The 144179-nt window shown below is 37.5% G+C and overlaps 1 pseudogene; it reads left to right on the top strand.

Annotated features, from left to right (window-relative positions):
- Positions 1-120776: 120776 nt before the first annotated feature.
- Positions 120777-121773, top strand: LOC141493671 (large ribosomal subunit protein uL18-like; annotated as a pseudogene).
- Positions 121774-144179: the final 22406 nt, after the last annotated feature.

Below are 144179 nucleotides of genomic sequence, written 5' to 3'. Positions count from 1 at the left end.
GGAGAACTGTGACCATTTTAAAAATGTTTTTAAAGGTTTATTTTGGAAGCCCTCCAGAAAATGAGAGTGCTTACTTCTAAACATTGTTATTATTTATTAATAATTTAATTCAAGATCCAGAGGGATAGGCATGGTACAGAAAATATAAACATTTTCTCCTGAAATAATAATGTTCTCTCATTAGATTGCAACCTCCTTGAGGGCAGGGACTATCTTGCGCTTCTTTATGTAATAAATAGTTATTGATCAATTGGTGTACAAATACATATTCTGAGCTTGCTTTCTTACTGTTTTGGTATCCTTGGGATAATTTGCTACACCAAACTAGATAGTGCAAAAAGGATGAGTGGAAACCAACTCCTTCTTTCATTTGATCTACTTCTCCTTACCAAGTGAGTGCGCACTTTCAACCAGGTTCCCTGATGCTTAACCTTAGACAGATAGAATAGCAGGTTGAGTTGGAGCATGGTGGTGTTTCTTCAGAAGCTAAACCTGTTCATGTTAAGGACCTTGACTTTCTCTGTATCCTATTCAAAAATCTGCCATGCCTAAGACTCTTAGTCAATCAAGGATCATTCATTTTTCCTTTACCACCACCTACATCTCGGCAGTCCCAAGGTGGATTGCTGTTGATGGGGCATAGGCAAACAGTACTGTTCCACTCACTCTGTTCCCTACATCTCTGACATATGTACTCTTTCTCTGACATAAGTCCAATGCCCTCTCTATCTCTGATATAAGTCCTCTACTTTCTCCATTTCTGACATAAGCACTTTGCTCTATCCATCTCTAACATAAACTAGTCATAGTTCTCCTTCAGGTATTTTTCCTCCTTGAGACAGATGACAACAATAAAATAGCTAGTTTTAGTCCCTGTGAGCCAAATGAATAACAAAATGCACTTTGCTCTATCCATCTCTGACAAAAGTCCAGTACCCTCTCCATCTCTGACATGTCTTTGCCCTCTCCATCTCTGACAAAAGTCCAGTACCCTCTCCATCTCTGACAAAAGTCCAGTACCCTATCCATCTCTGCTACCCACTAGTTGAAGACCAAGAAGAGTTCACAACAGGAATACTTCCTACTCCACAGGTAGTGAAAAATAGTGACATAATAGAAGTTCAGTGTTTTCCTCTCCCCACAAACCACCCTAAATAAGTGCTCTCCCTTTCATGCTACATCTCTTTGGAGAGCAGTTGTGATCTGAAGAGATACTTCCCTCATGAAAGAACTCTTTTTTTCCCTTCACAGTGGAATACTCTTGAATTTTGCAGATTGACGCACATGAAGAAAAAAAAAGTTTTATTTTTTATTTTTCATTTTTTTAATAGTTGAGGAAATCAGCCTAAAGAAAATGTGTACCTAATCCTATTAGCTGACTTAATATAGAATTATTAAAAGCCTTGATATACAGGATTTAACACAATCTTTCTAGCAGGGTGTGATGTAATCTGTTTTTGTTCCTCAGCTAGCAGATGGCTTACCTTTAAGTAATTTCCAATATGTTAAGAGATCAAAAAGCCGTCCTCCTGCCACCGGAGCCAGTAATCGTTCTTCTCTGCTGGGGGTTGCTGGGTACTGTGGTGGGGATATGCAAAGGCTTCTGGCATTTCCAAAGATAGAAGGCCGACATTTCTTCAGACTTTGAAGTTAATAATCCTTCAGAAGTTGAGAAAAACTGAGAATTTTTTTTTCCCGGAGTCTATTTAATGTTTTCTATACCATGTGAGAAAGTAAATATGTGTAAGTAATCATAGATAGAAGAGTGGGCAGGAGTAGGAGAGGAATACTTGGAGACTCTAGCATACATACCCTTGTTGGAGCACTTGATGGTGAAATGCCAGTCTGGACTGGGCTTCAGGTGGAAGAAGCTCTTTGGAGAACCTCTTCTCTGAAAACCCCAAGAACCAAGCTCTGAACAAAAAGGATGGTGGTTGTATTTCCTGTCTTGGTTGAGTGAAAATTGAGATGTCACTGTGGACCTTTTCATTCAGACCCAAAAGATCTGCTTTACCTGCTGTCTAGAGGACTCCTAGACTCATAGATTTAGAGCAAGAAGAGACATTAGAAGTTACCTGGTGCAATTGCACCTTTTTACAGAGAAGGAAATCAAGACTCTGAGAAGTTCAGAAACTTCCTCAAGGTATCAGATATAATTAGTGGCAGAGATGAGATTTGAACCCATGTCCTTTGAGCTAAATCCAGTTCTGTTTCCCTTGTTCAATAGGCCTTCTCTTCTCACTCTCATGAGTAGTAACTGATAATTGAAAGCAATCTATTGGTGTTGGGACAGGAACATTTGTATTCAGGCTTCTTGTTCATCTTACTCTTAGAGAAAGAAGCATATATATACATATATTCACACACATTTACATACATATATACATATAAACAATATGTATCTATGATATAAAATGATGTTTGTAATTATGGAGTGAGAACATATAAGGAAGAACTTCATAGCCATAGACATCTCTCTCTCTCTCTCTCTCTCTCTCTCTCTCTCTCTATATATATATATATATATATATATATATATATATACATATATATGTATATTGATATTAATATTAATGTTGATATCTACATCTATATATAAGCACACACATATAATTTTCCTCCAATCTAATATTCCTTTCATGGTGAGAACCAGATTTGATTAGAGAAAACAAAATTGGAAGACTTATTAGGGCTTTTCATGTGCTCTAATTAATGATTGTGTGTGCATATAGATAGATATATACATACATATATGTGCATGTGTTTTATGGAGAGAGAAGAATATAAAAGAAAACTACATAAGCAGATATCTATATCAATATCTATACATATATATATATATATATGTATGTACACACATATACTGCTCCTCAGATCTAATATTCCTTCCTTGATGAAAACCAGATTTGATCAGAGAAAAACAAAATTATTTTTAAAAACCGATTGGGGGGGCAGCTAGGTGGTACAGTGGATAGAGCACCAGTCCTGGAGTCAGGAGTAGCTGAGTTCAAATCCAGCCTCAGACACTTAATAATTACCCAGCTGTGTAGCCTTGGGCAAGCCACTTAAACCCACTGCCTAGCAAAAACTAAAAAGAAAAACAACTGATTAGGGCTTTTCATTTCCACTAACTAATGTGAGTATGTATATATGTATATAAGGAGAAAGAAGCATATAAAAAAAGAATTACAATATTAATGTCAATATCTATATTGATATTGATATTTGTATCTATAAATATGTGCACACATAAAATTTTCCTCCAATCTGATATTCCTTCCTTGACGGGAACCAGATGTGACCGGAGAAAAAGAAAATTGTTTTTAAAAAACCAATTAGGTCTTTTCATGTTCACTAATTAATGGAACCCTACTGAATTGCCTGGTGAAGTTCATCTAAATAGTGACATACACCCTTATTTGTTTTCCTGTTTGCTATTGACACACTTGATTTCATTCTCATCCTTAAATAAGCTATTCTCAAATTCATTTGGTTCACAAATTTTGAAGGAAACCTACTCATGATGATGGTCTAAAATTGGGGGTGCCTCTTAGATACATAATATGTTTCAAGCAGTTGAAGACCGGAACAATAACAGAAGATGGGTAAATGATTATCTTATCTCCAATAGAAGGGGCACTATGTCAGTCAGTAGATATTTATTTTTAATTAAATATTTTATTTTCAATCAAAGATTTGCCTTCTTTCCTTCCTTCCTTCTTCTCCCTTCCCCATTGAGATAGCAAGAAGAACAAAAACACCTTTTCAAACATGTTTAGTCAATTAAAACAAAGTTCCTCCATTGGCCACATTCACCCCACCAAAATTTGTCTCACTCCATATTTTGGGTCTACTACCTCTCTGTTGGGAGGGTAGGCGACATATATCATAATAAGTTCTCTGTCATTGCAGATCAACAAACATTTGTTAAGCAAAAATTTTGTATCAGGGACTCGAGATACAAAGATAAAAGTAGAAATATTCTATGAGGAGAGACAACTTGCCCATATCTAGGTAGATGACAACTTTATCTAAAATAGAGACAAGTGATTTAGTTGAGATCTAAAGGGGAAAGCCCTCTCAAGTGGAGGTGCAATAGGGACCAGGAAAGGCTTCACATAGAAGTGGCTGTTGAGTTGAGTCTTGAAGAAACTAAAGTCTAGGAGGAGAAGGTGAGGAAGAAATGCAAACAAGAGAAAAAGGGGAGAAAGAAAGTATAGAGGAAAGCATGAGGTATAGATAACTGTCTGCTAGTCATTGAGCTTTACTTGGATGGGAAGTACAAAGAGGGAAATTTGGCTGATTTCAGGATGATTTTCTAACATTTAAGGTCATCTGCAGAGGGGTATGCTGCCCCTCTGTGGGGGTCTTCAACAAGAGACTGGATGACCACTTGTTGAGCATGTAATAAGAGCAATTCTTTTGGGGACATGGATTGGAATTCTCTGAGGTCTCTTTGAACTCTGAAATTCTGCAGCTGGTCATGGGAAATGGAATTGTATTTTCTTTATTTATGAAGGAAAGCATAACCACAGGGAAAGGGCTACTCCTCCCAGCATGCCTTCAGGCAGCACACATGTACAAGAGAACAATGTCATGGATACCCAGGTACCATAAGCACCATTTTGTATTTTTGTAGAAAATCCTCAAATGTTGAAACTCCTTTCTCCAGTGCAGACCTACAATTCAGAATTTCCTAGAGTCCAAGAAGTAAGTTGATTTGACCATGGCCATTTGTTTTGAATGTGTAAGAGGAAGGAGTTGAACTAAGTTCTTTTAAGACCAGCCTTCTATCCTCTTCTCGGTGGTGATCCTTAGCTTAGAGTCTACTTCCTATGAACAGTCGTAGTAGAAGTAGTATTAAGTGGTAATAGTAGTAGTAGTAGTAGTAGTAGTAGTAGTATAGTGGTGGTGGTAGTAGTAGTGGTAGTAGTAGTAGTAGTAGTAGTAGTAGTAGTAGTAGCAGCAACAGCAACAGCAAATAAGAGTGAAGAGCCTAGAGTCAAGAAATCTCATTTTTTTTGAGAATAAATGTGACTTCAGACATTTACTAGCTATGTGACCCTGGGAAGTCACTTCACTCTGTTACAGTTTCCTCATCTGTAAAATGAGTTGGAGAAAGAAATAGCAAACCACTCCAGTAACTTTGCCCTTAGACTCTTACTAGCTGTGTAACACTGGGCAAGTTACTTAATCCTATTTGTCTCAGTTTCCTTATCTGTATAATGAGCTGGAGAAGGAAATGGCAAACTGCTCCAGTATCTTTGCCAGGAAAACCCCCAGTGGAGTCACTAAGAGTCAGGCTACTGAAAAATGATTGAGCAACAACTTAAACACTGTGTTAGGCACTATAATAAATACTTCATAAATATTATGTCATTAGCTCCTCACCATATCCCTGGCAAATAGGTGCTGTTTTTAGTCCACTTTACAATTGAGAAGATTAAGGCAAACAGAGATTAAGTGACTGCCCAAGTCACACAGCTAATGGGTGTCTGAGGCTGGATTTGAACACTCGGCTCCAGGATTGGTACTCTGTACACTATGGCACCAGCTGGTTGGGCTCTACCATTCTTCAAACTCCAACTAAGATTCCACACCATTCTAGTATCTCTCACTGAACATAGAACTGCAACATTCATTCAACATTGAAGAATATTCACTATTCATGAATAGTCATTCTTTCTAAAGCCTCTAAACCAGAGAACTCCTTATATAAATTAAAGTAGTTCTTGATTTTCCTGTTCCTATATCCCACTTAATCCCCCTTCTAATGCATAAAAATTACCTCCCTTTTACCTTCCCCTTCAGCCTAAATGACCCCACATATTTTGGGAATGGCACCATGTGAGATTTTTTTCTACATCCTCACATTCTATATGATGTGCAAACATACCTGGGAATTGAAGTAGGAAACTCTCATTACCAGGATATCAGTTTAATCAAACATTTAATGTAAGCACAGCCTGAGAGTTTAAATCCATTTTCTGAAATTTAATTCGATTCAGGTTTTGAGGTGGAAGGTGGGGAATCAAGTTATCGTTTGGACATTGACCTCTAATGTCTGAGGCATGCAGTGGAGTGGATAGAACTCTCAGCTTGGAGCAAGGAAGCCAAGAGTTCAAATCCTGCTTCTGACACTTAGTAATTGTGAGACCACAGGCAAGTCACATAACCAATCTAAACCTCAGTTTCTTTATTTGTAAAATGAAGTCAATAGTAACTGCAGTAGTTACTTGACATATCTTGGCTCCATGTCTTTCATGGTCTTTCAGGGTACATGACAGCAAATCATTTTATTTCTTATGGGGTGACACTCTAAAACTATAAATGGCAGAAAAACTGATAATTAGCATAAGTAGGAGTTTCTTCGTCCGGAGTTCCCTATATTAATTGCAAGGTCAAGCAATAAAAAAAAGACATCTCTAGGTTCTTATGAAGTTCCGATAAGATGTTTATAAAAAATTTTGAAAACCTTGAAGCACTTCATCCATCAATCAATAGACATTTATTTATTCTTACTATAAATCAGGCAGTGAAAAAAACTGAATATATGAACAAACAAACAAACAAACAAACAAAAAGAAACCATCCCTATCTTCAGGGTGGCTCAGTAGCTAGAAAACTGGGTTAGGAATCAGGAAGCCCTGAGTTCACATTCTGCCACAAGTGCTTAAGAGATATGTGACCCTGGGAAAGCCATTTAGCTTTATATCTTTATCTGGAAAATGAGGGAATCAGATTAAATGGTCTTTAAGATCCTTTCCAGTTTTAAAATTAGTATGCTTATAAGGATTAGATCAGTATTAACAGAAACTACTGAGTTTAATCCTAAGGATCCTAGATCTACTCTGCATTGGGGACTTTATATGGAAATGGTAGAATTGGAAACATTTTATTGCAACTATCAAAAAATTAGCACCTACCAAATACTTGGAAAGACAGTCAAATAGCTAAAATAATACCTTCAGAATCTGCTAGTAAATATATATATATGTATATATAAAATCAAATAACTTTCCACTTCTAAATAGAAACACAAAATATCTTTAAAAATTCAGTTTCATGTATAAGTATAATCATCTTTTTATTATACTGTATTATAGAAATGTTTACTTTCATAAATTAAATTTATTCTATAAATTAAGAACAAAGTAAAATTTTAAAAAATTTTTACAAAGACATTGTTCTGTATTGAAGAAAAAGCAACTTGTTACATACAATCATAACATTGAGCCCGCCAAAATTTAAAAACAACTTTAAAATTAGATATCATGTTGGACACTCATAACTTTCAAACTATATTGGAGTGAAAAACTCCTGAGATATAGAAACTTAAGGGAAGAAATCACAACCATATGGGAACAGGAAGAAGCATATATAATCACCCTCATCCTATCTGCTACTGGAATTGCCATGAAAATGAGCTGTATTCCAATATTTTCATTCAATTATAAAAATTCATCACTTTATCTACCTGCTCAATAAATAGTGGTGGAAACCAACTTGATTGGTATGGCCCCAAGCTCCAAAAATGTAGTAATACTAAGGCTAACAAACCCCAACTACGGGACATTGATTACACTCTCCACCCCAAAACTTGCCAAATCATTAGGCAATTTATAGTTATATAAATTTATAGAATTTATAGGTAATACACACACATCTACCTATCCATCTATATCTATCTATCTATCTATCTATCTATCTATCTATCTATCTAAAATAACCTCATTTCATGATCCTAACTATACTATTTTCTTTCTCAATGTATGACAACAGGGCAGTTTCCCATTAATACCAGCCAGATCTATGTCTAAAACTCTACATAAGTTTGAACCCTGTGAGGCTCTGGGACCTTTGGAGAATGATAGCTATTGTACATTCCAAATGGGGAAGCCTCCCCACTTTGCCCTACCCTGGACCAAAGGCAATGGTTGCTTCTCATGGAAATTGTTCCCTGTTTTGGTATCTGTTTTCCACCTTGAGTGGTAACAAAGTTTTGTGAACTACAAGTCCTGTGTGACTCTATTGCTTTTCATTCAATCTCTTTTTGACCCAACAGTCAATCAAATATTTAATTTAAAAAAAGAACAGAATGATACCTGTTTGTCCTGAGACAATTTCTACCCTAACTCCATCAAACATAAAGGTGGGATGAGCAAAACCATAACTATAGTAATGATAATGATCCCAACTCAATTTATATAGCATTTTGTGCACATGAATTGGATCTGAGTGAGGGGGTGCTGGAGAAACTGAGGATGGTGACTTAGCACAGTTCCCCACATCACTTAGATCCAATTCATGTGCTTGTCTTGGCATCACCACCCTGATGTCCTAATCTTTGAGAATGACAGACAAGCGTCATCATCATATAGCATTTTAAAGTGTACTTTACACAAAGAGTCCAAATATTTATGGTCCTAATGATGTTGTTCAGTCATTTCTGACCCCATTTGGGGTTTTCTTGGCAGTGACTCTGGAGTGATTCACCATTTCCTTCTCCAGCTCATTTACAGATAAAGAAACTGAGGCAAACAGGGTTAAGTGACTTACCCAGGGTCACACAGCTAGTGAGGTCAAATTTGAACTCAAATCTTCCTGACTTGAGGTCTACCACTCTATCTACTATGTCACTTAACTGTCATCAAACATTACTATTTTATTGTTGATTTTAATGATAAAAATGACAGTCATGGTAATTCATATTTTAACTACACTTTTAGATTTATATGATGCTTTCCCCACAATACCCCTCTGAGGTTGGGTATGATACCATTCTCTCTGAAACCACAGAGGGAAAAAGTCATGATCCCACAGGGAGAGGAGATGACTTCGCCCTGAACCACATAAATCTGTAATAGGTTGATAACAACTCCAGAATTAGGCTGCTAACCACCTAAAGCCATCCTCTGTCTACATATTTTGGCTCCCTTTTCAAAAGAAAACAATTGCTTATAATAAATGATGAGCTATAATGCCAGGAAACACTTGGTCCATTTCTCTCCCCACTGTCCAGCACTACCCACCAGGCTACCCCATCCTAGGCATCCTAGAGCTGGCGACCTTTCTGGAATACACAGGAAATGAAGGCTGTGTGTCTGTAGCTGCAACACATAGAATAAAGGACCTGCAGCTCAGCAGTGAGCACACAGCACTCTCTGTATTCCTACTGTGTCCTGGGCAAAGACTTTTTACTTCATACATCATTCACAACTTGCTACAGGGATTCCACAAAGCCTGAACATACCCTTTACACAAAGAAAAGGCAGAAAAGGAACAGACCCAGGAAAGAAAAGACCCTGGAAGCGGGGCTGCTGAGTGGGGAACTTATCATCAGGGAAATTAGGGAGGCACAAAGCAGCCAAGGATCTAAATCAATTAAACAAATGGAGTTTCCCATTCTGTTAACACATTTTTAAAAGTCCAGAGGATTTCTCATTCTCTATCACTGTGAGGCACTGTCACGCGCTCCCCAGGCACTGCTGCTAGGAGGAACAGGACTGGAGAAGGTGGAAATCTGGACCCTATGAGTTGGTGTTTTCTTTTTCCCTATGTAACTGGGAAGCATGCAGAGTTATTTGGACTATCCAGGCTCCCACAGTCCCAGGAACCAAGAGAATGGCGGCCACCCGGGATACCAAAGTTTGCTTTTCTTGAAACTCATCATCTTCTCTTCCCAAGGTTGTTATGAGGATCAGATGAGATAAGAAGAGTCAAAGCCTTAGCATAGTGTCTGGCTCATAGTAGGTGCTTAATACTAATGTTATAATAATAATTATCTGTAAAATGGGGCTAACAATAGTCCCCTGTCTTCCAAAGTTATGAGGATCCGATGAGATAATACGTGTCAAAGCTAAGCATTATCAGACTCATAGTAGGTGCTTAACATTAATGTTATAATAACAATAATTATCTGCAAAATAGGGGTAACAATAGCCTTCACCTCCCAAGGCTGTACTAAGGATCAGATGAGACAGTAAGTGGAAAAGGTTTAGCATAGTGTCTGGCTCCTAGTAGGTGCTTAGTAACGGTAAGTAATAATAATTATCTATAATACCTTACAAGGTTATTATGAGGATCCGATGAGATAATAAGTGTCAAAGTCTCAGCATAATGTCAGACGCACAGTAGGTATTTAATAACAATAAATAATAATAATTATTATCTGTAAAATGTTGATAACAATAGTCCCTACCTTGAAGACTGTTATGAGATAATAAGAGTCAATTTTTAGCATAGTATCTAACTCATGAGGTAGCTAGGGTGCAATGGCCTTAAAGTCAGGAGGATGGAGTTCAAATCCCACCTCACACATTAGATCTTGGCCAAGTCACTTAACCCTGATTGCCTCAGAGTATCCAGGGTCATCTCCAGTCATCCTTGTTCATCTCTGGCCACTGAAACCAGATGACCCTGGAGGAAAAAATGAGACTGGTGACTTAGCCCAGCACCCCGTCACTCAAATCCAGTTAATGTGCTTGCCGTAATATCTCATTCCCTGATGTCATGGTCTTTTTTCAAGAATGAAGGTTAAACATCATTGTCTGACTTATAGTAGGTGCTTAATAACAGTTAGCTATAATAATGATATTATTATTATATGTAAAATGGAGATAACAGTAGCTCCCCCTTCCAAGGTTGTTATGAGGATCAAATGAGATAATAAATGCTAAATGCTCAGCATAGTTTCTAGTATACAGTAAGCACTATATAAATGTTAACACTTGGTCATTATTGTGCTGAAGAGAATTTCACTCTACCAAGGGAAAAAAATCCACACCAGCAACAGATACTGGAGGCCAAAATTCTTTATCAGGTCTTTAAGTCCTTGGTTTTTTTCTCTCTATTATTACTTTGTTGTGACAGGAAATAAAGACAAATTATAATTTTTTCCACTTTAACTTGAAATACCAGGCTCCTCAAAGACTTAAATTTTTTAAAAAATGTTATTGTAAACATTCTTTCCTTTTTAAAATTTTAAGTTCCAAATTCTCTCCCTCCCTCCTACCTATCTCTCACCTACTAAGTAGGAAATTAATAAAACATAGGAAATCATGAAAAACATATTTCTGAATTAGTCATACTTCAAAAAATGAGAGAATCATACAACAGTTTGCACTCAGAATTCATCAGTTCTTTCTCTGCAGATGGCTAGCATTTTTTCGTCATGAGTCCTTTGGAAATGTCTTGGATTACTGCATTAACCAGAGTAGCCAAATTTTTCAATTAATCATCATGTGCTGTTACTCTGCACAATGGTCTTATTCTCTCTTCATTTTGCATCATTTCATATAGGTCTTGCCATGTTTTTTTTTTCTGAAACATCTCTCTCTTTTCATTTCCCTCAACACAACAGTATTCCACCACAATCATATATCACAGCTTATTCCCAATCAGTGAAGCACCCCCTCAATTTCCAATTCTTTGCCTCCACACAAAGGACATTTTAATACTTATAGGTCCCTCAGTGACTTTGAAAAGATTTCACCTCACTCCAAAAAGCAATTTTTCACTGCCACCATTATAATTAGCATCTTAACAAAACATAGATATTTTACCTGGCTCTTTATGAGTATGTATTGGTTCCTGTTAACAATTTTCTTTAAGATAAGTTTTTATAATTCATTCCATTTTGTCAAGGACTCAGACACTCTCCTTCTCAAAAATCTTCAATACCTACTTAATGCTTCTCAGAAAAAATACAAACTCCTTTGGATGACATTTTAAGTATTTTTCAATCTGGATTCAACTAATCTTTCCAGACTTATTGCCCATTAATCCCTTCACACTATCTCCATTCTGATCAAAATGGTTGGCTCAATCTTCACTACACATGATACATACATGCATACATACATACACACACACACACACTTCCTGGAACCCTTACCTTCCCTACATCTGCCTTACAGAATTCCCACCTTCCTTCAAGGTGTCACCCAAGTATCATTTTCTTCATTCATCCTTCCTAATCCCCAGTTATTAGGTGTTTCTTGCAAAAAAAAATTAAATTTATTTGTTTAAAGTTGCATACAAGTTTTTCCCATACATTCATATGTAGAATGTAAGCTCCTCGAGGGCAGTGACCATCTAATTTTTGTCTTTGCATCTCTCATTGCTCAAACAAATGATACTGAATTACATCTAGTTCAGCTCTTTGATTCGTAGATGAGGAAATAGATATAGAAAGGGGAAACAATTTTTCCTTGTCAAGTATACCTACAAACACAAAGCAAAAAAAAAGAAAAAAGATTGGGGTGGCTAGGTGGAACAGTGGATAAAGCACCAGCCTTGGAGTCAGGAGTACCTGGGTTCAAATCCAGTCTCAGACACTTAATAATTACCTAGCTGTGTGGCCTTCGGAAAGCCACTTTACCCCATTTGCCTTGCAAAAACTAAAAAAAAAAAAAAAAAAAAAAAAAAAAGATTTGAAAACACTAGCTAACATTTGTTTGGCTTCAGATGCTTAATGGTTGCATGTTTCTGGGCAAGTCACTTAATCTCTACTTTAATCCACTGGAGAAGGGAATGCTAAACTGTTCCAGTATCTTTGCTAAGAACTCATTGAACAATATGGTCCATGGGTTCATGAAGAGTGGGACATGAGTGAACAACTGAACAATGACAAGTTAGAATTTAGGCAATACTTTAAGGTTTTCAAAGTGCTTTAGACACAGGTATTGAATCATTTGATCTTTGCAACAATCCTGGAGGCAGATACTATTATCCCAATTTGACAGATGAGGAAACTGAGATGGTCAGAGATAAGTGACTCATCCAGTGTCACACATCTAATAAATAAGGAAGGAGTCAGACTCAGGTGTCCCTGACTGGTGTAATGACTCTAGCCATTACACCACCTAGCTGCCTTCAGGTTCCTTGGTCCTAAATTCAACATCTCCAAAGGGATTTAATTCATCTAATGTCACTGGATAGTAGCCGTCATTGTATTTTTAAATGAAGAGAAGACACACGGTGTTCCATGGCGGCTCTGAAGATGTGGCCAAATAGGTTCTCTTGAATTCAGTCACCAAATGCTGAACCTTAAGCACCAATAGCTAATTCTGTTTCCTCTTCCCATCCTTGCTCAGGTCCCAAATAAACATCCTTCCCACATTACGAAGAAACACAGTTGAAGAGACTACTCCTTCATTCCTTAGAACACCCATTCCTAGAAGTCCACCAACTCCATGAAATCATAGAATTTTAGAACTCTACAGGACTTGGTGATCAAGTCCAACCCCTTTGTCTTGGCTGAGCTGTCTATCCAACAAGCACATTCAATCCATAGAATACCTAAGCACATTCTATAGGCAAAGCACTATACAAAGGAATGGGTGAATATTTGAAGCATCTATGATTGCCCACCAACCAAGGTCCCCAAAGATCTATTATTCAGCAGATAAATGCTAGGGTAGGGCTTCTTAACTGTGACCTTGGACAAGTAAACTAACCTCCTTGGACCTCAGTCTTCCCATCTGCAAAATGAGAGACCCGGCAATTCAAGTGAAAAGAGGGGGGAAAGTGTGAGAAAATACATTGACAAAATTTAGAAATAAGAGCCCCAATATATGGGACAATAGTGGAGTCATCAATAGAAATAGATTGATTGGCAGGAGAGGCAAATGGAGAAGTTCATGCATACTGTTAGATACTTAAAACCAGATAATGTAAATAACTATGTCATCCCTTATTAGTGAAGACATTGATGGAAAGTATACTTTTCCCTGTTGGAAAGTGGGACTAAAGTATTATAGGAAGAAGCTATTTGTCGGGGACAGCTAGGTGGCATAGCAGCCCTGGAGTCAGGAATACCTGAGTTCAAATCTGGCCTCAGACACTTAATAATTACCTAGCTGTGTGGCCTTGGGTAAGCCACTTAACCCCACTGCCTTGCAAAAACTAAAAAAAAAAAAAAAAAAAAAAGAAGCTATTCAAGATGGAGAAGCCTAGGGACTTGTCTCAGGCTATCACCCAGTTGCAAGGGTGGTTAATGCTATTGTAAACTGAACAAATAATCACCAATATTTTTTGGAGGTTAGTCAGGTTCACTGATTTTTGGAGTGTCCCGCCTGGAGAAAATTGGTTGCTGTCCTGAAACCTGCTGAATTTATCCCCTCTCCATTTTTTTCCCATCCTTTGTCTCAACCCTGCTTGTCAAACTGGCATCTCATTCCCAGAGAAGTTTACTGTACTTTTTAAAATGAGTTTTGTCTTCAAACAAAGATAGATTGACCTTTATTGCCTTCTGAGCAAGTGTTGCTATAAATAAGTGAATTATGTTATGGTAAATATCAAAAGGGATCCCTGGGACCAGAAGCCCAAGATTTAACCTTAAGCCTATTTTAAAGCTCTCTGTCTCTGGAGACACAGTGGGGTTTCATATTGTTCCATGTAGTTTATCAGACCCTATTGGAATAAAGTAATCATGGAGATGAGTATGAATTTTGCACCATCTTTGACTCCCCCATCCTCACAACCACTTTCTTTTCTCCTAATCAAATAAGCACATATGAATGAAGCCTTTGCTATTTATTTAGTGCTAATGTAAAATTAAAAATAAAAGTAAAAATTGCCTTTGGCACAAGGAGCTCAGATTCTATTGGACAGAATGTACTCAGATAAGAAAATAGAAAATATTTACAAAATAATTGGAGGGGGGTGGAATGGGAGGGGAGAGAGTAAATAAGAGAATAGGGAAACAATCCAATAAGCTCAATCTCTGAGGATTAAATGTCCTTGATCCACAACAAAGAATTTATTTATTTTGATTCTAAGATGAAATAATAGTAATAATGATCACTAGTGTTTTACATTGTATTTTAAGGTTTTCAAAATGCCTTATATCCATTATCTTATTGGATTCTACAACCACCACTATACTTGTCTAACTCAAAAATAATAAAAAAAATAAAACGCTGCTACTGAAGATGGTGTGACCATCTTCTAAATGAAACATAAATAAAATCACTTTTGAATATTGCATTCTAATTTGCCTTAGAAACTGGCCTGTATTTGGCTGTATGATGCATTTTAAAATACCCTAAGCTTTTATTGTCTTAATAAAGGAATTTGTGAGCCTTAGGAAATAGCTCATTGAAATGTTAATACATTCGTTCCTGTCTCAGTATGAATTTGGAGGTAGAAAGTGAACTGATACTCCCTCTTCTGGCTCCCACCTTTGGAATGTGAACAATGATCATTTTCTTTGCCTATTGTCAGGAAACCCAGGTAGTTAGCAAAAAAGGAAACCTGAAACTTTCTCTCTTGGTTTTCTACCCTATCCAAAATCCAACTCAATCCAATGAATATTTATTAAGCTTATACATGTGAAAAACATTATAAATTCCCCCCAATCCTAAAGGAGCTTACATTTTAGAAAAGTTTGCCTTTATCATTTTTACAGACAGAGAAACTAAGGCATAGTGAGGCTATATGACTTGGTCAAACAATTGCAGTGAATGATATTAGCTGTCACCAAAACCAATGTCTTGTTGATGCCTTAGAGACTTGTCTTCCTGAATAGGAAATTAGAAACATTGTAGTAAGGAACATAAAATCTATAGCAAAAGGTAAGAAAAAGAATGTTCTCATGCAAAGAGGATTGCATCAGAGAACCTCTATCAAGTAAACTGACAAGGTGATAGTGTAAAGTTTAGGAATAAATAAGGGACTGGTGGTTTTACCATATGGAAGTTATAATCATTTATTTTCAGTGGTACCAGAGACAGAGACCCATTTCATGGCAGTTGCTCACAAATACAAAGTTGTTTTCATAGTTGTGGAACCGGAGTGAAATCTGTTAGCCAGAAAATATGCAGAACTTTGGTTGGCAGTTATTTGATCAACCAGAATTCCCTTAGAAGACTTTATAGTGTGCGGCCTTAAATGAAAAAGCTTTTCTTGACAAAGGCAGCATCTCTTTAAAAAAAATACAACTTCTTAATATAATCCTGAAAGATCAAGGGAAACTATTGAAAAATCAATTGAAGAGCTCTGGGCATGTCTCCTACCTGTGTTTGCAGAGGATTTGGAGGCATTTCTGTTCTAATGTTATGAATCAGCAAAGAATTTTTTAATATCATTTTGATGAAGACTCTTTTTCTGTTCAAAGTGAGATGAGATGGCATAATAGAATGGTATTCTGTGGCAGAAAGTCTTGATTATAACAGGAATTTCTAAAAAAAAATTGAATGTAGTGCTTTCTTCAGGAACCCATTAGAATTTCACAGATTATATCTTTGCCAGGTATATTACTGATGAGGACAACTTTCCTATGGGTTGGAAGGTAAGCAAGCAACTGCCTTGCTGCTTGCTCTCCTCCCTATAGCTGAAAGAAAGGTTTCATCATTGCATAAGAAGATGAGATGATGATGGATGATGATGACGCTGATACAGTAGAAATCCTGGAATGCTGGTGAATGGGTCTCTGGTGATACCATCAATTGTGTTGGCATACCAGTCATTTGTGTTGTTGCTCAGTCATTTTTCAGTCATGTCCAACTTTTCATGACCTCATTTGGAATGTTCTTGGCAGAGATATTAGAATGGTTTTCCATTTCCTTCTCTAGATAATTCTAAAGATGAGAAAACTGAGGTTAACAGGATAAAGTGACTTTCCCAGGATCACCCATTTAGTAAATGTCTGAAGTCAAAATTGAATTCAGGAAGTTGAATTTTCCTGACTAGACTGGACACTCTATCTACTGTGTCACCCAGATGTAACTCTGCCTATAACTCTAAGAAATAAATGGAATGACATCTAGTTATATATAGGCTGGTCCAACTTACAACTGTCTTGATGATGAACTTAACACAGAGAACATGGGATTGAGTGGCACTGCCTTACATTCCAGTACCATTAAAAAGCCACCAAAAATTTAAACAGACTAAAGATATCAGTCCCCTACACCTGTTGGAATTATTTGACTACATAAGACTATAATAACTATTAAGGTGGGCAAACCAAAAGTACATATGAATATAATGAAAACATGAATGCTCTCATTTTGTGCTAGAACTATACCATTATCAAAATTAGTAACAAATATCGCCAGTTATCAGCAAGGATTACAAGGATTGACTTTTTGCCAAGAATACCATTAGCTCTACATTACCCAACAAAATGTAGTAACTAATACAGGGCAACCATAAAAAATAGCTTCATCACTAAACCTAGACTAGGTAAAATAAGAGATGGAATCAAAGCTCCACTAAAATTGAAAATCTTTATCTATAAAAGTTTATTTAAAAATCAGTGAAATCTCAAATGAATTTGAATAGGAGATGGGTATACTGAGACTGGAATTCCAAAAGGCCTTTCCATAGTTTGACAAAATTAATCCAACTAACAGACCAGTGAAACCAAAACAATTATTTGACTTTTTATTTTTCCATTATTACCTTTAAAACACTGAAAATATAGTCACATGTAAATGAACTGATGGACTACAATGCCCTTTGACCCTCATCAGCCTATAATCATTCATTGTTCTGGTTCGAAAAAGGTCTTCTCAGCAGCAGCTAGGTGGTTCAGTGAATAGAGCACCAGTCCTGAAGTCAGGAGGACCTGAGTTCAAATTCAATCTCAGACACTTAAAAAAAGCCACACATAACAGCTGTGTGACCTTGGGCAAGTTACTTAACTCCATTGCCCAACTAAAACAAACAAAACAAAAACAAAAAAAAAAAGATCCTTTCAGTATATTGATCTTGAGAAGTAGATCTCAGGTTGGTCATGAGAAAAGTCTTATGTTTCCTCAAAATTTCATCTGAGAGACCGTTTCTTCTAAAGTCAAATAAAAAAAAATAAAACTGATTTTAAAAATTTTCCTTACATAAATATTCTTTTTCCTGCCTCTTTTCAGTACTCCAAATGTCCACATTAGAAAGAGCCTATGCTTTTACAATATTCAAAAGTGATTTTATTTATGTTTCATTTAGAAGATGGTCACACCATCTTCAGTAGCAGCGTTTTATTTTTTTTATTATTTTTGAGTTAGACAAGTATAGTGGTGGTTGTAGAATCCAATAAGATAATGGATATAAGGCATTTTGAAAACCTTAAAATACAATGTAAAACACTAGTGATCATTATTACTATTATTTCATCTTAGAATCAAAATAAATAAATTCTTTGTTGTGGATCAAGGACATTTAATCCTCAGAGATTGAGCTTATTGGATTGTTTCCCTATTCTCTTATTTACTCTCTCCCCTCCCATTCCACCCCCTCCAATTATTTTGTAAATATTTTCTATTTTCTTATCTGAGTACATTCTGTCCAATAGAATCTGAGCTCCTTGTGCCAAAGGCAATTTTTACTTTTATTTTTAATTTTACATTAGCACTAAATAAATAGCAAAGGCTTCATTCATATGTGCTTATTTGATTAGGAGAAAAGAAAGTGGTTGTGAGGATGGGGGAGTCAAAGATGGCGCAAAATTCATACTCATCTCCATGATTACTTTATTCCAATAGGGTCTGATAAACTACATGGAACAATATGAAACCCCACTGTGTCTCCAGAGACAGAGAGCTTTAAAATAGGCTTAAGGTTAAATCTTGGGCTTCTGGTCCCAGGGATCCCTTTTGATATTTACCATAACATAATTCACTTATTTATAGCAACACTGCACTAATAAAGCTATTAAATAATTCCTTTATCTCAGGGAATTTTTCTCCAAAGATAACAAAATATCAACCAAAAGAACTTGATAAAATTTCCAATGGCTTTGTTTTTGTCTTTGTTTTCTCTGTAGTACAGTGGCTTTATCACAGTAGGCAGAATAAGGTATATAAAATTCACATGTTGGCTATTAATGAAATGATGATCATGTGTGTACTTCATTTTCTAAGAAGACTCTGACATCAGGGAGATGATGCCTTGATGTACATGTAAATTGGATTTGAGTGAGGGTACTGCTGTGCTAAGTCACTAGTTTCACTTTCTCCTCCAAAGTCATCTGGGTCCAGTGACCAGGCATGAATCAGGATGACTGGAGATGGCCCTGGATGTGAAGCAATCAGGGTTAATGACTTGCCCAAGGTCACACAATTAGTAAGTGTCAGAGATGGATTTGAACTCAGGTCTTCCTGACTTTAGGGTGGACCTTCTACCCACTTGTACATGACTTCATATGTATAATTGATATTATATTGCTTGCCTTCTCAAAAACTTAGGGAGAGGAAAGAGGGACCAAGAAAAAACCCCCATAGAAAACAGAATCAATACTAGGGTATGGTAACTGGTTTTATCCTAGGGCAGCAAATTTAAAGGATACTGATAGTTTACACAATTCTTCAGTAGAATAGAAATAATAGAACTTAGAAAATACTTAAATTATGAAGCAGGCAGGTGAGCTATGTGGCCTCAGGCCCATTAATTCCAACCCAACTAGGCTATCCACACCTTTCTCCCTTGCTCTGGGAACAGCTTGTGATATTTGTATAGGTGCAAAAATTCCAAGTAACAGCTCAAATAATGGATACTTATTAAATGTCTATTTAGTTGGATTGAATCGGATATGTGCTAGGCATCCCAATACTGTTCTCCTCTGAATAAAGAAGTAATTTCTTGTTCTAAAATGTCTGTATGAGTCATTTGAAGATGAGTAGACCAAAGTCTAGTTCCCTCTAGCTGAGCAATCTGGAACGATGGTGCCACATGGGATGTATCATGAGCCCTGAAAACCCACTCTTTGCTTTGGTTTTGAAATGAGTCCAACGTGTTTTGAAGTATCTTGTTGGACCTGGTAAGAGAGAGTGTGTTATTGATTAGATATCCTGGATGTCATTTGCTTGTTATCATTCAGTAATGTGATCTGCCTTTTTGTGTTGAATTTGTGACTTTTTATTCCCGAATTCACCACCGTTGCAAAATCAATCAAATGTGAGCAAAAGCCAAGGCAACTTGGATGACCTAAAACAGAGATTTCAGCTGCCAAAAAAAGCAGTTAAATAATTTTTACAAGCTCTGCTGATTGTCAGGAAGATTACCTTGATGAGCCTTATTTCAAATAAATTTCTGGGAGAGAAGATATGATCACCAGAATGCAGATTAGGAAAGCCTTTCTATTCATTAGTGAGAGACACATGTAAGAATCACTATGGACTGGAAAAACTCAGATGCTGCAAAAGATAACATCATAGTATAGATACAAGACACGTTGCTTTTATTATTCTAAAGTCAACATAACTTAAACAATTCCATTTTCCCCCAATGCCAGATTGTGACCAGGTATAGGGGAAAGCCTAGGATTTAAATTCTGATTCCATTACTCACTAGCCAGGTGGCTGTTGGTAAGTCATAGCATCCCAGGATCTCAAAATTTCAAGCATACTAAGAGACATTTTAGTCCAAGCATTGTTAACTTGAACTTTAAAAAAAACTTTTTTAGAAAGATGTTGTTTAAGATTCTTGGTTCCTGAATAATCCTCTAGGGGAAGCTATTGGATAGAGCACTGGCCCTGGAGTCAGGAGTCCCTGAGTTCAAATCTAGCCTCAGACACTTAATAATTACCTAGCTTCATGGCCTTGGGCAAGCCACTTAACCCCATTGCCTTGCTAAAAGAACAAACAGACAAATAAACAAAAATAATCCTCTAAATTTAATTTGATGCAATGAAATACAGAAAGGAGTCTATAGGCTCCGTCAGATTTCCCAGTGAATATATGGCACAAAAATGTTTGAGAAATCCCCATCTTATCTAATTTGTATCTATATAATTATGTCCTCTATAAACTGCTTGAAAACAGGTCGTTTGGTCTTTCTTTAATGGACTCCAATGAGGAAGAAGTCATGGCCTCCCAAAGCAACCCGTTCCATTTTTAAATGGTTTGGATTTTTAAAAGTTTTAATCTTGCACTAAAGCTAAATCTTTTTTCCCCTGCTACTTCTTCTACCCATACTAAATACAACATGTCTAATATACATGACAAATTTTCAAATATTTAAAGATAACTCTCATACCCTTTGAGAGTAGACTCTTCCTCCCCTAATCTGAGCAATCACACCTTAGCCCCAGGACTTCATTACCATCTAGCCCCTCTCTAAGGATCAAACTCTTCTTTCTTTCAGCACACAACCAGCACAAAACCTTAGAAAACACCTAAACTTGAGGAATCTGGTCAGAGAATTATAGCTATCAAGTTAGAAGGAACCTAAAAGGTCACTGAGTCCCATCTTCCCTAGTGAAACCAGAGAAGTTAAATGATTGGCCCACAGTCACATAGGTGGTAAATGGGAGTCAAGATTCAAATTCAGGTCCCATGATTCTGAGTTCAGTCCTCTTTTTACTGGGTCAATCTTGGTCCTTCTACCAGTATAGTAGTAAAATTGTATACACCATCAGAAAGCAGCTACAGTTGCCCCCTTCCAACTTTCACTCAACTGTTTTTTGGGGTTTTTTTTTTTGCTACAAGTGAAATAATTTCTGATTATAATTCTGCTACCAGTTAGCATTCCCTCCAAAACAGGAAATACAAAACTAACCTTCAATAGACTATGTCTTTTATCTTTCCATAAACAAGTTAAGAGCAGGGACTGTCTTTTGCTTTTCTTTATAACACCAGCTCAGTACCACAAAGTAGGCATTTAATAAAATTTTTATAATTTGTCAATGACCAGCAAATCCTAGACACCACTTCAATGGGGCTTTCTCTTAATCAATGTTTGCATTTATTTTCCTGGTTTCCATAATACCCAAATTCCTTGAAGGGAAAGACCCAGGTCTTCCATGACCCTCTTCCCCTCTTTTTTAAAAGTGATATTCATTACAATAAGGGAACATTTTAAATATAGGATTCTCTTCAGAACTCTGGAACAGGGGAAGGGGATAGGGAGATGCAGGGTAAATAAGAGATAAAATATACAAATTTTACAAGATGAAAAGAACCTCTTTGGATTTTAGTCTTGTCCTATTTTCCAACTAGCAGGAATGGGGCCTAGTCTTTCTCAGTTCCTTCTTCCATTCTAATTGACAAGTTTTTGTTAGGCTTAGTCTTTGATATTAGATCAAGTCTAGCTCCAGAACTGGTAAAGCTCTGAGGGTATTTGGGCCTTTCAAAAGCTGATCCTTAAACCCAAGTTAAGGTTAGAGGGTAGAACCTAAATTTGGTAAGACCTCTCTCCTCCAGTTTTCCCAGTTTGGTTATTCTATGGGTTATCTTCCTTACCACTGACCATGAATCTGGTGAGGTCCTCCATTATCTTCCTTTTCTACTATGGATGAGAAAGGTCTTTTTCTTCCTGCGATATTCTCAATCTCTCTCATTTCTGGACTATAAAAGCCTTGTACTTTTCTTATATTTCTGGAGATCCCTAACTTTCCATGACCCAACATCAATATTCCTGATGAGTATGCGTAGGGTAAAAGTTCCTATCTAAAATGTCTCTACCATTAATGATAAGACTTGACAATGGATCTTTTGCCCTAGAACCACAAGTCTGGGCCACCACAATTTTCTAGATAGATCATAAATAGATAGATGGAAGATCGATAGATAAACAGATCATTTTGTTAAATAAATGATGGATCATACATAGGTAGAGAGAAATAGGTGACTGATAAACAGATGATTGAGAGAGAACAACTAAGTAGAAAGATGATAGATGGATAGCTAATACATAGATGAGAAATTGATAAAGCTTTAGTATTAAGAATTTATTATATGAAAAGCACTGATAAACTATAAGCAAACAATATATTCCAGGCCCACAAAGAGTTTATATTATTTGAATAGTACTTCATTTTTTCTATTAAACGTAAAGACAATTTTTAGCATTCCTTTTTTATAAAATTTTGAGTTCCAAATTTTCTCCCTCTCTCTTCCCCCTCCCCAAGAGTAATTTGATGTAGATTATATATGTGCAATCATGTAAAAATTTTTTCCATATTAATCGTATTGTGAAAGAAGAAATATTTTCAAAAATATTACTGTTTGCAAAAGAAAAAACATGAAAAAATAAAGTGAAACTAGTTTGCTTCAAACTGTACTCTGTCAAGGAGTTTATATTCTATTGGGGGAATACAATACAGAAATGAATAAAAGCTAGGTTGATTTTTCTGTCTTCTTCCCTACTTTTACAGACCCTGAGGATCCATCCCCAACTAGTTTCACCTTCATTATTTGAGATACAGTAACAAATATATCCTCAACTAAAGGGCAAAGGCTATCTCTGCTGGCTCTCCACTATTGGCTGCAACCATTTCCTTGATCTGGGGGGCGTCGGGGATACAATAGTTATAAACAAAATTGTGTAGGACAGATAGAATGATACCATTCTCTTACCTATTCTCAATTATCTGGAAGGATTGTAGGCAGAAGTGTGGTAAAGAACAGAGTGCTGACATTGGATTCAGAGGGCCTGAGTTCAAATTCCCCTCTTTTGTGAATTTATAGAAAAGTCCTTTCACATTTCTGGGCCTCTATTATCTCAGGCCACCTCTGAGGTTGCTCCCAGTTCTGCTTCTTTGATACTGAGACAAAGTCCCTGTGGTGTGCCTCCAGGTGCAACATCAACCTTGTCCTATTTTGCAATAAACTTGCATCTGGCATCAAAGAGACCTTCAGCCCTGTGACCATTAGAGCATCCATTTTCCAATTCAGGAGCTATTTAGGCTCAAACCAACAGGTATCTTATTAAAGCAGACAATAACTCCCCCTGTCTATGGTCTTCCCCACCCAAAGGAGCAACTTAATGATGCCATGTAAGCATTTGACAGACAGGTAATCACTTGATAATAGATCCCTGTTATTTAATATCACCAAAGCTACTTCTACCAGTGTTAAGACTTGCCTCTAGCCAAGAGGATAAAATTTGTCTAATCAGTGATCTGTAAATGTGTATGGTTCATTAGGGCCCCAAGAACAGCCATCGGTGTCTGCTGGGGATCCAATTACAAAATCTCATTAATAGGGGACTCCATGCCCACTTCAAGGTTTTTGTTAGGACTCTATCTTAATATTTCAGATCTTCTATCAAGAGGATCAAAACCCAAAAAATTTGGTTTACTTTCTCCTGTTCGATATCATTTTAATGTATGTCCTAGGGAAAGATAATAAATATAATATTCATTGTAAATAGCACTGTTAAAAAAGAGACAAAAAAATCTAAGACCGTGGATTGATTTTATGACTTTTAAGTTTAAATCTTTGGGGATACTTTCTGGCTAACCTTGCTTTAGGGACAGAGTTTAAATCCAGCTTAATCTTTAACAACCTGTAAAATATGGAGAAATTAATAAAAAAAAACCACATTATAAACTTTATGGGAAATGTTTTAGTTTGATTTGGTGACTTTTATCTGATTAATAAAATGGACCAGACCATTATTGAAAGCACATGCCATTCTTCAAAGGCATATCTCAGAGGAAAGTGGTCTGTTGATTTCTCACTGAACAAGTACTTTTACAGAGAATGATGCACTGTATGTTGATGCACTGATGTATGGTGGAGAGAATGGAGTATTGTGGAGATCAGTGGTGGAAGATGGTGCAAGCAGAGCCTTGGACTGAACCTAGAACAGTCTACCTAGGTTTTCAGGATTAGTTGATGAGAATGTCTACCAATTATACCAGTATTCCTATCGGGATATCATTTAGAAGAGTTAGATTGTGGGAAGGTGATCTCTGTGAAATAATTCAGAAAACCCATGGGGTTATAATGAGAGGCCATGTGGAAATGAAATGAGTAAATGGAGTCAGTATAGGGAAGAAACTGGAAAGAGCAGTGGCTGGTTAGGTTCTCTTTTCCTTCTTGTGTCATCATTAGTACAGGTTGAGTTTTTTTTCCCCTGGAGGGTAGGAATGTTTATAGATATTTGCTGGGTTCAGATTTCATATCTGAATCCACAGAAGATTTATCAGAATTGAAGAAGGAATCTGTGAGGAGAGCAATAGCCAAATTTATCCTAAATTGGCCCATTTGACTTTTATTAGATGAGCTTATTCCCAGATTTTCCAGACTTAGAGCAGGATACCTCTGGACAAGCACAGAACTTGATGCATAACAGCACCATGCTTTAGAATATTACTGTGCCCTACTTAGTAATTTGGAATAAATACGGTCTAGTCTTTCTTGGTCAATAGACTATCTATACACTATAGTCATGCCTCTTCCTCTTTTCTGGAACCCTCTCCTCTCCTAGATTACTCCGTACTCGAGTCTTTAAAATGTAGAACCTTCCAATTTAGAAGCTTACTGTTTCCTATCTAATTGGCATTGCAGTTCATTTAATACCCTCCCCATCCCTACTCCCATTCTCACTCCAGGCCTCAGTTTCTTCCATTGTAAGATAATAAGGTTAGACCAGGAAGTCTGTAATGTCTTCCAGTTTTAAATCTATTAGCCTACAAGTAGGGAACCAATAAAGTCTGTATGAGTGGGGACTTGATCCTTCTAATAAAATAGCCAAGCTACTCTGGCCCCTGAGTCTTCCTAATGGGGTATGACATTATGTATGGAATGAGGACAGACCCAAGAATCTCAGTGAATCCTTGAAAATGCCCCAAGTCCTGGGAACAGCTTCTCACAAGACCACAGCAAGTTCATCTTGGACCTGCCAACTAAAGTTTCTGATACATTTACCAGGTTGTATCTTTTCCTTGCCCTTCCAATCCAACTTCAGAGGAGTCAGCTGTTGCCCCAAAGTGTTTGTGTGTGTGTGTGTGTGTGTGTGTGTGTGTGTGTGTGTGTGTGTGCAGGGGTACTATAGATGATTGTTGTCTGTGGCCCCTATTTCCTTTCCCTGCTCTTTTGGTATCTCTAGTTAAACCCCATGATCTTCCCCTAAACACACCCAATAACAGAACCCCTTCAGTCAAGTTGCTCAGTTTTAACACTTGCCGTAAGGAAAGGGATATTAAAAAATTTAAACATAAATGAATTAAAGCATAGCATAATCATTCTTGTTCCCAAGAGAGTGCCCTCTTTACACAAGTTTTCATGTGGTTCATTTAAATAGGCGCGTCCCTTTGGTCTTAAACAATAGTGACAAATCATTAACTACTGGGGATTGAGGGGGCAATTGAAAAGTAGTTGCCAACTGAAGATTAATCAGAAATGAAAAAAATGTAATTTAAGACACAGAAAAATCCCTTTTCACAATTTTTTGAAAGAAAAAACTATACACACACACACACATATCTCACACTTTAGGGTTTGCAAAGTATTTACATTCTCTGTGCCATCCTGTAACTGATATACAATAGATATTATTGTTCCCATTTTAAAGATAAGGAAATTGAGAGTTAGAGAAATTCAATGATTGATTATGTTCACATTAATAGGCAACAGATGAAGGCTTTGAATCCAAATCTCTCCTAATTTCAAATCCAATTCTTCCCATTATGTTATGCTGCCTCATTCTATATAATAGTACTCAAGAATTTTGTTAAGTAAGTTATATCTGAAAATGTATTTAAAAATAGAGGATCAAACTTTAGTCTTAAGAATCCACTCATCAACCCTGTGACTGTCCAGGGTTCTTAACTTTTTTTCATGTCATGGATCTCTTTGACTATCTAGAGAAACCTAGGGATTCATCAGAATAATATTTTCAAAAACACAAACTAAAATACATATAAAATACAAAAATGTCAATGATATTGCTGTCTCCTGGCCAGCTAAAATTGTACCTTCTATAAGAAGCCTTTCTCAATCTCCACATTAATGCCAGTGTCTTCATTCTGAAATTATGACCACCTTATAAAATTGGTTATCTGTTGTCTCCTCCATTAAACTGTGAGCTTGAAAGCAGGAATTTTTTTGTCTTTTTTTTAACCTCTAAGCTTAACCTGGCAAATAGTAGGTGCTTAATTAATATCTTGTCTTGAAATAGCTATCGGCATATTTTTTTCATAAAATGAGTTCAAAAATAAAAAAGAAAGAAAAATGAGTTCAAGTTAAAACTCTTAATCTATTCCAAGACTCCCTTTCATGGGCACAAATTGCCAAGATTCCCTTTCATGGACACAATTGCCCCTATTAGAGTGTATATTTCTTCAAAACAGGAAGTGTTCCATTTGTAGCTGTGTGTCTAATGCCAAGCACAGTATCTGAATATAATAATTAGTGATTAATTAATAACAATGAATATAATGAGAAATAATCTTTGATTTATTGAGTTGATTGAAATTTCAGTCATTTCCTCTTTATTCATTCTGACAGAATAGTCTATTATGGAGTCATAGATCATATGGTTCCTGCCTTCTTAAATCCCATTTCAGTTCACTCTGAACTTTGGTTATAGTTGGCTTCTCATTTTCCAAGGTTCTAAGATTGAAATGGGCCCAACTGCCCAAGTGAGATATGACCTTGGGTGGAAGAATCTCTCACCCTAGATCTCAGAGCTATCCAGAGGCAGTAGTCATGGTTAATCGCTTGAGAAACCTTAGGCAAATAATGTCAAACTACAAGAAAAGATGATAACAGAGAGCCAGATAGCTCTGAATGCATTGCCTTCTGCTCTAGCCAAAGACCTGTACCAGCCTCTCATGTTTTTCAAGTCTCCCTAGATCCTACTCTGAGAATTTTTTTCTGGAGTCAGCATGGCTAGAGCAATCCTTAGAGTCTAATCACAAACCTTTTAGATTTGCTTTCCAAACATTAAGCCAGCACCTTTTGATGCCCCCAGTTTGGTTTTTAAAAGAAACACTGGAAGCAATAAGTAAAGATACAGATTTGTGTGCAGGAAATGAGTTGTTGGCACAGATAAATGCTATCATTTTTTATGGAAAATTCAATATCACATTATTGTGTATTCAGGGGGAAAGCCATAAATACAATGTACACTTTAAATGAGGTGATAAAACATAGAATATATTTGTGGCTTTTTACCTAGACCTTTGAGGCAGTTCATTCTATACTTTGCTTTTTTTATGATGCTATATGTTTATCTTTGTCTTTAAAAAAGTTAGGGGGTTCTTTTCCATCTCTTCTTGGCTCATGTCAGTCTCATATCATCTTTTGTGTTAAAAACAAGGACATTTATATTAAAAACTCTACAGTCCCACAACTTTATCTACTTGTACTCATCCCTACCCAGCCTTCAGTCAGATTGCCTTTTATGTTTATCCCCCCAAAATTCTTTCCTCCTCGCCTACTCCCCAATTCTTTCCATGATCTTTTCTTTACATCTTCACTGAGCTTTCCTCTCTCTTCTTCACCTTACCACCCAGACAATTTTTTCTGGTGAGTTTTCCAGTTTATATATGAGAACTTGACCCAGAATAAGAGTTTGGGGTTCTTGGTGACAGAAAAATCCATTCTGCCTATCAAGCTTGCAAAAGATATGAAAGAAGGGGAAAGAGAGCTATAAATTCAGCAAGTAACATTGAGGGGACTTTGGAAGTTGGAAGTACAAATAAGATATACCTTAGTTACTGGGCTTTGGGAGGGCAAGGGGGAGAATGCATTTTGTCCACCTGTCAAATATAGTGCTAGAATACCCTACAATAACTTGTGGAAATTGGGTGGTTTATATGACAGAGTGCTAGAAGATAACTGTGCTTCAAATTCTGCCCCAGATGTTTAATAGCTCTGGTTAAGTCACTTAAATTCTCTCAAACTCAGTTTCTTCATAGTTAAAATGAGGCACCTTCTCTGCAGGGTTGCTGGGAGAATCAAATCAAGTGAAATCATATACATATAAACATTTTATAAAACTTAAATCATTATATAGCTGTTAGCTATGCATATTATAATATCAGATTGTTATCAACCTCCCCTTGCAAGTTAAAACTATTACTCTAAATAGTTAAGATTACAAGCCTAAAATGTTAGGTATCAAATCTCTTCCCAGGAGAAAATATGTCATGGGGGAATGGGAAAGCCATAACAATGACTAACCACTCCATCATCAGATAGTACATCAATTAAATAGGCCAATAAATCTAACTCTTGATTGTTAATGCAGGTTATCTTAAAACATAGCTCTCAGATATGAGTTTTTCTTTAGGAGAGTTTGAAGGGGACACAAAGACTGAAGACCAGATAGGTTTTATAAAACCTTTGTGCACGTTTGGTAAGCTAGATGGGGCTGCAGCGGATAAATCACTGACCTTGAAGTCAAAAGGACCTGAGTTCAAAGTTAGCCTCAGACAGTTGCTAGATATATGGGTCTGGAAAAGTCATTTAACCCTGTTTGCCTCGATTTCCCCATCTGTCAAATGAATTGGAGAGGAAAAATGGCAAAACTGCTCTAGTATCTTTGTCAAGAAAGCTCCAAATGGAGTTGGACACAATTGAAGTGATACAACAAATATGCAGGGCTCTATGGAAGGTGATTTCAAAAAGAAAAGGAAAAATTCTTACCCCCAAGAAACTTACTTTCTATTAATTAGCACCTCTGAATCTTTGTGTATATCCCTGACCATTTGAGAAAGGAGAGAGATGAGGAAAGTCCTCCTCATTAAAGATGGTTCCTGAACAGAACATTGTAGAAAGTGAGGAATTCTAAGAGACAAAGATGAAAAGAGATTGTGCTCCGGGTGTGGGGTGAGAGCCAATCATAGTTTCAGTATGAGCATTTATACCTCAGAAATTTGTTCATCCTGAGGTCCAGGGATATTTGTCTTACTATCAAAGGATATTTCATGGCACCTATTATCACTAATCATAGCTAACATTTATATAGCACTTGCTCTATAACAGCCACTGCGTTAACCCCTTTATGAAATTATCTCCTTTGATCTTCACATCAATTCTAGGAGATAGGTGATATTATTATCCTTTTTTATCAATTGGGATCCTGAGACAAATAGAGGTTAAATGACTTGCTCAAGGTCACACAGCTAGTAAGTGTCTGAGGCCAGAATTGAACTCAGGACTTCCTGACTCCAGGTCCAGAGCTCAATCTGCACCACCAAGCTGCTCTAAGATTATCTATCCCACGATCCAGTATCCTCCTTGAGATCCTTGCCACCCTCCCAAAACACTGATTTGAAGACTGATTTCCTGGTGCTTTCCATGAGTACCAGAATTGCTAGTACATCTCTGCTATAGTGTCCTTCTGGTGAATTGAATCAATTAAGTCAATCAGTCAGCCAGCAGATATTAAATATCTACTATGTGCCAGTCAGCATGCTAGGTGCTGAAGATATGAAAAGAAAAGCAAACCAGTCCCTCCCTCCAGGGTGTTTTCATGTTATCAAGTGGGGGAGATAGACAGACAGACATTTATTTTAGAAAGACAGATTAGATAGAGAGATAGATTAGATAGATAAGATAGATAGATTAGATAGATAATAGAGAGATTAGAGAGATGACAGATAGATAGATAGATAGATAGATAGATAGATAGATAGATAGATAGATAGATAGATAAAGTACATTCAGAATCAGTACCAGTTTGCTAGCCCAGGGAGAGCAGGAGATGCTTCATAAAAGATGATACTTGAGTTGAGTCCTGGAGGAAGTGATATATTCTTTTCCTGAGGCAGAAGTCAGGAAGAAGGGCATTCCAGGAACTAGAAAGACCAGTGCAAAGCATAGAGATGAGTATGAGTTTGCTATGTGAGGTAGGTTGAGGTTACATTGTGAAGCATTTTCAAGGTCAAGTAAGATTGATTTTAGAGGCAATTAGGAATGAATAGGGTTTATTGAGTGGAGTGGTATCATAATCATACTCATCTTTAAAAACAAATCACTTTAGAGGCTATTTGGAAAATAGATTGGAGCAGTGAGAGGTTTGAGAGAAGGAGATGTCAGAAGACCACTGCAGTTGTCTATTGTAAAGTTGATGAGGGTTTGAACTAGCATAGTGGTACTAGGGAAGGGAAAAGAGAATGAGAATAATAATACTAGATATCATTTATATTGCTTTGAGGTTTGTAAAATGTTTTATGTATGATTTCATTTAATTCTCATAAAACCCAATGAGGTAGATACTGCTATTATTCTCATTTTGAAGTTGAGGAAATGGATGTTGAGTGGGATTTTTGACTTGACCAGACTTACACTGCTAGAAAGTTTTTGAGTCAGGTTTTGAATTCAGGTCTTCCTGACTATTAGTCCACTTCCTATCTGTGGTGTTGCCTTGGTGGATGGATGGAATAAGTAGAAATGGTATGGTTTGGAAACTGGTGAGAGACAGAGAAAAATAGATAGACAGACAGACAGAGACAAAAGGGGTGTGTGTGTATGTGTGTGGAGAGAGAGAGAGAGAGAGAGAAGAAGAAGAAGAAGAAGAAGAAGAAGAAGAAGAAGAAGAAGAAGAAGAAGAAGAAGAAGAGATAAGAGAGAAAGAGAGGAGAGAATAAATAGAAAAGAGAAGGGAGGAGAGAAGAGAGAAAGGAGAGGGGGAGAAAAGAAATAGAGAGAGAAGAAAGGAGAGAAGATTAAGAGAGAAAAATACAGAGGAGAGAGAGAGAGAGAGAGAGAGAGAGAGAGAGAGAGAGAGAGAGAGAGAAGAAATACAGACATTCCAAAGAGGAGTGGGTCCCTTGTGTCCCATAAGATTCTTATCAGAGAATCCACTAGAATCTGCAGCTGAAGCACTGGGCTGCTCTCAAAGATGATGTTGTTGAGGGATTTACAAACTAAAGAAGTAGAAGGAGTTCTGAGACATTTCCCAGCTGAGATTTCCCAGTTCCCTCCTTCTTTGGAAAGAGGTTCATCTTGCATGCTCAGGTTTTTTTGAGCAGGTCTGTATTTTGGTTTCAGGTTTTCAGTCATTGTTGGGGTAGTTCCTAAGGTCTTCCTGTGGCTCTTCAGAAGCTGCCATCTATAGCATCAAGCAGCCAGCTCACTGGCCTAGGGAGGCTTGCTCATTGCTGGACCAAAGTTCAAATCCTTCCTCAGACTCTTAACAGCTATGTCATCTGAAGCAAAGTGGTCTTTCCACTTAAAATGGTGGTGATTATAATCATTTCTGTATTGAGTTTGTGGAGTCAAATGAGAAAGCATATGTAACATGCTTTGTGAATCCACCAGGCAGTTTGGTGGTGTGATGGAATGAGGAAGTTCGGAGTTTGAATCCTGTTTTAAATATTTACTAGATGCTTGATCCTGAGCAAGACACTTGATGGCTCTCAACCTGTTTTTTCAGCTGTAAAATGAGAATGATAATTGTACCTACTTTATAGAGATTAGAAGATCAAGTGAGATAATACATAAAATTCTTTGACCCTAGGCAATCCCTTATACAGATGCTCGTTATTATGGTTGTTATTATTACTAGTTGGTTGGTTGCCCTTCATTCCTGGAGAGGACCAAAATGGCATCAATATGTTAGAGTCAAGTTACGGCGTGTTCTACAGTGGCTGATCAGACCAATATGAGCCTGGGCATCAGTTGTCCATGTGAACACCTAGGGTGAATTCTCTGTATTTGTACATCTCATATTTCCTTTGAGCTGCTTCCAGTATGCCTTGTTCATAGAATGATGAGGCATGCCATGCTGGGTGGTCTTGTGCCAGTATTGCCCATGTTGCACAATCAATTCCAAAGTTCTTCAGAGAGATCTTGAGAGTGTCCTTGAGAGTTATTATTCCTAAAAACTATATAAATGTTATCTCTTATTATGTAGCCTTTGATGGCTTAGAATTGTTGTTCTGCTTTTTGCTACCTTGTAACTTTGGGCAAGTTACTTAATCTCTCTGGCTTACAGTTTCTCCATAAAAGAAAGGATTGGACTTGATACTCTCTCAATCCTGTCCAGCTCTGACTTCAGGGTTCGATAATTTTGTGGTAAAGGCTGATCTTTCCCATTAGAATGGAAATATCACAAATCAGATGCCAATTCCGACCTTAGAAATTGTGGCGAGAACATTGTCTCATCAGAATTTACCCTCCTCCTTTTTGCCTATAAATTTAGATGGTGCCTAATATTCTTTCATTGATTTAATAAACTTTTATGAAGTACTCGGTTTGAGCAATATACTGTGAGGAGTTCTGGAATATTCTAAGAGTGAATTGATTGGCAAAAGGAAAGATATGACACCAATCCTTTAATTTATTTTTAGTAAAGGGAACAGAGTGTTGGAAATCAGATTTGGGTTCTATAATTTGCTGGGTGACCATGGGAAACTTTTAAATCTCTTTGAGTCTCAGTTTACCCATCTGTCAAATAAGAACATTTAATTGTCTGGCCCTCAAGGTTTATTCCAATTTTGATTCCTATGATCCTGTATGAAAAAAAGGAAGAATTTAGGGAAACTTCTATGGCTCACTTTGCAAAGGAACCTATTTGCTCAGTTTCACTTGATGAAATGATGTTCCTCGAGATATAACATTTGTGGCCATTCTTCTCCCAAACCAAGAAAACCAGAAGGAAAATTGGATGCATCGCCAATATTTTGAGGTAGGATGGAATTTGCAGGTAAATGAAATGGAAGACTATATACTTGATGTGATCAGAAGGTCACCAAAATCCTCCAGTCCTAAAACATTTCACTTCTGCAATATTTCAGACTTCCATTATTAGCCATCCTTTTGTAGCAAGGCATCAGAGGCTGAGTTTAATTGTAAATGTGACCTGCGACAAGTGTGTTTCCCATCAAGACCTTTTGAGTAATTTGTCAAAGAGGCAGGCACTCTGCATTCTGTTTCCAAGGAAATTCACTCATAACTACTCAATGTTATGTCTCAGTCATCCAAGCACACATCATATTGTTTTCTGTACCCCTATGCTCTCTCGCAATATGTCTTCCCAACATCCCAGGCAGCTTCTTTGATATGATAGGGATACCCATAGAGAATGAGGATTACTCATCAGTTGTCCTTCACTCTCACTATAACCCCTCTTTATTTCTCTTATGTGTTCTATCCCACTTTTTTTAAATAATTGAGATAATTTGAAACAATTCATCCTCAATAATTCTCCCATCTACCATGAGTCTCTTCATTGACATTGGACTGATCCTTAGTTAAAATTAGTTAGATTTCCACCCCTGCAAATCTCCAGAAATAAAGCAGAGAGCAGAAAAATGAACCTATGCTTCAAGGAAAAGCTTGGAAAAAAAGGGGAACTGTATCTTAAAATCATTCCAGTCCTCTCTCATCCTACAGTTCAGCTCTGGGGTCAGCTAATGTCCAATCCACTGATCCACTGCAGACAGACATTTAAGTAGCTGTGTGGCCTAGGATCAGTCACTTAAGTTTATTCAGTCTCAATTGCCTCTTCACTAAAATGAGAATAACGATAGCACCTAGTTCATATGGTTCTGACAAGCTTCAAATAAGATGATCATAGTACTTATTTTAAAGTTTCCTATAAATGCTAACTATTATATCTACACACATAATGCACATTAATATATATGCACACACAAATAGACTACCCGTATCATTTGCTCATACATTGAACATCACAGATTAGGCAATTATCCACATTGTGATGGGAAGATAATTCAAAAAACCCATTTATCTATGTGATTTTTTGACCTCTATATGCTATCGTAGACAATGGAGAGTTGATTTAGATTAATCCAGGAATCTGCTGACAATCCAACCCCCCCCCAAAGTTTCTAATTCTTTTTTACTAAAACCCCCATTTGTCAAAGAAGTTTGTTTAGGACTTTTGTTTCTGTTTGTTTCTCTGTTTCTGAGATGAGAATTAAATACTCTAATATTCACTTGCATACACATTCTTTTTCATACTCAGATCCTCTGAACAATAAAGCCCTGGTGAAAGCAGAGCCACACTTTACACAATGACAAGAAAATGATGAATTCACAGTTGGTGACTTTTCTTGCAGCTCCAGTTCAAATAACATGCATTTACTAGACTTGATAGTGGCTCTAACTTACCAGGAAGAAGTTTACAGTGGGAATCTGGAAAAGAAGCATGTTCCTTTCATCATATTGATTTAGGTGACAGTAATTACACATGACATGGTCAGGGGAGGCCGATGATAAAACGGTTTGACAATTCCTTGCCAAGGCTTGCTGCCAGACTGCCCTAGGGCCTTTTCCTTGGAACAAGAATGGGTTAAAGCCACCCATTAAAAGCATCTATAATGCCACACTGTCTAGACAGGTCCATTGACTCAGTGTTATGAGTGACCCTGCTCAATCAAACTGACCTGCATCAATGGATGTGTTTTTATGTTATTCTTCTCTAGGACTCTTCCAAAAATGCCAAAATTGTGTTTACAATATGCCAGAGGGAAGTAGAGATTGAATTTGGTGTTGCCATAAACATGGCTACCACCTTTGGCTAGAATTGCAAATGGCTAAACAAGCTACACTACAAGGAGAGCATCCAGATGTGATATTCCACCAAGTGCTCTTTTCTTACAGTCTTGCATTCTCTTTCCATGTTGAAGGGGACAGAGAAGAGAATGAGATTGAAAGGACAGGACCAAGTAACTATTTGAATCTAAATTGAGAGCAATTACTTAGATGAAACCAGAGGGTGGTTCCAACTAGTCAGGTGACATTTAAAGTGGCCCAAAAGAGATTTTAAAACACAGAATCCATGTATGAATAAACTGCAGCATAGATCCTTTCCTGTCCAGGCCACCATGGACCTTGCCATAGTCTTTTCACTATAGAGATATTGCCATGCCTGCAATCTTGCCTTCTGATTGGTGAACTCCCATCTGGACTATTTCATGAAAACTCATGCTCACTCCTCTCCCAGATCCACTGGGACTCTTCTACTTTGTTAATAACTTTCCCCTCACCCCCAATCTTTTCTAGCTCCTTTCTATAAATCCTTTTTAAAATGTAAGGTCATGGGAATAGAGTATCTTTTTTGTTGTATTTGTTTTTCTACAACTTAGCATGATGTCTAGTACATAGTAAATTCTTAATAAATGATCTATCTATCTATCTCTATCAATCATCTATATACTTTTCTCATCCTAAAGCACCTTCAAAATTGTGACTCTTTAAGTTGATGTTTTGAGTGTTGCATTAGTGTCAGTATTATGGCCCTCTCTCTAGCCTCGCTGTACCTTCCCATTCTATGTATGCCCTATGTTTTATATCCATCCTTCATATTGCTACTGTAGGTCTCTTATTCATTTTTTTATCTGGATAAATAAAGGTCACTGTTCTTCTTGTCCTGCCAAGTTATCATCTTGCATTCTTTCATTTCCATAGTTTAAAAAGATCATCTGAAGCTTTCCTGAAAGTCCTATTATAATGCCTCCCCCTAGGAGGAAGATGATCTTGGATTCCTGAATGTTAAAACAGTGAAAAATTATATCTCATAGGCAAGTCCTTTGTTGTTGTAGTTTGGTTGTTATTCAGTGAGTGGTATCTGACTTTTCATAACCCCATTTGGAGATTTCTTGACAGAGATACTGGAGTGGTTTGTCATTTCCTTCTCTAGCTCATTTTATGGAGGAGGAAACTGAGGCAAAGAGGGTAAAATGTCTTGCTCAGGATCACATAACTAGTAAGTTTTGTGATTTGAACTCAAGAAGAGGGAGCTTTCTGACTCCAGACCAGACACTCTATCTACTTTATCCCTTAGCTGCCCCTAGGCAGGTCTACTTAACTTTGAAATGCTCTGAGTGTGGGCCCAGCTACTGATAGTGCCTACTGGGAAAGAACCAATGTGGCTAAGATCAAAAAAGCCTTATTACTAGAAGCCGGTCCAATAGATAATAAATGTTTTGATCATGTTGATCCATGAAATAGACCAAAATATAAAGGTACCCTTATTCCCACATGATTTGTCATTGCTTTTGCAATGATAATTGTTGAATAATAGAAAAGATGTGAAAAACTGCTGTATCTTGGATCCAGAGGTAAATTGCTAAATGTTTAGAAATCAGCTATTCAGGGGGTGGCTAGGTAGTGCAGCGGATAAAGCACCGGCCCTGGAGTCTCAAATCCGGTCTCAGACACTTAATAATTACCTAGCTGTGTGGCCTTGGGCAAGCCACTTAAACCCATTGCCTTGCAAAAACCTAAAAAAATCAACTATTCAAAAAAAGATGTCCATGATATACCTTTAAGTTTGATCTGCATTATTAATATTTTTCCATTATTGTCTTAAGTCTAGACATTCAGCAAAAAATTAAATTAAGTTCTGATTTGTAGCATTCTCCAGTTTCTGGAATATAAATATTCACATTGAAAATTTAATAGTCAATTTTCTCTAGCTGGTTCAAGCTGACTCCAGTATACCCTTACCTGACTCCCTCCTAATAACCTAACTTTCCAAATTTATTCATATCTCCTAATTTACTGGTAATGATTGTGGAGTTGGAATACCCCTTGTTCCTCTTGTCATTTCCTGGTTTTCCCTCTATTTCATCACTCTGTTAAAGAGAGTGATTAGTCAAAACGTTAGTATCTGGGGCTAGATTCAAACTCACCAAATCTAACCCTCTTTCAGCAAGAAAGTGATACTTTTTAAAAAAACTTTCCTCTCTAGTAGCTGATGGATTGGATTAGATTTGGACCTATGGACAGATTTTATGTCTACAGAGGGCCTAGCGTTGTGCCATGGATTTCACAAGGAGCAGGTCAGTTCCTATTATATTTATGGGAGAAAGGCTGTTAACACTCAATTATCAGCTTCCAAAAGAAGTTCTCTATTCCCATTCACAGAGATCTGAGGGTCATTAATACCTTTTTGCCAGTGAAAAATGCATGATAAATTTATGTTGTCTTTTCTTGTCTAGCCAATGGGAAGCATGACAGGCTCTGCCAAAGTCAGCACTAAAGCTATTTCTTATGAGTAATAACAATAACACCTTTTTCCTTTATACCACCTTTAATCCAAGAAACTCATGCCTATATAAACATTATATCAACAATATACCTTACATCTCAGTATTTAGCTAAGGAGATATTGACATTCAGCAAAGTAGAAGAACTGGAAAGAGTACTTGGAATGGTGGTGCACTTTGATCTTCATTCAGTTGTCTTCCCTGAATTGTTAGAATTGTTAGAGGGACATCAACAGACCCAGGCTGTATGGTAGGATAAAACAGCTTAACTTTTCCAGCCTCAGTTGATGATTCAGTCTTTCTTCCCTCCCCAACCCTAACCCCCATTCAGAGAATAGGGAAATGGGACTGATTATGAATTTCCAGATCTTTTGAATCTGCAAAAAGACTTGGCAGTCTTTAAAGAATGAGAGTTTTTTTTTAAGATTTTTCAGCACTTCCTGTTGGATTGGAATATTATCAAAACAGTCTTTCTCTTCATTCTCTCTTGAAAGGAGATGAGAAAATCCAGAATCATAGAAAAGAGAGAAATAAAATGATTTCGAATGTCCAAAAATACTCTGAGGTCCATTAGGCTATCAAGGAGAGGTTAATGTGGGGCTCTGATCTTTGCTTAGAAACCTCATCACATAAAGGAGATAAAAATAAAAAATTTAAATTCCACTAATTTTGAATTTATGATGAATTCAACCAGAACCAGGTTGAAACTTACTTGTATACTACTACAGTATTTTGCCAGCTAAAATAATAAGGCAAACAAGCTTGGAGTGGGAAGGAACTGTTTAGATGGAGGGACGTAAAGTGGACATTTTGTAAGCCCTAACCACCTCTATGTTATTTAATTAAAATGCTGATTACAAATGTTTGCTTGACTGGACTGTGGAGTATTGAAGGGGAGTAATTTATATTAATATTAGAAAGGTTGGTTGGAATCAGATAGTAAAAATCTTTAAATGCTGAACAAAGGAGTTTGTATTTTGGAGAGACAGTTTGGTACGTTGGAAAGAACCCTGCCTCTGAAATCAGAGAACTGGAGTTGAAATCCCATATCTGGAATTCACCATCTTTATAACTTTTGCCAAGTCACATGGCTTCCCTGGACCTCAGTTTCCCCATCTCTAAAAGATGAAAATGGAGTAATGGCCTCTAAGATCCCTTCTAGCATTACATGCCAGAGAGATACTGAAATTTATTGAACTGGCAAATGACATGGTTGCATTTGTTTTAGGGCTATCACTTTGGCAACTCTGTCAAGGATGAATTGGTAAGAGTAGAATATTGAGACAGGAAGACTAAATTAAGTAGACTTTTTGCTAGTTGGCTAGTCCAAGCAAGAGGTGTTCAGGAGATGAGATTTGTTGAATATCTTAAAGCAATGATAAAGCCATTTCAGCCTGGAAATGGAGATAACTGTGGAATTTTCAGTTTCTATGGAGACAGCACAGGGAAATAAAGATAAATGTAGCTAAGACTTAAATATGATTGAATAAATCCCCATGATTCTGCAAGGGACTCAGAATGGGTGTCTTAGAAAAGATTGGGGATGTTGAAAACCATGGTATCTGATTCCTCTATGGCATCCAAAATGAAGTCAGCTGTTGTCCCAGAATTTGATATTTGCCTTGATGTGGCTCTAATTCAAGGTTCCTCTGAGTCAGTAAGGAGTCTTCCTAATACCTGGTGGCTTTTCATGCTCCATCTACAGGACTATAGGACTAAATCTTACAGATGAGGAAACAGAGGCAAAAGAAGTTAAGTGACTTGCCCAGATTTACAAAGTCAATAACGAGAGACACAGTCTGAATTCAAGTCTTCTTGACTCTAGCGCACTCCCATTTACCTGCCTCAAAGTGGGCAAGAAGGATGCTCACAGGTAAAAGTCTCCCCACCCCCAAATCACAATAATTTAGCTAATGTCCCATTCACCTACAGAGTTCCTAGGAGATAACTTCTTTCATTACAAGCTGACAGCAGGTTGTATCCCAACTATGCAGAAGGCTGAGATGAGGATGACTCTGGAGTCTTGATGAGGTATCGGCAGTAAGTTTGCCATCAGTAGGGTAAGCCATCAGGAATGAAGACCACCAGATTGACTAAGGAAGGGAGAACCAGCACAGGCTGGAGGTAAGCTATTTATCATGTATCATGAATAGGATGGTCCTTGTGAAGAACCAGAGCAGACAAGACAATGAAACGTGTACTCCAGCTTAGGGGAAAGGGGGAGGTGGGAAGGGAGAAAGAGAGAGGGAAGAAGAGAAGAAGGAGGAGGAGGAGGAAAAGGAGGAGGAGGAGGAGGAGGGGGAGCAGGAGGAGGAAGAAAAGGAGGAGGAGGAGGAGGACAAGGAGGAGGAGGAGGAAGAGGAGAAGAAGGAGGAGGAGGAGGAGAAGGAGGAGGAGGAGGAGGAGGAGAAGGAGGAGGACGAGGAGGAGGAGAAGAAGAAGGAGAAGGAGAAGAAGAAGAAGAAGAAGAAGAAGAAGAAGAAGAAGAAGAAGAAGAAGAAGATGACGACCAAGAAAACCAAGAACAAAAACAAGGACAAGAACAAGAAGGAGGAGGAGGGGGAGGAGGAGAGGGAGAGGAAGGGGAGGGAGAAAAGGAAGGGAAAGGGGAGGAGGAGGAAATGAGGGGGGAGGAGGGGAGAAGAAAAAGCTGATGTTCAGAGAAATAGTCTATTCATTAGCTAGGCAGTAAGATATAGTGGATTAGAATACCACTGCAGACATATAATAAGCACATAACTGTATATAAATCATGTAAACTCACTAGGCCTTACTTTCATCTGTAAAATAAGAGAATTAGGCTTAATGACCTATAACCCTTACAGCTCCTAAATCTGTAGTCTAAGGTGCTCTCATAGTTCCATGTTTTTATGTTCTCCATCTATTTAGCTTTCTGAAATTCTCACCATAAGTCTACACTGGATGGATGATCTCATTTAACCAGGAAACTACCCGGAAAAAGCCAAGATGCCATAAGATAGCATGCCATCCTTATTAAAGGATATCATTTCTGACTTAGTCAAATTTCATTATATTGCCAATTGTCAGATTAGTATTAGTTCATACAAAACTTGTTTTGTTTTAGTTAATAAAGCAGACCAGCAGTAATATTATTTTAAATCATTATTTGTTGTTCAGGCATTTTAAATCATGTATGGCACTCTGTGACCCTGTTTGGGATTTTCTAGGCAGAAATACTGGAATGATTTGCCATTTACTTCTCTAACTCATTTTTATAGATGAGTAAATTGAGGCAAACAGGGTTAAATGAGATACCCAAATTTACACAGACAGTAAGTGTTTGAGCTCATATCTTCCTGATTCCAAGTTCTTTCTACTGCTACATCTTCCCTCCCTTACATTTTTATAAGTTTTTAAAAATACCTTAGATAGCCATTGATTCACTTTGGTTAGCTCTTGTTCTTCATTACTGAAGAAGACCAAAATAGCATCACTATGTTAGAGACATACAGTTACGACTGTATCTGATCAGACCAATACAAGTTTGAAATGTTCTACCCTAGGTTGGACACAAATAGTCCATGTGAACACCTGGAGTGGTTACTCTAAGCTTACTATCTCAATATTTCCTTTAGGCCTTCCTCATAGCACTCTCTCTGATGAGGGCACACCATGCTGGGTAGTCCTCTGCTAGTGTCTTCCATGCTGCACAATCAATTCCAAAGTTCTTAAGAGAGACCTTCTAGGGTGTCCTTGTAACACTTTTTCTGATTACCCTCCCCTGCCCCCACAGTGAGTATTTGCCTTATGTGAGTTCTCCATGAAATTGTCTTTTTTAGTAAGTGTACATTTGGCATTTGAACATTGCAGCCAGCCCATAATGGTTCTGCTCTGTGTAGTAGAGTTTGAATGATAGTTTAGCTTGAGAAAGGACCTCAGTGTCTGGTATATTATCCTGAGCCAGGTGATCTTCAGAATCTTCTTAAGATGATTTAAAGGATTCAATTTCCTGACATGGTGTTGGTAGATTGTCCATGTTTCACAGGCATACAATGAGGTCAGCTTGGTAGTCAAATTCTTCTTCTCTTTCACACTTCCTTTCTTACTGAGTTAGCTCTGGCAATGTGTGTGTGTGTGTCACTGTCAATGTGTACCTCCCTGGAAAGGACACTGCCAAGGTAAGTGAACTTATCCACAATAATCAAAACTTCTCTATTTGCTATTACCAATGGTTCCACAAATGGTGTGGAGCTGACTGATGGAGCACCTAGGTTTTCTTGGTGTAAATTGTTAGGCCAAAATGAGCACAAGCAGCTGAGAATCAATCTTTGTTGCTTCTCAGCTTCAGAGGTTGCATTGAAGGAGCTATCATCTGAAAACAGAAGATCCCTACACCAACACTCCCTCTACTTTAGTCTTGGTCTTGTAGACATTTCAAGTTAAGGAATTTGCCATCAGTGCAATAGCTGACCTTGAGGCCATGTTCATCCTCAGTGATATTGTTTGATAATATGATTGAAAATGTCATGCTAAAAAAAAGCACAGGAGCAAGGATACATCCTGGTTAAACTCTATCTGTGATCAGGAAATCTTGAGAACATCATCCACTATCCAGAACCCAGGTAAGCATACTATCATGAGGCTGACATACGATATTGATAAATTTCTCTGGGAAACCAAATGTTGACATAATTTTCTATAAGTTCTCAAGAGTGATGGTATCAAAGGTTGTGGTTAGAACTATAGATATTGTACACTGTTCTGCTCTCAGCATTTTTCTTGGAATTGTTGGGCAGCAAACACCACAAGCACCATTCCTGGACCTTTTCTGAAGCTACACTGGCTCTCAGGGAGGTGATCATCTTCCAGGTAAAGGATCAGCCTATTGAGAAGGACTCTGGCAAGAATCTTACCAGCAAAGACTAAAAGAAAAACACCCCTATGATTGTCACAGGATGTTCTATAACTTTTACCTTTATAAAGATGGACAATGGAGGCATCCTTGAATTCCTGGGGGGATGACCTCTTCATGCCATATAACCTGGAAAATTTCAGTCAGTTTTTCTATGAACATTGGACCCTCACCTTATAGATCTCAGTTGGAAAAAAATCAGCACCCAGTGTTTTGCCACTTGAAAGTAGCTTAATGTTATTTAAAAACCTCTTCTTCAGTTGGAACTTCAGCTAGAGACAGATTGACTTCAACTTGAGTTAAATTATCAATGGCTTCTACATTGATTTATGATTGTTGAAAACACTATGGAAGTGTTCAGCTCCTCTCTCTCTCTCTCTCTCTCTCTCTCTCTCTCTCTCTCTCTCTCTCTCGTATCATGTCCTTATCATTAATCATTGTGGTTCCATAAGTGGGATACACTATGTCTTTGAGCCAAAAATAGCTTTCAAGGCATCATAAAAACACTTTGAATTGTTACTGTCTGTATAAAACTGAATTGAATTTGACTTCTTACAGAGCTTCACTTGTGCTTTACTTTTATTGGAATTAAATGCTTAGAAATAGATGAACTATCCTGCTGGCAAAAACCCTGTGGAGTTTTTGTTTTTAATTTAGTAGCTTCTCCATCATTTTCATCAAACCAGTCTTGGTGTTTGTGAGGGTTCTGGCCCAGATGAGCAAAAGCAGTGCAATACACCAGATCTCTGAAAGCTTCCAACTCTTTTCTATTCCACTGTTGCCAACTGTGTGCTGGTTCAATTTTTCCTCCAAGCTGACAACAAACTGTTTCTACTCAGAAAAATACTCTAATCTCTTGACATTAATTCTTCTAATATTCTTTTTGCCTTGGGGCCACCACTTTGATTGAATATGAATGATGGATGAGTCTGTGATCAGTCCAGCCCTCTATACCACACGTTGCCTTTGTCACTCTCACATCCTATCTGTTCTCCTTACAATCACATAATCTAATAGTTGCAATGTTTGCTGTGAGGGTATAGCCAGGAAGTTTTATTATGTTTAGGTAAATGGGAGACAATGTTTGTGATGAGGTCATGAGATACACAAGTCTTCAGTAACAGGTGACCATTACTGTTGCTATTTCCAACTCCATCCCTCCCATTCCTCCCTACCATGTCTGGAAATCCAAGCCTACTCTAGCATTAAAGTCATCCAGAATTATAAATCTGTCCTCTTTTGTTACATTGATGAAAAGATTCTCTAGGTCTTCATAAAATTTTTCTTTGACTTTATCAAGGTTCATCATGGTGGGAGCAGAGGTATTGATAATGGAACAATAAAATTTCCTTATGTTTCATTATCTTAATTTATAAAATAGAGATTATATAGACTATTCTTTGCTCAGGATTGTTATAAGGATTAAATGAGATAGGGAATGGAAAGTGCATGGTAAAGTGGTAATTATTTCCTATGAGAAGCCAAGGACTGGGACAGTTAGGGTGCAGTGGATAGAGCACCAGCTCTGGAGTTAGGAGGACCTGAGTTCAGAGTTAGCCTCAGATACTTAATTGCCTAACTATGTGACCTTGAGCAAGTCACTTAAACCCATTGCCTTAAATAAATAAAAAAAATTTTAAAAAGGAGTCAAGGACTGTTTGTTTTCCTGTGTCCAAATCTCCAGTGTCTATCCCAGTTCCTGAATAACAGTAGAAGCTTGATAAATGCTTGATGATTGATTGATATAGCAAAAGAACTTAAACTAAAACAAAAAAAACCTTTATCCTGTGTTAAAATTAGATTAATGTTCATTATTCATGCTTTTGCTATGATCTCCGTAAAGGGCTTTGAATGTAATTCAATTGAACAAATACTTATTGTTAAGGTCTTCTATGTACTAGGAATCATACTAGGCATTGAGAGAAACAAAGATTAAAAAATAAATAGTGATTGACCTCAATGAGCTTATATTTTCTCCAGTAAGCTACTAAAGAGAAATGTATTAATGCTACATATTTTAAAACAAATTAGTCCCAGAATCTAGTTACAGATAAAAGACTACATTTCCTCAAAGTTCTGAAATATAACTATGATGCCCCCTCTGGGTTATATTTATGGAGAAGAGGTGTAATAAATATATTTTTAACCTGATATTTAGTCTGCTTTAAAAATGCTGATCTGAAATTAATAAAATTGAAAGCAAAAAACTACTGAACTAATACATAAAACCAAGAGCTAGTTTTATGAAAAAACTAATAAAATTGATAAGCCTCTGGTCAATTTGATTAAAAAAATAAAGAAGAAAACCAAATTGCTAGTATCATAAATGAAAAAGGTGAACTCACCACCAGTGAGGAAGAAATTAAAGTAATAATTCAGAATTATTTTGCCCAACTCTATGCCAATAAATTGGACAATCTAAGTGAAATGGACAAATATTTACAAAAATATAAGTTGCCCAGGTTAAATGAAGAGGATATTAAAAACTTAAATAACCCTATCTCAGAAAAAAGAAATTCAACAAGCCATTATTGAACTCCCTAAGAAAAAATCTCCAGGGCCAGATGGATTCACGAGTGAATTCTATCAAACATTTAAGGAACAATTGGTTCCAATTCTATATAAATTCTTTGGAGAAATAGGTGAAGATGGAACTCTGCCAAATTCTTTCTATGACATGTATATGGTGCTGATACCTAAACCAGGAAGAGTTAAGACAGAGAAAGAAAAATTATAGACCTATCTCCCTGATGAATATAGATGCAAAAATCTTAAATAAAAGTTTAGCAAAATGATTATAGCAAGTTATCACTAGGATAATGCATTATGACCAAGTAGGATTTATCCCAAGAATGCAAGGTTGTTTTAATATTAGGAAAATTGTTAGTATAATTAATTATATCAATAACATACCTATCAGAAATCATATGATCATATCAATAGATGCTAAAAAAGCTTTTGATAAAATACAGAACCCATTGCTACTAAAAACACTAGAGAGTGTAGAAATAAATGGTTTGTTCCTTAAAATAATAAGCAGTATCTATCTGAAACCATCAACAAGCATTATATGCAATGGGGATAGGCTTGAGGCATTCCCAATAAAATCAGGGGTAAAACAAGGATGCCCATTATCACCACTACTGTTCAATATAGTACTAGAAATGTTGGCTTCAGCAATAAGAGAAGAAAAAGAAATTGAAGAAATTATAATAGGGAAGGAGAAGACAAAATTCTCACTCTTTGCAGATGACATGGTGGTATACCTAGAGAATCCCAAAAAGTCATCTAAAAAAACTACTAGAAATAATTAACAACTTTAGCAAAGTAGCAGGATATAAAATAAACCCTCATAAATCATCAACATTTCTATATATGACTAGCAAAATACAGCAGAAAGAGCTAGAAAGAAAAATCCCATTCAAAGTAACCTCAGACAAAATAAAATACCTGGGAGGCTACCTGCCAAGGCAGACTCAAAAACTTTTTGAAAACAATTACAAAACTCTTCTCACGCAAATAAAATCAGATTTCAATACCTGGGCAAATACCAACTTCTCATGGATAGGTGGAGCTAATATAATAAAAATGGAAATTCTACCAAAACTAAACTACTTGTTTAGCATCCTTCCAATCAAAATTCCAAAAAAAAAAAGTTGTAAGTAAATTTATGTGGAGAAATAAAAAGTCAAGAATTTCCAGGGATTCAATGAAAAAATGCAAAAGAAGGTGGCTTAGCCTTACCAGATCTACAATTATATTATAAAGCATCTGTCCTCAAAACTATCTGGTATTGGCTTAGAAATAGAGTGGTGGATCAGTGGAATAGACTAGGTGCAATAGCAGGAAATGATTATAGTAATCTGCTGTTTGATAAACCCCCAAAAGTCCAGCTATTGGGATAAAAACTCTCTCTTCAATAAAACTGTTGGGAAAATTAGAAGTTAGTATGGAAGAAACTTAGATTAGACCAACACCTCACACCGTATACCAAGATAAGTTCAAAATGGATACAGGATTTAGACATTAAAAACAATATTATAAGCAAACTAGAAGATCAAGAAGTAGTTTACCTGTCAGACCTATGGAAAGGGAAACAGTTTATAACTAAGGAAGAGATGGAGAACATCATTCAAAACAAACTAGATAATTTTGACTACATTAAATTAAAAAGCTTTTGCACAGACAAAACCACTGTAACCAAGATCAAAAGAAATGTAGTAAACTGGAAAACAATTTTTACAACTGGCATTTCTGACAAAGGACTCATTTCTAAAATATGCAGAGAACTGAGCCAAATTTTCAAAAAAACAAGCCATTCCCCAATCAACAAATGGTTGAAGGATATGCAAAGGAAATTTACAGCTGAGGAAATCAAAACAATCCATAGTCATATGAAAAATTGCTCTAAATCATTACTTATTAGAGAAATGCAAATTAAGGCATCTCTGAGATACCACCTCATACCTCTCAGACTGGCTAATATGACCAGAAAGGATAATGATCAATATTGGAAGGGAAGGGGGAAATCTGGGACACTAATACATTGTTGGTGGAGCTGTGAACTCATCCAGCCTTTCTGGAGAGCAATTTGGAATTATTCCCAAAAGGCAACAAAATGTGCACACCCTTTGACCCAGCAATACCATTACTGTGTCTATACCCTGAAGAGATGATAAAAATAGGGTAAAAACATCACTTGTACGAAAATATTTATAGCAGCCCTGTTTGTGGTGGCAAAAAAATTGGAAATTAAGTGAATGTCTTTCAATCGTAGAATGGCTTAACAAACTGTGGTATATGTCATGGAACACTATTGTTCTATTAGAAACCAGGAGGGATGGGAATTCAGGGAAGCCTGGAGGGATTTGCATGAACTGATACTGAGATGAGCAGAACCAGAAAAACATCATACACTCTAACAGCAACATGGAGGGTGATGATCAACCCTGATGGACTTGCTCATCCCTTCAGTGCAACAACCAGGGACAAATTTGAGTTATCTACAATGGAGAATACCATCTGTATCCAGAGAAAGAATTATGGACTTTGAACAAAGACCAAACACTATTACCATCAAACTAGGGGGGAAAGCATTATATTATTATGTAATTTTACTATCTCATACTTTATTTTTCTTCCTTAAGGATATGATTTCTCTGTCATCACATTCAACTGAGATCAATGTATAACATGGAACCAATGTTAAACACTAACAGAATGCTTTCTGTGGGGGTGGGGGAGGGAAGCAAAATTGAGGAAAAAATTGTAAAACTCAAAATAAATAAAATCTTTCTTTGAAAAAAAAAATGCTGATCTGAATCTCCGACAGCTACCTTAAGCTCCTACTTCAGAGTCCATTTGGTGAATCTTGAGGTCATTATTAATGATGAATGAACCACCCAAAGCTTAGACATTCCATTACAATGCTTCTGTAACATTTAGATAGCAATCTGCAAGGCCAATTTTCACATTTCTTTTGGATCAGCAAAAATATCCTTGCCTAATGGGAACTCTGGCACGTCCTGTGGTTGGGCGAGCTGGAACTCCCTGTGAACTACTTCAAAATGTTGGCCCTTTCTCATCCAGCCCTGCAAAACTCAGGAAACAATAAAGAAGAAAATGTAACCCTTCCCTAATGGTTTGATGTCTGCTCTTTTTAAAAGTGTATTTATTCTTTTTTTAATTATTTAATTTTTGAATGAATGAAATAAAACAAGATGTCTACTCTTGGCTGTTCAGGTTGAGGAGGACTTTGTGAATGAACAAGAATAAAGTGTCTCATGACCAGTTGATGTTTACAATGGGCTGTAAGTCCTCAAACCACAGTTCAGGCTTAAGCAGCCTTAAAAAAATGTTCCAGTCACTCTTCAGACTTAAACCAAAGCTACCTAGCGCCAAAAGAGCCAAGTGAAAAGTATGAAAGTCATTCCAATTAATGAGCTGGGATCCCTGTAGACCAAACAAAGTTATAATAGCAATTTTGGTGCCTAAGGCAAGCAGCATGATATAGACCTCCAAATTATCTTTGTAACATTTAATGTTAAAATAATAGAAATAGAATCTAAGACAAAATCAATTGATTGACAGGTGGATCCAATTACTCTTATGATTGAAGTCATGCATGTTAAATTATTACATCCTCTAAATTTCTTACAAAATTCCAGTTTCCCTGCCTTATGACTCTGAATCCAAATCCCTAGGTACTTATCCTTTCTCCTGAAACCCCCCAATTAAATGTATTAAATTAAAATTTAATGTATTTAATGTATTTAAATGTATTTAAAATATATTTAAATTTAATTTTATTCCACCAAATATATATGAGTAAGCATAGCTCTATTTATAATTTATTTGACAGAAACAGTATGCTGAATTGTAGAAATGTGGTACCATACCCTCCTTCTCTATCATCCCTTTTTTCTATTCTACCTTTGCTCCCAGTATAAGCCCTGTATACAATTTGTTCTTATTATACTGAACGCTACCTTTGCCATTATTCATTAGCTCTAATGACCTATCATAATAATGAAACATGTTATCTACTTCCTGATAGAAAGGAAAAAGACTCAGTGGGTAGAATAAGACATATATGTACATGAACATGACCAGTTTGCATATGTATAGGACATGGCCAATGTGGATATTTATTTTGTTTGATTAAATAAATCTATATCAGAAGATTAGGCTTGCATTTCTTTCCATATACTTTTTTTTAAGGTTTTGCTAGGCAGTGGGGTTAAGTGGCTTGCCCCAGGCCACACAGCTAGGTAATTATTAAATGTCTGAGGCTGGATTTGAACTCAGGTACTCCTGACTCCAAGGCTGGTGCTCTATCCACTGAGCCACCTAGCCGCCCCTCGATATACTTTTATAATTATCTCATAAAAGTCTCTGATTTTTTTTGTAATGGGTAGTGAACCGTACCAGTCACTACTTCTAAAGTCTTATGGAAATCATGAATATTTTTGTCACATAAAACGATGGGTTTGTCTGTATGTATGTATGTATATGTGTGTGTGTGTGTGTGTGTGTGTGTGTGTGCGCGTGTGTGTGTGTGTGTAAGGGGGAGGGGAGGGAGGTTGTTAAAAATTCATGCATTTACTCAACAGAAGTGCTTCCTTTGTATGGAAAAAGATGAAGAGTTTGGATCAGATGGACTCTTGTCTGTTTGGTATTTATTTATAGTCTAGTTGACAACCCACAAACACAATATATAATGTCACATTAAACATTGTGTTAGAGAGTTTCAAAATAAAGAGCTCTTTGTGGTCATAGGAAGAGGTTTATTATTGACAAATGGTTTAGAGAGCCATTGAGTTGGGTTTTAAAGGATAGACCTCACATTCTTACAATTAGAAATACTAATGATATAGCCATATTTTCATTCCTGGCAGACATCTAACAAATATTTATTATGTGTCTTGTAGTCTGTTGCATGGGCAGAAAATATTGTTTTATTTTATAGCTTTTCAACTTTCCTGTTTGAGAATCTTGCAGCCCTCCCTTTGCTACTAAAAGGTCCTACTTCTCTGGACCCAAGCATTCAATTTGGTCAGGTTTAGTCCTAGGAAGGCCAACCTCTTATGAGTGGGATTATGCTTCCTTTTCCTCACACTCTTTGGACCATTAAATTCCCACCCTCACACAAACTTTTGACAAATTTGTACTTACGCCCTAGTAAGTTATAACTCATGGCTAGGGTTTTCCTCAAAATGGTGGCAGTAAAAAGGTATCCTGTGTACAATAGCAATCAGGTAATTTACTAACCCATAAAATAAAGGGCACTGATGAGCAAGCATTTGACAAAAACAACCTCATATCTGGGCTCAATAACTTATTAAGCTACTTAAAAGTAACTGCTCTTTGAGCATCACCAGACTTTTAATTAAGGTTTTTGTTTTCCATTTCACTTTGGCCCTGCACTGCCCAAACCACTTCTGTTACATTTCTGCTGTTAAGACAGTCAGATTTGTTTGTGGTTTAATAGATATAGCTCATCCTCTCCCTCTAAAGGCTGTACTCTCTAAGAGTGCTGGGGTAATTACCTGGTCCTCTTCCCCTGCTGTCATTTGGTTCCAGCCTTATGGCACCACTTCCAGCTCAAGGTAAGTGTTAGAACACCTCAGATAAAGAAAGAAAAAATAAAAAGGACAAAGACAAGACCAGGTTGAGGCTTGGCTGGGTCATATGTCTTTTAAATGTCATGTGCTTACGGATACACAGAGATGAGGGGGGTAGTGGTGGTGGTGGGATATATATAAACAAGATGTTCCTTCTACTGCCAGCTCAAAAAGGTCAAAAGTCTGTATGATCTATGGTCAAAAAAGCAGTTTGTTGTACATCCTAGTTGTCCATCCACTGAGTCACCACTTCTTTTAGCTCTTCAACCAAGATTTTTATCACTTCAAAATGGAAGCCCCTTCAGCAAGGAGTCACATATTGGTAGAAGCAGCACCTTCCAGTTACCCCACCCCTAAAGCTTCCATATGATAGACCAAGATCAGGAATGGTAAATGAGAATGCTCTCTGTCTCTGTCTCTGTTTCTGTCTCATCTCTGTCTCTCTGACTGCCTCTCTCTCTGTCTCTTTGTCTCTCTGTCCGTCTCTGTATCTATCTCTGTCTGTCTCTGTCTGACTCTTTCCTCTCTCTGTCTCTCTCTCTCTCTGGGTCTCTGTCTGTCTGTCTCTGTCTATCTCTCTTTCTCTCTGTCTCTGTCTCTGTATCTCTATCTCTCTGACTCTGTCTCTCTGTCTCTGTCTCTGTCTCTGTCTCTCTCTCTCTCTCTCTCTCTCTCTCTCTCTCTCTCTCTATATATATATATATATATATATATATATATATATATATAATTTATCAAACACTGTGCTAAGTCCTGGAGATACAAATACAAATGAAAACAAAGACAGTCACTGTTCTCAAGGAACTGACCATCCAATGAGGGAAAAAGAAGCTGAAAGTTTCTGAAAGTTTTTCCATGAATTGAACTTAAAGCATCAACTCAACTTCCACCCATTATGACAATAATAATGCTTGCCCTTCATTCTCGAAGAAGACCATGATATTAGGGAGAGATGCCCTGACAGGCAAGTGAATTATATTTGAGTGAGGGGGAGGCTGTGCTAAGCCACCAGCCTCACTTTCTCCTCCAGACTCATCTGGTTCCAGTGACCAAAGATCCAAAGATGAATCAGGATGACTGGATATGGTCCTAGATGCTAGGCAGTCAGGGTTAAGTGACTTGTCCAAGGTCACACAGGTAGTAAGTGGCAAGTATCTTAGGCAGGATTTAAACTCCAATCTTCCTGACTCCAAGACCCACGCTCTATCCATTGTACCACCCAGCTCCCTCCTACTCATTGGAAAAAAGAAAACAGAAAAAGTTAATTCCTCTTCATTAAAAATCTTTAAAATATCTGGAGATTGACATCATGCCTTCCCTGACATTATGTAATTTCCAATCTGCTTGGGACATTATCTTAGCATAAGGGAAAGATCCTTGAATTTGATATCAGAACCTAGGTTCAAATCCTAACTTGCTATTTATTATCTCTATGACGATGGACAACTTATTTTACCTCTTTCTGGGTCTTAGTTTCCTCAACTCTAAAATGAGAAAGTTGGACTATATGACCTTGAAATTCCTTTAGATATCTAAATTGACTATGATCCTTCCTATGATCCATCCTATGATCCTTTTACCATGCTGATTATGCTGAGTGCTCTCCAATCATTTAAATTGTAAAATGAAGCAATACTTTTAATCTACGAAACAACACACATCATAAAATCCTAACAGCAAGAATTTTTTGACACACCAGTAAAAAATTGCTTTGGAAATTTGCTTTCCCAGTTTCTCATAGTTAGATGCTTTAAGATCAACGTGACTCTAAACTCAGCCCATTTCTTTATATGTCCCTAATCTGAGTGAATAAAATACTACTCATAAGAGGATTGAATGAATGAAAAGACCTTTGTGGACCACTTACTGTAGGCAAAGTACTCTGTAAATAAAGAACGACGGTATATAGATTTCTTCTGTTACTAATTTTTTTTTGGTCTGAAAACCCCAATAAGAGGAAATAAGGAAAAAGGAAGTAGAGGTGATATAAAGCCAAATAAACAGTCCATACCATTTTAACATCCTGCAATACAATTGTTTCACAATGAAGGCTTCAGAGAACTTTAGAAATCAGGAACCTAAGCAAAGGCTTTGATACCTTGTGATTTATAGTAGGGTAACTTGTGTACCAGTTAGCAAGTAAAAATACCCTATCATTAAAAGGTCCTGTTTCAGATGAGTGATTGCTCCATTATTTGAATCCAGTTTTTCAGAAAGATAGATTTTCTAGGAGAAAAGAGGCTATTTCTTTTCTTACATTCATAGACTCTTGTGTACAGCCCATGCTGCCTTGTCAGAGGCCATTGATTTACATTTCCAGTTTTGGGGGAATCCAATTGTCTAGGGATTAAAAAATTGTCTGGGGACTAGATGAGCTTGGCTTTCTGTCTACCTGGGGTAGATGGGGCTTGATTTATGACTTTGCCCCAATTAGCCCAAAGTCGTTAGTAAGTATGATGCTATTAAAAAACAAGAAGCCATAAATGCACAAGAGGGACTTGTATAACACTACATTTCAGAAGGAAGGAAAGCAATGGTGCCAGCTTTATATAGAAGAAGCTCTGAGTGAGACATAATTCAGACACGATAATGAGAGGATGAAGTAATGCAAATACGTTGGAGCTAAATAACATCTGTGAAAAATGTCCATGAGAAAGACAGCTTTACTTAACTCATTTACTCCCTCTCATAAAAGCACCAAGTGTGGATGTGTTCATTTAGTCTTATGGTACAATCTAGCTTTATTTAGATGAGGTGAGATGCCATGACAGAAAGGAAGGTAGGAAGGAGGTTTCTTTCCACTCCAACATCCCATCATCATTCTTTTTTTTTTTTTTTTACCAAATCTGGGTTTTGGCGCCTTGGCTCTAGAGTCAGAGGATTTGGGTTCAAATCCCACTTCTGGTCCATATTAACTGTGTGACCTTGGTCAGTTAAGTGAATCCTGAGTCATTTAACTTCCCCAAGCCTCAGTTTTCTCATATGTAGAATGAGAGGATGGACTAGGTGACCTCTGAGATGCCCTCAAGTTCTAGGTCAACTGTTTTGTGCCTCTGATTAGAAACTTCCATCCTATTCCTGGGATCCTGGTAGACATCTAAGAATCTATATCCTTGAACTGGATATCACTGGAGATATGTATCACATTGCAGTGAAATGGAACACGACTAAATGAATATTGTTCATAGCCTGCTAATGCTACCATAAGCTCCTTCAGGGCAAAGAAAGTCAGCTGGCATTTCCCCAGTGCCCATCAAAATGCATTAAATACAACAGGTGTTGAAGGTTTAATCAGCAAATGATTTGATATGCACAAGGATTCTCTAATGGATACTTCAAAAACTTAAATACTCAAATTAAAAACGTGCATTTTTGTTTATGCACTCATAGCTATAGATATATATATGTGTGTGTGTGTGGTGTGTATATGTATTTGTATATTTGTACATATGACTATATATATTTTACATATATATGAACATATAATATATATATATATATATTATATTTTTTATTCCTGCTCCCAAACAGAAGGTTGATCTGTGTTGTCTACCTTGAGTCAAGATTAAAGGCAATATAGGTTCATCATCATTGATGCCCCAAGATCCTATTGCTCACCAATTTTATGGAATAGTTGAAAAAATCACCTATTAGAGAACCTGGGTTGAAGTGCTACCTCTATTCTGGAGAAGCTATGTGACCTCCAACAAGTCTCTTAACATCCTTGGGTCTCAGTTTCCTCATCTGTCAAATCATTGGAACAGATTAGATGGGTCTGAGGTTCCTTTCAGCTTAGTCCTTCCCTCCAACAGAGATTTCCAATTCCATGCTCTTGGGTGTGATCAAGTGTGGGTGGAATAAGGGTGTGAAATATTTGCTCCCAACCCCATGCCAAGAAGCCCCAAGGACCATCCATGCTGCATTTATAAGAAAATTAAATTCTACAGTTAGTTAACAGGTATTTACTGAGCAACTCTATTTGGATTGTGCTATTTAGTCAACTTTTAATTATGAGTCCTGAGCAGTTTATTAGAGGAGGCTCTTCAGGAGTTGGAATGCAAAACAGGACAATATAACTTTGCCATTGTATTTACTCCCTTTCTGTATGTAGCCTAAGGCTCATATAGATGTTAGATGGAAGAGAAAGATGTTTTGGGTTTCCCTCTCTCAATTTGAACTCAATGTGTCTTTAAAACCACATTCAGAGATGTAGAAAATGTCAAACCATTTCAGCATCTTTGTCAAGAAAATGCTAAATGGGGTCACAAAGATTCAAATGGACATCACTTTAATGTTCAAACAACAAAAGAACTGAAAAAAAGGATATAGAAAGTGGCCCATTGAAATTCTATATCTCAAGCATCAGAATGTACCTCCTAGATCTGTATCGCACTTAGTTATCCAAATAGTACACATTAGAACACAAGATGTCATTCCTAAAAACTCCTAAATAGAAATGAAATGAATAAGATAAAGCACATTTCAAAATGTAAAGCACTAACTCAGACTCAACTAGCAGCCTACATGCATATTTTAGCACTTTGTGGTTCCCAAAATATTATGTATAATACTTTGTGAACACACATATATGAATACATATATCATATCCATAGTTATATATAAATGTATATATGTTTCTTTATATATCTCTAAAATATCTAATATCTTCATACAAGTTGTATAGGTCCTCTCCCCAATAATAGAATGTAAACTCCTTGGGGGCAGGACTATTTTCTTTGTACACCTGGCACAATACCAAGCAAGCACATGGGTGCTTCATAGTAATTAGACAATTAAGAAATTATCATTGTTGATTTGAATATGGGCATACATGTCTCACAGGATGAAAATAATCCTGGTCTTTGATAGGAGCACAAACTCTAAAAAGTTCTGTGCAAGGAACACATTGGGTACAATCTTAGCCACAGATTAAATCTACTTTCTGAAGACCAGCCTACCCAATTAAAGAAAGATAGATCAATAGCAGACTATTTGGTGATGAATTCTTTGTCTAAAAAAAATAACCCAAGAAACACCTTAGCAACCCAAAAAACATTATGGTCTTCAGAGTCATATGACCAAAATGGCACGGGGGAAAAAGTAATGGGCTGTGACTTTGGGCAAGTTTTTTTACCTCTGTGCCTCAGTTTACCCATTTGGAAAATGAAGGGACTAGACTATGGGACCATATAATATTCTGCTCTAAATCTGGATTCTCTTCTGCACTTACAGTGACAATAATGTGGAAAGGCAAGGAAAAGATGCTAAGAACCTTAATTTTTAGACTACCTATAAATTTTAAATCAGTTGTTCTCTAAATATAGCCAACAAGTCACCAACAAAGAGGAATTAAATTCTATTATCTTGACTTTCCCATTATGAGCAAAAAGGCAGAAGTTATAGCTTACATGGAAAGATAACTTCACAAATTCTCATCTAAAAGGAGAAAAATTTAAAAAAATAATAAGTGATGGAGTTAATTTACACATTCTCAACCCAAAAGCAGAGAGAAACATCATGGCATGATTCATTTAATCATCTTCTGCTACCACATTCATGATAAATATTTGCAAAATGACCAGCACAATAATTATTATAGTATATGTTCCATTAACTCTTGCAGAGGATGACATAAAAAAATCTACAAAGAACTTGGTAAAACCCCCTAAATACACCAAAGATATACATTGATATATTTACATATCTATTTATATGTCAGTGCAAAGCTAAGAACAGGTTAGGGTAACCTACAGGAAAATATGGATGATGAAGAATGAGAGAGGCCCAAGGGTTATAAATATACTGAACCTCGTATCTATATTTGACCAGTATTTTCTTCTAGATAAGATATAGAAGGCACTGTCCATGGCAAGAGCTGAACAATATCACCAAAATGAAATTAATTATAATTTAATAAGCAGTGAATGCCTCATTTCTGAAGTAAGAGCCATTTCTGAGTCAGCTGTCAATGTACAATGAAACCACCAACTTATTGGAATGAAGATCAAAAAAGATTTCAAAAACTAGAATTAATAACGAAAATTAGGAAAAGATGTGGAATTCCATCTTTATCTGTTCAAGTGCATCATTAATTATCAAATCTGGGATTTGGATGGAAAAAGAACATATAGACAGATGACAACAATTTCATGCAGAAGTTTAACCAATGTAAATCATTTGCCATTAATTGCCTAAAATAATTTTTAGACAGCAAACATTTGACTTACTCACAAAGAGTAAAGATATAATAGTTAAGCATAACACAAACTTCATATCAACATATTTGGAAAAGTTCACAGAAAAGGATGATGGAAGATTCTGAGTCATGTTGCCTCATAAAAATAGAGAAGCAGTGAAAGATAAAACCAGATTAAAGAAAGCTTGGCAAGAACTACACAAAGGAATCCAGATGGTATTTAAGAGTAAAAACTGAAGAATTAAATAGAACAAAAGTGGAAAAGTTCTGCTATGTTTCATAATAATGTTTTTCATCATTAAGGATAGCAGAATCATCACACTTAGGCTGAGATTACCATCTTGAATTGTTTAAATTATGCTTGGCAAAAAGGAGAAGAAAGACAGGAAAGTAGCTGGATTAGGCTTAAAGGGAAGCCATTCTAGAAGTGACACAACTGAAAGAAGGTGTCTGAAAGAGGAGTAGAAACCGAAGGTGGAGGGGAAGAACCCAATTATCCAGTTTTTAATGGTGAAAAAGCAATCAAGAAAACATCAGCAACCAATCTGTATGCCCAACTTTCTCATCTATGGAAAAATTTTTATGATAATCAAGCAATTAAGAGTATGTGTTTTACAATGTAAAGACCGGCAAATTGCCTTCTGTACAGGCGTGGGGGGAGGGAAGTAAGATTAGGGGATAAATTGTAAAACTCAAAATAAATAAAATCTTTAAGCAAAAGAAAAAGAAGCAAAAATTAAAAAAATAAAGATTCATGTTGAGGCCAAATTAAAAAAAGATCATGTGTTTTAGTAGTCTTCAGTGAGGCCATTAAGTAGACAGGTTTTTGAAAGTGATGTTTCTCGGTAGATAACATCTTTATGCTCACACAGTTGTCTGAAAGATGTAGAAAATACTACACTCCACAGTGCTTCATAAATTGATGATTATTACAAATAATCTGTTTCAGTCCAACAGAATGCCCATTCTAATCAGGTGTCTCCCATCTACTCATTTAAATGATTTAGGATTCCTTGAAAAATAGACAACAGAAGTAACCTTGTTCATTGACTGTTTAATAATTAACATTAGGTGAGGTGTAAAACAAGATATTTGCTCTATGATGTCTTAACTTTTATTACAGGAGATCCTATATTTCATATTTTTCATTATTTTGATTCTTTTTTATTTTAAACTTAAATACAAAATAAGGAAAATGTTTTTATGTGTGCAACAAAACATGAGATGATTCATTGTATAAAGTAATACATTTCCACTTCAAGAAAGCCTATATAATAAATACTACAGAATGTGTTCAAAACTGTCCATCTTTTCTTTGATTTCTTGTGTATTTTCTTCTGTTCTCTGCACCTACCAGGGGTGTGCTGCTTCTTTCTTGCCCAGGACTGCTTTTCAGCAACACAGATGAACCTGGGATCCCCTATCAGAAGAGGTTCCTACTCTGTGCCCACTCTGTCCACACTCCCCATACTGTCCAGGAAGTAAGAATTCCTATGGCTGAGGCAGCTGCCCCTTAGAGCTTGCCTTTTGCTATTTCAGGAAAGTAGCCTGGAGGTGTTTGCACTTCACTCCATCTGAACCTAGGTCTGGAATCTTTCTTCAGATCTTCTCCCATTGTCCCAGGAGAATCCTTGTTCTGTCTTAATTCTTGTTTATTTTTGCTACTCTCCATTCACCCTGGGATGCTTTTTTGACTTGTTTCTGGAAGAAATCTGGAGAGCCTGGAATTTTCTGATCTTCATCTTCCCAGAATCTTCTCTCTAAAGAGTCCATTCTGAAGTAAGGTTATTTCAAACATCTGGAGAAGTTCTTCAAATATTCCTGTTTGCTGATGATATTATTCTGCTTTCATCAAGCTCAATAGAACCTCCTGGAAGAGATCTATAGCTATTAAAAGAGTTTGGACTAACCAGGTGAACAAAGAATGCCTATTATTTAGATTATGTCATTCCTTTAAATGGACGGCTAGAAAGATTACGTCCAACAGTGGTGTGAATACAAACAAAAAACACAAGCTCATATGCATACACACTGGAGATATGATATAGAAAATGGAGAACCAACTTTTGGAGTGCAGATCAAAAAAATTTCAAAACTAGAATAACAAAACTTAGGAAAATACGGAATTCCATCCTTATCTACTCAAGTACATTATTAATTATGAAATCTGGGATTTCGATGGAAAAGAACATAGAGACAGATGACAGTAATCTCCTGTAGAAGATTAAACAATGTAAATTAATTGCCATTAGACTTGCTTTCGGAAAAACCTGAGTTCAAATCCTTCCTTGGTTACTAATTTTATCATCCTAGATAAGCTTCTTGCAATGTCAGGAGAAAGTGAAGACATGCCTGGCATGCCAGATGGATATTGTGACATGGGTGAATCACACAGGCTGAGCAGGTATGGGTAGGTTTTGACCTGCAATGTTAAAGGGAAACTTGTGTTAATGACATCACACATCCATTAGAGAGGCATGAATATGCAATTCATCTTATGCTGACAGGATTCATAGGAGAACTGCTCAATCCAATTTTGCTGTCATTAGTCATTTCTTTTAGTCATGATCAACTCCTTCTGATCCCATTAGAGGTTTTCTTGGCAAAGATACTAGAGTGGTTTGCATTTCCTTCTCCAGATCCTTTTACAGATGAGGAAACTGAAATAAACAAGGTTAAGTGACTTGCCCAGGATCACACAGCTAGTAGGTATTTGAAACCAGATTTTAACTCAGGAAGATGAGTCTTCCTGATTTAAGCCCAGAGTTCTATTCACTATGCCCCCTAGTTTCTCCTTCTAACAACTGTAATAGACTAAAAAGGCTATTGTCCCATTTGGATAACTGAGGAGATGAGATAACAAGGCCATTGTTCTGCTAATCACAAGTAGATCCATCTCAGCTGACTGTCCTGGTTGACTGGGGGTGAGAATCAGTGTGTGATTTAGGTAAATTTACACCCCTAAATCTAAGTCAACCCAAAAATGTTTCCCTTTGATTTGGAAGTGATACTATTTGTAATTTATTGTATTTGTCAACCTCTCTCTCTCTCTCTCTCTCTCTCTCTCTCTCTCTCTCTCTCTCTCTCTCTCTCTCTCTCTCTCTCTCTCTCTTCCCGTCCTAAAGTCATCCTGCCAAATGTTCACTTCTCCAAAATCACAGTAAAGGCTTTTTTCTACTTCTTTCTACACACCCAGTGGAAGAATAAAAGTATGGATTTCTTGTAGTTATGGATTATTGCAGCTTTCTATCTTCCCTTTCTGACAATGACATAAGTGATCTCTCTAAATAACTCATTGCATCCCAGGGTTGCCATAACTACCGTAGGCCATTGGGCACATCCGTGAATTCATCTGTATAATGTGGGCACCGGGCAACATTACCTTGTTGAATAATTCAATTAAATCTGATAATGAGAGCACATTGACACAGTTAAACACTCAGGTGAATAAAGGATTCACTTTGAAGTACACAGATTTCTGGAGTTATCTGTATGTGTTAACAAGTGATGGTTCTCACTACTGCCTTCTAGGGAAGGAGATGCTCAAGAGGAAAAACAGGAAGTTAAGGTTCAGCATTTTGAGTGTCTTTTACTATGTGTGTGAAGGGAGAAAAATTGAAGAGAGAGTTCTTAGTTTCATTTGGTCCCACATTGTGAGAAGAAATTGATTTATTTAGCAATCATTGAATTTAACTCTTGAATTGAACATATTACCTTGTAGTCTTATTCATCTTTTCATCTGATTTTTGGTCTGTATCCTATTACCTTGTGATCTTTGTTGGTCATCCTTCATTCTTGAAGATGACCGATGACATCATAAGGGTGATGTCTTGACTCACCAGGAAATGGATTTAAGGGAGACAGAACTGCACAAAGTCATCAGCCTCATCTCTCCTCCATAGTCACCTAAATCCAATGGGAGGGGAAAAAAATCAAGATGATCAGCAATGGCCTCCTTATTAGATTGTAAGCTTTTGCAGATCGATTTTATACCTTTGTTGTCTTGTTACCCCACGCATTGTCCCATATTTTTTCCCTTTGATCTTCCTCATGATTTCTCCTAAAAGAGAACTTTCTTTACCAATATGGATTCATACCTGTTCTCAAACTTAAAGTATTAGCTGTCTGGGACACTAATACAGTAAATGATTTTCTCAAGGTCACACAGCTAATATATGAGCAATGTAGGGCCTGAACCCAGGTCTTCTTGAGTTTGAGAATCACCCTTTATCTGCTATACCAAATTGCCTCTCTTTCCTTTCACATAATAGGCACTAAACAAATATTTGATATTCATAAATATGCATTTTGCTTAATTTATTACAACTGCAAACATTTTGTTAATTATATCTTGATAGAAAGGCAAGATGGTAAAGGGACTAGAATAGACCTCAGAATTAGAAAAATCTAAATTCAGATCCTCTCACTGATAGATACTCACTGTTAGACCCTAGGAAAATCACTTAGCTTCTTGATCCCCTAGGCAGCTTTCTAAGGTTGTGTCTCTGAGCAGGTCTCCACCCATATTGGTAGTTGCAATCTATTTCTATATTGGGAATGCCCTATAACAATGAAATCATAGGTCCAATCAAATGGTTTCTTACCAGTGAATTATTTATAATGGCATAAAATTAAGTTAAATATAGATAAAATAAATATATAAAGCTAAATCACCAATAGAGTGCAATGCTAGTTCATGATTAATGAATATTTAAGGCCTCCATTAAGCTCCAATCAGTTACAAGACAATGAAATGAAAATAAAGTCAAGAAAAGTCTTCTGATACCATATCTCCTATAACCAATCTCTATATTCTCTCATCTATCCTACACACAGACTACTATTTTGCTCTTTCTATTGTGCAGGTCTGACTATGCTAAAACACCTTGAGGCTCTCCCAGTTTCCTAAGGAATATAAGAAAGACATTTCAGCTTGGCATCTAAAACTTTTCATAATTTGGCATCATTATGAATGTGCCCTTCATGTGCTCTATGTTTCAGTTATTCTATACAACTGGATGTTCCCATAACTTTTCCTGTCTCCTTCTGTCTACGTTTATTTATGAAGGCCATCTCATATCAGGAGTGTCCTTTTCTTTCCCTTCATGAAGAAATTTTCATTTCCTTGAAGCTAAAAGCTTCTCTCTCTCTCTCTCTCTCTCTCTCTCTCTCTCTCTCTCTCTCTCTCTCTCTCTCTCTCTCTCTCTCTCCAGGTTCTGTCTAAACCTTTTCTTTCCCCTTTTTATATTCTATTATTCAATTTCCATTATTCTATTATTTACTTTAGACCTATTGTGTTCCAGGAATTATGTAAGACATGGAGAGTACAAAGACATAAATTAAATAGTCCCCTTCTCCAAGGTGCCTATATTGAACCTTGGACCATACCTAAATGTGTTCAACTATTCAATTGCAATCTTTTTAAGTCAAAGCCTTTTTTCATTTTTGTATCTAAAATAGTGTCTAACACATAAGAGGCACTTAAACACTAGTTTACTAACTGGAGTAAGCATACGATGTGAATAATAGAATGCTTACAAATGAAGATCAATTGAGCATTACTTCTAAATTGGACATAGCACACAGATGATTCAGATAGGTATACTGTTTTTGTTTAGAGCTAGAAGGACCAGAAGTCATCTAGTCAATCCTGATCATTTTATAGTTGAGGAAATTCAGAACCAGAGAACCTAAAATGTGTCCAAAGTCACACAACAAGGCAGGGTTAGATCTGGGATCAAAACTCCATTCTCTCATCTTCTATTTCAAAGAACTTTAGATCAGCCCATATTGAGATGGTCACATTTCACAATAAAAAAAACAGATGGGTGCATAAGAGTTGGCATGGTTAGAGGTCACCCATCCCAAACCCCTTGCTTTATAGATGAGGAGATTAAAGAAGGTCATCTAGGGTATCAATCTTGCCCTGGTTCTCTGATTACAGAGCAGCTTATGTTGCACTCAATCACCATACTACTCATTCTTTCTGTGATGAGATTTCCATGAAGTATACAAGAAAAAACAAGAAGGAAATAATCTTGTGAAGTTAGGAAGAACTTTCATCTCTGCTTACTTGATCCTTTTTTTCTTTTGGTTTTTGCAAGGCAATGGGGTTAAGTGGCTTGCGCAAGGCCACACAGCTAGGTAATTATTGTCTGAGGTCAGATTTGAACCCAGGTACTCCTGACTCCAAGGCCAGTGCTCTATCCACTGAGCTACCTAGCCACCCGATCCTTCTTTTTTAATCCATAAGGTTTTTCAAGACAAAGATTAATTCTGTTCTTAGAATGCATGCTCCAAGTGTCTGGGAAACCCCTTAGGTGTTACACATTCTTATTGACTTGATGACTGTTCTTTTATCTTGTAATCTTAAGCTTTCTATAAAGCCTCAGACTCAGGCAATTCAAATCATTTCGCAAGTCTCGTTTTGAGACTCAGATCTGTAAAAATGGTGCAAGGAATGTCTCCTTAGAATTGGGATCACAAGATGGCAACTTAAATGGCCTGCCTGTGAAACTTTGAAATTGCTTAGTGGGTCAGACAGATCATATGGGATTTACTTGTGTTGGCTAGTAATGCTCTTTATGACATTTAGCCCATTGTTTACCTTTTTCTATCTTAATATCCAGAATTACAAAATCTCAGAGCTGGGAGCAACTTTAGATTTGTCTTACCTAAGCCAAAGCTGAAAAAGTATACCTCTACAACATACCCAAGAAATGATTATCCAGCCTTTAGTTGAAGGCCTACAGAAAAGGGAAACTCATCTGTTGCCAAAACACCCCATTCCACTTTTAGACAGCCCCAATATAGGAAGCTTTTTTCTGTCTCTTCCATCCATTGTATCTACTCCTTCCATCTACGTGGCAAGCAGACTATTTCCTTACTCACTAAAAGCAGTTCATGACTCAATAATCCCAGCTTCCTCTTCTTCCAGAACTTTAATATGTAATTAATCTGCGTCTAGTGGCTTGAATTCATCAAATGAAATTCTTTCAATGTCCCTCTAGTTCTCTTACTATCAGCCCCCTATTGATCATATTCCAGTCCATCTTTCCAATACAAAGTTCATCCTTTGCAGAGATAATAGGAGCATCTTAAGAGGTCTTGCCTTCTCTCCATTGTCCATATTCTTCATCCTAGCTACTTTGTTTAGTGGTTATTATTCTTGGAGCCTTCAGTGTTTCCTTTTCTCCCAAATAACTTAAAAAGAATTTTGGGGGGTTTTCTTTAGTTGAGCATTAGTCTTCTTGGCACAGTTCCTAAAGCATGATAATACACTTTTATATTCATCCTCCAGATGAATAACACAGAGTTGTTTCCATATTCTGTATACATCCCCCCATGAAACATATATTGTCCTGATTAGTACATGTGTCACATGATCTATTATTTCTGGCCATCCTAGGCCTTCTTCACATTCCACCCCAGTCATCTTCTTATATCCACCACGTCAACACCTGTACACCTTCCCTCCATCTCCTCCAACTGCAGAAGTAGCTCTCATTCAATGCTGATTGCCCAGTCCTAAGTCATCTTTGACCAGGCCACTCAATCTCAAGACATACTTTCAAGTTGCTGTGACCTCTTACACTGTTACCGATGTCAACCATACCTAGGGCAAGACTTCCCACTACTTCCTACATGCAAGGGTCTTTTCTATAGGCAGGTGCCACTCCCCACTGATGTCATCTTCCTATCCGAGGTGACGTGAGCTTCCCGAGAGCTCACAGAGTGCAAAATAATTACTTCACATGTGTTTGGACAGCAAGGAAGGACCTTGAAGAGTCTAATTATTTGCTTCCCTCAAAAGAATTCTCTCTAACCTCTACCAATGTGATACCATCTAGAGTCAATCCTCAGTCTCTCCCTTCTTTCCTCATCTGATATCACTCAGACATTTCCCACCGTGGTAACTTTGGCTCCATCTCTGCCATCTCTAAACATATCCTACTTTCCCTTATTCCTAAATATCCTTCACTTGCTCTTTACCATACTCACTAGCAGGTCATGACTTTCCTCCTCTTTCTGTTAAACACTTGAGAAAATCATCTATAGTCATTACTTTTATTTCTTCTTCTCTTACTACCCTCCACAATCTGTTTTTTTTCCTTTTTTAGGTTTTTGCAAGGCAGTAGGGTTAAGTGGCTTGCCCAAGGCCACACAGCTAGGTAATTTAAGTGTCTGAGGCCCAATTTGAACTCAGGTCCTCCTGAGTCCAGGGCTGGTGCTTTATCCACTGCGCCACCTAGCCACCCCATTATCTGCTTTTTTCATAGGTAACAATGGTCTTCTGTGTTTTCATAACACTGTTCTACCTTGGTTTTCCTCCAATATGCCTGGCCACCAATTTTCATTCCATTCTGCTTGTTCTTCATCCATGTTTTTCCAAAGACTGTGGGTATCCTGGGCCCTTTTCTCTTTTCACTCTGTACTTTTTCACTTAGTGATCTCATCAACCTCCATAATTTCAATGATCATATCTGTGTGGATGATTCCCAGAACTATATACACTGGCCTTGTGTCCAACCTAGTTTACAGTCTTACAAAACCCATCCTGAAAATTTGCTTTTTTGGACATCTCAAACACAATTTCACAGTATGTCCAAAAAAATTCATTATCTTCTCCTGCTCCTAAACCTCCTCTTCCTTTGAACTTCCCAAATACTGTTGACGGAACTACTATCCTCCCATTCACCCAGATTTACAGTCTCAATGTCATCCTTCCTTTCTCAACCTCAATCACCCCACATATCCAATCTACCTTCATATTGTCTCTCAAATATACCTCTCCATTGTTTCACTTACATTTCCATCAGTCTAGTTCCATTGCTCATTCCATCTTGCCTGGACAATTGCAATAGTTTTCTAATTTGGCCCCCTCTCTCAAATATCTCAAATCCATCTCCAACCAGCTGTCAAAGTGATTTTTATTAAATAAATTCCAGGGGTTCCCAATTTTCACCAGGATCAAATATCAAGTCCTCTGTTTTATGTTTAAAGCTCTTTAAAAACACAGTCCTTTCCAACCTTTACAGTCTTCTTAAACTTTAGTCTCATCCATTTTTCTATAATCCAGACATACTCACTTGTTATCCCCTGACAGATGATGGTGATCTGTCTCCTTTCCCTGAAATGCCTTTCCTTTTCATCTCTCCATCTTTGTTTTTCTGCTTTCCTTCCAGAATTGACTCAAATCCTCTTCCATAGGAAGTCTTCCCTGATTGTTCCAGCCAGTAATGTTTTCCACCCATCTACTCTATAGACCTCTTCTTTGTACTTAGTTTTTGACATACTATCTCCTCCAAGGGAATGCAAGTCCTTGAATGTAGAAATTGCCTTTCTTTGTTGACATAGCACTCTACGTGGTGCCTGCTCGATAAATGTTCGATAAATGCTTGCTCATTTCATTGTCATTGTAACTGGAAAGAATATTTGATGAGGTCTCCTGTGGCTTCATTCAAGTTCTGACTTTTTTTTTACGTTTTTGCAAGGCAAATGGGGTTAAGTGGCTTGCCCAAGGCCACACAGCTAGGCAATTATTAAGTGTCCGAGGCCGGATTTGAACTCAGGTACTCCTGACTCCAAGGCTGGTGCTTTATCCACTATGCCACCTAGCTACCCCTAAGTTCTGACTTTTCAAGAGAAAACTCCCCTCCATGGATCCATGGATACCACTCCTATCTCCCCTTCTATATAGATGTATACACATTTATCTGGTTATATATATACATATATATATATGTATATATACATATAATATGCATGTACATGTGTGAGTATATATTTGTATTTATGACATGTATGTATATGTGGTAGTAGGTATGTTTATGTGTGTATAGTGTATATGTATGGATAATTATCTATCTAGATATGTATCTATATATATGTACAAGTGTATGTTAGAATATAGGCTCCTTAAGGTCAAAGATTGATGTGTATAGACCTGGCTTTATATTATTTATGATAATACATGTTTTCTTATTCATCCTTTGCCACTAAAGTTAATACTTTGGTATTCAAACTTCTGTTGATGAGCCTCTCTAAACAGAGACAGTTCATACACCATCTATTAATGGGTCCATCCTTTGAGCTTCTTCAGATTCATGGAATCCCCTTACACACATACACACACACACACACACACACACACACACACACACACACACACATACAGAAAGCTTGCTACTCCTCTACTGATAGTGCATCAAGTCCCATGACATAATGAGTCATGACCTCTAGGGTCCTAGGAGTCTATATTCCTATGATTTTAGGAGAGGCATGAATATAAAAGTCTAATATTAAATATGCAAGCTTAGCATTTCACCCTGGCCAGCCCCAGTGGCCTAAGATGTTAATGTTTCAAGAACAGAAGCCAATAGACAGTCATAGTCCTCAGGCATCAGGTTCAAAGTCTGGTCAAAAATACTGTGTCAGAGACTAAATTTCTCAGCAACTTCCCATACATACCACAGAACAGAATGCCCGAGGGCCACCCTCACTGACTCACTTCTTTTTCTTGGTTGACTTGACCATGCTTACAGTGGGAAGCAGAGGAAGAAAAGTTTCTGAGAAATCTGGCCAATGAAATTCATTTGGCTCCAGAGCTCTACTTCTCTCCCCTTCCTGACCATATCTATGGGATTTAAAAAAATGCTTTAGACTGAAATCTTAATCCAAAACATAAAGAAAGGGTTTTGGCAATAAAGTGATAGTGAATTGTCTTCTATCTCTATCCCAGTCACAGGGCTTTACATTCCAGGACCCAGGGTTTAGATATAAAAGGGATCTTAACGAACATCTAGTTCAATACCCTAAGGCCTAGAGTGGTAAAATGTGTCCCTCTCCACCTCCCACTATGATCACACAAATGATAATTAATACAGTTTAGGTTGGAACTCTTCCTTAGACTCTTGATTCATTTGGTCTTTCTGCAAGGTCCCAATGAAGTCCCTGAAATAGTAGCATGTATTCACAAACATGGTATTTGAAGCTATAATTATATGAAATATGGTCTTGGGTTCCAGGTCAATGAAAATATGTAGTATGAATTCAAATAATGAGACTATTTCAGAGGATTCATTATTCATACTAATCAGGATCTAACTTATATCAAGCTGACTCCTGGGAAAGCCAAAATAGAGTTTGAATGTCATATTAAATGTCCAAAGAAAGAGAATAGTTCTTGATAATATTTGACATCATATAGAATTTCCCTTTACCCCTTCTCCTATTCTTTCTCTCCTGATTCTAAAACTTAGGGAAGAGTTCTGTACTTGGAGTGAAGTGATGGAGAGTTCTAGATTTGAAGTGAGATGGTTGAGTTTGAATCCCAGCTCTGATCTATATTGGACCCAGTGTTTAGCAAAATCCACATCTCTGGTGTGAGAGCTTGCCAAGCCCTTTCCAGGGCTGCTCAACCACCTCTTTGCTCATCGTCATCCAACTCTCACTAGAGTATAGAGCTTTCCTGCCATATTGGAATTCTGTGTTGTGTTCATTCCTCTAATGTGTGTCTCTTCATGAAGTCAAAGATTTTGTCATTTTGTGTTTTGAGGTGTTAGATTGCCTTTCCATACTATTATACAGGTTTCAAAAGGATATTCAATAAAGATCTATCATTTTATTATGCTGGGGGAACAAAGACCCAAGATCTAAAAAGTTGTAGCACACACACACACTGACTATACCCCAGTAAAACCATCTTGGCAGATGGGCTAATCCAGGTGAGGAATAACTGAAAGGCCTCAAACTCATGGGTGAGTTAGGAGGATGTCTACTCAAACAGGTGAAGACTTCCCCCAAAGGAATAGTGGATGAGAATAATTTGTTCCAAAGATCATGAAGGCAACTGAAGCAGGTGGTGTGATGCATTTAAGAGTTTGGTCAGGCATCAAAGATGCCAAGGTCATCCTTGAGTATCATGGCCATCTCCAGTCATCTTAACTTTTGTTTTACTACCAGACTTTGATGACTCTGGAACAGAGAGTAAGACTGAAAACTTTGTAATTCTGCCTCATTTAAATTCAACTTATGCACAAGTCAAGACACCACCCCATGATGTCAGTAGTCCCTTTGAAAATGAAGGACCAAGAACAGCAATAAATTGATTATAGAATCATATTGCCGGATGAAAATTTGTAACAAAAACCGTCCTAGGCTAATGGAACTAGATTATCTTCTTTCATGTCCTAATCACAAGTCAAGTGCAACCTAATACATTTTAAGACTCAGACCAGACTATAAGATAAAAAATGAGGGATGAGACAAACATTTCACTGAAAAGAACCACATGTTGGAGCTCATTATGTATGTGAGTCAGCGAAATATTTAGCACTCTTGTGTTTGTTTTATGAAACACTAGCGTAGGATGTACCATCACGAACAAAACATGTAGCCTATAACATCTGGGGAGTCATCCCTAGGCTCGATTCATTATGAGTCAGCTTCTCATTACAGTCTTGGATCCAGATTTGGCCTCCATTTTAAGAGGTAGGTGGAGAACCTGGAAAGGGTCCAGAGCAGATTCACCAGGGATGAAAGGGTAAGATGAAGGGACCTCTTAAGAAAGACTGAAGGAATTGTGTTCTTTAATCTAAAAGGACAGCTGAATTGGATTCGTGTGGCTTAATGACACTTCTCTGTTACAAGGGTGTGTTCCATTAGGGAGACTTTGGGAAGTGAAAGTGACCTAAAAGAAAATAATAATAATAATAATATAAAACTAAAAGAAGAGACTAATTTAGGCTAGAAAAGGAGAAAAGATAGCATAATGGCTAATAGATTCAAAACTCAAAAAAAAATGAAGTCCTTAATTTGAACTCCCAGAATTTTTTTTTGTAATATTTTAATACCTATTTCAATATTCCTGGTTTATTTGGAAATCCTGTTTGACTTTTTTAAGTCCTTAAAAATATTTTTGCTGAGCAAAAAGTTCATGACATTTTTAGACTCACAAATGGATACATGACAGAAAAAATTATGAGTCCCAGTTCAAAGGAGAAGAGATTTTAGATTCAGTCAATCCAGTGGCCTCACTTCAGACACAAGGTAATTGAGATCCAGAAACATTAAGTCACTTAGTATCACAAAAGCAATTTGGGAGCTGGAAGGGCCCTCCATAGCCATTTAGTACAACTCCTACACAAAAGAAACCCCCTGTCTAAGAAACTCAAAGGTGGTCATCTGGTCTTCTCTTTAAGACCTCCAAAGGAGAAACAACTATCACCTCTCCAGGCAGGCTATGATTTTCATGCCAGTCTAATGCTAAGAAGGTTTTTCAGACATAAAACCTTGATATATCTATTTATAACTTCCACTTCTTCCCTCTGGAGAAGACAAGAAAAACTAGGCTGCTACTTCTACTTGAAAGATTTCAAATATTTGAAGACAGTTATCATTTCCCCCTGGGTATTCTTTGCTTCCAGCTAAAACTCCCCTGTTCTATATGACCTCTCAAAGACCATCGGTAGCAACTCAGCCTTTACAACTACCAATTTTTTCAGTTCCTTGAGATGCAATTTATCTGAGCCTGATTCTGCCCTCTGCTCTAAATAAACCAAGACTAGACCCTTCTACATGTGATGGGCCTTCAGATAGTTGGAAAGAATGATCACACATATTTCTTTAGACTTCTCTTTTTTAGGATGCTCCCAGCCTTCCAACTGCTCTTCATAGTAAAAGCATAGACTCAAAGACCTTCAAATTGGATGTCCTCTTCCCTATTTTAGTAATATCTTAAACTATGATACTCCAAACTGAATATCACGCTTCAGATGAAGTATGATAGGGGCACCTCTCTATTCCTGGAAGTTTTGATCTTCCTAATGCAGTTCGAAATCATTAGCAGTTTTGGCTGACACATCCTATTAATGCTTCATATAAACTTGAAGGCCAATAAAACCTTAGTTTTCAGAACTGCTGTCCATCTGTGCCTCCCTCATCCTACACTTGTAAAGTTATGTTGTTTAATATTCTCATGACAAACAACATTTATCCCTATTGAATTTCACTGTGTTAAATTCATTCCGATATTCCAGTGCCTAACATAATCCCTAGCAATTTGTTATTATTATTATTGCTATCAGTCATTTCCAGTTCTTCAGTCATTTCCAGTTCGTCATGACCTCTTTTGGGGGTTTTCCCTGGCAAGGATACTGGAGTGACTTGTTATTTCCTTCTCCAGAGCATTGCACAGATGAGGAAACAGAGGCAAACAGGGTTAAATGACTTACCCAGGGTAAGATAACTAGCCAGTATCTGAGACCAGATTTGAATTCATGAATTCTATCCACTGCTCCACCTAGCTGCCTATTTGAGGTGTAATGAGTACATAAAAAATGTATATTGATTGAGCCAACCTAGTATTGTCAAACTCAGATAGAAATATATCTCCAAAGGCTGCCTATTGACTTAAAAAACACAAGTTAACATTATCTACATTATATTTTATTTTTTAAATATTTCCCAATTAGTGTGACCTATTTGTAATTGTCAGTGGATTAGCAGTCAACAGCCTTTAGCTTATAGACTCTGTTCTTTCTTATTTTGAAAATTCAGACATTTACCCTTCTTTAGGATTGTAGAACCTTTCCTGTTTTTCATGATTTTTCAAGTGACTAATAATGACTCAAAAATTACATCGTTCTGGACCTGAAGACACAGTTCATCTGGTTCCAATGGCTTGCATTCATCAAGGACAGCTGATGATGATCTGGTTTGAGAGCCTGGCAAGCCCTTTTCAGGACTGTTTATTCACCTTTGGTATCTATTTTCACCCACCCTCCCCAAAAAGCTATGCAGTAGTTGCACCCCAATATAACTAGCTCAGCAGACAGGCTAAATGAGGGTAAGAATAAGCAATGGGCTACAAGTCCTCCAGTGAATTGGGGGGAGGAGGGATATAACCCAATCACATAAAGACTTTTCCCAGAAGAAAGGACAAATGAGAACATTTGTTCCAATGATCGTGAACACAACAGAAGCAGGCATTGTGGATCACTTAGAACTTGAGTAGATAAGAAAGATACCAAGACCATTCACTGTGTCCTAGACTGTCACCAGTTGTCTTGACTTTTTTTCCTGCCACTGAACTTCCGATGACTCTGGAAGAGAGTAAATCTAATGATCTTGGGCAACTCTGACTCGCTTAAATCCAAATCATGCTCAAGTCAAGACATCATCACCCTTGTGGTGCCACTGGTCCTCTGAAAATGAAGGAAAAACAACATTCATTTGGGGTATCAATTCCCTGTTAGTCACTTTTGTCATTTCCAATATAAAATTCATCTGCTGACCAGAAAAAACTGGAAATGACATGAGAATCAAACAGCTCTAGTTTTTTCTCTTGTCAATTATCAGAATCCTATCCATTCCAAGCAAGCATTCTATGCCTTATTTGATCCTCCCTTTCCTCCTCAAATAGTAGCCTTGCTCATTCAGAACTTTAGTGTTCCTTACCAAGCTCAATCTCTTGCAGCACTGCCTTTATGCACCTTCAAGTACAATAGAAGGCAATTGACACATGACTTGATTAGATTTTCCCATACCATAGGGTATGAATGGATGTTCCTCCAAATCCAACCAAGCTGCCAATCTATGGCTCTTTCAATGAGAGTTCTAGGTACTTTTAGAGTCACAGAAATGTTACCATCAGGCCCTGTTTGGTTCTCTTCCCTACCAACCAGTGATTCTTTATGTAAACAACATTACAACTGAGGGTATACCAAATTTTCACAAGGAACTCCCATAAAGGCACATGCAAATAAGCTTACAAGGACATTTTCACCATTCCTGAAAGAGGCAATAGAACCTGGTACAACATTGAGAAGCACCAGGCTCCAGTATTTTGAGTTGCTTTAAGATCTTTGAATTATCCCATCCCCCTAGAGAAGGCAACATTCAAAGAAACAGACTGAATTGCCAGTATCTATTTTTTAAAAGCTAGATGATGGATAGGATTATAGATAATGATACACAATGAAGAGATGATATAGAGATAGAGGCAAGCCAATTAGATCATAGATGATAAATCAATGATGAATGAATGATGAATAAATAAAAGATAGATAAGATATCGATAGAAAGATAGATAATTATTCATTGGGTTAGGGTTAGGGTTAAAATCTGCCTACCCTCAAGGAGCTTACACTCTAATAATAAAGACAACAAATAAAGGAGACTGAAATGGTGTGGGGTAAGGCAGCTGGTGAGGGAATAGAGAAATCCAGAATGGGAGAAAATTTGAATGAGCGAAGTTAGAGACAAGAAAAAAACTTCTTGATTTAGATATAGGTTAAACACTTGGGAAAAAATCCTGGAAGATGGCAGGACTTTGAACTCTGGGAGAACCTTAAGAAATTTGCAAGCCCCTGTTTGTTTGGACTAATGTAGACAGAAGCCTAAATAGAAGCAAGATCTTAGATCACATGATCTCTTGCAGCTCTGTGCTTAGTGGGTCCCATGGACTTTGAATTGAAGAACCATTAGAATATCAGCATTAGATAGCATTCTTATTGCTTATCTGTTTCAACAACTGGACTCAAGCCACAATACTGCTAAAAACTATCAAAGGCCCTTTAATATATAAATCATAGAAGTTTGTATCTTGGGCACCAGAAAATCGGGGGGTGGTAAATGATTGCCTGGACATACTTTATTAAAGTGATAACCTCCTCAAAACAGTACCAGAAATTCTCTTTGTGTCTAAAGTTGACAGATGCCCATACTCTTCTTGGCTTGCCTCACTATTTGCCTATCTGTGGAGGAGGGAAGAATAAAATAGATAAGGAGTTTGAATTCCCCAGGACCCCTTTTTTGGTAGGTGGAAATATGGATTCTAAATGTCTCCCAGCTGTGTGTTCTTTTTAATTCCTGATTAAGACATCTTTACCCCAATATTCTCTTCCCTACCTGAGACACTTCCATGGATGATGGTAATGAGGTCCAGGCTGGGAGCAGATGTTACCACACCCAGAGCTCCTGCATTTATCTGCTTGCTGGTGGCAGTTGGACCGCAGTTGTTTATGGTGTTGTTCATGAGGAAGTGAGAGAACTACTCCATGATCATTTCTCCTCTCATTCAGGGTTGTAGGAGATTAGACTGGAATCAGGTCTGATGATTTGAAGGACCCAAGGCTCTTGAGCTCACATTTGACCACTAGACTTAGATGTCTCCAAAGGAGGAAAGTGAGTTTGGTTACTTAGCACAGCATTCTCTCACTCAAATTCAATTAATATACTTGTCATGGCATCAGCTCCCCTTCTGCAAGAACAAAGGACAAGCATCTTTATGTCTAGAATGATCTGACCTCTCACCTCCAACTTTTAGTTTCCCCTCTCTCCTTTAAGATTTGGCTTAAATTCTACCTTCTGCAGGAAGTCTTTCCCATCTACCTCTGTATCTATCATAAATCTCCAGAGTAATTTACATATTGTCTCCTTCATTTGAATATAAGCTCCTTGAGGCAGGGACAGTGTTTTTAATCTTTATTTTTTAGTGTATTTTTTGGTTCTAAATAATGCTTAATAAATCATTGCTGAGGGTCATCTAGGTGGTGCAGTGGATAGAGTACCGGCCCTGGAGTCAGGAGTACCTGAGTTCAAATTGAACCTCAGACACTTAATAATTACCTAGCTGTGTGACCTTCAGCAAGTCACTTAACCCCACTGCCTTGCAAAAAATATAAATAAATAAATAAATTATTGCTGACTCACTGATGCTAGAGATGCAGTAAGTTGTTACAGAAAGTGATGAGTGATCTTTTATTGGAGGTGTACAAGTGAAAGCCGATGATCATTTGTCAAGGGTTCTGGGAACAAGATTCATATATTGGGAAGGAGCAGGGATGTGAAGCAGATGTCCTCTAAGGTCACTTGAAACTCAAGAATTCTGTGATTTGAACATTTCAACAGGATTCTTCCCCATCTCTACATCATTTTTGTGGTCCAATGAGAGCCTTGGTCATTTATAAGAAAGTTAAAAGACTTTTCTTTTGAATTATCTTTTGAGTGAACTTTTTTGGCTTTTGAGTGAATTCAAACAAAAGGACTATGTTGATTACACTGGTAAAATAACTTCTGACACTTAGATTCCTTAGTCTTTCAAAACATTGAGTATATATGCACACCAGTAAGACAGCTGTGATCCAAGCCCTTGGATGAACAAATGACATGTGGGTGTGAGGAATGGCATAAACCTTGACATATGATGGATTTAATTTTGTTCTGTTCTCAAAAGTTGTGTGCAATTTAAAAGCCTCCCAAAATCTAGTTGAAGTTGTAGAAGCAGTATGAAAAGCCAACTTCTTCCCGTGTCATTTGCAAATTTGCTTCCACAATTCATGAAGCTTCTTCCAAATGATTGTGCAATAATGAAATCCATCACAGTTGGAAATGAGGATACTTGCTCTGTTCTTGTTTCAACCTAAAGTCATTTCTAGGCAACCTCAGGACCAGCTGAAAGTCACCAACTGGAACAAAGAAAAATTCTTGATAGATGACCTGGATTTTAAGGTCTTCAAGATTGACACTTGCTTAGAATTTAAAAAAAAAAGACCCGAAAATTGTTCAGAAATACTGTTGCATGTCATCCTTAATCTGGCATTCAAGGCTCTCTATAATCTCAAACAATTTTCCTAAGGCACCATTTAACCACAGGTATTTTTCATTGCTTCTCCATTATAATATAGGGTTCAGACAGCTTAGCCAGGAACTGGAGCTCCCTGACATCTACTCCCACTTACCATTAAGCCTTGTTTCACTTGTACCCCCAGAGACACTGAAGACTCTAGTCCAACTGTTCCTCCCAACATTTCAGATCCCATTTCTCTATCATTGTACACAATTATCCTTCATTTCTTAAAAGTTCCCCCTTCCCCAACCTTACCTCTTGGAGCAATCTGCTACAGGTTGCCCTTTCTTGCCTCATTTCTTAGTGTTATCTCCCCCCTCAAAACACCTTGCATTCATTTATCCTTGCACAGATTGTGAGACCTGTCAACAGGCAATGCTTCATAAAGTTTTAATGAATAGGCTTGTATCTCTGAGACTAGCCTGTTCAGAACACAGTATCTATGGCTATGTATCCACACAATTCCCAAAGAGAACTATAAAGACCAAAAATGATATTAGATCTAGAAAATGTACCTCTATCCTCCATTCATTGTCATGGATGTCAAGAAAGGAGAGATTTTAAAAGGCAGTGGTCCTCAGTGTCAAATGCTTTAAAGAGATAAAGAATGAGGTCCAAGGAAAGGTTATTGGATGTCATAATTGGGAGGTCATTAGAAACTTTCCAAACAGGTATTTCATTATAGTTATAGAGGCAGAAACAAGCTTGTAGGAGGGTATAAATGATGAAGCAGTAAATGTATACTGTTGTTTTTAGAAGCTTGGAGGTAAAAGGAAACAGAACCAGAGACTACAAGACAGAAAGGGAAAGACAGATATACTGAGAGGCAGAGATAGAGACAGAGATAAAGAGAGAGATTGAGAAACAGAAAAACAGAAAGACAGAGACAGAGAGAAATGGAGGAAAAAAGAGGACAGATGGAAAGAGAGACAGAGACATAGATGATATCTTGACTCATGATGAGTCAAAGGAAGGTTTATTTTAGAAGAGGAAAGACCTACATAAATTTATATGATAAGGGCCCAAGTAGAGAGAGGGATTAATAAAAGATGAACAAAAGAATCATGCCCATCAGTTATTGTGAAGAAACAAAATACAGCAAACAAGAGAGGGATTCAAACCTTAGAAATGAAACCTCAGAACTAGAAGGAAGGTATATAAGAGGAAAGTTGGAATAAACTAAACAAAGTAAGAGTTGAAATCATTTGCTAAACAGATGTTAAGGTTTGAAGAGAATGAAGGAAAGGGGCTTTGTTTTGGAGGGGGACAACTTTGGGACAACAACGGGAGAGGAATACAGGGACTGACAACTTGAGGACCCAATTGAGAATAAATAGACTAAGTACTCTGCATTAGAACATCTTAGATTTCAAGCTAAACTGGAATTTAGATGCCATCAAAAGTCCATTCCCTTCATTTTATAGATGAGGAAACTAAGAGTCTCAGGATCATAGAACTAGCAAGCTTTGAAGGCAGAATTTGAATTGAGGGATTCCTGATTCCAAAACCATCTTGCTATCTGCAATGCTTCTCACTTTCCCCAGACACTTCCTGGAAAACCCATTAATGAAATCGTTTCTGCCTTGTTAGGGGAGGTGGAGGGAATGTATACATTCCATCTCCAAAGCTCTACAATTAAATCTCTACAAATTAAAGGCAAGTGAGGAGAGTCTGATGTTATAATGATCAAATTAGTGCAGCTGCAGCAGAATGAAATAACCATAAGGGCTGGAGGAGAAAAAGCAGATGGCGGAGGTGACTCAGGATTGGAGATGGGTGAGTCAGGCATGGCAGAATATCAAGAGGACAAGAGATGTGGAAAAGCTTGTTTGAGCTTCATTGAAATGGATGACCACACGTTATAGAATGGCTAGAAAAATAGCCCAGGTCAGAAGAACTTGGTGACTTTTTGAAAGGTTGAAGAAAAACAATGGGAGTGAAAGATAGTTTCAGGAAGATGAGGGAGAGGAAGAACAGTAAGGCTAGTGGTTATGGCCTAAGGGAAAGTATAGATACCTCTAGATTTATCTCCAACAGATTCATAGTTAGTAGGTACTCCTCAGCTATGACTCATTAAAGAAATGTTTCAGATTTGTCTAATATATTAGCTAGTGAAAGTACACTTGTCAAACACAACACTGTGGGGAAGAGTTTTTAGGAACAAGATTAAAGGGCAAAGAGTTTTTTTTTCATTAAATCAAAAAGAAGAGCTCCATTTGGAGTTAAGTGATTTCCATAAACTACAAGAATAATGAGGAAGGCCCAATAAACAACAGTATTTTGAACATCAAATTACAATGAATAAATAAATGACCTTCCCAAGGGAAATCTGCCTGCTTTGAAATTTTAGCAAATAGAGTTATAATTGCCAGATTTCTTTATTTATGGAAAACTAAGCTTCATTAAAATTGAACTTGCCAGCTATCTACATGGGCAACAGAAATCTTCCTGAATATGGAAATCCAATAATTAGTATGTTAACAATTCATTAAAACCAAGAGAAAGCAAAAAAAGATCAGTTTAATTGTAAATTATTACAAATACAAAAACTATCTATTATTTATTATTGGAGCACTCTCCTCTGGAAGGGCAATGGGACAGTCTGGTGTGATATGATTCCATCCATTCAATCCAATGATTCCATTTTTGGAACTTGAAGGATAATTATGGTGATGTTTTGGATCCCCTCACAGAGAAATTCTTTTTCTCTCCCTCCCCCACCCCCCTCACCTCCCCAGTCCCTACTATCTTCAAGTCCCTACCAAAATTTGGCTGCATATTCTTTGTCAGATGGGGAAGCAGTACAAACGCCCTTGAGCCTTCCAGCCAAAGATTGGCCTCAAATGGCACCAGATCTCCCCAAAACATCCACACCCAAGGCCTAGGCTTTTCTATACCAGACCCAAGATAGGAATGATGAATAACCACTCTCCCCAGTGACAGGTATCTTAATTATACTTTACTATGATTATGTTATAGACAAGAATCTTCTTATCTATGGACAATGCCAATGGGAATTTTCCAAATGTTAATGTAATATAGTAGAGAATCCTCTCAAGATGCCAGAAGAACTCCACGAAAGGTTTAGAGGTTGGGGAGAGTGGGACAAAGATTTGACACATACTGATCTTGCAGACCTTAGGGATATCACTTTTTTTCCCTTAGAAAAATCACAGAGGAAGGAATATTGGTTTAAAAATATTTTCTGTCTGTGACAACCAAAAGGATCTGGGTTTTCATCTTGGGTATTCCTTCTTGCCCATCTCCTGTCCTCTCAAATATCCAAGATTTAAAGTAATCCATGGGTCTATAACGACAAAAACAGCATCTCACAAATCCCCAACATTTTATTTACTTTATTTCTCTAGTCAGAAGAAACTCTTAGTTCAATAAAAGAGGTGGATAGCCTTTAATAAAATAGCATGGTAAGAAATTTGGCAATATAATATTCCACCTATAAATCTACATACATACTTATAAACACAGATATATAGACATGTATATATGCATATGCAGTATTTGTTCTAATATATGTATATACAAACATATATATATATATATATATTTGTATACAGCAGTATTATATGCCTGAGCATATCACAAAAAGGTTCTAGTGACATAAGTCACTCTAAGACTTTATGGCACAGTGGATATGCTGACTTCTATTGGTGTAAGCAATTTGCTCAATGGGAATTTTCTCTACCACTAAATCAGAGATACAGGCCTCCCCACCCACAAAATGGATTGTTATGAGCTAGAATGGCCAAGAAAATTTACATCCAGTGTGTCAGAGGCAACCTGGGGTCCCTAACAGCTCTAGGATGGAAAGCTGAACCAAGGATTGCAGCAGAAAGCTAGGGAAAGTAAAAAAGAAGAAACTAGAACTTTGAAAACTTTGAGGAGGGGAAGAGGTGATACCTGGATATGGAATCCAGGAAGGATGAATCATCTGGCTCAAGACTTTGGGAAATGCTAGGGGAGACCATTTAAACTTCAGTCTAAGGGTTGTTGTACCTGCTATTTGTCAGAAGAAGACCAAAATCCAGTTTTCTTTTTCTAGGACAAAAGTAAGAGAAAAGGAAGGAAATGAATATTTATTAAGTACCTCTGTGTACCTAATGCTATACAAATTTTATCTCATTTTGTCCTTACAAAAACCTCTCTGAAGTGTGTGCTATTATGAACTTCACTTTACGTAGAAGAAACTGAGGAAGATAGAGATTAAGTACCTTGCCCAAGGTCACATGGCTAGTAAGGATCTGAGATCAGATTTAAACTCAGGTTTTCTTGACTCCAGACCCAGTGTTCTATTGCAAGTCTATACAGAAAACCCAACTATTTGGGGGATACAATTAAGGAACTGAGGAGAGAAAGCAGGAATATATGTCACTGAGCAAAGCCACTTTGTAACTTCATCAGGTCCTGCAGTTTCCATCTCCTGTATATGAGGGCAAAGCCAGAGTCATTAGAGAAAGACTGGATTAATTCAGCAATGACTCAACCAAAATGTATCAAATATCTTGTCTAATCCACCTGACTTTGTGCTATCACTGTAGGAACAAAAACAAAAGGAAATGGGGTGTGATAAGGTGTGTGAATAAGAAGATACAGTATCTTGACAAATAAATATAATACACGCTAGGTGAAATCATTAATTCAAGAAAATCTTCATGGAGATGGTAGAATTTGTTGTTGATCTTTCATTTGCAGAAGCTCGAGGGTCTAACAGGGTGATTATGATTTGCTCATGAACTGGATAAAGTGAGGCAGAGTTGCACAAAATCGTCAGCCTCGTTCTCTCTTTCTGAGTCTTCACATGAACTCTAGAAGGACATGGTAAAGCACTCTGGTACCTTACTACAAAAACTCCAAAAGGGGGTAAGAAGAGTTGGACATTAAACAACTCAACAATAATAGCATCTTCAGTGCCTAGCACAGTACCTGATATACATTGCTGAATGAATGAATGAATGAAAAGGCCAAATATTGCAAGTTTCAGAAAAACAGAAGAAAGAGATGATGGTGAATTAGAGGCCAGTGAACTTTACCACAATTCCTAGCAAGACTTGAAGGGATTATTCAAGGAATTATTAATGAACAGCTAGAAGTCAACAAAATTTCTGTAAAAGCAGCTGCCAGACAAATCTAATTTTCTTTTCTCATGCTCTCAAAAAACCCTAACAAATCTCTGAGCTCATTTATTTGGGAGGTCCTTCCAATGAAGTCTATTCCAAGCTATTCATTTCTTTGCACTCCAGGTATCTCATCCATGTCCTCCCATAAGGAAGATACTCAACCTACTGGTGGCCTTCCAATTTGGGGTACACTGGAGCATTCTAACTGACCACACACTTATCATCAGCCCTTGGTCTCACCAGGCAACCAGCCCCTTTTCTCTCCATTTCATCCAGTTTCTTGATGATTGCCTTCACACTTATCCTTTGGTTCCAAGTTGTGGCCTCCTTAGCTCATGTACCTCACCGCTGTCCTCTTTCTGGTGCTCTTCTTTGGTTCTTTAGAGGCAATGAGTGGCCTTCCAATGGTGTCATACAGTAGAGGTAGCAAACTCAAAAACGTAACCCTGTAGGCCACATATGGCCTTAGAAAATGGCAAGTTAACATTATCTTTGCTGTATTATATTTTTACTTATTTTGTCAAACATTTCCCAACTACATTATTTTTAGGTTTTTGCAAAGCAAATGGGATTAAGTGGCTTGCCCAAGGCAACACAGCTAGGTAATGATTAAGTGTCTGAGGCTGGATTTGAACTCAGGTACTCCTGACTCCAGGGTCAGTGCTCTATCCACTGCACCACCTAGCCTCCCCTCCCCAGTTACATTTTAATTTAATTTGAGGAGCCCTTGGCCAGGGAGTTTGACACCTCTACCAAAAAAGCAATGTCAGAAATGCCATTGGTAGAATTACCCTAGATGTCAGTAAATAAATATCAAATCCTCTAATACTATTCTTATGGCTAAAGTGGAGAACTAGGGATTCAATAAAGTATAATTTACTGAATTCAGAATGGTCTGAAGAGCTAGAATGGAATAATGGTTCAGTCAACCTAAAAGGACTTCTCACTGGGAGTATTCCAAGGACGTCTACTATTCTACTATTTTTCTGCTATTTAGCATTCTTCCCATTGACCATGATGAACATACAAATGGTATGTTTATCAGACTTGCAGATGACACAAAAGCAAACAAAGATCCAAAAGGATCTCAGTAGGCTAGATATTAATCCTTATCTGATAAGAGGAAAGGGCAGCGGTACAGGGGAGAGAACGCTGGGCTTGAGACAAGAAGACTCATCTTGATGAGTTCAGTTCCAGTCTCAGACACTCAATAACCATCTGTGACCATGGGCAAGTCACCCAACTTTTAGTCTCATTTTGTCATCTGTAAAATGAACTGGAGACTGAAATGTAAAACAACTTCAGTCTGAGAAAGCAAATTCCTAAATGGGGTCTGAAAGAGTTGGGCATGAATGAAATGACAACAATAATAAAATAAGAGGAAAGTTAATAGAAAGTAAATGTAAACCCTACACTTGAATTTTAAAAGTCAATTTACAAATATAAGATGAGAATAACATGGCTAAATACCAGTTCCTGGGGCAGCTTGATTTCTCAGTGGATAGAGCACCAGCCCTGGAGTCAGGAGTACCTGAGTTCAAATCCAGCCTCAGACACTAATAGTTACCTAGCTGTGTGACCTTGGGCAAGCCACTTGACCCCATTGCCTTGCAAAAACCTAAAAAAAAAGTACATAAATGCTAGTTCCTCTAGGAGGAAAAAAGTAGAGGGGACTTTAATGGATTTCAGTGTCAATATGAGTCAATAGTATGATATGGCAACAGCAGCAAAAACAGCTTACAACTAATGTGACTGCTAATTCAAACCCCATTTATTCTAGTCATCCATTCGAAAACTATTTTTTCTCTCAATTACATAGTATTTCAAGATTTGTAGTATTTTAGAATTGTTGTGTTATTTTATCCTTATAGCTACACCAGAAGGTATGTGCTATTTTTATTCCCATTTTACAAGTGGGGAAATTGAGGCAGACAGAGGATAAATGACTTGCCCAGGGCTCATCCCCTAGCTTCCTCTCCTGTACCAGTGAGGTACTATATGCCAGGGGCTAGGGATGCAAAATCACAAATGAATCCGTTTCTTGCTACAAGAACTTACATTCTATTGGGGAGAATACATTAAAGGTGGTAGTGTCAATACTTAAAGAGGTGAGAGTCCTATTGTACTCTGCTAGTACAGTTTTGGAAAATTTTGTACTGTCTAGGAAACAAATTGTAAGTCACTGGAAAGCTAGGAAGCATGTAGAGGAGGAGAACTAAGATGGGGTTGGGGAATCATGCCAAGCAGGGATAAGATAAAAGGACTGGGAGATTTGGCCTGGAAAGAGAGGCTTTAGAGGAAATATGAGGGCTGTCTTCAATTATTTGAAGGGGTGTTTTATAAAAGAGGAATTAGTTTTGGTTCACTTGCCCAAGAGATGTCTTTAGGAGTTGGATTTCAGATTGGTGATGAGGAGAAAACTTGAAACATTCAAGCTACTCCAAAGTGCCTTAGCAGGCTCAGTCCTGCTCTCTGGAGGTCTTCAGTTAAGGGCTGGTTGATCATTCTTCAGGGATCTCTTAGTGGGTACTCTTGGTTGACTAGGAGTTGTACTAAAAGACCTTAGAGATCCTTCCATTTCTGAAGTTCTATGATTATGGGCATTTTGGGGTTAGGGAACTGAGTTCAAATTCTGATTCTGCCACTCAACTTCACTGAGATCATTGGGCTAGATGATACAGTTAGACAATTCTGTGGTTAAAATACTGGACTTGAAGTAGAGAAGGGCTGAGTTCAAATCTTGCCTAAGATAGTAGCTGTATGACCCTACATAACTCAATCTCTAGTTCAGTTTCCTCATCTATAACATGTGGGTTGGTAACCATATCCACCTCCTAGGGCAGTTGTGAGAATAAAATGAGATGCTATTGTTAAAATGTTTTACAAATCTTAAAGCATGATACTTTTCACATTGCAAATTTTCGCATCATGATCTTGAATCTACATAAGAAATTATATGGGAATTTGGGGACAACTTTGTAGAAGCCGTAGACAATACACAGAACTCAGTAGATGACATAGAAAATGTTTGGAAAATCAGAAATGCATAAACTATATGTATAGTACTGTATAACATCAGCATATTTTTATTTTTAATACCATAATAATTCAGATTTCCTCTCTAGTATGAAGGGAAGGCCAAAAACCTTAGGCAGATTTTCCAGATTTCAAGGTCATCACATTACTAACCCTCCCCTGCCATGATGTGGAAGGGATAATGTAAAGGCAGACTATTATTATTACGTAAGATTGCAGAAGAGTCCATCTTGCCCATTGAGTGACCACCTCAGTAAGTCAATAAACAAGTATTAATGTTAAGCACTGAGGCTACAAAAAAAAGACAATATGGGTGATTTGCCTCACTAGGGGCAAGATCATTGTCTAAAGAGGAACTCCTTTTATCTCTCATTTGCTGGCAGGAGAAGTGATCAATGGGAAGAAACTTCTATCTAAGGACACCTCTGACTTTCTTACCAATGTAGGATCAATATCCACATAGATTCCAATATCAGAGAAAATGGCATTTATCTGGGTTGAGTTTTTCTATTTCAGATTTTGCTGAGTAGCTAATAGGAACCCTGAAAAACACTAGTTTTGCCTAGCCCCAAGATGCTCCTTCCATGGCCCAAACAGCCAAAGACATAATGATTAAATGCCCAAATTTTAATTCTATGACCTTAGTGTACTTCATTATGGTCTCCAGGTTACTGCCTCCAGGTGTTTGCCTACAATGCGAAAGCAATCCAAAGTCATGAAGCACATCTTAGAGCATCTTCTTAACTTTTTCACAGGGAGATTCCTAACTACCTTTCATCATTTCAATAAAAAAAATCCTGAAGGGAGGCAGAATCCTTTCTTTTCAATGCTAATCAAACCCTTAATCTTTTGTGCAAACAGCTTTATGCAAAGTGCTTTCATGTGGCACATTTGCAGATTGTAAAAATCGCAGCAGGAACATGGGAAAGATTGTTGAAAAACTGGTTACCACATTTATGCTAACATGTATACATACATGCCACTGGTAGGACTGGATCAATGGGCCTTGCCATCTGCCCTGCAATGAATCCCTCTTATGTATATTATCTTCATCGTAATGTGAGCTCCTTGAAGGCAGAGGTCGTCATTGAAAAGGACCTTGCAATCTACCCTGCAATGAATCCATCCTATATATGTTATCTTCCCTTTTAGAATGTGAGTTTTCTTGGAGACAGAGGTTGTCTTGATGTTCTGTTTTTAACTGCAGTGCTTGGAAAACAGAAAGTGATTAATAAATGCTTTTTTTATTCATTCATTCCAATTTTGAATTTTTCCACAACCTAACTGGCTCCCTCACTCACCTACCCAATGGTAACCATAGCTGTTGAGTCCCCAGAATGCCCTGAGCCCCACACTTGTCTTTCTAAACAAAAGGCCAAGTAATAAATATATCTTTGGAACTCTACTAAGTACATTCGAAGTACAATGTCTCTCAACCAAGCAGCAGAAGAGCGGGTTCAGCCCATAACTGCCTGGGGCAGAGGATTACACTGCCTTTGTGGTATCCAGCTTGTCTACATTAACGAAAAGTTTCCACTGAAAGAGTGACCCCACATTGAATGTTATAATCCATCCATTTAGCGATGCAGTACCCAACTTACCTGCACAAACTGAACTGGATAAGTGGATTAGGCAGCTGGCGTATGCCAACAACTGAGCAGCAAGTATAGTATGATATAAAAATAGAATCATTATCATAAAATGTACATAGTGCATTAAGGTTTGCAAGGTATTTGCATATTCTTGTCTATACAAATTTCTTGCACGTAGTATTTCATTTAATCCAAACAACACTGTGAAAGTAGGTACTGCCATTATCTATTTTAGAGTTGAGGAAACTGAGGCTGAGAGGGTTTCAGTGACTTGCCCTGGGTTACACAGAAAGTATCTGAGCTAAATTTAATCCCAGGTTCTCCAGACTCCAAGTTCACTGTACTACCTAAGAATCTATAGCTGCCTGGGGGTGAAGATTACCCCGCCTTTGTGGTATTCAGCTTGTCTACATTAACAAAAAGTTTCCATTGAAAGAGTGACAGCACACTAAATTTTATATATAGCTTATGATATACTTTATGATAGGTGTGTTCCCAAAGCTGTATTCTATTTGATGGTTATGATTAGTTGTAGGACGTGTTTGTGGATTTTTTTGAGGGGGGGCTTAAAGATAAAAATTACATCAAGAATCACAGAATTTCAAAGTCAAAATGGAACTTAAAGGAATATAATCTCATCTATACCCAACAAAAGATATATATATATATATATATATATATATATATATATATATTATATCCATTCAATCTCTACTTGGAGGCTTCTAGAATGGTAAAGTCACCACCTCCCAAGTTAACCCGTTACTTTTGAGTCACCCTATTAGGAAGTTTTCCCTTAAATCTCTGTTAAAAAGTTTCCCTTAAAATTAAAAAGATAAAAACCTTATCTTTGTGTTATTACCACCCTTTGTATTAGTTCTATACTTAAGAGCTGAGCAGATCACTGAAAAGTGAAATAATTTGAGAAATGGACATTTTTAGAAGGAGAAATAACACTATGTCTTTTTCAAATACAAAATTAGGTTAAGTCTCCTATCCATCCCTGCTTTGACATGATGTAGTTTGACTAGTTGTGTTATGAATAGGAATTGAGAAAATTTAAATAAATATTCATGTAACTGCATGCTAGCTTAGGAGACAACAGGGGCATGATTAGACTCTAGGGATTCTTAACATTTTTTTGTATCATGGACTTCTTTGGGCAACGTGATGAAGCATGTGAATCCCTTCTCAGAATTATGTTCTTAAATTGCCCCCAGTAATCACAACTTGCCTGCTACCAAGACAAATGAAACAATCCCTGCCCTCAAGGAACCTACAGTCTATCATGGGACATAACATATTACTTCCATTGTATCACCCACCATATCATGCTGGCTTAGAGCTGCTCCAGGTGTTGGCATTGTTCAACCTGATCCCAGTTGCATCCTAAGATAAGATTATTATAGAGTGAGTTTCTAATAACACATTTATTTCCTTTCAGGATAGGGAATCTGGCTGTTTAATCAGAGATGGAGGAGTATTAGTCATGCTTTCATTTTTAAAGTTTCAGTTTTTTTAGTAAAGTCTTAATTAATTCAAAATGGATGATAATTTAACTTGGGTGGGCCTTATGTTTATAGTTGTATTATGTAGGGAGAAAATATTTGCTAGGAAAATGAATAGGAGAGGGGTGGCTAGGTGGTACAGTGGAGAAAGCACCAACCCTGCAGTCAGGAGTGCCTGGCTTCAAATCCAGTCTCAGAAACTTAATAATTACCTAGCTGTGTGGCCTTGGGCAAGCCACTTAACTCCGTTTGCCTTACAAAAAAAAAAAAATAAAAAAAAATGAATAGGAGAAAGAAGATTTTTAGGAACATGAAGCTTCATTTTCATAGTTATAAAAATGATAGGACATTCATGTTTTGTCCACACATGGATTGTACTAACTGCACTATGGGTTTTAGCTATCAAAACTAGGGTCCATCCCAGGAAAAGCCTTTTGTTGGAAGGCTAAGTTAAGGTGTAGAATTGAAAGCAATAAAATGACTTAATATTTAAAATGATTTGGAATTCAGATGTCTCACTCATTTAGATTGGCTTCCCCACCTTGAATTAAGTCAAAACTAGTAAAGTTTTCATACCAATTAATTTTTCAGTGTAACTGTGGAAATTGATATATTGTTTTAGTTATGTAACTTCATTATTTGGAGGATCAGATGAGATCATTAAAATTCCTATTTCAATATCATTTTAAAGTTTAAAAGTGTTTTCTTAACAATCTTGTAATGTAGGTAGTACTAGGATTGTTTGTTTTTTGTTTTTTAATAGATCCCAAGTGTATAGATAAGGAAATTGAAGCTCAGGGAGGCTAACAGTGCAAAGTTCCAAGCTTTTAAGTATCAAGACTGACTTTCAAATAACATATAAACATAAATAACCATTTGTGAATTTTACAATTAAAAATATTGTTAGAAATATTTAGTTTTCTTTCTATTGTCATTGTGGTTGAATTGTTTCAGTTGTGTCCGACTTTTCATGACCCTATTTGATGTTTTCTTTTTGTTCCATTAAAGGTTTTATTTATTTTGAGCTTCACAATTTTTCCCCTAATCTTACTTCCCTCCCCCTCACCCCCCACAGAAGGCAATTTGTCAGTCCTTACATTGTTTCCATGGTATACGTTGATCCAAATTGAGTGTGATGAGAGAGAAATCATATCCTCAAGGAAGAAACATAAAGCATAAGAGATAACAAGATCAGACAATAAGATCTCAGGTTTTTTTCCTAAATTAAAGGAAATAGTCCTTGGACTTTGTTTAAACTCCATGGTTCTTTATCTGGATACAGATGTATTCTCCATTGCAGCTAGCCCAAAATCGTCCCTGATTGTGGCACTGATAGAATGAGCGTGTCCATCAAGGTTGATCATCACTCCCATGTTGCTGTTAGGATATGCAGTGTTTTTCTGGTTCTGCTCATCTCACTCAGCAGCAGTTCATGCAAATCCCTCCAGGCTTCCCTGAAATCTCGTCCCTCCTGGTTTCTAATAGAACAATAGTGTTCCATGACATACACATACCACAGTTTGCTAAGTCATTCCCCAAATGAAGGACACTTACTTGATTTCCAATTCTTTGCCACCACAGACAGGACTGCTATGAATATTTTTGTACAAGTGATGTTTTTACCCTTTTTCATCATCTCTTCAGGGTATACACCCAGTAGTGGTATTACTGGATCAAAGGGTATGCACATTTTTGTTGCCCTTTGGGAGTAGTTCCAAATTGCTCTCCAGAAAGGTTGGACGAGTTCACAGCTCCACCAACAATGTAAAAGTGTCCCAAATTTCCCACAACCCTTCCAACAATGATCATTGTCCTTTCTGTTCATAATGGCCAGTCTGAGAGATGTGAGGTGGTATCTCAGAGAAGTTTTAATTTGCATTTCTCTAAAAAGTAATGATTTAGAGCAATTTTTCATATGACTATAGATTGCTTTGATGTCCTCATCTGTAAATTGCCTTTGCATAACCTTTGACCATTTGTCAATTGGGAAATGACTTTTTAAAAAAAAAATGTGACTCTGATCTCTGTTTTTAGAAATAAGTCCTTTGTCAAGAAACATTAGTTGTAAAGATTGTTTCCCAGTTTACTACATTTCTTTTGATCTTGGTTACAGTGCTTTTGTCTGTGCAAAAGCTTTTTAATTTAATGTAATCGAAATCATCTAGTTTGTTTTTAGTGATGTTCACCTTCTCTTCCTTAGTCATGATATTTATGTTTTCTTGACAAAGATACTGGAGCGATCATGTCATTTCCTTCTCCAACTCCTTTTACAGATGAGGAAACTCAGGGAAACAAGGTTAATTGACTTGACCAGGGTCACATAGCTAGTAAGTGTCTGAGATAATATTTGAACTTAGGTCCTTCTGATTCCAGGGCCATCTCTTTAACCACTGAATCACTTAGCACCACCCATCTTTCAGAGTTTATAAAAAGCACAGGTAACTCAAGTCATTATAAAATTTTGAGAAAAGATTCCTGGGACCTTCAATAAAGTCTAATCAGCTTGAGCTAATGGAAAAGTTAAATTCTTTGCTTTCAGAAGAGAACTGGGTTCGAATTTGACCTCTTATGCTTACCATTTACAAGGTTTTAGGAAAGTCAGTTCTGTGACTCTGGGCAAGACATTGAACCACCTCTTGTCCATTTCCAAACCAACCTGTCTTTACTGCATTTATTCCCCTTATTCTCTTTTCTTCCCTCCTACTAGAATCGTTTTGTTCTGGATTCTGTACCCAGGATACTGGCCTTGGATAGATGAGCTTTTGCCTTCCCTTGGCCAGAACCAGGCTGCCACAACACTGCTTGGCCATCTCTACATCATATCACCTCATTCATGTATTCTCATCCTCTAACTTTCCTTTCTGTATTGTCTTCTACCAATAGAATGTAATCTCCTCAGGGCAGGGATTGTCCTGTTTACCTGTTCTTGTAACATGTGTCTAGTACAGTACCTTTCTCAAAGAAGACCATGACATCAGGGAGGTGATGCCATGACATGTAAGTGAATTGGATTTGAGTGAGGGGGCTGTGCTGAGTCACCAGTCTCACTTTCTCTTCCAGAGCCATCTGGGTGCAGTGGCCAGATATGAATCAGGATGACTAGAGCTGGCTCTGGATGCGAGGTAATCAGGGTTAAGTGACTTGTCCAACGTCACACAGCTAGTAAGTGCCAAGTGTCTGAGGCTGGATTTGAACTCAGGTCCTCCTGATGCGAAGGCCAGTGCTCTATCTATTGTGCCACCTAGCTGCCTGGACCTGCACCTAACTGGACTACAGTAAGCATATGAATGCAGTGAGCAGTCAAGAAACATTTATTAATTGTTTACTATGTATTAGGCACTGTGCTAGCCCTTGGGAATATATCAAAAAAGAAAATGGATGTTTTATTTTTCATTCTTAGTCATAGTTCCTTGATGTATGAAATGGAGATAATAAAATACAATGTGTCTATCCCCATTGGAGTGCTGAGAAGAACAGGTGATCAATAGATAGGATGGACATCTATAAACAGGATGGATGGACGGATGGACAGATGGATGGACAGATGGATAAAGATAGATAGATAGATGGACAGACAGAAAAATAGGATGGATAGATAGATGGACCAATGGAAGAATGGAAGGATGGAAGGATGGATGGATGGATGGATGGACAGGCAGACAGGCAGAGAGACAGACTGATGGATCCATATAAACATCAGCTCTGATTATTCATTACTTCACCTAAAGATTTAGCTCCTTTAATTCAAATTGTGGGCAAATGTACACTCAGACCTTTTAGGTAGCTCTTCAGTTTTAAATTAACTGTATTGATGGTCTTTTCAAAATCACATGCTGTAAAGGTAAAGTCATCACACCCAAACAGTAGATGCTTTTACCTACTTAGACAGGATCCAGTCAGGACATTTAACTGGAGCTCTGCTTTAGACAATCAAATATGCATAATTAATTTCATTCAGAATCAAATTTGAGATCATGGCACTAATGGGCCCTGGCACTTATCAATTTTTAATTTTCCAATTACAGTCATGACCAGAACTAAAATAGAAGTCATGATTTTGGTCTATGTTGGTTTATTTCTTCTCCCCATCTATTCAGCAATTGATGGAAAGCAGAAAGAAAAGAATTCAGAACTTTAAATTAAACATAGGATAGAGACAGCCTTTCCTTATTTTGGAGAAAGGTAAATATTTTCTCACTCTGGGATCCCAGGGAAAAAGATAAAATGAAGGTGGGGGAGGGGAGAGGAGTACAAAGTGGAGAAGGGGAATCATACATGAAGTAAGTGTCTACATGAAATGAAAATTCCTATCCTAACTGACTGCGTTTTAATTGTTTTTTGAATAATAGAAAACATTTGAGAAAAAGCAGAACCCCCAATTAAAACTGACTATACTAGAGAGTAATGTCTGAAAATGTTCAGTTACCATAATCTTACTAAATTCTTAATAACAGCCAAGGAAGGAGGAAGAGGTTGTTGTGAGAAATATGTTCTGTCCTGGGGTCACAGAGGAAACTAAATTCTTAAAAAGCCCTTTGAAAATCTGATCAAAATGCACACAGAACTGCTCACAATGGCCCTTACAATTCTCATTCATGGGAGGCAGGCAGCCAGATTCTCAGTATTATGGTTGAAATCTGTTAAATAGTATACTAGTGAGAGAGAAGAGAAATACCACCCAGAGATCCTACTTCATCACCGGGGGGTGACTTATTCTACAAGAAGACAAAGCTTAGTGGATGATGATGAGGACATTCTCTTGAGTGAGTTGGTAGAAGGTAAGAGCACAGCAATTGCTATAGTTTCCATCTTTTGGGGTCTGTCCAGACTAGCTGCCCGTGTCTGTAAGGCTTAAGAAACCATTAAAGAATGAAAGCAATATGATAAATAGGGGACAGATCATTACATCACTGGAAGCTAGATTTCATGAGGATGCTGAATTCTCATATAAATGAACAGCAGACCTGTGCAATGGAAGATCTAACAGCCTTCCCATTCCCCATATAGCTAAGTTGGGTATCTAAGAGACTCCTAGACCATCTCATCCAGCTCCAGAGGAAATCTATTTTGCTGGGTCCATAATATAGAACTATGAGCAATGGTGGAAATTTAAAAGAGAAAGGTTTAAACTCAATACAAGTAAAACTTCCGATTTTGGAAGGCTGGCCCAAAGTGGAATGAGTTGGAAAGATATGTTTTTCTCTCTATGTCTTGAAATCAAATATGGATGTCAAGTAACCAATAAAACATTTATTAATATGTAGTATTCATCAGGTACTATGTTAGATGCTGCAGATACAAAGGCAAAAAAGCAAATAGCTCCCTGCCCTCAAGGGGCTTACACTCTAACAAGATGAATAAATACATACAAAAGAAATAAAAAGCATAAGACATAGAGAGTATTTTTGGACAGGTGGTGCTTAGACTATCTGACTATCTTCCAAATCCTGAAATACTGTGATTCCAAACCAGGAAAAGATGGTGAAGAAAAATGTACAAGGCACATTTTGACATAACTTGGGTAAGACAATTAACCTTTATGCTAGATTGTTAAATATTTAAGAGTAAAGGATGGTTTTGGGGTGTTTCGTATTTCTCTTCATTTCTCCCATGACACAAGATCCAGTAGAACCTTAATATAAATGATTGGTTGACCTTATTGATTGACTCAGTCCTTCATCTACTTTCTCTAACAGGTTTCTTATCCTGCATGATCCCACCATACCTTCATCCTCTTTCTCTGATTTGTTGCTTCTTCAAGCCTTCATTTCTCTCTGGCTCCATTCATGACTCTCTAGGCTTCTTGCTCCAGCATCTCTGCTCCTCACCCAAGAGGCATACCTTTTAGGTAGTCTCTTCCTCCATTAGATTGTAAACTCCTTGAGGGCAAAGATTATATTCCTTATTACTTCTATTTCATACCTCCAGTGCTTAGCAAAGTGACTAATACATAATAAATGCTTAATAAAACCTATTATTAATTGACTTACCGTATTTTGACTACTTCAACTAGTTCACCCTATAATATCTATTGGAAATTTGAGGATTTTGACCCACCTAAATTATATAATTTACATCTAAATTATTGCATCAATAGCATTTAATTTCTCTTTTATATTTTTCATTCCAGTTGTACCATGGTTAAATGACAGTCTTATTAGTACAACTAAAGTTTGATTTGCTTAAGACTGAGTCTTATCTATTTTTATATGTGATATCACTTTAAACAGTAATAGATAAATGTTTGTCTAATGAATGAAGCCTATGGATTCAGATTTTTTAAAAAAAAGTATTTCATTAAATTTTTCCCAATTACATGTAAAATAATTTTTAGTAATCATTTTTTTAAAATTTCAAGTTCCAAATTCTTCCCTTCCTGCCTGCCCAATCAATTATATATGTGAAGTCGGGCAAACTATAATTATATATTTCCCATGCTTCAAAAACAACAACAAAAAAAGAAAGTTTAAAAAAGGCATACTTCAACCTGCATTCAGAGTTCATCAATTCTCCCTCTGAAGATGAATATCATTTTTCATCACAGGTCTTTTGAAATTGTCTTGGATCATTTTCTGATCGAACAGCTAAATCTTGTTACTGTGTACAGTGTTCTCTTGGTTTTGCTCATTTCACTTGGTATGAGTTCATATAAGTCTTCCCAGGTTTTTCTGAAACAATCCTGGTCATCATTTCTTATAGAAAAATAATATTCTAACACAATCTTATATTATACCCCCCCAATTGATAAGCATCCCCTCAATTTCTAGTTCTTTTTTATTTAGGTTTTTTTTGCAAGGCAAATGGGGTTAAGTGACTTGCCCAAGGCCACACAGCTAGGTAATTATTAAGTGTCAGGTGGATTTGAACTCAGGTACTCCTGACTCCAGGGCCAGTGCTCTATCTACTGTGCCACCTAGCTGCCCCTCAATTTCTAATTTTTAACCACCACAAGAGCTGTTATAAATGTTTTTGTACACATAGATCTTTTTTCCTTTTCTTTAATATCTTTGGGATACAGACCCAGTAGTATTTCTGGGTCAAAACATATTTACAGTTTTATGTCTCTTAGGGCATAGCTCCAAATTGTTCTCCAGAAAGTCACTAACAGTGAATTAGTGTCCTAATATTTCCACATCCCTCCAATATTTGTCATTTTTCTTTTTTTGTCATGTTAGCTAATCTAATAGGTGTGAGGTGGTATCTCACAGTTGTTTTCATCTGTATTTCTCTAATCAATTTATAGCATTCTGCCTCTTCATATTCTTTAACCATTTATCAACTGATAAATGATGCTTATTTTTATACATTTGGCTAAGTTTTCTATAGATTTGATAAATGAGTCCTTATCAGAGAAAATTGCTGTAAAATTTTTTGCAGTTCCCTGTTTTCCTTCTAATTTTGACTGCATTGGTTTTTATTTGTGCAAGAACATTTTAAGTTCATATAATCAAAATTATCTGTTATTCTTCTCATGATCTCTCTCTTGCTTGGTCACAAATACATCTCTTATCTATAGCTCTAACAGGGTTATGGTCCCCTAATTTATTTCTTCTAGTTTTTTTTTCAAGGTAATGGGGTTAAGCGTCTTGCCCAAGGCCACACAGCTAGGTAATTATTAAGTATCTGAGGTCGGATTTGAACTCAGGTACTCCTGACTCCAGGGCTGGTGCTCTATCCATTGTGCCACCTAGCCACCCCTCCCAATTTATTTTTGATATCATCCTTTATCTGAATCATTTATCCATTTTTCCTTATCTTGATATACAATGTGAGATGTTGATTTATTGCCGAGTTTCTGCCAAACTACTTTTCAGTTTTTCCAAAACTATTTGCACATGTTGAGCTCTTACTTCAAAAGCTTAGATCTTTGACTTTATTAAAAAAAACTAGATTACTATAGACTACGGTCATTTACTACTGTATATTATGTACCTAATCCGATCTACCACTCTATATAAGACTATTTTTATGATTATTGCTTTATAAAATTTGAAATCTGGAACTGCTAAACTGCTTTCTTTCACATTTCTTTTTTGTTTCTTCTCTTGACATCCTTGAACTTCTGCTCTTCCAGATATATTTTGTTATTATTTTTCTAACTCTATAAAATAATTCTTTTGTAGTGTGGCTGGTATGGCACTGAAATGGTAAATTAATCTAGGCAGAATGATTGTTTTGATTCTATTGGCTCTGCTTACCCCTGAGCCATTGATATTTCTTCAATTGTTTAGACCTGTCTTTATGTTTGCAAAAATTATTTTATAAATGTGTTTTCCTGTCAGTAGTATCCTATTCAACTTCCAAATGACTAAACATGTCTCAAGGGTTGAGAGATCATTTTTGCTGGGAGGCACTGTTCAGTTTCTATAGGGAAACCAGTGATTTGGAAATAATAAAAAGAAACTCTTAGCGGCTCCTTGTAAAAAAAAAAATACTCTATTTTAGTTCTGGTCATGACTGTAATTGGAAAATTAAAAATTGATAAGCATCAGCAACCATCAGAGTCAGAATCTCAAACTTGTTGCATAATGCAGTTTTACCATGAAATTAATTATGTATATTTGTTTGTCTGAAGCAGAGCTCCAATTAAATGTCCTGGCTGGATTCTGCGTAAGTAGTTAAAAACATCAATTGGTGTGATGACATTACTCCCAAATATTTTATATAATCTGCAGTTATTTTAAATAGAATTTTTCATTCTATCTCTTGCTCCTGGGTTTTATTGATAATATATAGAAATTTTGATGATTTTGAAGGTTTATTTTATATAATGCCCTGTGGAAGTTGTTTCAATCTAGATGATTCTCTAGGGTTCTCTATATAGATCATTTTATTATCTCCAAAGAGTGATAGTTTTATTTCTTCATTGCCTATTCTAATTCATTGCCTATTCTAACATTTTAAGAATAATATTGAACAATGGTGGTGATAATAGACATTTTTTCCTTTCCTTGATTTTATTGAGAAGACTTCTAATTTATCCTTATCAGATATAATGTTTACTCTTGGTTTTAGATAGATACACTATATCATTTTTAAGAAAAGTTCCATTTATTCCTATGATGCCTAGTTTTCTTAATGAAAGTGAGTACTGTATTTTATCAAAAGCATTTTCTGTATCAATACATAATTTTTATTGTTTTTGTTACCACTATACTGATAGTGCTCCTAATATTTGGTCAGTCCTCCATTCTGATATAAATCACAGCTAGTGAGAGTGCACAATCTTTGTGCTTGCTATAATTTTCTCATCAGTAAATAATGTAAATTTTTGCAGCAATATTCATTAAGGAAGCTGGTCCATGGTTTTTTTTCCTTTTTTGATTAGATATCAAAAACATGCTCAGGTCATAAAATGAATTTGGTAAGACTCCTTTTTTATTTTTTTTTCAAATAATTTATGTAGTATTGGGATTAATTTTTCCTAAAATGTTTGATAGAATTGACTTGTGAAGTCATCTGGTCCTGGGGATTTTCCTTAAGGACTTCATTTATGGCTTATTCAATTTCTTTGTATAAGATAAGGACATTTAAGGATTCTATTCCCTTTTCTGTTATTTTGAACAGTTTATATTTTTGCAAATGTTTATCCATTTCACTTAGATTGTCAGCTATTCTGACTAAATATGGAAATGTTATAAGGATATACAAAATAACTTCTAATAATTGCTTTATTTTCATTTTGATGGTACATTCACATTTTTCATTTTTTATACTATCAATTTGTTTTTCTTTCTTTTTAAAACTAAATTATTCAGTAGTTTATTTTACTAATTTTTTAAAATAAAATTTCATCTATTTATTATTTCCATTTGTTACTTTCAATTTTATTTATCTCTCCTTTGATTTTTTTAGGCTTTATACTTGGAGATGTAATTGGGGATTTTTAATTTGTTCTTTTTATTGCTTTATCTGCTCTTTATCTTTTGATATACACATTTAGAGATATATTTCCCCTTAAGTACTGTTTTGGCTGCATCCCACAAATTTTGAAATGTTGTCTTATTTTGGCATTCCCTTTAATGAAATTATTCATTGTTTCTATGCTTTGTTCTGTAACCCACTCATTCTTTAGAATTAGATTATTTAGTTTCCAATTAATTTCAATCTCTACATCCACATCTCTTTATTAAAGTAATTTTATTGCCACATGGTCTGAAAAGGGTACATTTAACATTTCTGCTTTTCTGCATTTGCTTATGAGTTTTTTAATAACCTAATACAACATCAATTTTTGTGAAGGTGCCATGGACAGTTAAGAAAAAGTATACTCCTTTTTATTCCCCTTCAATTTTCTCCAGAGGTCTAGCATGTTATTTTTCTAAGATTTTTTTTTCCCTTCTCTTTGTCTTCTTTCTTATTTATTTTATAGTTGAGAAGAGAAAATTGAGGTGTCTCTCTTGTATAGTTTTCCTGTCTATTTCCTCTTTTATTCATTCAATTTTTCCTTTTAGAATTTAGATATTATACCATTTGGTGAATATTACTTCATTGTCTATAGTTCCTTTTAGCAAGATGTCAGTTTTCCTGCTCATCCCTTTTAATTAGATCTATTTTTACATTCTGCTTTGTCTGAGATCATGATTGCCATACTTGTCTGTTTTTTATTTCACATGAAGTATAACAGATTCTACTCCAGTTCCTTATTTTAATTCTGTATGTATTTTAATTCTATATGTATCTCTGTTTCTTATAAACAGAGATTCTGGATTCTGGTTTTTAATACATTCTGCTATATGCTTCTGTTTTATGACTGAGTATGTCACATTCACATCCACAGTTATAATGGCTAACTATATATTTATCTCTATTCTATTTTCTTATTTATCCTTCTTTCTTTTTGTCTTGTGCTCCTCTAAAGTCTATTTTGTTTCTGACCACTGTTTTATTCTAGCCTCCTTTTGTCCTTCCTTTTGTAACTCCCCCTTTCCCTCATCCCCTTCACTTCTATTTATTTCCCTATTGTAAGATTTATCCATTGAGCATGTATATATTTTCCCTCTTTGAGCCAATTTAGAAGTAAGTGAGGTTCAGGTGTTGCCTACTTCACCACCACTACCACAAAAGCTCTTCCTTATATGCCTCTTTTATGTGGGATAATTTCCCCTTTTTTTCCTCTCCCTTCCCCTCTTCTCCCAGAGCATTCCTCTTTCTCATCTATCCTTTTATTTACATCATATCAATATAACTCACTTCTTCTAACTATTGAATAATGATAATGCTCCTAAAAGTTACATGTATCACCTTTCCATGTAGAAGTAAACAGTTTAACTTACTGAGTGCCTTATGATTTCTTTTTTTCATATTTACCTAATTATGCTTCTCTTGTCTTATATTTGAAAGTCAAATGTTCTATTCAGCTCTGGGTTTTTCATCAGGAATGATTGAAAATCTTCTATTTCATTAAGTATCCATATTTTCTCTTGAAGGATCATATTTATTTTTGATGGGTACATTATTCTTGGTTGTCATGCCTTGATATACCTTCTGGTATATCATATTCCAAACCCTCCACTCCTTTAATGTGGTAATTCCTAAATCTTGTGGGATCCCGAACATCCTGACCATAGTTTTGAATTTTTTTCTGGCTGCTTGAAGTATTTTCTCATTGACTTCAGAGCTCTGGAATTTGACTATAATATTCCTTGGGGTTTTCATTTTGAGTTCTCTTTCAGGTGGTGAGTAGTGGATTCTTTCAATTTCTAATTTACACTCTGGTTCTGGGATAGTAGGGTGGTTGTCCTTGAAAAATTCTTAAAATATGATTTCTAGACTCTTTTATTTTGCTCAGGAATTTCAGGCAGCTCAATAATCTTAAACTCTCCTTATATATTTTCTAGTCAATTGTATTCAATAAGATAGTTCACATGTTCTTTTTTTTTATTCTTTTTGATCTTGTCTTTTCTTGATCTTTCAGGAAGTCATTAGCCTCTCCTTGCCCAATTCTGAGGGTTTGGACATTTTCAGTGTTTCCAAGCTAGTATGATCTCAGGAGAGATATGGTCACTAATCTCCTGGTCTGTACTCCAGTCTTTACCCAGGAGGGTTCCTGATCCCTTTGAATTGCAATTAATACTATTCTTCAAATTTTCATATTCCTTGGGACTAAAAGCAAGACTGTTCTTCTGGACTTTCACTTATTTTTGACCAAAAGGGCTCCTCTCCATACTTGAATTATGACCCAAAAGTGAGTATAAGCAATGGATTTGCCCATCAGCATGTGATCCTGTGTCCTATGCTAACACACGGGGCCCCTGTAATCTCTTTCTGACCAGTTGCAAAGGCCCTTACCATCTTTGAATTAAGAGTTCCCAAAACTGCTGCTACTTCTGTCACCACTACCTAATCCCACCACTGGTATTTCATCTATGTGAACTCTATTTGTGCCAAAGATCTCTCGGACTTCCTAAGTTGTCTTAGGCTGAAAGAATGTCTCACTCTGATCTTTAGTTGGCTTTGCTGCTCCAGAACTCAATGTGAGTTATTAGTTTAATGTTGTTTGGAGGGAAATGTTAAGAGATCTCATCTAAGTGCTTTCTCTACGCCACCATTTTGATTCCACCCCCAGAAATCCGGATTGCTTTTAACAGCATAAAATAAATTCACGGGATTCCCAAAGAAACAGTATTTAAATACAGTTATTATTTTTTTAAGTTTATAGTTTTCAGGTAAAAAATTTCTTCTATAGATCATATGTGTAAGGTAAGGAAAAGTGAAGAAGAAAGGAAAAATCCAGGCTTACAGACCTGGGCAACTGAAAGGATGGTGTTATCTTTAACAAAAACAGGGCAGTTTAGAAAAGGAATGGGTTTGGGGGGAAGAGATCACAAGTTCTCTTTTAGCTTTGTTGAAAGATATTCTGAGACCTTCATTTTGAAATGTCCAATAGGTAACTGAACCCAAGCCTAGGAGACCCCAAAGGGGATGAGACTTATAAATCTCTCTCTCCAACCTACTTCCCAGTTTTATTTAGTCATACCATGAGTTGGAATTCAAAGACTAAAAGAATAAAGAAAGCCCAACCTGCTCAATCCTTTGCCGCTCTTGAAGCCAGCTTCTTATGCATTGCAATCTCTGCATTCCCTCTTTCCTTAGTGCTAAGCCAAAAGACCAGAGTCATCTTTGTAAGCTAAGCAGGAAATAGCTAGCAGCTGACTTCATTAGCCCAGCACACTCATGCTTGATACTGAGAAACAAGTTTAAAATGCTATCTTGTGTTTAAACCCTATGAGTTTTCTAATCTACAGGACAAACCAACTAAAGCCCGACATGGCTCCTCACCTGTGATCAAAAATCTACATGAAACAGTTTCTTAGGCCATTTTCGTGAACTAAATTCACTGGATCTCATCTCAGCAGCCCACCCTGACCTATATAATTTAGCAATCTAGCTGACATGACAGCTACATTCAAAATGTACCCTTTCCCCCCCTTCATCCATGCTAACTGCTCTTTGATAGCAGTGTATGCATATAAGGTAGATTTGCTATTTCATACCTACCATCCTAAATGACTGTCTGAGTTAAAGGAACAGGGTAACCCAGAGGGTTGAATACTCAACCAGGCGGCAGGAGACCCCAGTTCAGTTCCTGTCTCTGTTGACTTGCCATGTGACTTATGGAAGGTTGTTTCACTTCTTCTGGGTCTCGGCTTCTCTGTAGGGAACTCGGAGATAATACTGGTGGAGGCCACCTGACTGTTCTAGAGGATTAAAGATAAAAATTGGTCAAACCCTTTAAGCCATTTAAAACTAAACTGCAGCAAAAGAACAAAGTATCATTTTATTTTGGTCTACTTCTATAGCGTTATTGAAATCACCTATAGTAATAATAATAAAAGTAGCTGACATTTATATAGGATCATAGATCTGAAGCTAGAAAGAACCACAGAGATCATTTAGTGCAGCCCCTCCCCTTTGCAGATGAGGGAAGTAAGACTCAGAGACATTAAATGAACTAAGTTTACACAACTATGAAGTATTCAGTCAAGAATTGAACCCAAGGGGTGGCTGGGTGGCGCAGTGGATAAAGCACCAGCCCTGGAATCAGGAGTACCTGGGTTCAAATCCGTCCTCAGACACTTAATAATTACCTAGCTGTGTGGCCTTGGGCAAGCCACTTAACCCCATTTGCCTTGCAAAAAAATAAAACACCTAAAAAAAAGAATTAAACCCAAGCCACGTTTAGCTTTATTCATTTTACCATATTACTCCATAGGACTTTAAAGTTTAAAAAGCATTTTTACATAGGTTTCTAAGACCACAGCTGGAAAGTCCCTTAGAAGTAATCAAATCCATACCCCTCATTTTACAAATAGGGAAACTGAGGTCCAGAGATGTTAAACCACTTTTCCAGTCACGCAGATAGTAAATGGTAGAAGTAGGATTAGAATTCTCAGGTACTCTCACTCCCATAGTAGATACTTATTTTTTCTTTCTCTCCTTCCCAATCTTACACTAAATAATAGTGTAGGATCAAGGAATGACCTTTGGGATTCTCAGTGGTAAGAGGAGTCTTATCCAGCAGTCAAGTTAAGTTATACAAAAAAATATATATACTTACATCCTTGCATTCTTATATTCTTGCAAAAAATTATACTTATATTCTTGTTTCAAAGTAATTTTCCATTTGTCAAAACTAATTGATACTATTTGTTTAAATGGAACTGGATTCTTTTTTTTTAAAGGTTTTTGCAAGGCAGTAGGATGTTAAGTGACTTGCCCAAGGTCACACAGCTAGGGAATTATTAAGGGTCTGAGATCAGATTTGAACTCAGGTCCTCCTGACTCCAGGGCTGGTATTCTATTCACTGCGCCACCTAGCTGCCCCCTGGAACTGGATTCTTAACCAGTCACTGATGGATAGTCAAGTTCTGAAAGGAAGACACTGAAATGGGGGCTTGAGCAAGACACCACTAACCCCTCAGGAATACTCCCTAAAGGAAGACACCACTGCCTCCATCTGGAAAGTGGGACTAGAGGTCTAGCATACCTGGGGTGAGACTCAGTAAAGGGATTAATAGACTCACCCTGGAGTCACGCAGCTAGTTATTATCAGAAACACTTTCTGGACAATAATACTAGCCCTCGAGCCATTGTGCCAGGCTAACATCAAATCATCTCCAGTAAGTAACTTGGTTCAAGAAAAAGGGTATTTTAGAAATAGAGTTTTCTCATCCAACCAGCCAGTGAGTCTAGACAGTTATGTGGTTGTCTCTCTTTCCCCTGCCTGTGACAAAGGGTTTGGTGCCCCCCAGGCCAGTCTTACTGGCAGAGATGAGATGGTTTCAAGCCTCCTGGGGACATTGTGTATGTACTGTCATCTTGAGCTAGGAGAGTTCATTATTGAAAAAATGTATTCTGTGGGTGGGAAATAAAAAAAAACTGGTCCCAAATAGCCTACAGCCAAATTCATTACCTGTGCATTCAGTGCTAATGATTTGGGGAGGTCTCTACTGTTTAATATTTCATTGGTTTAGCTACAGTGTGGAGAGAGAGAGAGAGAGAGAGAGAGAGAGAGAGAGAGAGAGAGAGAGAGAGAGAGAGAGAGAGAGAGAGAGACCCTCTAAAGTGGATTCTCCAAAAAACAGAATTTCTGAGGTATTTCTCTTCTAAGACACTAAAATGGGATGTGGGCAAGACATCCTTTTTAGAATATGATTGTCCATTGGCTTATGATATTCCTGGAATAAAAACCCAGGTCTTTCAGAGTCAACCCTTTCTTAAGTGGCATGGCAATTGCCCATGTCATATTAAAGTAAGAGTGTAAAGAACATCAAGAGAGACTTTGGTTGGTGCCTACTGCTACCTGTCTGAGGGCAGCTCACCAGTTTCTCAAGTCACCAACTCTTTGTTCATATGCTCCAGGTTGGAGGGAGCTGGGATCTGGCAATCGGAGTTGGAGGGTGGAGTTTTGTCACAGATCCCATTTTCATTCTTCAAATATAAAAGACTCACTGTTTACGTTGACAAAGGGTTGATGAGATGAAAGGACCAATTTGACTATTGACTCTTTGGGGATTATTATTGATACTTTTTGAAGTTGTAATAAGCTTCAATCGTTTTGTGACTAGCCAGAGTTCAAAATTGAAACAAGCAGGGTGTGTTTCTACATGTAACCTATGTGTTCATTAAAACTTGGTCCCCAATAATGATGAATCCAGGTATACAAATTTTTTGGGGGGGGGGAAGGAGAGACGTCTTTTACAAACTTTATCCGGTTCAAACCTCCACAAAGGCTGGAAATGTTAATGTTCCCCAAGAAGACTCTCAGTATTATCCCCCCCCACTCTACATCCCTACCCCAACCCCTGTAATCTCAGACAGAAAAAGATATTTTTTATAGGACAGTTTTATTTAATCTTACAGAAAAGGCTAATACATAAGTTCTTCAACTGTCATTCAGTCGGTCAACAAACATTTCATTTTCCTGCCCTTTCTGGAGATTGTCAATCATTCCTCCTCGTGTTGGATCCTTCCCTCAGGATCTATCCAATTTTCATGCTACACATGCTATCTCTACAAAGGGATAGATAGGATAGGCAGTTATTGGACTGGACAGTTGCAGCTCCCTAGTATTAGGCAGGGCAAAGTCAAAAGATTTTAGATATCAGATAAATGAGGAAATTAGCTAGAATAATTCAAGTCAATAATGCACTTTTACCTAAAACATCCAGATCATTGAAGCTCAATGGGAGTTTTGCTGAGTTACTCAGTCTTCAACTTTATGGGTAGGTTCAGGGACAATATGCTTCTATTTTCTTCCCAGATCTTATAAAAATAGATGCAAACCAAAAAGAATAAATTAAAATGCACTTTTAACTTCTTACATTGGATCAAGAACTGTGCTAATCAATTTGAAACTATACTCAAAAAAGTTTAAAACTGTGTATACCATTTGATCAATCAATATCACTACCAGGGCTGTTATCCCAAAGAGATCCTAAAAACAGAGAAGGAGCCACATGTATAAAAATATTTATCACAGTCCTTTGGGGGTTGGCAAAGAATTAGAAATTGAAGGGATGCCCATCAATTGGGGAATGGCTGAACAAGTTATGGGATATAAATGTAATGGAACACTATTGTTGTATAAAAAATCATGAACCAGAGGATTTTAAAAAGAACCTGGAAAGACTTACATAAACTGATGTTAAGTGAAAAGAACAGAACCAGGCAAACACTGCACACAGTAGGAGTGATATTGTGTGATGATCAACCCTGATGGACCTAGCTCTTCTTAGCAATACAGTGATCAAAGAAAATTTCAAAAGACTTATGATGGAAAAATGCCATCCAACTCCAGAAAAAACTTTATGGAGTCTAAATGCAGAACAACGGATACAATTTTCATTTTTTTATTTGGTTTTTGGATTTTCTTTCTCACGATATTTCCCTTTTGTTCTGATTCTTCTTTCACAGCATGACTAATATGGAAATATGTTTAACATGATTGTGCATGTATAACATATCAGATTGCTTACTATCTTAGAGAGGAGGAAGGGAAAGGAGGGATGGATAAAATTTTACAAAAATGAATGTTGAAGGGGTAGTTAAGTGGCACCGTGGATAAAGCACTGGCCTTGGAGGCAGGAGGACCTGAGTTCAAATGTGATCTCAGACACTTGATACTTAGTTGTGTAACCTTGGGCAAGTCAATTAACCCCATTGACTTGAAATTAAAACCAAAAAAAAAATGAATGTTGAAAATGATCTCTAAATATAATGGGAAAAGAACAAACAACAATGGCTAAAAATTTTTTAAAAGAGCTGTGCTAATCTCTGCAAATCCAAATATAATAGTATAGCGATCCCCGCCCTCAAAGAGCTTACGTTCTGGAAGAGAAGAACAATTCATGTAATTGGAATCATCTTCAGGGCAAATGACAAGGTCCAAAAGTCCAGATGGCACAGGTTAAAAGGCAAGACCTGGGAGGCATAGCGGGTGATCATCATACAACCCTGCCCTTTTTTGCTGTAACAGAACCAATAAAGGTACAAGCCAATATTCCCCTTGAGCTGAAGTCACAGCTGAGAATCCCTGCCACAATGGCTCCTGGTCTAAATAGTTTTTCTCCAGGCAACAGCATAATAATAATAATAATAATAGTTTGCTAAAGTCTTACCATCTGTCTCATAATCTTGGCAACCCACCTACAACTGTCCCCTACTAAAATTAGGAAGAAAAAAGCAGAATATAAATACTTTTCTCATGATTTTCAGCCAACCTCTCCCACTCTCATTGTCAAGAATGAAACAGCTGCCAAAAAAGAATAGCACCATCTTGCTTTAAAGAAAATTCATATTTTTAATAAGCATAGGTCTTAATTTTAAGCTAACATCAACAGATGTTATCTTTATAAAGCACCCTATGTCAAACTCCTTATTTGACAATTAAGGAAACTGAGTCCTAAGGAGATTAAGTTGCTTGCCCCAAATATAAATTCATTAAGTTCTTTTGGCCTGGAGTGTCAGAAAAATGAAAAACTAATTGAAAATATAGATAAAACATTATTAAGCACTCACTTATTTGCCAGGAATAATTAGATTAGGGACAACATAGAAAGAAAAAAATATCAGTTTCATTGTCATTACTCTGTGTTTTCTTATCCCTGTACAAGTGATAAGCATCAAAGTCAAGGTTTAAACACTGGTCCTTTTCCTCTAAAACCAGTGTTCTTTCCACTTAAGTAAACAAGATAAAGTGTCAGGATCTTATCTTTTCTGGGATACAAAATTCTGTAGACCTTTGGCAATCTGGTGAAGCCAACTGACTCCTACCAGAACAGTTCTTTTTAAATGAATAAAACAAAAAAGAAAAGACTTCTAAAAAAATCAAATTATATTAAATTTTTTTTAAAGTTCAGAGTGCCCAGGTTAAAAATCATTGTTGTAGAAGGTTAAGAAAGTGAACTTTTCCCCTTTTCATGTTGTCTCTAATTTAGCCATTACTGGCATACATTAAGCATTTAATAAATGCTTTGTCTTTATTTTCAACTACTTCTGTATTTTTCTGAAGCTCTAATTCAATGTGGCTGAATCAGTCAATCAATCAGTGAACATTTATTAAGTTGCTACTACGTGATGGGCACAGTGAGAAAGGAATAACAGGAAGAGATTCCAAAGTTATATAAATTGAGTGATCACACTCCTGGCACCAATATGACGTGATGAGAGTCTTTCTGAAAAATGAAAAACACAGATGAATGATCCTTGGATCATTTTCCCTCTTTCTTTCCTTCGCTCCCTTCTCCCCTTAGCTTCCAAGTCAGTGTGACTTCCTAGCCAATTCAAAGAAGAGATTCCAGACAGTTTGCACTTGTATATTAGAATATTCATCAATTCTTGTTAATTAAAGATTCCATAACTTATCCCCAGGCCAAAGATTATCTAATTCTGCTGATGGATATTATATTCTGCCCTCGTGGCGAACATTCCTTGTTACCTGCAAGGAATAGCTACAAATGGGGCTCAGCATCATTATCTTTAGGTAGACTTCATCAGTCACAGGCATCTTATCAGCTAAGAGCAGCTTCTCCTAATGACATGATAAATATTCCTGAATCCAAGCATCAGCTATCAAGAGATTCCAATCGTGGTCAATGTTTAAAGGAGCTATTACAGCCTTAATGCTAGTAAGTCATTTTATTTATCTCCATAAGCAAAGACATTGAATAGTTTTTTTCATGTCTTCTCTCCTGGTCATTAAGAGATGAATGCATAGATGTCCTCCTGCCTGAGAACTACATAATCATGATGTGAAAGTAGAAAGAAATTTGTATACATGAGTAAATAATAAATGGTTCTTCTAGCATCTGACACTATTTGGTCCAGAGAGAAAGGCAATTTGTCTCACTTGGTAAGGAAGGGCACCCCTTGGAAAGCAGACCTCGCCATCTGCTAGATTATTTCACCATAAGACAAAATGTCTCCACTATTAGAAGTTTTTCTTTTATACCTTTATCCTAAAGCATTTGATTTACAAATTCCGAGATCAAGTGGCACTCATGACCTCTTACTAAAAAGTGCTAGACTTTAATGAACCAAGTTCAAACTGCTCAGTAGTGATATTTTAGACTCATACTCCCACAGTCTCCTTGAAATAATCATAATCATTTTTCATAATTCAGTTCTAACTCTCTCCTAATATTATTCAACCCTTCTGCAAACATTAAGTTAACAAAGCATAAAATATAGAACAGATTTATTTTCCACAATAAAAAAAAAACATAGAAGGGTCTTTATTCTAGAAATTTTCCTTCTGGTGAATTCCACCTTCCGCAGGAATAGTCTAACAAGCTTATGGTGTCACACTGAGATCAGAACTAATTGTCACTAGAGTTTATTTCAATGGCGTGATAGTGAGCATATTAACTCTCTTGGAAAAAAAGTCAAATAAACAGTTTTAAGTTTAGTTTGCTTTATTAACATTTTCTTCATTTAAATCTAGATAATCAACAAAACTAAATCAAACCCTGATTTGCAGTTTTTGCCAGTTTCTGAGGTGTAAATAGTTCAAAATTAAATTTTAGATTGAAAAATTGAACGATGATCTCTCCTAAGGGGGCTCAAGTTGGCTTCAGCACAATCCTAGCTGACTCCCTTTTCCCCAAAACTACAACTTGAATTGCATAGTTTGGATTTACTCCTTCAGAGAATGATACAGTGACATTTTACTCGTTGGTTCTATCTACTCCTCTGATTCTTGCATCCAGAGTTTCCTGTGTCAATGATTTCTCTTCTTTTTCCCCTTAACACTACATTGCCAATGCTTTCAGGTTCACATGTCACCATACTCCTATGGAAGCTGGAGATGCCATTTTTATATATTGATATTTTATAGCTGTTGCTTCCATCTCTATTTCTGTAGCTCCCATCCCTTTACCTTCCCTCTGGAAAATGTTACAGCTCTCACATTGAGATATCTAGAATAAATGACCACCTTTTCAGTTTTTTTTTTATTTTAGTAAGGCCTAGAACACACACCACATGGTGGTGTGATGGTCCTCCTACCTCACCTCCTACCTCAACCAACATTTCCCTTTCTGCAATTCAACAGGTGCTCATTCACAAAGACTCATTTTCCCATTTATACTATTTAATTCAACAAAAGTTTGTTAAGCTAGGTGCTGGAACTACAAAAACAACATGAGAACAGTGCCTGCCTTAAAGGGGTTATGCCCACGGTTTAGAAACTCATGTCCACTAGACATGGGAAATTCACTAAAAACTTGTTTCTGGATACTCACACTACCTTATAACCTTTGACAAAGGCAATGATGAAATAATGTTGGCTGGCTGGAAGAAGGGGAAGCTGCTGAATGAAACGTTCATTTGCCTCCTGTTGGAGAATGCCAATCACGTATGATTTCAACATAAGGGAGGGGAAGAATATAGAAGGGAAGGAATTTCTTCTTTAAAAATGTCAGTGGTTCATATATTTAGAGCTGGAAAGGACCTGAAAGATTATCTAATACAACTCCATATTTTACGGAAAAGCAAACTAAGTCCTAGAGAGATGCAGTAGGTTATCCAATATAGTTAATGCATGATATTGGTGGAGCTTGGAAGTAGTGAAATAACCCCTTAAGCTCCCACAACATCAAAAGGGACTGTCACAAAGAAGGAAAATGTGTTACAGTGCTGGGAGAATTTGGTTTAATTTTATTCCTCCTCCCAGGTAGACTGTTAGGGGATCTATCTATGACCAAGAAGAATCTAAAGGAAACTTTTAGTTCTTTGGTGAGATGCTCACCAGGCTCCAACAAGTGCTCATTCACAAAGCAAACTGCTTTGAACCTTCTTGCCATTGATTTTTATATTGCTATCTTCCTGAACAACCTAAGGCTATCAGAATATGATTTGAGTAAAAGGTTTATTTGTTGAAGCCCTTAGCTCTGAGGGATCCATCATGCCAGATAAGAAAGAGTACCTGAGTACTCTGATTCCCAAGGTCATGGAAATAGTAAAGAGTAGAGTCAAAATTTGAAACCAGGTTCTCAGACACCATCATTTATATGTAATCTTTCTACTGAACCACCCTGTTATTGAAGTACAGAAATACCTCCTGACCCAAAAAAGGTAACACCAAGGGAAGTTCCAGATTTCCGAGTCAGTTAATACTGAAAAGATCCTAGAGAACAACTTCAAAAACCATCATTTTATTGATGAGGAAAGTGTAGCCCAAATAAGTAAAAGTACTTTTCCCACTTTTATAAAGATAATTAATAGCAGAGTCAGGACTCAAATGCAGATCTCCTGACATTGAGATGAGTTCACTTTCCATACTGCTGTTTTTTTGTAGTTTATAGAAGGGAATTTGCACACTGAGTCATTGCCATTTTTTCTGTCTACTCTTAACGTGTTACCTTCCACTTAACCAATTACTAAAAAATTGAAAAATCTCTTTTTCAGGAATTTGAAATAGCAGCCTCTTCTTGTGCTTTTCTGGACCTTGATTGAAAAATAAAATTTAAATTGAGACATGTGGGAAGTCTAAGAATACCTCTCTATGATATAGCTTGTACGCTGATACAATCCAAAATGGGAGGAGACAGTTTTCTCTTTGTCCTAATATGGCAGAGTGCCTGCCATTTGCTCATGAGATACCCACTTTGAGGGACTGCATGCATAGACAAGACTTTTCTTTACATCCTCATTTCTTCTCCACTTCCAGAAAAAAAGAAACAAAACCTTTCTCTAGAATACAGTTAAAATCATTCATTTAAACAGAATCCATCTAACCTTAAAAGAATTTAAAAACATATCCCTTTGAACCTTTCTTTTTTTTGTGGATTTGTAGTATTGACATAGCAGAGAACATTATTTTCTTGATGTTTGTGTTACTATCTGAGGACAGCCTTCTCTCTGAAAGTTCCAGTTTCTGCCAGCCTGTGTTCAATCTTTAATGGAACCTCTGGTTGAGTGAAATAAGGCAAAACTCAAAGGAAAGTTTATAGACTTGGGGTTCTCCATTCTCATCTTACTTTCTGAATTTGAAGCTGGCAAGTCACCAAAATTCTCACTGAGTTAATTTATTCTCTATGATTATAGATGAGAATACAGGATGTCATACTCCTTCCTTCTTCCTGATTGAAAAAAGGCTAGAATGCCTCTCTAACACAGAGATTGTACTTTACAACAATTAGTGATGGGAGGTAGCCTTAATTCAGTCTTGAAATACGGCAAAGGTGTCTGTCAAAATGGAGCAGGTTCCCCCTTCTTAGAAATCTTCAAGTGAGGCTAAGTGACTGCTTAGTTGGGATTCAGTGGAGGAGATGATTTGATCAAGGTAGCCATTGACTTCCTTCCCAATGCTGAGATTCTGTGTCTATAAAAAGGTGTGTGAAAATAATTAACAGAACTCCAACAATCAAGTTAAATGTTTTTTTTTTAATTCTATGGGGCAAAGAACTGAATTTCCAATAACACTTGGTTTTTCATTTTGTTTTCTTATGCATTGCATTAGTGGTGGGCCTAACATCAGCACTCTCTTAGTTTAGATTCTATTTTGGGACAAAATGTAATACTCATGAGACTTTAAACAATTAACAAAAAAAAAACAGGTTTACTTTGCTCTAAACTCATCAAGGATATGCAACAAAGATATAGCCTTGGTAGGCCCTCTCCTCCTTATGGAATCTCATCTGATTAGCAGGTCATCAGGACAATTATGAAGTGTTTGAGACACTCCCCCGCCAAGTCTTTCAATCCTAGACTCATCATGACTGGAACTTTATATACCCTTATTTGATCAAGAAGGCACCAGGGAATTGAGGGTCAACCAGGTTCTGAGCATGACCATCTCCTTTAGGGAAGGTTAATCCCTATGGCAAAAGGGAAGGAGAAGGGGCCAGTCTATTCCTTATTGGGGGTAGGAGATAAGGGGAAATGTGTTAAAGAAAGTACAACCCAATCAGGTCCCAAGGGCAGTTTTGTTTCTTTTACCTAACCTATGTTTGGGGGTGGAAAGACACATTAGTCTAATGCAGATTATAGGAAAATGCTGGCAAATATTAATCTTATGCTACATGGTTAAATTTTGTTTAATGTTTGCTACAAAAAGGAAGATAACATGTCATTACCAAATAGTTTACAGGATTTGAGACTTTTTATTTGATGTTGAAGCCCTTTCCACTTGGAGATTTTCTGAGGACATGAAGAAAGTTGCTGCTGCCCTTCACCAGTTTTACCTTTCTCCAAGTCTGAGAAGAATATAACAAATGGCAGTTTCTCCTGTTCATTCTGAGAAAGATAAAATTGTCAGATAACGCTGCACAGAAGGGCAGGCTTTGGGGTCCTTCCAAGGCCATTCAGAAGAGTTTCATCATACTGGCTGTTTCCTTGAGGTCTTCGTCTTGATCAGCCCTACCAACAAGCTGATACCTGCCCTCTTTCCCTCCGAAGACTGTGCCTCACAACAAACCAGAAATCTCCTTACCTCCTTGAACACATTTGGGAGCTAGTGAAAGTATGCGACTTGACTCAGTAAACATACTTTTACCCCTTTTCCTTAGTATTCAGGCCCTGAGGCCCAACTGAAAAGTTCTCCATAGGGGTGGCTGGGTGGCACAGTGGATAGAGCACCAGCCCTGGAGTCAGGAGTGCCTGAGTTCAAATCTGACCTCAGATACTTAATACTTACCTAGCTGTGTGGCCTTGGGCAAGCCACTTAACCCCATTTGCCTTGCAAAAAACTAAAAAAAAAAAGTTTCCCATAAACTTCTTGTTACTTCCTGATTCCATGAACCTTTATTCCTGTAGTTCATAACTATTCTGGAATGCAGTTTTTCCATGGAGACATAATCCTCTTCCTTTTTTTTAATCCTATGTGTCTATCAGAGGACCATCACCCAATTGGAATCTCTAAGGAGACATCTGGCTGCCATTTTTTTGAACTTCTCTTGCTCTCTTTCTCTCCCTTCATTGATAGCCCAGTTCTGGAATTCATGTCTACCATTGAATGTTAAAGAGTGTTACTGGCAGGCTGACTGTAAATGCATCTTAACTTGCTCACCCCTTCTTCAGACTACAAAATTGATTCCATGGAGTTATCCCGAATTGTAGAACACCAAGGAAGAAAGATATGTCAGTCACATATAGACCTTCACAAAGCCAGTAACTCTGACTCAAGCTTGAAATATTCCTAGTCACTGATGCATGGAAAATATCCAAGATACAGAGAATAGCTTTGTGAAACAGCAGTATCAGTCACCTGGGTAACTAGAAAAACAAAAAGTCAAGTCAAAAAGTAAAGGATTTTTCAAACAAAAACCGATGCCACCCACCTGTGAAAAAAGAGGCGACTAAAGAACATAGTTTTGAACTGGTGTCAAAGACAAAGAGGAAGTTCAAGGGTGGGAAACCGTTACCTTCATGCTTGGGAAGTTACTTTGATGTGTTTGGTTCTGATGCTATTTGTGAAAATAATCCCTTTGCTTTTTATTCTGATGAAGTTTCCACCTGGTGCTTTAGTTTGCACCCTCATAATATACTTACCACTTAATGCCTATTACAGTTACCTTGGTTTGTATCCTATCTCTCCTAAGATGGGGAAGGAAGAGAGAAGGAAATAGAAGAGAACACAAACTCCTCGAGGGCCCATTTATTGTCTAAATTTTATTCTTTGCCCAGCACCTAGGCCTGCTCTGCTTACGGTAAAAACTTAATTTTTGTTTATTGAATGATCTTACTTTGTGAACCAAGTCAGACAGAAGGAGAGTCAACTGAAATGCTTTCCTGAATTTAAGAAAAACCCAGAAAGAGACTGAGAAAGTCCCAAGTTACTGGAGATGGTCATGTGGTCTTTCTGTGAGTTTGGTGGTAGTGTGTGGCTTCAACTAGAAGGCATGAATGAAATACTGACTAGAAACAAAGAATTGAGGCTTTCCTCAGGCTTCCTCTTGGAGATCTGCTATTGCTTAGACTTTTTTATGTGTGTGCCATTTATTTATATATGGTCTCCTTCATTGAATGTAAACTCCCTGAGTGTGGAAACATTTTCTGGTTTGTAATAAGTACTTAATAAAATGCTGATTGAGTGAATTTATTAAGTCATGTTCTTTAAAACATTAAAAGAATTTTCAATGAAGCCATTGGAGCTTATTTGAGGAAAAGTTATTTAATAGTTTCTCTTTATCAAATCTTCCCCTCTTCCTGAGACCCCAAGCATCTCCCTTTCTGGTTCCCCTTTCCCTTTTTAGTGACTCTAGCAATTGTCCCTGGTTTCCCAGGCCTACCAAAGTATTGCTTCATCTGGCTCTACCCTTCAGAAGTTTTTCCACGCTTCAGATAGCTAACCTTTCTGTTCCACAAGCAAACATTATAATCCTCTTTTTTTTATTCTCTCTGAGACTGGTTTAATGACTGGTTTAAATGGTCAGCTAATTCGGTAGCTCATTAAAGCAAAGATGATTATAGGTTACCCTTTCTGCTAATGTATGCATATTCATAAAGGGCCTGCAGGAGATCAAAACACCTTAACTCAAAGAAGTGATTCTAAATATTAGAAATGCAGGCATGGCAGAAGGGGAGATACTTTTTAATCAACAGTCTTTTCCTGCCCCTAAAAATCAAGAGTAAATCAATGGCTACCTATGCCAGTTAGTGTAGTGGTATAATGGATAGCATGTTAGGCTTAGCATCTGGGAAAAAAAACCACATTCAAATCTTGCCTCAGAAATGTACTAGCCATGTGACCATGGAATAATTCCTTAATCAATCTGTGTCTTATTTTTTCCACATGGTTAAATTGGGAAAATACATAGCAGCACCTGCCTCACAGAGTTTTTGTGAGGCTTAAATGAAATAATATATTTAAGCACGTCACTAAGATGAGCTGCTATTTTTCCTGCTGTAGAAACCCTAAAATTCTCGATTACATTTAGAGGAAGTGTCATTACCTGTGCCTTCAACACTAAGGTAGGAGAGTAGGTTTATTTAAAAAAAAAAAGAAACTAGGTTAGATGTGAGAGCTAAAAGAGAAGGTAAGTAATTAAGTAAGGAAAACATTCCTCCTTTGCCTGCCTATAATGAACTTTGTCTTCAGGTAGGAAATTAGCACCATCTTAAGAAGCTTCTGAGGGGTGGCTAGGTGGCGCAGTGGATAGAGCACCAGCCCTGGAGTCAGGAGCACCTGAGTTCAAATCCAGCCTCAAACACATAATAATGACCTAGCTGTGTGGCCTTGGGCAAGCCACTTAACCCCATTGCCTTGCAAAAAAAAAAAAAAAAAAGAAGCTTCTGCTCATTCTCTATTGCTTTTCTTTGAGATCCAATAAGCATTATCCCTATGTTCTAGGATTCTTCACTGGAACCACCTCTTTGAAATTTTTATTTTGGCATTCAAAGTGGAAATGTGGGCATGTGTGGAGCATAGCAGTCTGGATGCCACATTTTAGGAAGGTCCTTGACAAACAGAAGAGTATCCAGAGGAGGACGACAAGGGTAGTGAAGGGACCTCAATGACCTACCATGTGAGCGTCAATTAAAGGAACTGGAGATGTCTAATTCAATACATTATATATTATGAAACATTGGTCAAGCAGGAAACAAAATTTAAAAAATGAAAAAAATCCTTGACCTCAGTGAGTTAATAATCTGCTTGGAAAATAAGCGATAAACTCCCACTAACAACTACATTTTATCCTCAGCCCTAGATCATCAGAACTTTGGCCTTAATATACTCTTCTCAGCATCTTCATCTTATATTCCTCCCTATCCATGTTTCCTGCTAAGAAGGAAGGGGCCTGGACAATATGGATTTTGAGTGTCAATTCTACATTTGACTTGCCTTTTCCTAGCAGAAGTCCTTCAAGGTCAAAAGCCAAGAGAATTTCAGGAACTCTGGGTAAAGCCTAGCAACTAAAGACAGATATTTCTGCCTCACCAAATTTCAGTATCAGGGGCTCTAGGGAAGATGTCTGCATATGAGATGACAGCCATATTTATACACAATAAATACAAAGTAATATGGGGGAAGAGAGCCCTGAACACTGCATCGAGCAAAATATGTAGATTAGGAAAGGCTCCATGTTGGAGGTGGGATTTAAATTTAGTTTTGAAGGAAATGAGAGATTCTAAGGCACATAGGTGAGGAGGACATGAATTCTAGACACGGAGGACCAATTTGCTGATCTGAAGGAATAGAGATAGGTGATAAAATGTCATATTCATGAAGTGAAGGGTGGATGTGGAGGCAAATAATGTCAGTCAGGGAGATGGATTAGGAGAATTAGAGTGGGAGTGGTGAAGCATCCAGGAACTGGTAGTCAAGTTGAGAACAAAAAGAAAGTTTAGTAAAAGAGGATGAAAATTAAAAGGTATTTTGAGAATGGCTCCAAGCTAAAAGTAAGTGGAGTAGGCATATTAGTTAAGAAAAATCCCCCTGGCAACCTTTCTTCCTTTTGGAAGGCATGATTCTCCCAAACTGGGTGCCTTTTATTTTCTTTTTGTTTTCGACTGTAAAGGTATGAAGGATATAATGTACCCTTGTGTGTGTGTGTATGTGTGTGTGTGTGTGTGTGTGTGTGTGTGTGTGTGTATATATATATATATATATATATATATATATATATATATATATATGCAAGCCACAATAGGGGAATCAGCTCACTATACCCACTCATTAACAGCAATGAAATCCTTGATAATAACCACCTTTGGTTGACGTCTCCAGGAGGAAATGAGACTTAGATTTAGACTGTTACCATTTTAATAGTAAGCATTTAGCAAAATGAAGAAATAGCTTAGAAAGTATCTATGTTAGGAGGCAGCTAGGTGGCACAATGAATAAAGCATTGGCCCTGGAGTCAGGAGACCCTGAGTTCAAATCTGCCCTCAGACACTTACTAATTACCTAGCTGTGTGACCTTGGGCAAGTCACTTAACCCCATTGCCTTGCAAAAAAGTAGTATCTATTTTAAATAAAAGCAAATAATACTGGAAAGAACAGGAAACCAGACCTGGACCTAGGGATTTTTGACTGGCAGACAGAAGGCTAGTTAGTCCTAAGAGCCCCCAAATAAATTACCATCTTGGGTGTGCTCTATTAGTCCTATTCTAAATTCAATTGTTAAGAACAATATGTCTGTTTTCCGAACACTCAGAATCAGAGAATTTCAGAGCTAGTTAGGATTGCAGAAACCATATAATCCAAACTAGACCTGCAAAAAATTCTCCCTACCATGCCCTTGAGTGGTCATTGAGTGGCCTAATGTCCTAGGAGAACCCATTCCCTCCAGAGGCAGCCCATCTTACCCATGAATCACTCTTACTTGTAATGTTTTTATCAGACATCAAATGTAAATTAGCTTCATTATAATTTCTACTCCTTTCTTCATCTGCTTTTAGGGGGGTTCAAATAGACCAGGGTTTAATCCCTCTTAAAGACAGATATTTTGTGCCTTCTGAGCCTTCTCTTCTTTCATATAAAGAAGTACAGTTTCTCTCCAACAATTTCTTTAATCAGTCCTCATATGGTGTGAACACAAATTCCTTCCCTATCCTATTTGCCCTTCTCTGGATATTCTCCAGTTTATCAACACACTCCCAGAAGTGATCATAACACTCCAGATGTGATCAACACGGGTAGAGTATAATGGGATTATTATTCCCTGACTCCAGGAGGCTATACCCTTTATTGCAAGCCAAGATCACAATACCTTACTTAACCCAAAGCCATTAGTGAGCATGAGTTTGCTTCTCCTTGCTACTTAGGAAGTCATATAGACAATGGTGCCTATAACTTGCTGAATGTTTTTTTTATTAAAGAGTAGTCATTCCATTTCTCTCCATCAGTCCAAGTATCAACTGCCAGAATATGTAGTTCAAGCTTCTAAAAAAATTAATTTTCTGGGGAAAAGATGTGGAAACCTCATTTTCTGTTTGTCAAGGTTCTGAGTAACCATTTTGGCCTCCTTGGTGTTTATGGTGTGACATATTCCACTTATTGTGATATTCAACTCAGAAATTGTCTTTCTGTTCCAAGTATTTCATGTGCTGTCCAAATGAGATTTGCATCTCCAAATCTGATCATTGAGATGATTAAAATCATAACAAGGATACCTATGATAATTATGGAAGTCAGCTTGATTTTTCCAAGCTCACCACCCATTCCCTCCAGGAAATATAAATTCTATTGGTCACATTTTACCACAAAAAGAAGGGTCCACTTTTTTATTAAAGATTTTATTAATTTTGAGTTTTACAATTTTTCCCGTAATCTGACTTCCCTCCCCCCACCCCCACAGAAGGCGATTTCCATTGTTTCCATGATGTACATTGATTCAAATTGAATGTGATGAGAGAGAAATCATAATCTTAAGGAAGAAACATAAAGTATAAGAGATAGCAAGATCAGACGATAAGACACCAGTTTTTTTTTTTCCTAAATTAAAGGTAATAGTCCCTGGTCTTTGTTCAAACTCCACAGTTCTTTCTCTGGACACAGATGGTATTCTCCATCACAGAGAGCTCCAAATTGTTGCACTGATGGAATGAGCAAGAAAGAGTCCACTTTTACAAAGATTTCTTAAGCCATGAGGAGAGATGCTTAGAAATATTAAAACAATAAATAGTTTGGTATACCAATACTCCTTCTCTCTCTAAAGGCATTGATTATGCAAATTCCATTCCTGCTGGCAGGTCTCTTAAGACCGTCTATTCTAATAATTAGTGTGCAGATATAAAACACAACTCTCTTGTATTCCTGGAGGACCTTCTATGTTTGACAAAAAGGGAATCCTGTCAAATTGTGACCACTGTTCTTGCTTGTCATTGGTATCTGACAGGAAGATAGGCTGCTAAAGGTCTGGGGGGGGGGGGGCAGTTGTGAATTGTTTATGCTTTGCCACCTACTCTTCTCTTTCCTTTGTGAATCTGATGGAATCCACAGGTGTTTCCTTTGTGAAACTTTCTTGGAGACTTCCCAGTTAATGTCTTTATGCTGTGTCCTTCTACATAAAATGGTCACACTAGGATATGCACACCCTGAACAGGCCCACATATGAGCCAGAGTTCTTTCTCTTCCACAAACTGTGGTTTGCATGTTTTCCATCTGACTCTTAGATGGCAGTATATTGCTCTCCACCTCTTGAACAAATTGAATTTTCTGATCAGAACATGTTTACTTAGACTTTCAAATCAAATCCCAAAACTGGTTCCAGTTATTCATATTGGGTATATAAATTCATCAAGCAATAATCCAAAGAAACCCCAAATGAGGATGCTTTTCAGTATATCAATTAGAACACCTTAAAAACATCCTATGGGGGTGTCTAGGTTGCTCAGTGGATGGAGCACCGGCCCTGGAGTCAGGAATACCTGAGTTCAAATCTGGCCTCAGACACTTAATAATTACCTAGTCATGTGGCCTTGGGCAAGCCACTTAACCCCATTGCCTTGTAAAAAAAACCTAAAAAAAAAAATCCTATGGAGGGGCAGCTAGGTGGCACAGTGGATAGAGTACTGACCCTGGAGTCAGGAAGACCTGAGTTCAAATCAGAACTCAGACACTTAATAGTTGCCTAGCTATGTGACCTTGGGCAAGTCACTAAACCCCTTTTGCCTTAAATAAATAAAATTTTTAAAAAAGCATTCTATGGAAGCAGATGGACAAGACCATCTTCCCCTTTTAGTTATATCCTGTATTAATACATGTCTTGCTTACATTACCAGAATTTTGGAGATAATATGAAAGCAAACAGTAAATATCCTTCAGAGCCTGAATAGGAAAAGATTGGAGTTCTCTGATGATGCTTGCTACCTGTATGACCCTGGGAAAGCCATATAATATCCATAAGCTTCAGTTTCTTCATCTGTAAAATGGATGCACTTTTACTATGGTCTCATCTTCATCTATAAAGTACTTTGTAAACATTAAAATACCCTATAATTGTCAGGAATCATTATTTATTGTTCATAGGATGATAGGAATTCAGATTTGATACTCTTAGCATCACCTTTACCTTATGGTGTTAGAGGGAATGGGGAAAGTGGCATTCCTTAATATGGATTTCATTATTGGGAATGAATTATCCTTTATTCAGCTGAATCTGCAAGAAGTCAAGGTTTAGTCCTCAGTTTTTGGATTCCAGAAGTTGTCCTAAGGTCTAGGTCAGACAACCCTGAATAAGGTGGATAGGCCTCCCAAACTATATTATAAATTGAGTGCCGGAAGGGGTTAGAGGTCACAGAGTTTAACCTTCCCATTTTACAGATGATAAAAATGAAGTCCAGATAGGTTTGGTAACATAAAGGTCACTCAGATAAGAAGGGGCCAAGTAAGGATTCAAACTCATTCTCTGACTCACCTACAATTCATTCCATTCACTCCAAGCATTCCTGTATGGAAATGATCTCAGAATGTCTCTCAGGTATTAAGAGAACTCAACAAGGCTTATTTTACCAATGTGGAAACTGAGAGATAGGAAGTTTAAGTTATTTGCCTAAAGTTCTTAACAAATATTTGTTGAAGAAACAAATTAGCAAACATCAGAGGTTGTCCCTCAGTTTCCTCACTTGATAAAATAAGGAGCTTGGACTAGATGGTCCCTTCCAGCTCTAGGTCTATGGTGACCTAAGAACAAAGAAAGGGAAAGACATAGTGGCTGGAACCAAGGTGGTGGAGAAAAGGCAGGGACTGCCCTGAGATCTCCCAAATTCCCTTCTAAACAATTTTTAATAATGTCTCAAAATTAATTTTGGTATGGCAGAATCAAGAAATGAATGGGGTAAAACAATTTTTCCAACCTAAGATAACTTGATAGACAGGAAAGATCTATGGCATTGGGATGAGAGTGGAATCCCCCCACCTTACATTACAGTTATGCCCCCCAGCAAACCAGCAGCAGGCCTTGAAAGCAACTGAAGCAACAGCTTCTGGAGCTCTCAGCTCACAAATGGTAAAGGAGTTGGACAATTGATCAGAAGGACCAATTTTTCCCTCCAGCAAAAATCTGCAGTTTCTTTGTGAGCCCTGGATGCATTACCCATAAGTAACTCCAGTCTGCAGTCCTGGGTTCCACTCCTAGGGCAAGGTGGAGCTTTGGCACACCAGAGTTTGCAGCCACAGGGAAGTGGGGGCCTTGGTCATAGATCCAGGGCAGAAAAGAACCAATGTGGTTGCTCACCAACCAGAATACAGACCTTGGTTAAGATTATATAACTGTGGTGGAGGCTAGGTGGCACAGTAGATAGAGCACCAGCCCTGGAGTCAGGAGTACCTGAGTTCAAATGCAGCCTCAAACACTTAATAATTACCCAGCTGTGTGGTCTTGGGCAAGCCACTTAACCCCACTGCCTTGCAAAAACTAAAAAAAAAAAAAAAAAAAAAAAAGATTATATAACTGTGGAAGAATTAAAAATTTACAGACCCGCAGACCTAACTCTAAAAACAACAGCATAGAAAAACCCTATAGTATAAGATGTTGCTTCCTCCACCCGGGGAGCAAAGTTCAACTTTAATATGAAATTCAATATTAAGAAATAGGCTGGAAAAAATTAGCAAACAAGAAAAAAAGAAAATCAATCAATAGAAAATTACTGTGCTGACAAGAGAAAATGAAACACAAACTCAGAAGACAGCAAAGTTAAAACTGCTACATCCAAAACTCAAAAATGTGAATTTGTCTCTAGTCCAAAAAGAATTCCTGGAAGAGCTCAAAAAAAAGATTTTTAAGAATGAAATAAGAAAGATAGAGGGAAAATTGGGAAAAGAAATGAGAAAGAAGCAAGAAAATCTTGAAAAAGTCAAGAGCATGATGAGACACACACAAAAAAAAACTGGAGAAAATAGCACCCTAAAAAACAGAATAGGTAAATGATAAAAAAAGGAACAAAAAAAGATTGGAAGAGAACTCTTAAAAAGCACAAGTGATCCAATGGAAGATGTCCACAAAAATTCATTTAAAAATAGAACTTCTTAAAAAAGTAGAATTGGTCAAATAGGAAAAGGAGGCACAAAAGTTCACTGAAGACAGCAAGTCTCTAAAACTTTGAATGGGATACCCTGCGCAGGGGCCCCGGCCCTTTTCCCCCAGCACTGCGAGGCCTGCTGGTCTATGCCAAGGGCGCGGGTCTCGTTTGGTAGGATGGGGTTCGTGAAGGTGGTGAAGAACAAGGCCTACTTCAAGAGGTACCAGGTGAAGTTCCAGAGACGGAGAGAGGGAAAGACGGACTACTATGCATGGAAGCGGCTGGCGATCCAGGACAAGAACAAGTACAACAACCCCAAGTACAGGATGATCGTCCGCGTCACCAACAGAGACATCATCTGCCAGATTGCTTATGCCTGTATAGAAGGGGATATGATTGTGCAGCCTATGCCCATGAGTTACCCAAGTATGGTGTGAAGGTTGGCCTGACAAACTATGCTGCCGCTTACTGTACAGGCCTGCTGCTGGCCCGCAGGCTTCTAAACAGATTTGGCATGGACAAGATCTATGAAGGCCAGGTGGAAGTGACTGGAGATGAGTACAATGTGGAAAGCATTGATGGTCAGCCTGGTGCTTTTACATGCTACCTGGAAGCAAGTCTTGCCAGAACTACCACTGGAAACAAAGTCTTTGGGGCTCTTAAGGGATCTGTGGATGGTGGTTTGTCTATTCCTCACAGTACCAAACGCTTCCCAGGGTATGATTCAGAAAGTAAGGAATTCAATGCTGAAGTATATCAAAAACACATCATGGGCCAAAATGTTGCACTATCTTATGGAAGAAGATGAAGATGCTTATAAAAAATAATTCTCACAGTACATAAAGAACAACATAACTCCCGACATGATGGAGGAGATGTGCAAGAAAGCTCATGCTGGTATCCGGGAGAATCCAGTGTATGAAAAGAAACCCAAGAGGGAAGTTAAAAAGAAAAGATGGAACCGCCCCAAAATGTCCCTTGCCCAGAAGAAAGACAGAGTTGCTCAGAAGAAGGCAAGTTTCCTCAGAGCCCAGGAACGTGTGGCTGATAGTTAAAACATCAAAATCTGTAATTTTCTATGAAGATTTTCAGATTAAGCCAATAAACTTATTGAACAACAACAAAACAAATTTGAATGGGGTAAGTGGAGTTCATGATGCCATGAGACATTAAGAAATAAAAAAAGAAAATCTAGAGAACAGAAAAATAGAAAAAATGTGAAATATGTCATTAGAAAAATAACTGATCTGAAAAATAATTTGAGGAGGGATAATTTAAGAATTATTGGACTACCTGAAATCCATCATCCATAAAGCAATGAAATCATATTTCAAGAAATTTTAAAGAAAAACTATCATGACATTCTAGAACCTACTGATCACCTCCGAAAAGAGATCCCAAAATGACTGGCCTGAGATCTCCCAAATTCCCTTCTAAACAATTTTTAATAATGTTTTAAATGTTTAAATGTTTTTAAGATGTTTTAAAAAATTTTACAGGAATATTATAGTCAAATTTCAAGGGTAAAAGAGAAAATATTGAAAGTGGCCAGAAGGAAATGTTTCACATGGAGTTGCAAGTCAGAAAAATACAAGGCTTAGCAGTTTCTATATAAAAGATTAAAGGACTTGGGATATAAAATTCCAAAAAAAGCAAAAGACATAGAATTATAACCAAGAATCATTTACCCAGGAAAACTGAATATAATACTTCAGAAGGGGAAAAAATGGATATTCAGTGAAAAAGAAGACTTCTTAGCATTCTTGATGAAAAGACCAGAGCTGAATAGAAAAGTTTACTTTCAAATACAAGATTCAAAAGAAGCATAAAAAGGTAAGTCAGTAATGTTAAACTATTTGCATTTCTACATGAGAAGATGATACTTGTAACTCCTAAGAACTTTCTCATTATTAGGAAAATTAGAAGTAAACATAGAGTACAAGTGTGAGTTGAATCCAAAAAAAAAAAAATTAAGGGATGAAAAAGGAGGACGGCACTGGGAGGAGGGCAAAGGGATAAGTAGATTGGGGGTAAAAGAACTCACATAAAAGAGGTAAAAAAAGATCCTTTACAATGGAGGGAAAGATGGGGGATGTGGTACGGGAAGCATTTGAACCTTATCTCATCAAAACTGATCCAAAAAGGGAATAGTATACACACATATTGGTATAGAAATCTGCCTTACCCTATAGTAAAGTAGAAGGGAGAAGAGATAAGTGGGGAGAGCTGAAAGAAATGAGGAAAAATTGGGGGATCCAGTAGTCAGGAGCAAAACCTTTTTGGGGAATGGGCAGGGTGAAAGTGGGGGGGATAGGATGGAAGGAAATACATAGTGTTCATAACTATGAAAATATTTGCAGCAAGTTTCTCTGCTAAAGGTCTTATTTCTCAAGTATATATAAAAAGTATATATATATATATATATATATATATATTCTCAATATAGAAAAATTTGTAAAAAAAATATAAGCCATTTCTCAACTGATAAATGGTCAAAAAATATAAACAGGCAGTTTTCAGATGAAGTAATCAAAACTATAGTCATATGAAAAAAAATGCTCTGAATTATTACTGATTAGAGAAATGCAAAGTAAAGCAACTCTGAGAAACTACTGCACACCAATCAGTTTGGCTAATATGACAGAAAACAAAAATGACAAATGTTGGAGGAATTGTACGACAATTGAGACAAATGCATTATCAGTGGATTCAACTGATTCAAACATTCTGTAGAGCAATTTAGAACTATGTCCAAAGGTTTATGAAACCACCCATACTCTCTGATCCAGCAACACACCTACTGTCTGTATACCAAAGAGATAAAAAAGAAATATGTATATATACATACTTTCCTGACTAATATGAAATCAATTAGATGCACCTGTGCAAGACCATCCCCTCCCTAGAAAACACCTACCCTTATCTGTATTTTTTAACTTTCCTGGGGTATAGGAAGGGACTTACATGTTTTTTCACCAAACTAAGAGGAGAGATGAAAACTTATGCAACTTGTGTAGGAGCCAGGTGAGCAAGTGCCTCTTTGTAGAACTAATGATCCCTGCCAAAGCCTGAAGCTCATCTCACCTGAGTTCTAGAAATCGTTTACTGGCTAGTTATCTTAGACAAATTTTGTCCTTATCAGAGATCCAACTGTATCCAAATTTATTCTTTACTCTGGAAAAAAGACTTCTTTCTATGCCGCTATACATATTCCTGCACATGTCAAAGCTATAAGCCTTCCTATATTTCAGTGTATGAATTAAATGTGTATGAGTTAAAATGCATCTTTTTAAAAATCCTATTTCTTTTTACATTTCTAGCTGACTTGCCTCCTTTATGAAAATTTCAAAGTTCCTCAGAGAAGCTATAAAAGAAGCAAATGCTGAGTGCCTATGGGTTGGGAAAGGACTTATCAAAGTTTCACTTTAATTCCAGATATCTGCTTCTGGATGGACTAAATATGGGGACTAACATGGTTGATAAGATTCATATGGCCAGAGAAAACAGCTACAAAAATAAGCAAAGCCAAGGGAATCATGGATCCTTATTGCAACAGAACAACCTATTGCTATCTTGCAGTTGGTATTTTTAGAAACCTTAACTTCCTGTAGTCATTGCTGAATATTAACTGAATGGATCACAGAAACAAAATTATCCTCTCTTTTTCTTCTTTCCTTCTGTCTACTCTCTCTTTATCAAACAGCAGATCAATGTAAATAACTACACTTTCCAATATTTCAGAGAGAGTAGAGAAAGACAGAGATCTATAGCATGGAAGGAAGAAGGAAGGAAGGAAGGAAGGAAGGAAGGAAGGAAGGAAGGAAGGAAGGAAGGAAGGAAGGAATTCACTTATATTTAATAAGGAAAAACAAAACAACAGGGGAAGCAAAGGTGCTACACATAGGAGAAGGAAGGGACAAATGAATGAATGAATGAATGAATGAATGAATGAATGAATGAATGAATGAAGAAAGGAAGGAATTAATGGAATCTATGGGATTCTTGTCAGTTTGTCTCATGTATATTATTAATAGATTTCCTTTTTGCTTAGGTATTTTAGTCTAAACACTTCCCACCAAAAGATTCTAGCTAGTAAATATAAACCCACATTACTTAGAAATTCTTAACTATTAAAAATTCAAAGGGAAATTTGGTACTGAGCAGTGAGCATCTGGGTAGGATGGGCATTGTTTTGTGGAACTTGTTTTTGCTTTTGAAAGAATCAACATTAAAAAAAAATTTTCCCCTTTAGTAAACAAAAATATTGTTGAGAACATCAAAATTATCCATCAAACGAGTCCTTTTTATTAATGACTCCTCTGTTAGTTCCCGGGGACCTAACGTTCCCATGCCTCCCACCTTTGTTTTCATAGCACCCTGGAGGATATACCCAAAGGGCAACATTCCTCCTTAATGTTTTGTAGTCTGGACTCTCTGGCTCCCACCTCCTCCTTGTTGGGTCTGGGGAGAGGCACACTTCCCATGCCATCGGCCCCACATTGTCTAGTGGAAGGTTCCCATCTTGAGGGTAATCTTCTCTGCCAAATTTTCATGGGTTTAACCTTTGAACATTCTTGCCAATGGGATTTTTTTTTCACCTTTAATGACATGAGACTCTTCCAAAATTCAACCTGTGTTGAAAAGGCAAGTCTTTGTCTTTGCTGACAGTGGGAGGGATGGGGTGTCTTGGGAAAGTTCATTGTGTCCTCTGGAGGTTTTGCTACATGTGCCTTGGAAGGATCTGGAAGAGACCTAAACACACACACACACACACACACACACACACACACACACACACACACACACACATCAATATTGGAAGGATCATTTTTATAGATTTGTCAAATTTCTGAAAGAAAACTCTCTCTCTGTTTCTTTCGGTCTCTCTGTCTCTGTCTCTCCCTGTCTCTGTCTCTCTCTCTCTTTCTCTCTCTCTCTCTCTCTCTCTCTCTCTCTCTCTCTCTCTCTCTCATTCCATCCCTTCCCATTTCTCTCCCAGCTAGGACAAAGAAGACCCCGAATTTCTGCTTCAAGAAAAAGACTTGGGACTTGATCTCATCCCATGTTCCCTTGCTGGCTGGGTGTTTCCAAGAATTACCTTCATCCGTTCATTCTCCGGGGTTTGTTTATCCAGCCCTGTTTCTCCTCCCTCCCAGCCTAGCTCAGTCTTAGCTTTGAACTGGAGCCCCAAAGGGCTGAAGCCAGATTCCCTCTGCGAATCCTTGTCTAAAACCTTCCCAAGGCTGTGCCAGCGAGGGACAGGCAGCCACAACAAGTGGGACACCCTTGCCACTCTCCTCTCCAGTTTCCTATCCACCAAATAGCCTTGTGCCTAGGTTCCTGCCAAGCCCTGACAGCTCAGGAAGCCAAAAGGCCTCATTTGGATTCCTGCACAGGTCTCCCATCCAGAGCTGGGCTGCCAAGCCACGGGGCCAGCTTGAGGAATGTGTTTTTAATATTCATTGTTCGCTCTGTCTGTTGCCCATGTGCACAGTGCAATTATTTTAATTCTTTGCACATGTGTTGTTATGAAATGGATGCCTTTTAAGCCTTGCCAGCTTTTTTTCTGCACCCCCAATATATTATTTCTACCTATGTTCCAGTTAGCTTGTCCCACTCTTTTATTTCATTTTCAAGATTAGACCATTCGGCGGAGGAATAAAGCCTCGTGTACAAAGCAAGGCCGGCCGGCTTTCTTCATGTAAGAACAGTTGCTTTTGATTTGAGCTTGTGTGGTTCCTCCATCTCTCTTCCCACCCTCTCCACCCACACAGGCAAGCCCATATTCCAACATGCACATCACACGTGTGTTTTAGTCATTCTGGCCATCTTTACATGGAAGGAGCAAGTACAGAGGGGGCAGAACACCCATGTTTGACTTGGAGGTGAATTCTTTGTCCTTTTCAGAAAAAACCTGTTCACACTCTCTTCCAACATCCACAGACAGAGCCGGATTCGACATTTCAGCCTCTAGAGAAAGTAAGGGATGTAACGTCTCATTCTTGGGGTAAGCAGTCGCTTTATCGTCCACAATAACTAATCAGAAAAGGTGGCCTTTCATAATAGCTAGCATTTGGATTTCATAATTGCTAGCTGTATTTTTATAGCTCTCAAAGGTTTTATAAACATTACCTTATTTGATATCAAGAAAAGGGGAGCAAATATAAAACCTAATAGCATCTACTAATATATAATAATTTTTTTCAAGTTGCTCAGGACAGTGGCAAAACCCAACAGAGTCAGAGTTATGGTCCTTTGGCCCCTGGAGATCTTGGCCTTATTAACCACATCAATTGCCTAAGGTTCCAAGAAGCAGAATTATGAATCAAATAGTGGAGGTATCAGCATGGGAGATGTCATCAGCAATCTCCAAACACACATTCCGTTCAATGGAGCTTTTCAAGACGGTCTTATATTTTGCCAAGCTGATGAATTTGACACAGTTGCACCCCTGCCTGCTAAGTATTTTACTTCCATTGTTTGGTGTCTCCATTTGTCACCGTGAAACATTATTATTTTAAGGTAGCAGGGAAGCCGGATGGCCAGCTATATAATGGCATGGTAGTTCTAGGAGCCAAGAAGGGATCAAAGAGATGGATGACTGGATAATGTAAAAGATCATACACAATAAGAAAGAGAGAATGAAAAATAAAGAGAAAGGGAAAGAGAGGACAGCCAGGATTGTCATGAAAAAGATTTGCAAGAATGATAATAAAGGCTGCTGTTAGGGGCCTGGGAGGATGGTCGTCTCTGATAGGCCATCCAAAGATTCTCATACAATCCTGGCTTTCTTTGTCTGCATCATCTAAGTCTCCAGTGAGGGGGCTGGGTAAGGAAGAAAAGGAAAGCTGGGAGGCAGGTACCTTGGAAGCATCCTGCCATATGCTGCTGCAAAAAATTTAGCCATTAATCTCCATTCCCTACAACCTGCTGCCCATGTAACAGCTCAGTGCAACAAGGTGCCTGGAGCCAGAGGGTCCAACCGTGCTCTCCCCAAGTCCCAAAATAAAAGCTAGTTTTGTCCAGTTCACTGGCACAGTTAGATTGTCTCTGCCCAATGGCCCTGATGAATTTCCATGATGCCAAACCAATAGGGCAGTGCTGACCATCAGAGATTATTAATCCTGTTACTAATTATGGTGGGGGGTGAGGAAAGAGGAGGAGAGAAGGGAACAGGGCTAGTGTGGTCATGGGCATGAGTGACTATTATAGCATTCTAGAAGCTTAAAAGACTTAGATATCATCTTCTAATCCAGCACCATTAAGAAACTTCACCCATCAGAGGGTCACCTTTCTTTTCTGTAAAAATGGAGATGATTACTTTCAAAGGCTTATTGTGTATCCATATAGTAATCATCTAATAAATATTCATTGATTGATTTGTAAATCTTAAAACAAAATATATGGGAGTTAACATTACTATATTATTATTATTATTATTATTATTATTATTATTATTATTAATTATTCCACTCTCAAGACCTTGAAATAATAGATGATGCTTTCTCTTATTTCCCTAGTCACCAAACTCTATCCATTCTACTTTAATAATATATCAATGGTGGGGGTGGAGCCAAGATGGTGACATGAAGGGATCCAGTCTTAGGAGCTCTCTGATAAAATCTCATAAGCTAAGGACTCTAACTAAACTTTCGAGAGACAGAACCCACAAAGGGACCCAGTGAGGCAGTTCTCCTACTCAAGGTAACCTGGAAAAGAGCAGAAAGGCTCTACTCCCCAGGGTCGAGGGGCAGCCCACCGGAGGGGTGGCCTGCCAGAGCCAAAGAATTTCAGCCTCCTGGAGGCAGCCCCAGGGTGCTGGGAGCCCAGCTCACAGCAGTGGAGGAGTCTCCTGAGCTGCACCCCAGGTAGCACCGGGCACAAAGTGGGGGAACAGCGGGGGACCTCTGCCAGAGTGAGCACCTGGAGCCCAGCCCTCAGGGCACACAGCCAGCAGCTTGGTCTTTCAGCAGCCCAGACCCGGAAACAGAAGCAGGCGGAGACAGTAAGCAGGAGCCCCCAGGGCATGAGCCCATTGAGCTGAGGGAGGGGAGTGAAGAGAGAGGGACTACCCAGCTCTGTACTCTGCCCCTGGAAAAGGACTCTGGGGTTCTGACCACATTCAGATCCTGATCGCAGTCTAGGCCCCCCCATAAAACAACAGGGCCCCCCGACCTTGGCCCCGTGGCAGAGGGGGGCGCTTATGGTCATTCACAGACCAGGAGGGAGGACAGAACCTCACACACTGAGACCCTTGTGGGAATGTCCCAAAAGCTCAGGAAGCACCCAAAAAAACAGGCTTAGGCTGGGAAAATGAACAAGCAAAGAAACAAGAGGAAGACCATTGAGAAATATTTTGTATATGAGCCCAAGAAGGATCAAAATACTCAGTCTGAAGATGAGGAAGCACAAGCTCCTGCATCTAAAGACTCCAAGAAAAACAGAAATTGGGCTCAGGCTATGATAGAGCTCAAAAAAGACTTTGAAAATCAAATGAGGGAGTTGGAAGAAAAACTGGGAAAAGAAAGGAGAGAGATGCAGGAAAAACATGAAAATGAAGTCAGCAGCTTAGTCAAGGAAATCCAAAAAAATGCTGAAGAAAATAGCATGCTAAAAAACAGCTTAGGTCAAATGGATAAAACAGTTCAAAAAGTTATTGAGGAGAAGAATGCTTTAAAAAGCAAAATTGGCCAGATGGAAAAAGAGATAAGAAAACTCTCTGAGGAGAACAAATCCTTCAGACAAAGAATAGAATTCAGGGAGATTGATGAATTTACCAGAAATCAGGAATCAATACTCCAAAACAAAAAAAAAATGAAAAATTAGAAGAAAATGTGAAATACCGCATTGAAAAAACAACTGATATGGAAAACAGACTTAGGAAAGATAATTTAAAAATTATTGGAATACCTGAAAGTCATGATCAGGAAAAGAGCCTTGACATCATTTTCAAAGAATTACTACAGGAAAATTGCCCTGATATTCTAGAAGCAGGGGGCAAAATAGAAATGGAGAGAATCTACCGATCCCCCCAGAGAAAGAGATCCCAAAAAACCAACCCCTAGGAATATTATAGCCAAGTTCCAGAACTCCCAAGTCAAAGAGAAAATATTACAAGCAGCCAGAAGGACACAGTTCAAATATCGTGGAGCTGCAGTCAGGATCACACAGGATTTAGCAGCAACTACATTGGAAGCTCGTAGGGCTTGGAATACAATATACTGGAAGGCAAAAGAGCTTAGAATGCAGCCAAGAATGAACTACCCAGCAAGGCTGAATGTCCTCTTCCAGGGAAAAAGATGGACTTTCAATGAACCAGCGGAATTTCAAATGTTCCTTTTGGAATGGCCAGAGCTGAACAGAAGGTTTGATCTTCAGATACAGGATTCAGGTGAAGCATGGAGATTGGAGGAGAGGGGCGGGATATGAGGGACTTAATGAGGATGAACTGCTTGTATAGAAAAATGATACTGATAATATTCATATGAACCATCTCAGTTAATAGAGCAGGTAGAGGGAGCTTTTATAGTTGAAGCACAGGAGAAAGCTGAATTCAAAGATAAAATATGGTGTAAAAATGGAGTCAATAGGGGGAAAAAAAGGGAAATGGAATGGGAGAAAGAAAAAGGAGAGGGGGAATAGTCCAAGATATTTCACATAAGATTTTTTTTATTACAATGAGCTATTGCAATGATATGGAAGGGGAGAGGCAAGGGGGAATGAGGGAACCTTTGCTCTCATCAGAGATGGCTAGGAGAGGAAACAGCAAATATACTCAATGGGGTATAGACAACTGGAGTAAGAAGGAGGGGGGAGCAGGGGGAAGGGGTGGGGATGTGAATAAAGGAGGAGAGGATGGACCATGAGGGGAGAGTGGTCAGATATAACACATTTTCTTTTTTACTTCTTGCAAGGGGCTGGGATTGGATGGCCTGTCCAGGACCATAGGGCCAGGTGGATTCTGGGCCTGAGGGGTAGTATAGGGGCTCAGGGCTTCTTGGCCCCAGGACCAGGGATCTGTCTGCTACACCACTCAGCGACCCTACAGCAGAGTCAGAGTGAAAGGAGAGAGAAAATATAGTACATGGGAGTGGAGAAATAAGAAAGGAGGGAGTTGCGATCAGCAATGGCAACATTGGAAAAATATGGAAGTAACTTTTGTGATGGACTTAACATAAAGAATGTGATCCACCCATGACAGAGTTGTTGGTGTTGGAACAAAGACTGCAGCACATTTTTTGTTATTATTATTTGGGGGAGGGTGCAGGGCAAGTGCGGCTGGGTGCCTGCCTGGGGCCACATAGCAGGGTGATCTTTGGGTGTCTGGGGCTGGATTCTGACCCAGGTGCTCCTGGCTCAAGGGCCAATGCTCTGTCTGCCATCCAGCCACCCCTACTATTATTACTATTTTATTTTATTTTGGGTCTTTTTTTTTCTTCTTTTTGGTTTTTGCAGGGCAGTGGGGATCAGGTGGCTTGCATGTCACATGGCTGGGTGATTGTTGGGTTTACGAGACTGGATGTGGACTCGGGTGCTCGTGGCTCCAGGGCTGGTGCTTCATCCATTGCACCACCTGGCCATACCTACAATTATTACTATTATTTTTTTTAATTTTAATTTTTTTCTCTCCCCTTTACTTTTTTCACCCAAGCAAGTCTATCTACATTCATGGGGGGGGAGGAGTATTTTGTTTACTTGTAAACAAGAATATTTTATTAATGTAAAAAAAACATTTGTACAAAATGAGAATAAAAATAAATTAAAAAAAGAAAAAAAATAAAGAGGAAGAAACTAAAGTCTTAGATATTGTAATGATGGAAATTAAATCTAAAAGAAATTATAGCTTTCCCATGCTAATAGGTGCTATCCCTTGGTTTTGAATTAGCATGTTTGATATTAGGAGTAAGTAAAGCATTCATTTGCTAATATATCAATGGCACCTCCAAAGTTCAGGTCTTTATTACATTTTACTTAGACAATTAGAATCACTTTCCTAAATTGAATATCTCCTTCCTCTATCCCCATCCCTACTATCTATTCTGTACTCAAGTGCCACATTGATTTTCGCAGGCCTAGATCAAATTATATTATCTTTCCATTCAAAAAACTTCAGTGGCTGTCTTTGTCTATTCAGTTATGGTCAACTCTTGAATCTGACTTAAAGACCATCTTCCATGATCGTCTCTAGGGTACTTTTCCAATTTTATTGCTTTGGTATTCTCTCCCATGAATCATATGTCCTATCCAAAGTGGACTTTCTCAAACACATTCCATACTTTTCCACTATGAAATATTTACTCTGAACTTTCTCCTCTCTCTTTGAAACCTAATTAAAATCTATCCATTTTTCAAAGCCCAACTCATTTGAATTGGTTCCTCCATAAAATTTTTTTCTTTATTTGCCTCTGAATTCCACTATGCTATGCCCACTGTTTGCAATTTAGAATACAAGTCCATAAAAAGGTTTTATTACAAATATGAACTTGCAAAGTCTAAATCGGGAGAAACTAGAGATATTAGGGTAAAGGAACTTCCAAAGACAAACCATTTTCCAGAGCTGCTTAAAGCTTACAGAAAATATATAGTTATGCTGATGATAGGTTTTATAGTCTTTGCCCCTATGTATTATAGCCCTTGGTCGCCCATGGTAGTACTATTCCAAAAGCCCATCAGGACATAGTGGTGACTCTGGATATAGCAGAAGACTTTGTTAAACTTGAAAAGCTTCCCTTTCTAGCTCATACATCAGCCTACCTAAGTTTGGAGGTTTGGAGCATCATCCAGTTAGACATAGAGTGTTACATTTCGGGGACCGCTGAGACTCTTAAAAACCATCTATAAAGTCACAGAAAGGTTATTATTTGTGTGGAAAAATAATTCACCCTCACAAAATTACAGATCTTTGAAATAGTGAAATCTCTCCTCTGCTGGGTCTGCTAAGGGCAGGGACTGTGTTTTATAAGACTATATATGCCTGATGATATCTAATGCAGTGCCATACATGCAATAGTCACTCAATAAATATTTCTTACATAGAATGAATATCATTAGAAAGAGGGATTAAAGTCTGGCCAGAAGCTTAGCCAGCTGTTATCATTCCCTATCTCCCCTCTTGGAAAAGTGTAGTTTGCCTTACAAGACCCTTGGACCAAAGCCAAATATACTATGGAAAAAGCCAACCTTCTGGTTGTGTTGGCCACCTCCAAAAATACACAGAAGTCAGTCCATCAAAAATAAATCAGTCTGACATCCAATTCCCCAACTAACAGGGTTGGTATTGCAAATAGATTTGGGTTGTAACTGTTTCTCTTTTTGAAACAAACCCAAGTTTTTTAAAATAAATAAAATTATCTGAGCTGAATAGCCTAAACATTTCTCTCAAAAAGTACCCTATGAGGAAACCTTGCTACCTATTGCAGCCAAAAATCTACATGCCTACAAAGAATCCTAACTTCTCTTAGAGAATGCCAGGGACAGCTGGTGCCTCTGTGCATCAGAGAATGGGCTTTAAATCTTTGGAGGTGGGGATAAGGAGTGGGGGAGGAGGTTCAGTCACCAGAAGGCGAGAAAGCAAAGTCTCTCAAAATAAATAGCTAAAAATCTCAGCAAAATCTATTACCTATTCATGAAAATAACCAAGATGCTCACTTCCATTCAATGGTAGTGCATTGGAAAGAACAGTAGGGTTATAATTAGGAGACCTGTGTTGGAGGTGGTGTAGTACAGTGAAGAGACCATTGGTTCCAGAGGCAGAAACCTATGCTACCTTTTATTCTTATCAGTGAAACTTTCTGCAAGTTGCTTAACCTCAGTGGGCTTCAATTTCTTCATTTGTAAAATTAAGAGGTAGAACGACATGTCTTCTGAGGTCTCTTTCAATTCCAGCTGTAGGCTCTTATTACCCCATGAACTGTAACTCTGACACTACCTACCTGTGTAACCTGGGACACTTCACCTCTTTGTTTCTGGTTTCTTCATCCTCCAGGAAGATAATAAAACTCACTATTTCCCTGGGATTGCAAAATATAAATTAATTAACTTATCTTGGCCTCCATTCCTTTTTCTTTATGATGAGGGGTCTGGACCAGATAACCTCTAACACATTCCCTGCTTTAAAACTATTATCTATGTCCAGAGCATAAAGAATATGGAGAAAATAAAATCACACAAACTTACAATTATGATAAGAAAGAAGAAGAAAAGGTATCTTAAAAAAAACCCAATGGAACAACAACTCTCGAATGAATGGAACTTTTTAAAGGATAGAAACAAAATGTAGAAGAAGAGAAAAGCCCCAGATGAACCAAGTCTTAAGAATCAAACAAAAAAACCTTTAAGAAGAGTAGGGGACCATCAACAATTCTGATCTGTGTCTTGTCATGGACTTCAGTGACAAAGAGGAAGTGAGCGTGATGACTTTGGGCACCATTGCCTCACTTAAATTCAATTCGCTTGAAAATCATGACAACACCCTCCTGATGTCATTGGTCCTTTTTGAGAATGAACAAGGACAATGACAAGTACTAGGGCAGGTAAGACTTGGAAGGGTCTGATCCCTGTCTAAAAATAATTGAAGAATTTCAGAGAATGACTGTGCTGATTCTTCCTTGTTCCAAAGTACAGAGCTAGTATCCATGAATAGAAATACCTGAGTTCAAATCCGACCTCAGACACTTAATAATTACCTGTGTGACCTTGGGTAAGTCACTTAACCCCATTACCTAGCAAAAACTAGATAGGTAGATAGATAGATAGATAGATAGATAGATAGATAGATAGATGATAGATAGATAGATAGATAGATAGATAGATAGATAGATAGAGAAAAAGAAATAACAAGAGAGTGGATTTTGGATTAGTCCAAGGAAAAACTGTCCCAAAATGAAACAGGAGCATGGAGGATTAAGATGTTGAATTCATGGGGCTCAGCTATCACATCTTCCTTATCACAGTGGCTAGCTGGGCATCAATGATGGGACCTGTGTTTTTTACTGGTCTTTAATTGCCATTATGTTTAGCCCAAGGTTCAATTCTGGGAGAACCTGAGGTCCCTCAATATTCATATTTATTGGATTGATCATGTTTACTCTAGACTCTGTAAGAACAAATTCACCTTTGAATTTAGTCTAGGTCTAAGGCTTCCTCCCTCCAAAAAAGAAAGTTTTAGAAAAAACACTACTATACTATTTGAAACAGGTATAGAAGAAATGCTTTTTAAATTTTTATACAAAAATGATAACTACAGAGGTCACAGCACATTACAAGTGATTAGACTCTAATTCAGGAGTACAATCAGTAGGAAGGTCAGGAATTAATCCTTGGAATACAAACAATGCCTTTGAAAATCTGCCAATTAGGTACTTTATGTCATTGTCCAGCCCAACATTCAAAGGCAATCTTCTCTCTGTGCTTTTCTCTTTTCCTTGTGTTCTTGCTGCTGCTGAAATACTCCCATAGCATCTACCTTGCTGCCAGTCCACCTGTGATGATGCTTGAGGACTTTCTCCTCCCTCCTTGTTGGGGTACTTCAAAGGGAAGGAAGATTCTAGTTGCTTTTTAAGATATCACAAAGTCTTCTAGAAAGGAAAGAAGATACAAAACAATACAAAGGAAAGAGACCCACCCCTTCCTAAGCATCACTTAGCTTTGGAAGGAGATGTGTTCATTACTTGGGACCAATTAGGAGACTAGATAAGACCACCTTCCTACACCTGGGAGACAGTCCTCACTCAGTGAAGTTGGTAGGAGGAAAAACCCTGATAGTTGTGACACCTCCTTCGGTATATCCAAGGAGGTCTGATTCAGAAGTCAATTAAAAGATTTTCCCTCACACAATACAAACCCTGAGTCATCATGGCTGACAAGAAGGAATCAGAGGATATCTGAAGAAGGGAGGAAGCAAATCCTGGCTTCTGCAATATAGATGATTTCCTATATATAAATTAATGACTATATATGAGCTTGCTTTCACCATGAAGGGCCACCACACCCAAATTTCTTGGGAATTATTAATGTACATAGATACATACACCTCTGAAACCTAAGAAGGCTTGAAGTTTAATGGTGTAGATTTTGGCAGGGAAAATGCTTTGTCCTTGAGATTTAGGATTCCTCTAGTCCCCTGGGTTCCAAAGAAACACTAGGCAAGACCTGCCCAAGATTCTCCCTAGAGCAGATCAAAACCTATCCTCCTCTTTCCCAGTTCCCCCCATCCTCACCCAACCAGTTTACCTAATTAGTTATTTCCATGACCTGAATTTGTCTCAGGTCTGAAGTGTTATACTCAGTTCTTGGAATTCCCAACATTCTCAGGTTGGCCCTAAACACTTAAAAGGAATAGTCCGAGTCATGTCCTTTACAAGAAAGGGATTCTGTGTGATGGAGTACTATTGTTCTATAAGAAATGATGATAGATTTTAGAAAAAACTGAAAAGACTTACATGAACTGATGCATACTTACATGAACCAGGAGAACAATACATAGTAACAGCACCATTGTATGATGATCAACTTTGTCAAACTTAGTTTTTTTGCAGCAGTTCAGTGATCAAGGACAATTCTAAAAAGCTTGAAATGAAAAATGCCATCCACATCCAAAGAAAAACTATGGAGCCTGGATACAGTTCAGAGTATTCTATTTTTACTTTTTAAAACTTGTTTTAGGAGCAGCTAGGTGGCACAGTGGATAAAGCACCGGACCTGGAGTCAGGAGTACCTGGGTTCAAATCTGGTCTCAAACATTTAATAATTACCTAGCCGTGTGGCCTTGGGCAAGCCATTTAACCCCATTTGCCTTGCAAAACAAAAAAAAAAACAAAAAAAAAACTTGTTTTATTTTTTTCTTTCTCATTGTTTTTTTCCTTTCAGTTCTGTTTCTTCTTATACAACATGACTAATATTGAAATTTGTTAAACATGATTGCACATGAAAAATCTATACCAGATTACCCACACTGGGGGGGAACAAAGAGAAAGAAATAGAAAAATGCAGAATTCAAAATCTTACATTGAAAATTATCTTTGTATGTAATTGGAAAAATAAAATAACATTCATTTAAAAAGCAATTCTAAATACTTCAAGGTTTTTTAATTACATCAGTTTCTGAATGAATAAACAGTAGCATATCAATGGCACCTTAGAGATTAGAAGATCATGACAACATAGATTTAAAGCTGGAAAAGACCTTGAAAGGCTATGCAGTACAACCGACTTTGGAGATAAGTAAACTAAGACCACCTTGGTGGCACAGTGGAGAGAGTGCTGGGTCCTCTGTGGGGTGTGAAAGAAGTGGACCTTTGTCTCCCCTAAGGCTTCTAGGTTTGAAGTCAATTGGAGCCCAGGCTTCCAAATTTGTCCTAAATAAAGACTTCTCTGGAAGTTTATCTAGAGTCCCTGGAGCTACAGTTAACTTCTATGAAAGTGATCTGCTTGCAGCATCCTTTATTTTCCACAGAAGGTGAAACCATTCAAGAAACCTGGTTCTCAGGAGAGGTTGAACTCTCCTGTCTTCCTTAGTTTCTTTACTTAGAAATTCAGCCAAAACTATTTAGGGTTTGTACTTTAAGGTTGTTACATTACTCTCTTGCTAACACACCCCTGTGAGGTCAGTGGTTCACACATTATATTCATTTTATGGAAAATGAAATTGAGGAGTAGAGAGGTCATCCAGGGTCCTTGCAGTAGATGTTTGCATAAGAGTCCTTGTTTTAAGGACTCAAAAGACATCTGAACTACTCATCTTGTGGATATGGAAGCAGAGTTTCAGGGAGCCTATGTGATTGTCTATAATCAGACATTGTAAGAAGCAAAACCAAAATATGAATCCAGACCCTCAATTCCAAATCCAAAACTCTTTCTACTATTCAGGTGCTGCCTCACCACATTTCCTTCCCATATACCAAGGCTGAGGATCAAATTTGTCTTTTTTTTTAAGAGAGGTAGTTCAAATCCCAATGGATCTGGAGATATTGGGGATGAAAAAAATGAATTTACAATCCCAAAGTCAGGAATTCATGACATGGATGGAAGATCTTGGGGCAGTGGCTCTTAATCTCAGAATCACAACTTTATTTGTTAACATTTTGATGGCTATTTCAATATAATTGGTTTCCTTTGTAATCTTACCTAGCTTGTTTTATGAATTTAATAATATTATTCTGAGGAAGTCTGTAAACTTCACTAGATTGCCAAGGGGGTCCATGACCCAAACAAAGTTAAGAATCCTATTCTATAACATGATAGTAATAATCCTAGAAAAAGACAATATAGAGTAATTTCAGTTGAAGTAATGGGGCTGAGGACAGTTTTTAGATGGAGTTTTCTTAACTGATTTTTTAGTCACCCAGAACCCTAGCCCTGAGAAAAGTGTTTCCCCTGGTGCCATTTCTAGCTCTTTAAAGAAAAACCTGAAAGAGCCACTAGTTCTGAAGTCAAAGGGCCTGGGTTCAAATACTGATTCTGAGACTTGCTACCTTAGTGACTATGGAAAATCAACTTAACATCCCTTTACCTCAGTTTCTTCATTTGTAAAGTGAGAAAGATGGACTAGATGACCTTCAAGGTTCCTTCTAACTCCGGTATTCTGATCCTCTGATCTTCTCCCATTTTCAAAAGGTAGTTTTTCCTACAATTAGTAAATAGGAAAGCAAAGAGCTTCTTCTCTCTGATAGGAAATCTATTTGTAATAATAACTGTGATAATACCCAAAACTCTAATCTGAGAAGAGAAAGGATTTATAGAAAGATAATTTTAGAAAGAAAAAGTAAAGTATAAAACTGGGAGAGATGGGGTTAGATCAAAAGACAGATTGAGAAACCAACCCATCTAAAATGGTGGCATTTTATAGGGGGTGATATAACTGTGGGATGGCAAAAGTCAACTTGAACACTGTGGTTTAACCTTTTCTGTCATCAGATACCCCACAGACTTTTCAGAATAATATTTGCTTCTACCTTTAGTGGGTTTGTCCAGGCTCAGAGAAAGTGCATTAATCAAAAGAGGGACGCTGGCATTATTGACCTCAATGCTGAAAGGAGAAAAGGAAAGCCAGTTGGTGGCTTCCTAAGGGTAGCTATCCTCCAGTTGATTGAACAGCTCTGTGGGAAGCCTCCAGAAACTTTAGAGAAGCTGTGGATGGGAACTATGCAAACCTGACCTAGCTTCATTAGGACTTTTTGTGCCTCTTTGGATGTTGGTGGCTGTGACCCCAAAACAGATGAGGTTGACCGGGATTTGGAGTTAATTTCAGCCAATGCCATTTTTAATGAATGGGTCAGGCTACCTGCTACCTTGATGTCAGTGACCTTCATCCTTTTCATTCCTCCTTTAGAAATCATTGATAACCAACTGATGAGCAATCTGTAGTGCGTTTCAGTTATAGGAACACATTATGAGCTAACTGCTTATGACCCAGTATAGGACCCATGGGATAAGATTTTGCCTATAACATGTTGGAAAGTCACTTACCCTTTGTGGACTTGGCTCCTTGTAAAATAGTTGACCTCAAAAAGTCCCTTCTACCATGATGGTTCTGTGTTTCTGGGAAGTTAATCTGTTTTATAAAATCAATAATATCTTTACAGATTCTAAGAGGAAATATGGTATCAATTGCTTTCACTGGTTTCTTCAAAGTCATCACAAGTATGATTCAGTGATTCAATGGTTACTTGCCAACAAAAAATATTATTCAGGTATAGAAATCACAAAATGTCATATACATATTTATATAAAGAATTTTTTTCATACTATCTTTTAAGAACTGTAGGCAATGATAACAATGATCAATATATATATATATATATACTAATTATACTTTAGGGGCTAGACACTATTTTCACAACTACCTAGGGAGGCAAAATAAGCATTTTAATAGATATTGAAACTTTGCATCAGTAGGTTCCCTACCTGACCCATGACCACACGGCTAGTACATATGGAGCTAAGATTCAAACTGAGGTCTCTGTTAGACTAAGAACATCACAGAAAGGCAGACAGTTGGAAGATTCATTATCCCCATATTTCTATCACTCTTAATGTTGTTGGTTGTTACCATGGTATAAGAACTGACTCCCTAAGAGTTTGTGATGGTCAATGTATAGCAAGCAAACAATGAGGAAATTAAAGTGTAATGAAACATTTTTGGTCATGGCAACTTATGAAACAGAGTAGTATTTTAAGTGGCCTTCATCCTTATGCAGATCCCTTCCACTATCCAGCAATAGTGGTGGAGAAAAAAAAGCAAAAACTATTACAGTAAAATGTTTTTCCCCATCTAGGATAGTGGCTACCCCAGTTGGATCCTAACATCAAACTCTTTGAGGTACTTATAGAAACTATAGACATGGTACTAAAAAGAACAAAGATGAGAACAGGAGCCAAACTGGATCACATAGATATTTATACACACATATTCATAAATGTGTCAGCTATATTGGAGGTGATACAATCATGGGGCACTTAGGGATTGTTTGTCAGAGAATCTTAAGGATGAGAAGATACAAGTCACAAAAACTCAGACTTTGCCAGTACCAAAAAAAGTGTGACCAAAAAAATTAGCAACTAGTAATCTATTATTTCCATAAATCTTCCATTTATATAAAATCTTTGAAGGTCACTTATTTTTGAATTGAGGAAACCCAAAATGATGGCAGTAATTAAGAAGAAGCAGGATTCCATAAATTATATTCAATAATGAACTGTTCCTTTACCACCTAACAACTAAAATATGTTGAGGGGGAAAAAAGCTGTTTGTGTTCATTTTATTTTTGGTTAATTACCCTAAAAGCATTCAACTAAATTGAACAATTTTCTACCTTCCAAATTGTTTTACATCAAGATGTCTCCTATTCACATCAATATCATTAAGGATTCCCTATAAGATATAACCAGAGTAATAATCCTGTCAAAGGATCCTTTGATAAATATCAAAGGAGATGCATGTTCACCAAAATAGTTGGAGAAGCCCTGACTTCTGTGCAGATTGAAAAGAGATCCCTTTGGATAAGGTACTTCTGTGTGTGGGTGCTATTGGGCTGATTACACAGAGTTGTACTGTGTGATACTGGAAAGCTTTCTAGAAAAGATCTGTAATCATTCCAAGAATATGGCTTACTCATTCACTCATGAAAATTAAGTGGATGAAAATCTCAACTTTCCAGCAGTATGCATATTTGGGATAGATAGCTAGGCAAGCAAATTGAAAGGGGGTCTAGAGATGAAAATAAGGAGAAGAGAGTGGATTATATTGCTTTTGGAAAATTGTAAAGCTTTTACTAAATTCAAAATTCCCACAGGAGAAAAAGTCTGTCTTTTTCACACATTTTACTGGAGTTTCTGTATGGCAACAAGATCTGAAGCATCATTGCCTCCAAAGGTCTAAAAATGAGCATCAAGAGGGCAGGAAAAGGTACAGGATGGCGTGAGAGGCAACACCATATAATCAACAAGGAATTCCAAAAAGAAACAAGCATAAAAGATGTGATTAAGTAATTTTATGGCAGAAATAAAAGATGGGTCAGTCACATGGCAAGAGGGAGGGATTTGATAGGAGCAGGGCCAGAGTACTCCACCAGCGTTCAGGGGATAAAAGACATATTATATGCAAGTAAGAGGACCTCCTGTGATCCCCTTTTGGGAAGACATGAATGATGAGCAGGAATGGATGGATTGCTCTCTGCATTGTTGGGGAGAATTCCTGAATCGATAAGATCCCAAGTCATTTTATTAAGCCAAATATAAATTTATAATAAAAGAGCTGGAATAACAACAAGAAAAAACACAAGAAAAATGAAAGTTGCAATGTATAAGGAAAATAGCTTTAGGAAAAGAGAACAGAGTAGGAATGATTGCAGTATTACCCTTCTTACTGAGTTAAATTCCTAGTTCCACACACAGAGAGAGAAGAGGCCTCTAAAATAAAGGAGAACTCAAAGGGAGATTAAAGTGAGTGTGGGGCAAAGGAAGGGAAGGAGAAAGGCAAAAAAAGCAAATGAAGATGGGAGGAGAGAGAGACAGAGACAGAGAAAGACAGAGACAGAAACAGAGAGACAGAGACAGAGAGACAGACAAAGGTAGACAGGGAAAAAAAGAGACCAAGACAGATAGAGACAGAAGGGACAGGAGAGAAAGAGAGAGAGAGAGAGAGAGAGAGAGAGAGAGAGAGAGAGAGAGAGAGAGAGAGAGAGAGAGAGAGAAGAAAAGAGAAAAGAAGGGAGGGAAGAGAGAGAAAAAGAGAGAGAAAAGAGAGAGATGAACAGACAAAGGAAGAGAGGGTCAGCAAAGTGCTTTCTCTAAGGCAATCAGTCCTGCCTCAACATTTTAGTTTTGTAATTTTTCCAAACTATAAAACACTTGGATATTACTGGCATTCCCTGCTTTCCCATGGTACAGATTAATCTAAGTGTTTTTGTTTCTATCCTATCTCCTTCTGGCTTGGCTTGACTGCAAACATTTCTTCATGATCCAGTTAGCTAGCAACACAAAGGGCTGTTAAAGAGTAATTATATCTTTTCCTCAGGGAATAAAAGAACTTTGTGTAAGAGTACTTTTCCGATCCCTGGTCTGCCAGAGTCTGGTCTGTGAAGTATTATAGACTGATCTCGTGTGGATCTACTGGACTCAGTTTCTCCTACTGCTTTGATACTTGGTTCATCTACTCTCAGATTTGTTACATCATATATCTTGATGGGTGAAACAGTTTTAATAGCCAAACATGTCTATTATCAACTAGGTAGTATCTGCCCCTCCTTTCAAGGGAAGAAACAGCAGTCTTCAGGGAACTCTTGCCTCCAACTTCAGGAAATCTCTTCTTCAATCCTTCTCATTGTTGTCCTGAATGTGAGTCCTTTTGTGGCATTATTATGTATTTTTAGTAGGCAAAAATCTTTGGAAAGTGGTTATGACTTCACAAACTAGGAAAATCTGGATGACCAACATCTGCATAAATGAATCAGGAAACAATATACAACTTTGACAGAGTTGGCAAGATAAGAGGCTGCCTTTATCTCACCTTTCCAATTGTCTCCAACGTGAAATTCCTAAATCAAGGAGAAAATACAGCTCAGACTTAAAATGTAAATAGATCTGGATGAGGTAATATATTAAGAAGTAAAATCATACTAAGGAGTAAATGATTAATATAAAATCATGTCTTATGAACAAAGAAGAGAGGAAAAAAGCTTAAGGAAATTGGTTGCCTAAAAGTTTTGTGTGGAAAAGAAGTTCCAATGTTGGAAGAAAAGGACAGGAAAAAAAAAGAAGTTTGAAGAGTAAAAAAAAAAAAAGAAAGAAAGAAAGAAATTTTACCTACTTCAACATTTTGCTCAGGGCCAGTCCTGTATTTTAAGTAAGTGTGTAATTGATTAGTGAGCTGTTCTCAAAAAGTATTAGTGTCAGTTGAGAATATCACCTTGGGAGATCTTTTCAGTAGTATTCTCTAGGGATGGGTCCCGGGACCAATTCTATTTAATATACCAATCAGTAATTTGTATAGTATAATAGAGAGTTCACATATTAAGTTTGCCATTAGCACCAAGTAGGGTGGGATGGCTTGTCCCCCCAGAGAAATAGAATAGAATTTACTATATCCCTGAGCAATGGGAGATGTAGGCAGATAAAATAGGATGAAGTTTAATGAGAAAGTGCAAAGCAACTCCTTCCAGCTATAAATCCTATTATCCTAATGCACTTAAAAGGATTCCTGACTTCCCTGACCCCTTCTGCTGCCTCCCTTCTCTGAAATCCTTTGGGATTTGCAGACTGAATCATACCACAAAATGTAGTATTGCTAACATGATATTGTTCTAGAATTGTTTCAGCCTTATTCCCTGAAAATTACAAGCTCCAAGTGGGAGCAAAGGGCAATGTTCTGGAATATCTCCAACTCCTAAGTTAGGCACACCATTGACATTACACTCATTGAAGAATATGTATAGGAAAGACCTGATAACGTGTCAAATTTGGCAGGCATAGCTATGTTTGACTAAACTCTAAGTATGAGTAGGCAATATAATATTATTGTTTTTAAAAATATGCATGGCCTTAAAATGTAGCATTTGGGTTTGATGAGTTAATCCTCTACTATAATCATCATTAGTAGAGCTAGTGGCCCATTTGGGACTGTTTTCTATATACAAATTACAGCAAAATATGAAAAACTCAGAGGGGGAGAAGACTAACACAATTAAAGTGCTGAGTACTGTGAAAAAAAGACTTATAAGAATCTAAATTAATGCTGTGTGACATTGGGAAAGTCACTTAACCCTGTTGCAAAGAAAAAGAAAATCAAAATCATTGTGTCTACAGAGTAGCAAACTAAGAGAAGGATTTAGTATACATCTTCAAGAATACTAAGAGAAGATGTAATGAATTCAAAAGTTGCTTTTCTTCTTTTCCACTAAGGAAAGGACAATTAAGAATAAGTTTAAATTGTGCCAGGATCCATGTAGATTCCCTGATAATAGAATTCTTTGACAAGGGAATATTTTCAAGCAAAGATAGGCAGATCATGCTAAAGATAGACTCACAGTGACATATTTGA

This window comes from Macrotis lagotis, chromosome 7 (genome assembly GCF_037893015.1).
Source record: "Macrotis lagotis isolate mMagLag1 chromosome 7, bilby.v1.9.chrom.fasta, whole genome shotgun sequence".
NCBI lineage: Eukaryota > Metazoa > Chordata > Mammalia > Peramelemorphia > Peramelidae > Macrotis > Macrotis lagotis.
Note: the sequence above shows the minus strand (reverse complement) of the source record. Positions and strands in the feature narration are given on the sequence as shown.